This window comes from Hylobates moloch, unplaced genomic scaffold, assembly GCF_009828535.3.
Source record: "Hylobates moloch isolate HMO894 unplaced genomic scaffold, HMol_V3 SCAFFOLD_14, whole genome shotgun sequence".
Lineage (NCBI taxonomy): Eukaryota > Metazoa > Chordata > Mammalia > Primates > Hylobatidae > Hylobates > Hylobates moloch.
Genome location: NW_026652289.1, coordinates 59,799,710 through 59,921,605, shown reverse-complemented (window position 1 = coordinate 59,921,605; position 121,896 = coordinate 59,799,710). Strand labels below are relative to the sequence as shown.

The 121,896-nt window shown below is 43.6% G+C and overlaps 1 protein-coding gene and 1 pseudogene across 1 annotated transcript; one reads left to right on the top strand and one right to left on the bottom strand.

Annotated features, from left to right (window-relative positions):
• Positions 1-1,430: 1,430 nt before the first annotated feature.
• On the bottom strand, positions 1,431-43,622 carry ANP32A (acidic nuclear phosphoprotein 32 family member A). The gene is made up of 7 exons (XM_032176170.2): positions 43,418-43,622; positions 10,658-10,807; positions 10,297-10,419; positions 7,289-7,487; positions 5,844-5,941; positions 3,301-3,364; positions 1,431-3,033 (listed from the first exon to the last, which is right to left on the bottom strand). Exons 1-7 carry the CDS (start codon positions 43,469-43,471, stop codon positions 2,972-2,974), a joined length of 750 nt encoding a protein of 249 aa, XP_032032061.1. The 5' UTR covers positions 43,472-43,622; the 3' UTR covers positions 1,431-2,971.
• Positions 43,623-56,314: 12,692 nt separating this feature from the next.
• Positions 56,315-57,438, top strand: LOC116482579 (anamorsin-like; annotated as a pseudogene).
• The last annotated feature ends 64,458 nt before the right edge of the window (positions 57,439-121,896 follow it).

Below are 121,896 nucleotides of genomic sequence, written 5' to 3'. Positions count from 1 at the left end.
TAGCAAGGGTAATAGCATCTACATAAGGTGGCTGTGATGATTCGGTAAGATTGATGAGATGCTGCATTTGAAGGAAAGGAACTCAGGAAAAGCCAGCCCTGCCCCTCTCTCCTCTCCTTTGTCTGAGCTTTCTGTGCCACTAAGTTCCATGAAATGAAAATAGCCCCAGATGGGCCTGGGTTTCATGCTGATTCCACTTCTTCCAAGTTACTTGACCTGTTTTCCTTATCTGTTAAATGGACATATGATCTTCCTCAAGGGTTGACGTGAATGCTTGGCATGATTAATACAGAAAGGGTTCTCCTCCCTGAGGCCCATTAACATCAACCCATTCACCACCTTCCATTTTTCCTTACATTTTGTAGTTCTTTTTTTGTGAGACAAGTCCTCAGCCTGTCATCCAGGCTGGAGTGCAGTGGGGTGATCATGACCCACCGCAGCCTCAACTTCTGTTGCTCAAGTGATTTTCCTGCCTCAGCCTCCCGAGTAGCTGGTACTACAGGCGTGCACCACCACGCCTGGCTAATTTCTGTATTTTTTGTAGAGACGGGATCTCACTATGTTGCCCATGCTGGGCTCAAGCAATGCATCCGCCCTGGCCTCCCAAAGTGCTGGGATTATAGGCATGAGCCACCGTGCCTGGCCTATAGTATTACTGCTGTATCTGTCAGTCACCTGATCCTTAAAGACCCCATGGAGGGAAGTCAGGGCCAGAAAACCTGAGGCCAGACCAGAGCATCTCTCAATTTCACCCCACCCCCGCGCTCTTTCACTCTGAGAGGCCCAAGAACATGCCTGCCTAGTTCATTCTCACAGCCCGGGTGCTTAGCACAGCACTTGGCCCAGAGGAGGTCACTTCTCCATCCCATGCTTGGAACCACAGGCAGCTTGCTCCAAAGGGCAGTAAGTGCCAGGGTACCATGCAGAGGGTGAGGTGGGTCACGGGCTCTTCTGGAAACACTTTACACTGCTGGAATCACACAACAACTATAAGACATTGTAAGGAACTAGGGCTTGTTGTGGGTTCAAGGCTGTAAAGAATGAATACATCAGAATGAGTATATGTGTACATGTGTAAACAACCACAGTAAATTGGCTTAACTCTTCTGGAAAACATGGAACCTTGTACATAAGCCTCATAAATGTTTTTAGCTTTTGGTCCAATGACTCTACTACTTCTAAGAGTTTGTACTAAGAAATCCACAAAAAGTATGAATAAGTAGTAATATAACAATATCCACTACAGGGGTAAGCTGGACATAACGAAAACATCTAACCATTTGGTTAGAATTAAGTAAATCAGAATATAGTTGATGGACTACTATGTAGCCATTTAAGATACATGCTTTTGAAAATGAAAGATACAGGGAAATGATTATAATACTGTTAAGTAAAGTAACAAAATAAAACACCATATGTAAACCTCTGGGTTTGTGAAATAATTTGTTTTATAAACATTCCTGAGTTTTCAACCATACATTCTTTTTACAATACGACAAACAAAACAATGAAAGATATTCAAAACAAGGTTCCAAGGTTGGCCCAACTTGATTGTTTGGGTACTTGTTTTTTTAGTAACTCTGTAACTTTCTTAAAGGAAGCTTTTAATGAAGATACACCACTGAGTCTTGCTTTAAGACCAAAAATATCCAAACATAGTATCACATTATATATATCTCATAAGAAAAGCTATTCGATCAGGTAACAAAAACGAAGCTTCCCCCTCACCTAGCAGTTCATCTGGAATGCATCTTGAAAAGATCAATGGCCTGTTGGACTCAAAGAAGCCATCCTCAAAAAAATTGTATAAAAAGATTTATTGAAATTTATCAATGACAAACAGACATAAAACTCAAAGTTTGGCTCTTCTGAGGGGCAGGAGAAAAACTGGTGCAGATGTTCTTTTATACAGATGAAACATGGGTTCAGAAATTACACGTCACTTCTAAAGCAACCAGAAGAGGGACACGAAAGCAAACCTGTACATTCACTAGGAATTTGCAGTCATTTCAGATTTCCACTAGGTAAGAAAATACAATTTTGCGTTAGTTTTTCCGTGCTCGGGTGTATGAAAAAAAAACCCAGCCGACATGCAGCAACGTCTCCAGCGCTTAGGTCTGTAAAAATGTTCTAAGCACAGAAGTACATGTGGAAGAATTCTCTCATCATTTTTTGTAAAACAAAGCGTTCTAATATTTTACAGAACAAGATAGGACAGTTTTTTTTTTTTCTTTTAAAGAAGTTGAAGTTTGAGGGTGTGTTTCTTCTAATTTTAATTACCAAATCCATTTTCCTTGTAACTTAACACAACAAGCCTGCCGTTTTCAGCTCTCTGGCTCATGAGCGCTCAAGAGTAACATCAGAGTCCTCTTTGTAGAGCGAAGCCCACCACCATCTGTGAAGGGGGAAAAGGGATGAGAGATGGGGAATGTCCCCAGACCAGTGCCAAAATACGCCTTTAGGATGCTATTTACAAACCAGGGCGTTGGATGCCTCTAGCAGGCCCAAGAAAAGCGGGTATCATGTGAACCAAAGCAAAAGATATGGCTGGTGCTCAGCCCCTCCTGGGCATTGAGTAACCAAACTGAGACCAGCCACAGCCTTCCACCCAACCCAAGAGACTTGGGAAATACCAGGAAACGTAAGAGAACTCCAAACCATCCTCTCTGAGAGTCAGAAACAAATGCTCACTTAGTGTGTACTTAGCTATCGCATTTACAGGGACAAAAACTGGACACAAAGAAAAAGTAGGGGGAAAAAATAAAGAGTGGCAGTAAAAATAGTATTTTATTCCACCCCCACCCGCCCTCCCTCCCCCCGCAACCCCCAGTACACTTTTCCCCTCTCGTTCCCACAGCAACGTTACAATCAGAAAAAAATAAGTTTCAGGGGGCAGGATTGGAGGGGGGGAGGGGATATGGGTAAAAACAGTCAAATCACAATAGGAATTTTTCAAAATAGGTTATTCCACTTAGTCATCATCTTCTCCCTCATCTTCAGGTTCTCGTTTTCGCTTCTGACCCCTTTCTTCTTCTGGAAAAGTAAGAAAGTGGCATTTAGATTAGTTATTAATCCCACCTCTTTAACTCAACCCACCCAATGAGAAGTCAGGGGACCCGCGACTAGCAAGCTGTGCCATCCTTGGAAACCGAGGCAAGACATCTGCACAGCTGGAAGGGGAACCTGAGGCCTCTGACAGGAGTGTCCTGCCCACTGCCAGGGGCCTCAGAGTCTAAGCAATCTAAGGCCAAAGTGAAAGGGCCAGGCTGCTACCAGCTGAGAGTAAAAAGACTGCCATACCACCAAGCTCTTCTTCATCTTCCTCGTCATCTACCTCTCCATCGTTATAACCTTCTTCATCCTCCTAGGAGAAAGGACAGACACCAGAACATTAGAAATGCCCCACCTTGGGACATGCTGAGGAAGCCACACAGAGCACAAGAAGGCCGGGGTCACCCCCAGCCTCTCAGAGCCCCCACCAAGACTTGACATCTCGGGAGGAATGTAAAGCAGAGGTTCTTAATTTATTTCAGATCAAGGACCCATTGGGAAATCTGCAGAAAGCTGTGAACTCCTTCTCCAGAAAATGTCCGTATCATTTATAATATTTGCAAGCAGTTTCAGGGGGTTATGGATTCCAGGACCCAGGTTAAGCACTCTGATCTGAAGTCCCTGTAAGGCAGGCAGCTTTCCAGTCTGCATGTTCTCTGCGGAGAACAAGTTCCCGAGCAGGCTCCCTGATGTGCAAAGTAGGCCATCCTTTCCTGCATCTGTCCTCAATCTAGTTTTGGCTTCAAGGGAAGACCCCAGTTTCAGTAAATCCAGATTCTGTGGGCAAGTCCGACGTCACCCGACCCAGCCCCTTCCCTAGCTTGCAAACTTGGACCACCTGGAAGGGATGGGGAAGATAAATTCAAGACCCCCTGAGGACATCATTCCCAACCAGCTTGAGATTCAGCAAGGTGTATGACTTTCATTCTCAACACAGGGCCCTTGCTTTCCTCTGCTCCTGAAGGTATATGCAAGTTGAATCTCTGCTTGTTAAACCCGGTTCCTGAAGTTTAAAAGAACTTGGTGACAGACTTCTTTTTTGTCAAGGGAAACATTCTTTTAAAATGTCACCAAAGACTTCCCTCATCAGTCTGTTTGCTAAGGTTCTAGGTTTTTTTTTTGCATGTATAAGCTCTCCTTTACTGAAAGCTGGAAATACACAGATGGTCAGTGAGATTATTTAAAAAACAAAAACAAACAAAAAAACCCCACAACGCCCCCCATCCCCACCCCCCCAAACCCCACATGCAATACTCCTGTGACAGGAAGGGGAAGATGAAACAGCTATTAGCCAATACAACTTACTGCTCTGTTCTAGGGGAAGCTGTTTTACTAAGACTTTATTTTTAAAATACAATATTCTTTAGAGATGAGCCTAAGAGTCTAGACCTGGGGAGAAGACAAAGCCAGCAGCACAACTAAACAGAAACCAAGCTCATCTCGCCAGCTTTTTTTTGTTTTTTTTTTGACTGAGTCTCGCTCTATTGCCCAGGCTGGAGTGCAGCGGTGCCATCTCAGCTCACTGCAACCTCCGCCTCCCGGGTTCAAGCGATTCTCGTGCCCCAGCCTCCTGTGTAGCTGGAATTACAGGTGTCCGTCAACATGCCTGGCTAATTTTCATATTTTTAGTAGAGATGGAGTATCGCCATGTTGCCTAGGCTGGTCTCCAACTCCTGACCTCAAGTGATCCGCCCGCCTAGGCCTCCCAAAGTGTTAGGATTACGGGCGTGAGCCACCGCGCCTGGCCTCGGCTATTCTACTGTCATTGGCCTGTGTCTCTCAAGCCTGGGCCGGCTGGCTGGAACTGGAAGACACTATCTGAGTGAGTGGCAAGCGGATGTGTCTGCATCCTCCATTGAGGGAGACAGGAAACTGCGGGGGGAGTTGGGAGGGGACACAGGCACCTTGTCCATGCTATTGTCACTTTAAAACTCTCTAGTTCTAACTTTTGCAATTAGCAAGAGTTGATTTAGAATTCTGAGCAAGTCATAGAAAATGACTTGCTACAGAGAGACTCAGAACACACAAACACAAAACCCAACACAGTGCCAGGAATCTGGAGGAGGGTGTGAACGCCTACAATAAGCAGTCAGACACTTACCCCTTGTCAGACACTGTCCTTAAGTATTTTACTTACACTTCACTTTATCCTCTTAACAACCCTGTGAGAAAGCCATCATGATCCCTATTTTACAGATGAAGAAATAGGCTCAGAAAGGTCAGGTGAATTGTCTGGGGACACACAGCTTGCGAGTGGTAGAGCTGGGACTCACCCCCTCACAGATCTTGTTAAAAAACTGGGAACCAGCCAATCTCTTTAGGAAAATGGCCAACTCCTGGTGCTCTATTTCCATAGTGTCACTCTCTGATTTGGGATCCAGCAGTGTTATCCTGCTACCTATCAGTTCAAGGCAGTCTTTGGTTTTCCCTAACACAGTTTAAGTGCTCAATGAATATCTTAATTAGCATATGAAAGCAAAAAGCAGAAAATGGGGCCATGCATTCTGTATTTCTTCACATAGAAACAACGGCCAGGCTTACCCCAGCAGGTTCAGTCCCTGCCTCTAAAATCCTCTTCCCCTCTTCTGATCCAGGCTCCCCAGAGCTTGCTGCAAGTCTTGTCTCCCCAGAAACAGCCCAGTGAAAGGCTCTGAAATGGACTCACTTCACTACCCACGGCGGAGTGACTTTCCTAACCAGGGCTCCAGGGCTGCCAAGACTGATCGCAGAGGCAGTCAGTGGGACTGCCTCAAAGGGGCAGACGGTGGCCCTGCCCAGCCCAGCCTCCTTACCTCCTCCTCTCCACTCACGTCCTCCTCTTCACCTTCCTCCTCCTCATCCTCGTCCTCCTCGTCTTCCACTACCTGAGCATCTTCATCATACTCCTCCTCTGTGCAATCGAAATGGGGAATGGAAACAGAACTAGTGGTGAGCTGGCTCCGCCCCCACATAGCACAGGCTCCTGTAGCGTCTTCAATGTGGGGCTCATGACCCTCCCACACCCACCTAAGCCCAAAGATGGAACACACTAACTCTCATGAAAACAGTGCTGACATAATTAAACACATCCTGAAGTCGTGCCAAAGGTAAGCCCCCCTCACAAGTGTTATGAATGTGAAAGGCCCCTTCTGGAGGCCTCTCACACCGAGACCACCAGGAAATTGTCAGAGCACAGCAACAGGTTCCGGGGCCCGGGAAGGCGGCAAGGTCAATCAAACTCCTCAGGTTAAAGGTGAGAGATCTGAGGCACAGAGAGGACTGACTTGTTCAAGGTCACACATCGAGTCACTGGTTGAGCTGGGCCTAGGGGACCTGGTAGGGGGCCTGGTCCTGGGACTGCCAGTTTTGGCTCCTTTCTGCTGTATCATAAGATCCCCACCAAGGCAAACACGGTCTGTGAGTATCTTGCAAAACACTCCCAATCGAACAAGGAAAACCAAAATCCTGTATCTGAATTAATTAATCAGGCAAGTGTCTCCATTCTCAACTTTATCTGGCCACAAAAATGCATGGGAAAGCTGCACTGTGCTGGTGGCAAGGGAGGAGGGGAGGGAACAGGACGAAGAACTCCCTTCTTTTCCCTCCTTCCTTCCTGTAGGCCTCGACTGCACACCACACTGCAGGGAACCCAACAAGCGGCCTGCAGCCCTCCACTTCTCAGCACTTGGGGCTCCTGAGCACCTGAGCCTGGGCCCCTAGGTGTGGGGCTGTGGGCTGCAACCACCAGGGGGCCCCACAACCCCTCTAGCTCTGGACCTCCTCTCCACTACTGAATACCTAGATGGGAAAAGGGGGTCCTCCGGCCACACCCCCTTCTCTCTCTATCCGCTCCCTCCCTCCCTGGGAGAGTGTCTAAGTGCGGGTCACAGTACAGAAAGAATCCCACTCCCTGGGGGGCTTTGGAAAAGGGACAAAAATTGGAGTGGGGATTCAGTTGGATGGTTTTGAAGGAGTTATGCAGTTGGAGAATCTCGCGATATTTCCATGAGCATGGGACTCATGCTTTGTTCTTTTAGGGAAGTCAACCAATGAGACAGATCAGGGACTATGGAAAACAAAGCAGACGGCCCCACTCCCCTCCATAGCTTTGGAAGGAGGTAGCTACCAGACAGCTGGCCAGCCTTCAGTAGCTGGGTGGGGGCCTCCCAACACCCAGCCCACCCACCTCTGCAAAGCCAAGGAGGAGCCCCAAGGCCTCAGCTGCGCCCCTGCAGCCCTGGGCCGCCCCGTCACCCACCATCCTCATCCTCCTCCTCATCATCCAGGCCCTCCACGTAGCCCTCAGCATCCGAGTCAGGGGCCTCCTTGTCGTCCCGGTCATAGCCGTCGAGATATGTGAGTTGCGGGAGGAGCTTGAACACATTTTCTCGGTAGTCGTTCAGGTTGGTTACCTCGCAATTGAAAAGGTCTAAGCTCTTGAGGTTTTCTAACTTTTTCTGCAAGTGGAAAAATGAAGCCAACAGTAAGTGATTTGTGGGAGGAAGGTGGGGGAACAGCCCTAGCAAACAGACAAGGATGCCATGAGATAGCATGGACAGACCACGACTTCCAGGTGATAAGGAAGCTTGGATTTGGCTCGGCTTAGCCACGGTGTTTGCCCAGACATATCACCTGCAGTTTGTGGGCCTCGGTGTCTCCATCTGGAAAATGGGGGGTTGGACTGGAGGATCTTTGAAGCCTTATCCAATGTTAACACTTTTATTCTGCAATTACAGCTTGTCTTAACAGTGATCGACTTGAAATTAGCCTGGGGCTTTCTTGGTGCATGAGCCAAGAGGTTTGCTGCCTCTCCCTGAAACTAAGGAGCCAGAGGGAAACCAAAAGCAACTTGAACTAACAAACTAACTCCTTCTGCATCTGATAATGATGATGATGAGGGCAGTTAACATAGCACTTCATGTACTGAGTCACTTTATCTCACAACCCCTGTAAGGTAGAAATAATTATTACTTCATTTCACATATGTGGAAATGGAGGGCACAGGATTTGGTAATTCATCAGGCAGCCCAACTTCAGACCTGTGCTCTTACTCTTTGAATACTGCCTGTCAAAAAAGGACAAGAGAAAAAAGCAATGGAGGATCCTGATTCTGTCCGTAGTATTTGACACGATGTGCTCTGTCAAAGCTTTACACCAGACGGGTTCTAGCCAATGTTATCCCTGTTTGATGGTAGGGGAAACTGAGGCCCAGGAAGGGAAGAGTCATACTGCTTGCAAGTAACTGAGCTGCATTTTGACTTCCACCTCACCCACCTTCGAGGCACCAGGTACAAAAAAATCCCATCCCAGGCTGAGTCCCCATTCCAAAGGGGGCCAGGTCTAACAAGGGAGTAAAACCACTGCTCCTTGGAGTCAATGTTGGGAGCTGGGTTGCTCTCTCTCTCTACGACCTTGCAGTTGAGACCTGGGTCATTCTCAGCAGAAGCCAAGGGCAGGGAGGAAGTCTTGACAGTGGTCTGTGTGGGCAAGCCCAGCACCCCCTACCAAAAGCAGCTTCCCGCCCCAGGAAGGTAAGGCAACACACACTGACAAGCAGGGGTGGGAAAAGCACTGAGACATGTGTGATCTGGGCAGGGGGCAGTGGAGAGTGTGAACGTGGATGTGCCTGAGTGCCTGATCCCTAATGGTGACCGAATCACAATGTTTTACAAGGATTTTATACACTCAATCCCCATACCTCACCCATATACAGAACTTCACAGACTTTTTCCTTTTGTAATGACATTATAAAATCAAGACTTCCCGACAGATCAAAATAGTTTGGCTTTCTCCTAGGAGACCAGTGGAAGGCCTGAAAAGAAGTTCTGTGGGAAGCATATTCTACTAGTTGCCCCCAATGCCATCGATGGACAGGTAAAGAGCTTGGAAAAGAAATGTCAGTGTCCTGTTCTGCCACATTGGCCACCAGCAAGTCCCGTGAGCATCCATGGAGAGCAAGGAGTGCCTTTTGGGACAGAAACCCCGAAAACTCCAGCCCAATCTGAGGGATACCCAATCTCCCCTATAAACCCAGAAGGGAAATTTGGCAAACGTGGCCAATTGTCCTCCTGGCCTTTCCCCGATTCTAAGATGCCTGGAGGTGCTGCTGCTGCTGCTTGTTTTTTTGCTGGAGATGGAGTCTCGCTCTGTCACCCAGGCTGGAGTGCAGTGACGCAATGTCAGCTCACTGCAACCTCTGCCTTCCAGGTTCAAGCGATTCTCCTGCCTCGGCCTCCCGAGTGGCTGGGACTACAGGCGTGTGCCACCACGCCGGGCTAATTTTTATATTTTTAGTAGAGATGGGGTGTCACCATGTTGGCCAGGCTGGTCTCAAACTCCTGACCTCAGGTGATCCACCTGCCTCGCCCTCTCAAAGTGCTGGGATTAAAGGTGTGAGCTACCATGCCCAGCCTAATGAGGTGACTCTTATATGTACATTCACAACAGGTGTATTTACTTCATGTGGTAGTATTTCCTATTCCAAAAGAGTTGTTTTCAGTGACACATCTTACAGTTGATTTCCTTAAAATCAAAGGAATACAGCAAATCAGATCCTGGTAATATAGAAAGCGTTGTTCTGAACAAGACCTGCCCCTTTCTGGCTGGTAAGTCAGTGAAGCTTAGGGGATGTCTATCTCTACAAGGACGAGCAGAGGAGCTAGAAATGCTACCCAGGCCCCTGAGAGCCTGTTCACTATCGCACCAAGGACTGGTGACCAGGGGCCACTCTTCTCCACACCACGTTGAGGAAGGCCTGCCTGCACGAGGCTCTCACACCACACGGCTCTCAGTCTTTCCAGGGTTCTATGTCAGGAATGACTCATCTCCCACAGTTCTGGGGCCAGCGACCCAAGGGGAAAACTGGAGTACACCTCCAGGGCCAGTTTAATTCTTGGATCGCTCCTCCCTTCCCAAAAAGGGGCAACAAGCCATGCCCTGAACCTGAAGACATTACAGCTCAGGTTTCCAAAGCTGAGCAGAAACTGAGTGGAAAAGCAGGAGACCAGAAATTGACACTAGGGTTCCACCCTACCTATACAATAGCTGCCCATTCTGTCTGTGTGACCTTGGTCAAGGTATTTAACTTCTCTGGGCCTCAGTTTCTCTATGGACTCAGCAGAAACAATAGCTCAATTCTATCTCATAGCACATCATAAGAGTCAAAAAAATTAAGTAGGAAAAAGACAAATGCAAAAGTAGTATTTGCTGATGCCAATTCCTCCCACCTCCTACCCCTGCAGGGAGGGGAGGGTCTGAATGACTTACCAGTGGCTCTATTGTGCTGAGGTCTTTAATTTTGTTGCCACTTAAATTTAGATGCGTGAGGTTCGGACACTTTTCTGCCAATACTTCCAGGCCCCCTGAGACTCTGTTATCGCTTAGTTCAAGCTAAATAAGGCAGGGAAAGAAAAAGCAGAAACAGCTTTTAAAATGAAGGCTATCGGCTCAGAGCTGCCCGGCTTTCCCCAGACGGGCAAGAAGGGAAAGCAGTCTCAGGGGATTGTCTGGCATGTTGGTGCAAGCACCTGGCTTTCCCTTCAATTACTCTTTCTAAACACAGGTAATAATAACCCTTCCCCACTCCCCACCCCCGCCTCCCAGCACACACAGACTCCACTCTATTTACCTTCTTAAGTTTGTTTAACTTTGGTAAGTTTGCGATTGAGGTGAGGCCTACGTTGATTGTACTTAAGAATTCCAGTTCTTCAAATTCATCTGTGAGGCCTTCGAGTTTGCCTTCATTCGACCGACTGTTGTCCAGGACAAGTTCTTTCACCTGAAAGAAGGCCCGACCGTGTGAGTGGGGGTGAGGAATGGGGCTGAAGGAGGGGGAGGGTGTTAGACTCCTCGGAGGACAGGGAGACAGACGCAGGAAGCAGTCCGTCATTCCGTCACTTCTTCTAGCTTTCCGGATCACTGTGCTGCCAATGACCACAGGATGGATTTGCCCACCCTGACTTTTCTGCCTTTTCAACATCTGGGTGAGAGGAGGCCTGTGGTGAGCCGAGCTGCAGAACCAGGGCGCCACTCCAGACAGGGGCCTTGGCTGTACCGCAGAAGACAAACCCAGTAAGCCCTGCTGCCTTTGCAAGGTTGGTGGTCTCATTCCAACCCCGCTCTCGCATTCTCCCAAAACCCACATGCACCAGCCACAGCGTTGTTAGGGACTTCTGGGCCTTGCCCCGCCACCCCAATGCCCCCATGAGACCCCCACAAGCCCTTGCCCGCCACCCCAATGCCCCCATGAGACCCCCACAAGCCCACTTGCTTTCACCCACTCCTGCCATCACAGCAGAGCCTGCCCCTGTAGCTGGCATTCACATGGCAGTACCCATGTGGCCTGTCCTGAGGCAGGGGCAGCAGACCAGGGGCTCCTCCAGCTCCCCCACCTCTAGCCCAGCACTGTCCAACAGAACTTCCTTCAAGGATGGGAACAGTCTGTACTGTCCAAGACAGGGGCCACTAGCCACATGTGGCCACAGAGTGCGGCCAGTGAGAATAAGGAATGGAGCTTTTAATTCTATTTAATTTCAATTAATTTAAGTGTAAACAGACACAGGTAACTATTATATTGGATAGCACAGCTCTAGACTTTGCTCTTCATGGTCCAGCATAGATGTGGAAGGAGAATGGAAACCCACAAACTTAGGATGGGCCCATAATGAAATGCTGAGATCTGTCGCAAAGTCTGTCCTTGGAGGCACCTCTGTGGCCCTGTCTTTTTCCCCACTCAGCTCCCTTACCCACAATTTGGGTCCTAAATCCTTTATTTCTAATGAGGTAGAAAGAACGAATAAAAAGCCATCCTCTCACAGGGTTGTTAAGAGGTAGACTTAGCTGAAGGTGAAACTGCAGGTTCTAATGAAGAAGGCAGAAAGATAGGCTGAGGAAGAGTAACCAGGTCGCAGGCACGAAATGACCCTGGGAGTAAGCAAAGGAGACCCGGCGCATGGCCCTCCAGGCAGCTGGCCCAGAGTTCTCCTTCCTGCCCCAGAGCAGCCAGCTTCTGGGAAACCTGGCCTCTCTGGACTGGAAGACACCTTAAAGGTGATCCCTGGCTGCACCTGGTATCTCAAAGAGTCCCTTCAGCCCAGGACACAGCAGCCCAAGCTCCCTGCAGGTGCCAGAAACACTTTCCAATGTCGACTGGATTTGTTGCCTCCCTCCCTGGAACTTCCATCCACAGGCCCTGATTTCTCACCAATGGGTCACAGGGCACAAGCCTGTCCTCAACAGCAGTCCGGCATTGTTCAAAGGGTTGCTCCTGCCCCTCAGGGCCTTTTCTTCTCTTGGATAAGCAGCCAGGCTTTCTAACCTGTGCCTGTCCAGGGCCAGGGCTGCTCCTGCTCCTTTGAGCAGGCCAACATGCCTAGCTTCTTCCTTCTGGGCCCAGAATGACCGGGTGCCCCTCTTACTCAGGCATCTCTGGGCCAAGTAGAGATATGGGGGAAGGGAGATGGAAACAGAGTCCACACGAGGCCTGCTATGCCCCTCCTCAGCCCCCTCTTGCCAGTGGGCAGAGCAGGGGAGCACTGGGGTACACATCTGGATCTCAGAGTCCTGCAGGGCCCTGCAACTGCCCTGCCTTCATTCTTCACTGGTGGGTGGAGGCATGCCGCTCCGCCCGGGACAGCAGCAATTTGTGGGTTTCATCTAGCACAGCCTACAGAGCGGGAGAGCCAGGGAGCGTAGCCCTCTCCCTGGAGCTCAGGAGCTCTCAGCCTAGGAAATGGTCACCAAAGCCCACCTTCCTGTTGGGTCTGGGAGGGGGAGGTTCAGTCCTTTCCCACCCCCTCAGTCCCTGAGATCCAGATGTCCAGGTCAAGCCACCTTCTCAAGGTCATGACAAGAGTGCCTGGGAATAAATCCTGTGAGGCCTTCTGCCCTAGGGCAGGAAAACAGCATAGAGCCAGGAAGCCAGGCCTTAGGGGACCAGTGCAGATGGAGGGAGAGTAACAGTATTGGGGGAGGGGAGCCATCTCCTTCGTTTGCAGTAAACACTGGAGTCTCATGGCCCACAGTCTTCTTTAGTAATTGGTTTCCTTGGAAGGCCTGGGAATTCTTGAAGCTCCACCAAAGCAAGGCAAATATGAGAAGAGATTCCAGTCTACCCTCAAAGACTGCAGACATGCGGTTTTTCTAGACCGGTCAATGGCTTCCCCTTACTGCCGTTCGCCGAGGAGAGGAGGGCCTCAGAGAGCAGTGCTGGGGAGCCCAGGGAATTCGTCCAGGAAGTCGGCCTCCTTCCTGGAGAGGAACAGTGCTGCCTGCCACCCCTGCCCACAGCCCAAGGGGCTGCTGCTGGGGCAGGCTGCCTAGGAATGCTACAGATAGACATAGGTTTCGGAGTCCTGACGAGGCCAGTCCCCGGCTCCTACCACCACACCAAAACTGGGGCTGCTCCTCTCGAGGACAATACTCAAGCAACCACTATTAATGCATTTATTAAAAATAATCATCATATCTTTCTCAAGCACTCGCTAGGCACACTCTAGGTGCTTCATACACAGTCTCGTTTAATCCCCATAACCACTCCTTAGGGTGTGTTCTCTCCGTTTTAAAGGCATATCCGAACTGCTTATCCTAAAATCCCAAAAGAAGGTCACAGGACGGTGGGTGTCTACTGCACTCAGGTGGCTGGTGTTAGCCACAAGATGAGGAGGGGCCCCTGATGGTTTCTTGGGACTCTCCCCAGACCCCCAAGTCAATTCTGTAAGTTCTTGGCTGTGTTGGGGCTCAGAACACAATACCCAAATGTAAGGGGCTTTGGCGTGCTGGGTACTTTGAACTAAAGGAGATTGGAAGGCCTCAGAAGCAAGCTCTGTGAATTTCTCCTGCCGTCCTGTCTCTCACCCTCTCTCCCCAGAAGTCACAGAATCCAGAACTTCTCTTCCCCAAGGCAGGTCACAGAAACTAGAATTCCTCTCTCCCAAAGCAAAGCCGAGAAAGGTTACTCTCTCCTGTCCCTTCTCCCTTGAAGACCCTCATTCCAGAGAGGTCCTGCCCCATATCTAGGAGGAAGGAATGCTACACAGAGAGGCCACAAAGAATCCGAACAGACAGGCCTTGCTGGGTTCCCTCTCAGCCTACACCCCTTTGTCCAGTCCCATTTCTTCATGGCTGTCTATTCTTCATCAAACCTAAGTATAAAAATAGGCAGTTTCCCTGGGTCTTTGGGTCTTCTTCTCTGAAGGTTCTCATGTCACTTACAACTTTGATTAAATAAATTTGTTACGCTTTTCTTTTGTTAGCCTTTCTTTTGTTATAAGTGTTGGCCATGACTCTTATGACGGGTGAGAAAAGGGATCACACCTTCCTGCCCCTACAGCTGTAACTGTTTCTTTTCAGCTCCTCTTCTAACTGTTCCAGCAGCCAGGTGGGCACCACCCCCAGAGGTCTTTGCTCTGGTTACACATCCTTAGCAACCAAAGCACAGAGCCTAACCCTGCCCTGGCTCAGATGATGCTGCAGGAGGGGGCAAGAATAAAGAGAGGGGCCTGGGACCCTGCTCTTCCCCAAATAGCAAGAGGTTGCTTCCACTCCCTTGGGAAATACCCATCGTTTTAAAGGTAGTGTCTTCGGAATCCCCAGTTTCTGCATTTCCTCCCTGGTTGGTTTCAGCACTGTGCAGGGTGAGATCACAGAGGAGAGGGAGGGGACAGGGCTTAGACCTGAGGTTGCTGATACCACCAAAAAGCCCAAACCACATGGAGGAAAGACCCACTGCTTCATCATGAGGTGAAGAGGGGTCCCAATGAGAGCAGCAGGTGAGCTGTGAAGTATCTGAAATGCACCAAACAGGACAAAACAAAAATGTCAGCCTAACAGCTGCCTGTGAAAGACATCCCATCCCCTTCCTTGCCTGCCTCTATGAGGGCCACACTTTCCTAGTGCTCCAGTTTCAAAGCCTAGACCCACCCCTGAACTCTTGCTACAATACCAACCCATTTCCTCTATACTTGGTTCTAACCCTTCCATGCAAAGAGAACATCCCTTTTCCATCCAGGGTGTGTTCTGCTTTAAAAAGAAAAAAAAAAAAAAACAAGGCCCACTTCCCCTGCCAAGTCCTGGGTGTGAGTGAAGTGCAAAGATAAAATTAAACTGAAAATTTGTACTTTTGTAGACTTTTCCCCAATTCCACTGACCATTTAAAAATATCCAAATGTGGTTACTCTACCTAGCTGAACTGAAATTACTTTGCTTGTATCAGAAGCTTTTCCAACACCCTGAAGAGAAACCTACACAGGACCCAATGCTTCATTCCTCAAGTGAACACCTAAAAGGGGCCCTCGTATTCATAAGAGAGGTCAGTGAGGAGGCAATGAAGGTTCCCAAGATGTCAGATTGCTGGGGGTCCTGTACTTCCTGAAAAACTTGTCCCCAAAGCAAAGACCTGTCAGTCATTTTTCACCAATGGGACCTGAAAATTCCATGATAAACACAAATACGTTATTACTCTAAGGAACAATTTGCTGTTTAAAACTGAAATCTTGTCTTTACAGATCTCTCAAATTTGGCCTTTCCCCTCTGTTCCCAACATTGCAGCACTGGTCACTGTCACCTCAAGTCACTTCAAGCCTGCTTTTGCCTCCAAACCAGGTCTCTATGACTGTGAGGATGGAAGTGGTCAAGAGGCAGCCTGGATTACTGGGAACAGGCCTCGACCTAGAGGGCAAGGACCCAACTGGCTCAATGATCTCCGCTCTCTCCCCCAGACCTCAGGCTTCTGCCTCTGTAGAAAGGGGATGATGAGATCTGTTTAACCTATAAAGAGTAAACTCCAGCCTGGAAAACATTCCTGGCTTCTCACCGCCTTGGGAAAAATTCATGTTCCTACACATGACCTCCAAGGTTCTCCATTCTTGGAGCTCCCTCCTCTTCATCCAACCTTAGCACCCCCAATCTCTCACTCTTACCCTACAAATCCAGTTCCCCTCCCCAGGAACCCTTCTCCAACCCAGCTCTGTGCGTCCTGGGGCACCAAGGGCAGCTGCTGCATGAATCATTTAATCGTGTATTAAGCATCCGATCCTCCTAGAGGTCAGGGACTGTCCTCCGTAATCAGCCTACCAGGGAGCGGAGACCAGAGCAACTGCTTAACAAATGTCCTGTTTATTGCACCAGGTATAACATTAGGTGCTGGGAATATAGAGTTGAGTCAAACTGTCATGAAACGTATTCAACAGTACGACGAATAAATGTTGAATGAACCCTATCTTTTATAAACACCAGTGGTTTCTTGGAGTCTTTCTTGTACCCAAGACAAGCATAAGCCCCTGAGAGGCAGGTCAGCTGTGCACACTCCCCCTGACCTGACTGACCCAGTGCTCTGCATGCAGGTCTCCAGCCCTCTCCACATGGGACACGCCCGCGACACTGTTGGCTGAGGGGACACGGAAGAAACAGTAAGCCAAGGTCGGGGGCCTTGCCAGCAAGAGGTGTGGTGGCCAGCTGGGAGGAGACAGCCACCGGTAAACAACTCAGTCCAGTGTGCCAGGTAGCAGGACTGGGGCCGGGCCAGGGTGCATTCTTCAAATGCCTCTACCAGATAGAACAGGCATGCTAAAGGCAGATGAGGGGGACCCAGAAGGACCAACAGAGGAGATACACTATATCAAAAGCCAGGACTGGCTTACAGGGCCCAGCATAAAATGAAAAACACGGAGCCCCTTGCTTAAAAATTATTAAGAATTCCAAGACAGTGACAGCAGCGCATTAAACCAAGTGCATGCTGCACAGGTCACATGCCTGTGAAGCTGGCCCTGATTAAAGTGGACAGTTTGGGCCTGAAACAGAGCCCTTTGAAGGACAGGACCAGAGAGAAGGAAGCTTAGAGTAAGAACTGCTCCTTCTTTTTCTAGTACTTCCTGAGGCAACATGGAAAGCTGGACAGAAGGCAGGCTCTCGAGTCTGAGAGAACTGGCTCAAGTTCAATTTTTCTTCTTTTTAGCCCAGCTTACCTTTCTGAGCTTCCGTTTCCTTTAGTGACTATAATGTCCATCACCTAGGGTCGGATTAAATAAGAATGTACTTGGAGCATCCCCAGCTTGGAAAAAGCCACTTGCCTTCCCCTTTTTCCACAGCTATCTTTACTGTTGTGTACAGTCAAGGCACAAGAATGGAAACGAAGGGCAGGTTAGCAGATTTGAGTCAACTAAGCTGTCTGTACAGCTTCCTTACAGTAAATACGAGGCCTCTTAACCTGTTGGGGAACCAGGAATGGTGTGCTTAAAATCAACCCCTTTGGATTTTTACATCCACACCTTGTTTTGTTTTTCACACTAACCCTGACCACCTTGATTTTCTTTTCCTTCACAGAGCAATAATTCAATAAATATTTGTAGCTTTGGTTTCAACCTTGTCAGTCCCTGACCAATTTGGTTTTCAGGTTCCACTCTTTGCACACAAGAGAAGACTCATATCAAATTGACCCTGTGTTTTTTGGTGCTCGTGGGTTTTAAATAGGTCAGCTTTTAAATGGGCCATCCCCTGTTGCAGATCCCATTTCAGCTAGAAGGCCAAACTGTCTGAGACACCAAGGTTTTAGACTGGGGTGATAGATGCTTGTGATTTTGTTGTTTTAACCATAAAATCGATGGTTTTGCTGAACAGCCAGTGTGGCAAAACCTGCAGAAATCAGTCAGGTTCCATGTTGGGGAAAAGTGAAAGCTCTGGCAGAAAAGTTAGACATTTTGAAAGCTAGAAGGGCCTTAGGGATCTCCTAGGCCAGTGGCTTTCTACATTTTACACCGTGGCTCAGTACACACATTTTTATGTGTATATAGGCATACACAACTGAAAACAAAACTTAACACTTGCAATTACTTTCTTATGTTACTTAGAACAAAATATGTGTAACGTGACCTACAGTCTGCAAAACTCTGGTGTAGGTCAGTTCTCTTTTTTCAGAGGAAGAAGAAAGGTCCAAAGTTGGGCCCAGAGTCACTGTGAGCTGGGCGATTCATTTCCCTGCAGCACACACCACCACCAGGCATCAGAATTCACATCCCCAGTGGAAGACCATGGAATTAACAGATCACCCATGTAGCTTTCAAGTTTCTGCTAACAGAAGGCTATTCTGCAGCCTCAACAGTAGTAGACCCAGATCTCCACACCTCTAGAAGATCTTTTAAAACCTTAACTAGGGGTAGAGTCCCCTATTACTTTAAAACAAACAAAAAATCTCCCCAAGAAAAAAGCATCCATGTCTCTGATTTTTTTTTGTTGTTTGTTTCCTACAATAGAGCTCTGAAGGCAGGCGGGGAGCACATGGCCCGGGGAAGTCGGTGACGCCATCCTTATTATTTTAGGGAGCCAAGGAACACAAGCTGAGGCGCGCTGCAGCGGTAATTAAGCTGTCTGCCAGGGCCCCAGCTCATAGACTAAGCCACCAGCGCGGGGAGGGCCTGCATTAACATAAACCCTGTGACTTGCTCCTGCACCGCCTGGAACCGGCTTCCTCTCTCTCCTCCCGCGGGTGTGAGAGGGACTTGGGTTTCTGCTTCACCAAAGCAGAGGAGCTGGTTCCACCGCAGATGTTCCTCCAGCCAGAAACACAGACTCAGAGCAGTAGTCCGCAGGCTGGGGTGGCTGCAAGACCTGAGTTTTAGGCTTGCCAAATGGGCCTGTTTAGCTGGTGAATCCTAGCTGGGCCCCTCCCTGATATTGTTCCATTGCTTCCTCCCCCTTAAACCTCCTTCCTACATTCCAGCTGGTATAGACTCCACATCAAAGACCTGTCAGTTCTACCTCCTGCAGGAAGCCTTCCCTGACTGCCCAGCCTCTAGCCCAGGCCTGTCTGGTTTAAGAGCGTGTATAGCTCTTAAAAGTGTTCACAGAGGAGCAGGAACTGTTTTGGGGTCTGAAGAAGGGAAGGAGGGGTTTTGGGTCTAGCTTTGCTGGGGGATGGGAGCTGCAGTGTGGAAAACGGGAGATGAAGGTTTTAGAACTGGCAGGTTACATGACCCAGTGAAAATCTTACAGACTCGACTCTTTTTATTTTGAGACAGAGTTTTGTTCTTGTCACCTGAGCTGGAGTGCAGTGGCGTGATCTCGGCTCACTGCAACCTCTGCCACCCAGATTCAAGCAATTCTCTCGCCTCAGCTTCCCAAGTAGCTGGGATTACAGGTGCCCACCACCACGCCTGGCTAATTTTGTATTTTCAGGAAAGACGGGGTTTCACCATGTCGGTCAGGCTGGTCTTGAACTCCTGACCTCATGTGATCCACCTGCCTCCACCTCCCAAAGTGCTGGGATTACAGGCGCCCACCATCACGTCTGGCTAATTTTGTATGTTCAGTAGTGATGGGGTTTCACCATGTTGGCCAGGCTGGTCTTGAACTCCTGACCTCATGAGATCCACCTGCCTCCACCTCCCAAAGTGTTGGGATTACAGGCATGAGCCACCGCACCCAGCCGCACACTCGACTCTTCTAAATGGTTGTTCCCTTCCTACCTTCAGTGGATGCTGGAAGACTGAAGAGGTAGGTGCTGGAGGACTGAAAAGGTAGGCACTGGAAGCAGAGTCCCAGCAGGTGGTGTGTGAACAGTAACCAGGGAAGAGAAGGAAAGGGGGCCAAGATGCACCAAGCTGTAGTGCACAGAATGCTTGTCAGGCACTCTGATGACCTGGGCTTTGGTCCGCCTTGCCGCTAACTTGCTGTGTGCTCTTCGGGAAGTCACTACCACTCCCTGGGCTTCTCCTAGTCCTCTAGTCCATACACTGGACAATACAGCCTGAGTACAGAAATAAGGTCCCTCTAGTTTCAAAATTTTCTTGGTACATACACTTTGAGCCTGAGTGCCCACCCCACATCCAAACTCAGTCACTGTTCCCGAAAGAACGTGGCCAATTTCATGGGTCAAGGGGCCCAGGATTCATCACTGAAGGATACCAGAAAGGAAATCTGGGACATGGGGCAGTTACCCTGGGTAATGAGTGAAATGGGAAACTCAATCATCTAATCTCTTAAAACATATCAGCACCCCCAAAATAAGTACAACTATATCAATTTGTAAAATTAATTACAACAAGTTTTTAAAAACCACACATCAGGATATAAAAACACCCCCCAGAGGCCCCGGGTGCTGGGTTCCGAATGTGGGAGTCCAGCATTGTCCCATCTGATGTCTATCCTCTCACAGGTCATTGAGTGGCCTCCAAGATGCCTGGGGTGGGAGGAGAGGAGAGACCAGGATCACCAATCACTACTCAGATCCATGAGCTGACAATTCGGTGATTCATAACACAAACCACAGCCGTTCTTGATCTTATTACAGAGCCACAGCACTGCACCCATGCAACAGAAAAGCCACAGAGAATGAAGACCAAGGCCTAGAGAGCAAGGAGGGTAAATCCGGCTCAATCTTCCTAAAATGCTGCTTTGATCACATCACATCATGTCTCATTACTCCCCTGTCCAAAAGCTTTTAATGGCCACACGGATCAAGTGCAAATCCAGAGTAGGATTCCCAGGCCCCCACCCATCAGTGCTCCCTGGCAAAACCCCTGTGCTTCCTCCCATCTCAGCCCTCTGCTAGCCTCCCTGATGTGCAGCAAAAATAATGACATCACTTGGCGTTGCATGTTACAGTTTACAAAGTGCTTCCCAGTTCATAGACAATGGAAATTTTACCCCTTCTGTCCCTCCCAGGCAACCTGCCCCTGTCCACCAGGGCCCTGAATGCTGCTGAAGGCCAGTCATTCTTCCTCCTATTTCTCCCCCAACACAGCCTTGCTAAGGTCTGAGGTCTCAGTGCCACCCTGGTGCCCTCCCCAGAGGGGGTGGCTTTCAGTAAATGCTTGCTGAATGGCCAAACAGGCTAGGGGAGGAGTTGGGGTGTCAGTGGGGAATGGCTCTGGAGAATCATCTAGATTATAGAAGGCTAACCCTTTATTCACTTTCTAAGGCAAAGCTCCCCACTAAAACCACTCTTAGAAAAATCAACTGTCCCAGCTGACAGATACGGTTAATTCTGGCTGTGAAATCAGATTGGGAGATTGAAGCCCAGCTTGGCTGGGACGGCTTGTGGACTGCGGGAGCTGTCTGCTTAGGAAATCCCATTGGAGTCTTTGGGGAGCAGCCCAGGGTTTCTGCCTTGGAGTCCGGGATGGACCCTGAGTGGAGGAACTGTCAGCAAAATAGAAGTTAATTCATTTCCCCAGTGTTACTATTCAGAGACCCAGGAGCTGGCAATTCAAAATTTCTGCCTATTCCAGCCCCCAGTATAATCCATCTAAGAAAACATGCCAATCAGACTCAGAGGCCAGGACACATCCCACAGCCATGGTGTGAGTGTCTGCCCCATTTTCAGATAGCTTTTAAAAAATGCTTCAAAGAACTAAAGGACCTCGTCAATGCCACTTTTGGGGAACCACTGTATCTAATCCAACTTCCCTAGCAATTGACAAAGCTGGGTGGAAACTAACTCTGTGATTCACCCAAGGCTACAGTTACTCCACTGTAGAATCGAACCTTAGGCCATTCTCTCAAGACTCCTAACTTAGGGCCCACGCCCTCAAAGTCACAGGACTCTCCATCCTCCTTGAAGCAAGAGGAAAGAAAGGTAGAAAATAAAATTAGCTGTTAGGAAGAGCTCAGACCTGAGCTCAGTGCCTGCTCTCCCCTCCCACCTTCCACACATCCAGGCAGGGCTGCAAGTGGAGAAGAGGCAGGGAAAGCTAAATGGCCTCACAGACGAAACCTCGACCTTGGCCTCCCTCCCTGCCACCTCTATGCAAAATGACAGCAGCATCAGCAATGACAGAAGCAGAGCAAACGCCGCCTCGGCACTGAAGCCCTGTTGTCCAACCACCAATGGGAAATCGCTGATTTGGGCAGAAATGGGAACCAACCAGGCAGAAGAACCTAAGGCTGGGGCAGAAATGGGAACCAACCAGGCAGAAGAACCTAAGGCTGGGGCTGAAAGTTTTTTCTATCCAAGGCCACAAAACAAATTAGCCAGGGGCTACACATAAGAAGCAATTTAACATTAGTTATTTCTCCCTTAGACAAGTGTGAAATGTGCAGCTTCCTTAAATCTGTAAATTACACATGTATGGCAAAAAATATTAGTGATGGAAGTGCAAGAAATGCTAGCAGTATATGTTGACTCCATATTTCCAATTGGAAGGAGGATTAATAAAAGAAATGGAATGAGGGAAAGCAAGGAAGCTATGGGGAACTGAGGGGCTGCTGGAAGGAAGGGGAGAGGGAGAGACAGACACAGACACAGAAAGACACGACGAGGGAAGAAAGGCGTTAGAGGCTTGGCAGGTATTGCTGAACTTCCAGAGTTCCATCCTCTTCATCTGGGTTTGGTGGTAGAACTTTACCTACACTTGTTGTTTTTTAAAGAGTGCAGGTTGAGTTCATTGTTGTTCACAAGTCTATGGCAGCTTTAATCTCAAAATACTAAAAAACAAAAACAAACCCCAAACCAAAAAACTATGAAGAAAGTCAGGGAGGGTCCACATGACTCGAGACAATGTAAAAAGGAACTTAATGATTTTAGTCTTCATCAGAGGCTCATGAAGGAGGCTTCTACCATGGCAGCCAATACAGATGAGCCATCGAAGGCTGTGCTGATAGGAACACATGGGATGGACCAGGGCTCCTTGGTCAGGGTCCCAAAACACTCTGCACTGACAGAACTAGACCTGAAATTCCAAAATTTGAAGAACAAATTTGAGGAAGGCAACCAGAGTAGGAAAGCATCTGAAAACTAGGATACTAAAAGAACAATTGAAGGAACTAGTGATGTTTAGGCTTGAGGGTAGGGGAGACCATGATCACTATCTCTCTCCACTTATTTGAAGGAATGTCATGTACGTTTATTGTGTTTTCCAGTGGTTCAAGAACTAAGATCAGGGTGCAGGAATCATAAAGAGACAGCTTTCTCCCCAGTGTACTTTGTAAGAAGGCCTCTAGATCATTATGGCTGTCTTGCAAAATAAGGGGCTGCTCTGAAAATTTGGGAGCTTCCTGTCCCTGTATGAATCAGAAGGCTGTAAGTGACTGTGGGCAAAGAGCTTCATACATAAAGAGTGCTGGATGCTTATTAGATGAATTAATAATATTTTATGATAAAGCCCTGCAAAGAGGGCTCTGAGTCTTTTCCTCTCTTAAAATGCTATGATTTGATTCTTTCTTCTTAAGCATTACTTGCTTTAGGACGCAGGCCTGATACAATCATTCAACAGTCCGTACAGAGTATTTACTACACGCCATGCCAGGTACTATGCTAGGCGTTAGAGATACTGTGATAAACAAAACTAGGTGCCTGTCTCACAGATCTACATTCTAGCAGGGGAGCCAAAGAATAAACCAATAAATATATACACATGTATATAATGTGTATGAATGCTGCAAAGAAAAAAAAAAAGGCAGAAAAGCACCGGGCGCGGTGGCTCACGCCTGTAATACCAGCAGTTTGGGAAGCCGAGGCAGGCGGATCATGAGGTCAGGAGATCAAGACCATTCTGGCTAACACGGTGAAACCCCGATTCTACTAAAAATACAAAAAATTAGCCAGGTGTGGTGGCCGGCGCCTGTAGTCCCAGCTACTCGGGAGGCTGAGGCAGGAGAATGGCGTGAACCGGGGGGCAGAGCTTGCAGTGAGCCGAGATCGCACCACTGCACTCCAGCCTCAGCGACAGAGCGAGACTCCGTCTCAAAAAAAAAAAAAAAGAAAAGGACAGAAAAGCAATAGTGACAAGGGACACTACTTTAGAAAGGGTAACCAGGAAGGCCTATCCAAAGTGAGCTTTCAGCAGAGGCGTAAGGCCAAGTCAACAGCTAGGAAGGGCCTTCCAGACAGAAAGAAGGAACAGCCAAGGCAAAGACCCTGAGTGGATGGCATGCTTGGCCCTATTGGGGAACAGCTAGGAAGCCAGGTGGGTACGAGAGAATTTGTGGAAGGGAAGGAAAGGAGGTGGCAGCATGAGATTGGGGTGGAGAGAAGGCTGCTGTTGGTTACACACCTTTACCCACAGGGGACATTCTGCATGCAACTGGTGATAGGATAGTGAGTTTCACAGGCAATGCAACAAGAATTGCTCGGACCACAGGAAAGTAGTTAAGACCTGAGATCTGGCCATAAGCCTAAGAGTTACCTTGCTCTGCCTTAAAGGAAGAAGAAGAAAAAAAAAAAAGGCAAAGGAAAAAAGTGAAGGAGAAGAAGCTTTAATCGGGACTGTGCTTGCCCCATGTTTCCAGGTAGAAATGGGCCTAATCTACACCCCGGACATCTCCTATGGGAGAATGTTTTGATTATGGGGGTTTGGACACATGAGAAGTAGCCGGAAAATCTGGCTTGGTTCCAGGCTTTACTGCTTACAAACTGTGTGGCTTTGGGCAAGACTTCACTGAGACTCAGTTTCTTCACCTGTAAAATGGGATGAATCCCTACCAATCCCACCTGTCTCCATGGGACCCAATGAGATCATGGATAAGCCAGGCTGTCCTAGAGGTCACTATGATAAATTTTATAAGCATGTTTCTTACCCAAGACTTTGCACCCCAGAAAGCAGAGGTGAGGTATTATGCAACTGATTCCCCCACACTACCTTGCACTTAGCTTTCAATAAATGTTTGCAGAACTGAAAAGCATTAAAAATAACCCGGAAAATGTTCTGCCATTTTTTTCCTTCCTATTAAACTGTAGCACTTTGCCAGAATGCTCCAGAACAGTCTCTCTTCACTGTAATCCTTCACTTTGGAGGAAGAACCAACTGAGTCACACCAGAGGTGTGTGCTCAGAGGATGAACTCTGAGGAATGGGGACAGGAACAAGGCCTGACTCCTCTGGGGAAGGCTCCTTGCCCTCTGTGGCCCCCAACCTTTCTCAAACATCCTGAGAGGGCCAGGCCAGGCCACCAATGGAAGGGACTGCAGATTACCCTAGCACAAGGTCAGGATCTCCTGGAAAAATCCATGAAAGTCTGAGAAATACAATATTCACAACATTCCACTTCAGACTAAGGAGTCTCAATCTGGTCCAACTGCCTCACCATACAGATAGGGAGGCTAACGCGCAGGTCAGTGGAATCGCTGGTTCGAGGTCACCTCTTTTTTTTTCCTTTCAATTTTTTGACTAACACATTCATTCTCATGGTTTTAAAGCCAAAATATATAAGATATACAGTTAACTCTCCCTCCTATCTTATCCTCTGTCTGCCCAGTCAACTATACCACCTGCTAAGCACCTCTCTAGAACATTCACACACATACAAGCAAATTCAGAATCTTATTTCTTCTCTCTTTTATTAAAAATCTACTATACTAATCATTGCCTTGCCTTTTTTTCATGGAGTTTGTGTAATAGAGTACATAAAAACCCTCTTCGATTCTTATTTGCAACTACATAGTGTGTCATCATTTTTCTTAACCAGACTCTTATTGATGAGTATCTGGGTTGCTTCCAATCTTTTGCGTAATAAATAATTTTGCAATATCAATAAACTTGGGCATGTCAGTTTGCATTCACCTAGCTTATTGATAAGAGCTGGAATCAGATCCCATTTCTGACCTACAGGGTGGCAGTCATAGAGCCTCAGAGTCCTATTATCTTATTTATTTATTTGAGACGGAATTTTCTTCTTGCCGCCCAGGCTGGAGTGCAGTGACACCATCTTGGCTCAGCGCAACTTCCACCTCCCATGTTCAAGTGATTCTCCTGCCTCGGCCTCCCAAGTAGCTGGGATTACAGGTATGTGCCATCATGCCTGGCTAATAGTTTATATTTTTGGTAGAGATGGGGTTTCACCATGTTGGTCAGGCTGGTCTTGCACTCCTGACCTCAGGTGATCCACCCACCTTGGCCTCCCAAAGTGCTGGAATTACAGACGTGAGCCATTGTGCCCAGCCCAGAGTCCTATTATCTAATGTCTAAGTTACTTAACCTCCATTCATTCAATACACGCTCCTCAGAACTACTAAATCCCAGGCACTACACCAGGTGCTGAGGGTAAATGATAAAGGTGTCTTTGACTTCTGCTCCCAAAGTGTCCAGCCTGGGAGGGACAAACAGAAGGGAACATTCCAACACACAAGGGCCGCTCAGTGTGCCCTGGAAGCCATCTGACCTTTGTAGGCCAATCTGTCAGGAAATGGGTGGCCATACCTACACCTCAGAGGTGTTTTAAAAGGTCAAAAAAATAATGCTTGCCAAGTACCTAGCAAGCAAGGACCACACAAAGCTCATGGTAGATACTCAATAAGGGGTAAGCCTCCTCTTATCCCAGAATGGGTCTTAGTGATGGCAGCAGCAAGGTGTTCCAGGCAAAGGCACTGCATTGCCATGCCTGTTCCACAATGAGCAATTCTCTTTTCTTAGAGGAGTCTGGAATACACTGCTACTTATTTTTTAAAGCAGCACTTAAGCCCCTAATTATGTCTTAGCCTACTTTTATTGGAAAGCCATTTGCCTTTCTCCCACATTCCAGACCCTCTTCGGTACCTCTGAGGCACCTGGGTATGCTTCTCACCTGCATGCACAAGCCCTGGTGTTTGATGGAGTGTCAGAGCCACAGGGGAAACCCAGACACATTTCTTAAGACCCTGGCACAGAAAGGCACAGGCAGGCATATGGAAAGTCGCTTTTACTAGGATATCCCTGAAAGTATTAAATAATAAATAGAAAAAAAAATAGGACAAAAATCATTAAATCCCACACATATTGTTTGGTTTTATGTGCTCTATTTCACAAACTTTTTTTTTTTTGAGACGGAGTCTTGCTCTGTTGCCAGGCTGGAGTGCAGTGGCATAACCTTGGCTCACTGCAACCTCCGCCTCCCAGGTTCAAGGGATTCTCCTGCCTCAGCCTCCTGAGTAGCTGGGATTACAGGCGTGTGCCACCAAGCCCAGTTAATTTTTGTATTTTTAGTAGACATGGGGTTTCACCATGTTGGCCAGGATGGTCTTGATCTCCTGACCTCATGATCCGCCCACCTCGGCCTCCCAAAGTCCTGGATTACAGGCGTGAGCCACTGCACCCGGCCCACAATAAAACATTTTTAAAAATCAGAACTTTTGGCATAATCTATTTCACTTTTGCAGGAAAATAAATGTAGATTTCAAGAGAAAGTAAAGTCAAGTCAAGAGTCTAGGGTATTTCCATATTATCACCAAAGTTGCCGGGAGAATGTGGGGGAGTCAAAGCTAAGATTCCAGGTTAGATGACCTGGTTTTGTATCCAAGCACAGCTCCTCAGTACTACCTGACCTTAGGTTGATTACTTAACCTTTCTTGGTTCCCTCATTGGCACAGTGAGCATAATTCCATTCATCCAGCAACATTTCTGTATAGATTAAAGAGTAAATATGGTGCCTGGCACATTGGGATGAACAAACAGTTAAAAACAAACAAAACACATTTTAAAAAAGATATTACTTTTTCTATTTAGTCAAAAATGAAAATCTAGTGTCTTCCCTTGTTTTCTGAGATGGAGTCTCGCTCTGTGGCCAGGCTGGAGTGTAGTGGCGCAATCTCGGTTCACTGCAACTTCTGACTCCTGGGTTCAACTGATTCTCCTGCCTCAGCCTCCTGAGTAGCTGGGATTACAGGCGCCCACCACCACACCCAGTTAATTTTTGTCTTTTTGTAGAGATGGGGTTTCACCATGTTGGCCAGGATGGTCTCGATCTCCTGGCCTCATGATCCACCTGCCTCAACCTCCCAACATGCTGAGATTGCAGGCGTGAGCCACTGCACGTGGCCGTGTCTTCCTTTTAGAAGCTCCAAGAAAAACATTAGGCATGAAATTATCCAGCCCTCATAATACTGGAAAACTGTTTTCCTAACAGGCTAATTAATAAAGTCTTACTTCAACCAGAAGCTCCTTTCAAATTGATGTAGGATGCCTGCTTCTAGATGAAACTATTGGCCAATTATGGCTCAGCCTGGTCCTTGGGAGAGGTGGGGTCTGCTGATGTATTTGTGACCTCTGATTTAACTGTGGGCTTCTCTCTCCCTAAAATAAACCCTGGGGGCCCTCTGAGTCCTGCTTCACCATCTCTGGTTGGAGGCATCGGTAGGGTCTGTCCAGCCTCCATTCAAAAGCATCTAACCCCCTAAACCAGGTCCAGATGGAATCCAGAAATTACTAATGGGGGTCCTCCAAGAAACACTGCTATTTCAGAAACACCAATGGAAATTCCACTCTGACAGACAGTGACAGCAGCTGGTGGTACAAAATTGGGCAGTGTCTCTGCCTAGGCAGGAAAAACACCAGCTCCAGGTAGTCAGCCTTTGCCTTACCTGGAGGGCTGATCAACCGTTACAAATGTGTTTAAAACTTCTACCCCCTCCCCACACCCAGCCATGAGAAAATAAATTTATTATTTTTAATAAATGCAATTTGGAAGTCTAAATCTTTCAAAGGACTGAGTCTTGAGGATAATAAAACACATTCTGGGATGAAAAGACAGAGGGCTAGAGCCCAAGGCTGGTGTGAGCAGAGCAGTGGCCAGCTATTATACTTGTCCTTCTTGGGTATAATTTCATCTTTCCCATGAATCGCTCCATGAATTCACACCTTAAGCTCACTGGGCCTTAGCTTGTTTATTGGGAAGAGGACTTCCAGAGGTACTTCTAGATCTGATATCCTAAGTTCCAGCTCATGGGGTCAGAAGTCCAGTGTAAGGCACTTGAGTGCTCAAATGCCACCTCCTCAGAGAGGCCTTCCTGGACCACCCATCTCCTTTAACACAGCTTTATGGGCCTTCGTGGCACTCATCACACCAGCAGCCATGCCTTTGCTTGATGGCTTACTACCGACTATCTCCCCCAGCGGAACAAAAGCCCCACAAGAGCGGCATAGGTGATGTGTCTGTCTAGTTCCTAGAACAGAACCCAGTACAGAGTCGGCATTCATCAACGTGTGTGGAATGAATGAATGAATGAGTTAGCCAAGCCAAGGGTCAACCAGAAAGACAGGGATTCCAATCTTGCACCTTCACTTGCTATCTGGGCACCTCTGGGTAAGCCACATAACCCCTCCACAGTATTGTGTATTTGCAGAAACCACCCCCATAACTCTGGTTAACATCAGACAGTAGTGGCCAAGTGCTGCTCACCATCAGGCACATTTGTGGCAGTAATAAGCCTCCTGGGGCTAATAAGCCATTTGCTCGATACAAGTCTGGTTTCTGGTACAGTGGGCACCTCTCAGAGCAAGATCCACATCTTGCTGGAGTCTATGGCCACTGGTCAATCTCGGAGGCACATTCTCACTCCCACATCCAACCTTGCCGCTCCTGATGATGACCACACTGGCCACTGGAACTGAAGGAAGACTCCTGAGTGCCTACACATGCCAACTGCCTGCCCTGAATGAAGTACCCTTTTGGCTTTAAGAGGGCAGTCAGCATTCCATTTCCGCTCCCACTACTCCCACCCCAAAGAGCAACCCTGGAGGGCTCTCCTCTAGGAGAAGCTTTCCCAGATTCACAGACCACACCTAAATGCACAGACACACCAGGACTTTTAACCAAGACACAGAAAGGCATGTCTGCAACAGAGCCATAAACTAGACAAGGGCTAAAAAGAACAGAACTACTCATTATGGCTTCAGGCCAACCTCTGCAGATAGGCTTCATCAGGCCTACCAGAGACAGCTGAAAGCTTCACAAAGTACATGCCTGCCCAGTCTTCAGAGGCCACAACCAGGGTACACCCAAATCTTCATGGAGAAAGGAAGACGTGCAGAAGTGCAAGGAATGCCTGGGTGGCTGTGAAGGCCAGTTCCTGGCCCTCCATATGGAACAGGCCCCTGTGCCAGAACAGACAGGCTACTCCCACTGGCAGCCAGGCGAGATGCTGGAGAACCACATCTGCCATCATCACAGAGCTCTTCTATGTCCCCAGCTGCAGGAGAGTCACACTGGGCTCTGCAGACCCTCAATGCTGCCCTCTGGCAGGGTGTATGGACATATAAAGGAGCACTGACCAGACAGAGAGAAAGCCACAGATGCACACCTAAGCGAGTGCTACTGGACTTGGCTGAGAGGTGAACACTGCTGCGTGCCCTGGAAGTCCCCAGGACTTTTACCTTTATGTCACCTGGGTGGACACAATTTGCTCCCTTTCTTCCAGTGAGTTGAGGAGGGCTTCCCAGAAAAGGGGACCTCTCGGGAGCTGTATGAACGAAAGATAAAGGAGTGGGAGAGGCTGGCCCAGAGTTCTGCAGCCAGAAGGGGAGTTTAGAGGCAAGAAGGCTAGGGTCACAGAACAACTGCCACAGAAAAGGTGAGCCAGGGCGAAAGCCCCCACCCCAGAAGAGGCCTGGGGGCAGGGGATGCCTGCAGCTTGGCTGGTATCCCTCCTGCCTCACCTCCACAAAAAACTGGGGGGAGTCTCTCCTTTGCCCAGAGCCTCCCTGCCCCTCCTCTCCACTGCTTCAACAGCTCCAGGAGAGGCCTCCTCCTGGGGCAGGCTGAGACAGCTCTTCTCAGACTTGCTCCCACCCCAGCAAGCACCTTCTGGAGAGGGGCTGACTCCACCCCACCCCCACCGCTGACCAAACAGCTCATTCAAGCCCTGACGGGTAGAATTTAACCTTCAGGGTCCGTCTACAACACATAGCTGGCATAAACGATATTTCTTTCGGTCCTAACAACAAGCTCTGGGAAGCAGATTATTCACCATTTCACAGATGTGGCAACTGAGGCTCAGTGAGGTGACCTGCCAACATCCTCAGGCTCAGCAGTTCTCAAGCACTACTGCCCACTGTACCTGATTGCCTGGGTCTGCGCCTAGGCCCCTGCCCTTTTACAAAAGGTCCACGGCCTCTCAAGAGCTGGACATGAAGGATGGGCCGAGTCCAGTCTTGATCAGTAATGCCCACTTGACACTCCCAGGAGCAGCATCCTGATACATGTAAGTGAAAAATTCCAAGTGTGATGAGCAGAACGTGGTTGTGTGAACAATCCCATGGTGGTGGGGATGTGGGGGGCAGGTCAAGGAGCAGATCCCTGTACCCCAGCAGATTAAATCCTGCATCCTTCTTTCCTATTTCCTGGTTTCTCTGCTCCATTTTCCTCTAGTTTCCACTTAGTTACTTCTTCCTACCTGCTGTGAAGCTCTGCACCCTGCTCCATGGGGTGGTTCCCAACGGTGCTTTAGAGTCCCCTTTAGAGCTTTCTAAAAATACACAGACTGGGGCACCACCCTCAGAGACTGACTCAGTTCAGGCAGAGCCTGGGTATTGCTTCAGATGCTCCCCTGGCAGTTCTGATCCACAGCTGGGGTTGAAATCTGCTTTACTAACCACACACCTTCTTCCCTGCAGTGTATGTGCTATGCTCCATCACCCCAGCTCCACCACAGGAGCCAGGCACCACCATCCTCTATAAACACGCTCTTCTCCCCTACCCAGCCCAGGATACAAGGACTGGATTCAAGAAATTAAATTTGCTACAAAAATACTTACATAGCATTTATACAGCTCCCTGTCTCACTCTGGATGCTGGGCACACAGGTCATGTCAGTGGACTCTCCTCACCTGTCCATTCAGTTACACCACTTAGGCCTGCCCATGAAGCCAATGGCTAAGGTGAGAGTTGGTTGCATAAAGTGAAGATGTGTCCCTCCTCCAGATGCATGGTCCCTGAAGAAATCTGAAAGTAATTCCTCTAAATTTAGAAGGACAGGCCCTTGTCTCCACCCTATCACCCCCTGCACACACACATGCATACACACATAGTTCTCACGAATTCTACAGGAGGCAGCAGAATTCAGAAACCTAGCACTGGGCGCTGCTGGCTGCGGAGTCCCAGCACAACTTTGCTGAAATCTCTCAGCAAAGAGACTCTGCGGGCCTCTCTCTTTCAAGCTTTACTGTGCACCTCTGTCTCTGCCCTTCCAGCCCACAATCCTGCCTCTCACTTGTTCCCCACTCCAAGATAACTAGGAGAAAGCCACCTTCCCACCCACCCTGATCTATGGCTGATGGAATCCTTATTGTAGCTGCTTCTTGGCCTCTCAGGACACGGGCAGAGAGAACCTGGAGGTTTACCTCTGTGGGAACCCAGGGGTGACTGGAGGGGACTTGCGTGGATCCATCCACACAGCCTAAATGAAGAGCACCAAGCTGACACACGGCAGTGGAGCCTCGATTCACGAAGGATCTCGGGCAAGCTAGCTTATTATATTAAAGGGGGACTGTGAATGTCCCCCACCCCTACTCATCACACACTGGGGCTGGAGAGATCTTAACAAGCAGTGTCTGGGAAGGTATGAGCATTTCTTTTACAGAGTGAACTTTAGTAACTGAATTTAAAATAAAACAAGCAATTAATTACAACAGTAGTCTTTTATGTGGACTGCCCAAGACAATCCACTGGGATGCAAGAATTTCAGGACTTTTTAGATTTTTCAACGTATCCTTTTTAATTTATATTTTTGGCGTTACATTTTATAATGCACATATTTATAGGTAGTGAATGTGAATAATCCATAACTGCAAGGTAGACATACTGGGGGGCTCAGGTTCAAATTGTTTACTGATAAGGGATGTGATAATGAGAAAAACATGATGACCAGCAACCTGAGACTTAAGCATCAGCCGCCCAGAGGCAACTCCATCAGAAACTCACACCAGCAGGGGTGGGGGTGCGGATGTGAAGGTGTGTGCTTCCTTTCAGTGGCTTTGTGCTTGATGTACCAACCGGTAGGTGATGAAAGTGACAAGAAAGTGTAAGTACCGCAGATCCTTCACTCCATCAGTACTTCTGGAATGCTTACCATGTGCCAGGCACAGTGTAGAGCTCTGAAGACCACAATCATGAGCAAAAGCAAGTCCCTCAAATCGTGGAGTGCACCCACTAGGCAAGGGGACAGAGATGCTAATTAAACACTCATAATCTGGAATATGTAGTTACAAACTGAAGCACTCCGAGGGAAAAGTTCTGTAAGAGTTTTCTGGCAAAAGAACTAGATCTAAACCTGAGGGAGGAGGCTGGAGACAGTAAAGACGACTAGATGCTAACTGGATACAGTGGCAATCTCAGTGTAGTGCAGGTTTGCAGGAATGAGAGGCAGCCAGGGAGGCCCAGAGAGAGTGGGGCAAGGGAACAGATGATGGGAAGTGACCAGACCATGCAGCACCTTGTTGGTCTTATTAAAGATTTGGGACTTTATCCTAGGAACAATGGTGAATTTTAAGTATGGGGTGACATGGTTACATGTGTGTTTTGATAAAATCATTCTAGTCGAAGGTCACAGCATGGCTTCAAGAAGACTAGACTATGATACAGGGAGATCAGTGGCAAGCAACAGAGCATGTTTTAAACAGACAAGACTTGTGATGATGATGGATGGAAAGAGGATCATGAGTGTGTGTGTGTGGGCAGTGGGGGGCAACGGACAGAGGACACGGGTTCCCTTTGGACTTAAGAGTAGGGCACTTTTGGAGCACCCAGGTGGAGACATCAGGTGGGTCTCGAGCTTACTCAAGCGGTAAACTTGAAACCTCAGAGAGCAGCACGCAGTACCTGCAGCTGTCAGTGAGGGAGGACAAATTTCCAATTGGAGAGAATACAGGATAAGAATGCCCAGCGCCCAAGTTTGAATAAGTCAGTACTTCATGGCTAAACAGGAGAGCAACAGGACACCAGAAATAGAGGAGTGACTAGAGCGGTAGAAGATATACCAGAGAAAGGGAGAGCCAAGGGGGGAACATCTATCATAAAGTCAAGAATGCTGAATCCCGGCCGGGCACAGTGGCTCACGCCTGTAATCCCAGCACTTTGAGAGGCCAAGGCAGGCGGATCACTTGAGGTCAGGAGTTCGAGACCAGCCTAGCCAACATGGTGAAACCCCTTCTCTACTAAAAATAAAAAAATTATCTGGGCGTGGTGGTGGGCACCTGTAATCCCAGCTACTCGGGAGGCTGAGGCACGAGAATCACTTGAACCCAGGAGGTGGAGGTTGCAGTGAGCTGAGATCACGCCACTGCGCACTCCAACCTGGGCCACAGAGCGAGACTCTGAAAAAAAAAAAAAAAGAATGCTGAATCCCGCCACTGAGACATCATGCAAGATAAGAAATGAAGGCTGTTGGGATTCTCAGCACTGTTCAGGAAGCAAACCAGACTTCATGGGGTGGAGTAAGAGAGGTGACAGGATGGAGAAGATAGTCAGACAATTCAGAAAGTTTAGGGAGTAGGGAGAAGAGTGGGATGGGCAGTAACTACAGCGCAACACAGGATCAATGAGAGTCTTTGCTTTAAGATGGGAGAAGCATCCCTAGCTGGAGAAGAATCCAAAGGACAGGAGTGGCTAGGTGCCCAGGAGGAACAAGAAAACTGAGGGAGGGGTGGACAAGACAAGAAGACCACTGAACTGGGAGGGATTAAGGCAGGTTCAGCCTCACAACTGCTTAAGAAACCAGGAGGTTTCCATTTTCTGTGAAGAGGACGTCCTGGCTGGGAGGGAAGGGGTGGGGAGGCCTGAAATAGTTGCTGAGGGCAGTAAGAAAAAGAGTTGCCCAGAAGAGGGACGAGTCACTTACCCTCAGTAGAAACTACCTAGAGTCCAATGTCAGGACTGTTGTGAATTCCTAGCGGGAAAAAGTAACTTCTGGTAAGTTTGAATCTCTAGCTTCTAAACCTCTTTTCCCATTGAAAGAAATGTCACTTTCGTATGTAATGTGTCTGTGAATAACATAAGTTGGGTTTTTTTGAGACCAAGTTTCGCTCTTGTTGCCCAGGCTGGAGTGCAGTGGCACGATATCGGCTCACACTGCAACCTCTGTCTCCCAGGTTCAAGCGATTCTCCTACCTCAGCTTCCAGAGTAGCTGGAATTACAGGCACCCGCCACCACACCCGGCTGATTTGTTTTGTTTTGTTTTGTTTTTTTGTATTTTTAGTAGAGACAAGGCCAGGCTGTTCTTGAACTCCCGGCCTCAGGTGATCTGCCCATCTTGGCCTCCCAAAGTGCTGGAAGTACAGGTGTGAGCCACTGCACCCGGCCCTAAGTTTTATTTTGTTTTTTTTGTTTTTTTTAGTGAATGCCAGTTATGGTATTCTAGCTATGGTGTTCTAACGGCAACAACAGCTAACATTTCTTGAGAGCTTACTGTGTGCCAGACAGTGTGGCAGGCACTATTACAACCTCATTTTGCAGAGACAAAAAGGGAAGGTGCGCTGAGAGGGGCGTGCCCAAGTGCCACAGTTGGAAGCAGGGGAGGGAGGACATACCCCCACGCAGTCTGTGGAGGGAAACCGGGTGCACTGTCCTCTCTCCACAATCTTCCCTGACCCAGCATGCAAAGTGTGCAATGCACTAAAGGATGGGGCCCTGGGTGACAAGAGTGTGGAGAAGGGGCTGGGGGAACATGCCTGATGGGGGGCCACTGGCACCAGGAACGTTGGAAGGCACCCGTCTGGGGTAGGAGCCTAGGATTGAGTCCTTATGCTGAGAAGGTTGGAGGGGAGAGGAGCAAGACATAAGGAGAGCAGCTGGAGAAGATGGGATGGACTGGTTTAAAACAGAAGTCATGATTGACCCTCAGTGGAGAGGCCTCACAAAGTTACCAAGGGCATCCTCTCATTTCCCCAAACCAAACTACAAGTATTGAATATAAAGAAACCTTAATATTCATCTTTTAATGGCTTTCAAACATTAACAAATAATGAAACTAATTTGTAGGTCCAAGCCAGTCAGTTTTCTTTTTAATGAATAAAAGTATTTTACATGTAGTAAGGGAGGAGCATGGTGTCGGTTTTTCACAAAACACAGGAACATACCGGGTACATACCGGGTAGTGGTATAAAATGTATTTCTTACTATTAGGAGCAGAAAGTTCGAAAGCCACTGATCTAATTCAACACTCCCATTTTAGAATTTTAGAATGGAGAAAACAGAGGCTCAAAGAAGCCAAACAACTTGTCCAACTTAGTTAATAGCAAAGCTGAGGAAAGCATCCAAGTCTTTAATAGTTCTCTGGTAATTTCCTCACCAAACCAGAATCTCCAAATGTAAATACCTCTGGGAAAAACAGCGCTGACTTTAATCCACACTAGAGTAAATAATAGTGGAGTAGTAAGTAAGCTGGTCTTTTAGATCTGCTGCCTGGAGCAAGTTTTGGTAGAGGAAACAGTAGCTGAATGAATTCAGGGGACAGCTGTGGAGCTAAAACAAAATAAATCTGAGAGAAAGCACTGGGTTGCAGGGTGTGGCCCAGCAGGCCCAGGACAGGGCTTGGTGTGGTAGAATAAAGGGACTTTTATCTTCTTCAGAGTCTGTACATCATCAGGACAACTAGTTCTAGACAAGGAGACTGCTTCCATGTCTGAGAAGGTGGCTCAGGGCCATGGTGCTTTGCTCATCTAGTTTCCACAAATTTTATTACATGAGAAGTTCTGAATAACAGATGCCTTCACAAATCTCTGTCCCTGCCAGACTCCATCTCTTTAATGAAAACATCATTGTTGGGTATTTATCATTTGTTGTATAATTCTATTTCAAAGCAATAGAAGATTCAGAGTCAGGTCCATGTTTCTCTGCTTGAAGGCAGTGGTGCTGGGGGACTGGGAGAGGGTAGTTCCTAGGAGACCAGAGAACTAGCTAGAGCAAGGGATGGACTGCCAAAACAAAGAGGAGGGATGCTGGTGGCAAACATTTCTAAAGGAATGCCTCTCTAGACACCAGAGCTATGAGCCTCCTCTTAAACTAAGTTAGAATTCAGGACAGACAATTGGGCCACGTTCACTGGGCCAGGGCCCAATCACCAACAAGCTCCCTGCTCCTTTCCTAAGTGACTGCACCAAAGTAGAGAAGGTATGAGATGTCTGAAGAGTATCCTACACAATTTCCAGGAAGTTTTTTATTGCAATGTGATGTAATTAATTTGGACCCAAGCTCTGGGATGGCCAGCTCTGAAAGCTCAAGCAGATGTCTTTCCAATGGTATTGAAGAAGGGGGCCAGTCACGCTGGCTCACACCTGTAATCCCAGCGCTTTGGGATGCCAAGGTGGGCAGATCACTTGAGTCCAGGAGTTTGAGACCAGCCTGGGCAACATGGCAAAACCCCATCTCTACAAAAATTATAAAATAAATAAATAAAAAAGGAAACAAATCTCATACTGCTACAGGGAAAGAAAAAAAAAAAAGAAAGATGGCCAACTGTGTAATTCTAGAGTAAGCCACCTTGAGAGGCTGGTGGTGCAGCAGCAGCACGAGAGAGGGAACTGGGGCTGTGGTTTGCTGTCACAACACAGGCTGCTGTTACGGGGACTAGGATTTGTTCTCTTGAATTTATCTCCTCCTTCCCTTGACCTGGCCAATTTTATGACCATTCTTTCCGTTCATTAGGTCAGGCACAAGACGCTAGAGGGAAAAACTTCTGAAACTCAAAGCCACTGTGCTGCTGGTTCATTCCCCAGGAAACATGCGTGGTAGAAAAGCAGCAGGCCAAAAACTAGAAATTCCAGGATTATCTGTCATTTTCAAAGATCTGGGCTCTGAAAGGCTGATGTCAGCCACTGGGTGCACAGCTGGCACACCTTTGGTTCAAGCCTCAAAGCTCTAACTGTTCCAACCCCAAGTTCTTTCTATCTCTGAGATGACATCTAGAACCTAAGAGTGACCATTCAACTACAAGACACACAGAAGGCTTTGACATGCTCTGAGTACACAACGAAGAATTTCGGTTGGCTATACAGTACTCTAGACGAGAAGTGCTTCATACTAAACCAGTTACAAGGATAATTTCTCTTCCTATGGAGGTTCCTGGGTTGAGGCTGATTTCCACTAGGTGCCAATTACTTAAAGGGCACAGAACACATAAAAGGACTTTAAAAGACCCCGAGAGTATCACCCAAATATATGGCTTGCCATTTGCTTAAACAAAGCAAAAACCAGATCCCAGGGGCCCACCCTCCAACCTACTGAACCACCTTTTCAGCAAACCTCTTCTGCAAAGGGTGCAGATAGTAAACTTTATCAAGAGCCAAAATTAAGAACACTACATAAGGACTTTTATAACGAGAAAAATCTAACACATTTCCACAATTCTTTTGTTGATAAAGTTCAGAATATATTGAGTACAATTTTTTTTTGTAATGAGATCTGCTAACAAGACAATTGGATTTCTTATTTTTGGGGGGAATAACATTTCATGTCATTGGGATTCAAAGAGTGTTCCATACCATCAAATTGACTGCAACGTTTATATGTACAAATAATTCTTAGCTCATGACTGTACAAAAATTGGGAGCTCAGTTATACTTTGGTGATCGCTGTGGTACTCCTGTAATTGGGGTGGAGCCCAGGAATCTGCATTTTACATGCCTCTCGCGTGATTCTGGTAATGGGCCATGGACCCAATGGACTATCCACTCCTCGGAATCTCTGTCCACCAAAGGGGCCTGTGGTTTGGCAGTGTGAGAACCCGGCTGTGCCACACCAGTTGCTCAACCTCTCCAAAAATCAGATGATTCATCCTCACAACAGGGATGGCATTGCACTGCTTGGCCTACCCTTAAAGAGTTGCTGGGATGATTAAGTGAGATGATCCATGAGGTGCTATGAGTATAGTATGTCCCAGATACTAAAGACATGCCAATTATGTTGAGTTTTTTTGGCTGAAAATGCAGACTGCCTGAGCAGCTCCTGCTTGTCTTCTCCTTACTCAAAATGTGTCCCCCAGCACCTTAAAGGCCAGATCCACTTCAACCTAACCCACTGTGATGTGCTAAAGCAAACTCAGTGCATGGCTTCATAAAACGATAATCCAGAGCCCCTGGTCCTGAACCTCCTGGCCCTCTAATATCTTCAACCAGGATGCTATCCACTCTTCATTTCAACATCTTCAATAATAGAAAACTCATTTTCTATTATGTTTTCAATAACAGAAAACTCATTTTCTATTTCTTCCTAAGGTGGCACCACTCCAAAGCTGGAGAAGAAAAAGCTCTTCCTTATAGTATCTTAAGAAAAAACGGTGTTTCAAAGGAGGCAGTACAGTGTAGAGGTTGAGTATGCAGACTGGCTGAGTTTGAATCCTGGTTCTGCCACTCACTGGTCACATGATAACCCCTGTATGCCTCAATTTCCATATGCACAATGATGATAATAATAATACCTACCTCATAGTGCTGTTGTGGGGACTAAATTAGTTGGTACATGTAATCCACTTAAGAAATGTGCCAGACACAGCGTGGTTGCTATGTAAGCATTAGCTAATATTGTTATTATCCTAAACCATGGAGGAGCTCAAAGTAACGCCTGGAAGCACCCTGATATGTCTCCGCGACTAACACTGTCATATAGACAGCATATACTGAGAGCCATATCAAACCAGTTTTGTCATCATTTACTGATTAAATGGTATTATTCCATTTTACAGGTGAAGAAACCAAGCTTCAAAAAGATAGGTTAAGCTCACCAACCCAAGATCACAAGGGCAGGTAAATGTATCCTATCTCCTTGTGGCAGGGGGAATTCAAACCCAGGTCTGTGTAATTCCTAAGCCCATCTTCATCATGGAGCCCCCCAGACTCGAAACTACTATCAAAAGCAGAACTCAACTGACTATGACCACAGGGGAACTCAGGCTCAATTCTCTGCCTGCGAGTTCCTGGTTGGCTTGCATAAACTGCAGTTAATATCATGCTACTTGAACCCAATTAGGCAGTAAGTTAGCCTGGAAAACATCATGCGATGTATTCCAAAGGTCAAAGTAAAAGCTGGCTTCCAAGGCAGCCTCTGCTGGACGCTGCCATGAAAGTTAGTCTCTGCACAGATACCAGAGTTCAGCTCGTGAGGTGCTTAACCAGCACCTATATCGGCTTTTTAAAATTCTCAGAGACGCCAGCATTGGAGGACCCGACGCGACGAATTGCCTGGCTCCTAAGTCAACATCCAGAGAAAGGCGGTTTACTTTTTTCAAAAGCAAACCTTCATCCCTCTCTTTCGCTTTAGGATCTCATTACTATTGTAGCTGCCTTCCCCCAGGCAAAAATAAAAGGGGGAAGGAGCAGGTTAAGACCGAGGAGGAGGGTTCCCCTAGCCTGCTGGGCACTGCAACATCCACCTGAAACACGGAGCTCGACCTACCTTCCCGGAGAGCCCAGCCCGGGAGGGCGTTTCCCCAACGGATCGACAACTCTTCCCTCCCGGGGAACAGGCTGCTGTCCTTGGCTTCAGTCAGGGCCACTAGTGTCGCGTGCGCGACACCCCTCACCCCCGCCAAAAGAACCTCATGTTTAATGTTCCCCTTACTCTATCACTTCCGCCGAAAGAGCAAACACCAGAGCGATCGGTTAGTCCTTAAAGCCACATTTAACTACGTCTGAGCGCCTGCAGGAGGAGCGGCGAAACCCCGGAGAGGAGGGCGGGGGAGGCAGGGAGCGCGTGGGGGGGGGGGGGGGGGGGCACTTGCACAGAGGATCGTCGTCCTCCCGGCGCCGCGGCCGCCGTGACGCTCCAGCACAGCCTCAGGCCGTTGGCGCGGGGCGGAAACCCCCATCGGGGCTCATAGCACAACTGGGGGTCCCCAAAGCCGGCTCCCCCTGCCTCCTCCGCGCGGGAGGCCGTCGGGGTGATGGCGCAAGACTCCGCTCCCCCCGCCCCCCACAGCGACAACAGCCACGGTGACAAAATGGCAGCCCGGCGCCCGGCAGTCGTGCCACTGGCGCGCAGGGCCCTGGCGGTGGCTCCCGCCCCCCAGTAACGCCTCGGCGCCCTTCAGGCTCAGCCCCGGGTGGGCTTAGCCGTTAAAAAAATAAATAAATAAAAATAAATAAAACACCTGGAACTCGAAACCAGCCTAGAAAGCCACAAGGCCGGCCTCGCGCGTACTGCACCCCCGCCGCCCGCCTGCCCGCGCCCCGCGCCACATGGAGCCCGGAGCCCGCATTCCGAGCCCCGCGCCCCGCGCCGGGGAGGAGGGGCGGGGCGTGCGGCGCAAGCCCCGGGAAACATGGCTGCTCGTCCTATTTCGGCGTCGCGGCATGGCCACCAGCTCCCGGAGCCCAGTTGGGAGAGGTGCCGAAGGTGGGTGTGTGGGGGGACCGGGGACAGCGCGGCGGGGAGGGGAGCAGGGGACGCGCTCCGGGAGCCATTTGTCTTAAGAACGTTTAAAAAAATACAGTTCCTCCTCCCCCACCCCTTTTGTCCCTCTTTCGCTAGCTTTCTCCCCCTCCCCCGCAAATGTGCAGAAAGTGCCCCCTCCTCCGCCACCCGCGCCCCACCCCGCCTCCAGGCAGGGGGCAGGCGTGTGGGCCGCGAGGCTGGGAGGCGAGGGGGCGAAGCGTGAGAAATCGCTCCCAGTACGGCGCGGTGCGCTCCCCTCCCCAACACACACACACACACACACACACACTCGGGGAAGTTTAAAGAGCCGGTTCGACCCGCTTTCCTGCTCGCTCCCTGGGGGCCGGCAGCGTTGGTCGGGTTCGCCAGGCCAGCCGCACCCCCGCACCCACCCGCGGCGACCCCGGCCCCGCGCTTGGCGCCCTTCCCCCTCAGCGCAGGGGGCTTCCGGAAAGTACGCGGGAAGACGGCGGCCCCGGCCCCCTCCCCCATCACCACACCCAGCCCCCAAACGCTAGGCGCCGGGTCCCGGCCGGGACGAAAGCGGCCGGAGAGAGGTAAACCGCCGGCAAATAGTGCGCGGAAACTCCGGCCTCCACCGGCGGCGCCCCCTCCTCTCCCGCGGCCGCCCTCTCCCCGCCCTGCGCGCCATAAGGCACTCGCACGTCTCCAGTCCACAGCTGCGTTAAGGCGGGGAGGGGGTAGACAAAAAGGATCTTGTTTTCAAAAGTCTCACTCAGGTTTGGGGGAGGAACTGGGGAAAAGAGGAAGCGAGGCCTGCCTTCGCCGGGATTCGGGTTTAACGGGCTAGAGGGGCGACAGGCCAGCGCACGGTGCTGCCCAAACTCCCAACTCCGTGGAGCTCGGGCCACCGAGACTGGGGGCGTCCTCCCGCCAGCGCGTCCCCGGTCCCCCCAAGGGGCCAAGAGGGGAGTTGGCCGGGGTCTCCGCCCCAGAGCCGCCAACTTGCCGAAAACAGGTTTGAAAGCGAGAGGGAGGCAGAAATAAAAACCAGCGTTCTAGTCACCCACCCTCACCTTCCCCCTCAGGGGTAGGCTTTCGCTCGAGCCTCGCGATTCCCACCCGTGTAAGTTTCCTCCGGCCGTGCTCCCGCCGCTGCCCAATCAATAACGGCGGCTAGCGGGCAAACTCCCATCCTAGAGCTGCGTGTTTGCCATGCCCGCATAAACGTGGACCCAGCCAGTACCCACCACGGGCGCTAGCTCAGGGCAGCTCGCGTCCTGACAAAGTTTCCCGTGCCCATTTATTAAGCAGGCGCCGAATGGCTGCCGACGAGCCCAGCCCTGAGAAAGACGGGCCGGGGGTTTGAGCTGGGGGGCACCAGGGCCCAAAGGCTGGCATCTTGGGGAAGCCGGAAGAAGCTGGGGCGAGGGGGCACCGGGACGTAGCCTTTGGGCAACTTGCACCAGCGATCGCTGGAGGCAGGGAGGCGCGGGGATTATCTGTGCCTTAGCACGTTCGAAAATCCCTCCCCCTCCTTCTAATTTATCCTCCCTTCGGAAGGAAAGGAAGAAACATCAGCATCTGGCCCGAAGGTGGGGTGGAAAGAGTGAGGGAGAAAGAGGAGGAGAGGAAGGGAGGCAGAGAAAGGGAGGGAGGGAGAGAAAGGGCGCGTTCACGAACACTACAAAGTTACAAATATGGCTCCCCCGTCTCTCGCCTCATCACTGCAAAGAAATGAAGACGCACTTTAAACTCCAGCCATTCCCAACTCCGCTGCAGCCCCCTCCCCACGCGCTCTCCCCGGGGGCCTCGGCCCACATTTATCAGAAACTAAACCGGACTCGCGAAGCCCCAAACTTATTGTGTGTGCGAGCGAGCGAGCGAGAGAAAGGGAGGGGGGAGGCGCGGGAGGGGGGCGGAAGGGGGGATACATTTATAAAATGTAAAACCCCCTTTTTTGTTGTTAAATCCAGGAGGCAGCCCCTCTCCTCCTCCTCCCTCGTTAATCTTCCCCCCAGACGGAGTCACGGGAGCAGCGATCTCCGAGGGTGATTTCGCCTCATTCTCTCCGACCCAAACGCGTGCGCCCGCCGGCCCCCGATGGGTGCACACTCGCACGCACACTCTCGCACCCACACTCGCACACGCGGGAGCACACGCACAGGTAGTCACACACCAAGGGCAGCGGCGGCGGCAGCCAGAACATGCTCGGATGGCATTGCAACCCCCCAGCCTTGCCAATTCGCTTGCAGTCCGACCCCCAAACCCGCACCTCCCGGGCGCCCCCCCCAAAAAAAGTGCCTCCCCCCCAGCGCGCGCGCACACACACACACACACAAAGTAGGAGAATGGACCGACAGAGATATTTTTGGCAAATGCTCACATCAGAGGGCGTCCTGTTCCGCAGCTCTAAATGAATCCGTCTGCCCATCTCCATCTCTCGCGCTCTCTCTCTGCAGAGGCTCCCGCGCCGGCGGAATTCAATCAATAAACCCCGAACCCACGGCCGCGCGTTTTAGGACTTTGAAGGCTCAACCAGCTCCGCTCGGTTCTCGAGCCCCCAGCACCCGCGGCGCACACTAACCTGATCGCCGTGGAGGCGGGATCTGCGGCCCCGCGGACGAGCGGCAGCGGCCCGAGCCAATCGCTGCCGAGGGTCTCCGGGCAACAGCCAATGGCAGCGGCGGCGGGGGGGGAAGGGACCAATGGGCGGGCTGCGCAGCCGGCCAGGGAGGCTCGGCCATTTGGTTGTGGTGCCGGAGACGGACCCCTTTAGATTTCGGGGCGGCTGAGGAGCGCGGCGGCTGCTGTGTGGCTGAGTGAGGGGGGTGGGCGGAATGGCGGGGGAAGGGAAGGTGACTGTGCTTCGAGGGCCGAGCCGCCCGGCCGTGCCAGCCAGCCGCCGCCTCAGCGTTCGGCCGGGGGCGGGGCCGCAGGTGCGTTCTGCGAGGGGGAGGGGCGCGGCCGGAGGGGTCGGGTCGGGGTCCCCGCCCGGCTGAGGGCTTCGCGGGGCGGCGCGACGGGGTTGCGGAAGGAGGCGGGCGGCTTGAGGTCCGGGGACCGCGGGCTGCCCAGCGGGAGGGCAGATGAAAGGCCTGGAAGGAGGAGAGGGGTCAGGGTGCAATGCGGGGAGGGGCTTGTCGGGTCCCGGGTCCGGCGGCTTGAGCTGGGGAGCGTGGCTGCTCCTGTCACCCCCGCCGCGGCTGCCCAGCCCGCGCGCCCCTTCCCCTCCGGCCTCGTCCCCGTCAGGCCGCCGCCATCGCCACCCTCGTATGCATAAGTCAGTAAAAGCAAGATGTTTTCACTTTTGGATGACTTACCGCGCGGTCTCGACCCTTCCCACGAAGAGGCTTTTCGGTTTGCTGTCATATTAGGTCAGCTTGGAAGAAGTGATCACCAAGGGACACCCAAGATCTTGTTTAGGCAATAAATGAATGAAGACCATGGATTAAGAACTGTTGCTGGATATATAGAATATTAAAAGGTGGAAAAGGAATGTGCTCATAACTCCTGGTTTTCTGGACCAAACATAATTTATGGGCTTTATAGACCTAGTGAAAGAGAATGGCGCACGGTTTATTCTAATCGTCCACCTGAGTCATTTGGTTCGGTTTGGGTTGCCAAGGAGGCTCTAACTGGAGCACTTTCTCCAGGTTTTTCGGCGTGCTTGCCTTGGGTATTTTTGAATCACATTAAGTTTTAAGAGACCTTAAAGCCCTGATGCCCACTGGGTTACCGACTTACGGCACTAAGTTGGCTGCCTGTGGCTGTTAATAAACCACGGGGATTGTTGTCAACAAGGACAGATACATCCTTACCTTTCCACAAGACTGTATTTTAGTGTTTGTTTCTACATGTCTGCACTCTTCCCCACACACCTCAAAGTAGTTTTTCTGGATACATTGTGTTTATTTTTCAGGAACATGAGTTCAAAGGAGAGATAAACCAGTATGTATGTTGCAAAGTTAAAATACTGTTATATAATAGCAATATAGTTTCATTCTTAGACATATGAAGTTGAGGAGGAAATAAAAAGTGACAATGTAAATAAAACACATAGAATGCTTACACTGGGGAAGAAGCTGTAGTAACTTTAATATTGCAACCCGATGGATTGCAAGTGTAAAGCCCTGCAACTAAGGATTTTACTCGGTATATTATTTCAGATAAAATGATAAATGGAATTTGAAGTCTGATGTTTACTCTGAGTAGGTGGGAAATGCAACATAAAAGTTAGAAGTCATTGTTTTATTTCATCTGGGTATAAATAGTATATTTAACTTGTTGACTTGCCTGTCATCCTCAGATTTTGTTAATCTTATTGAAGCCTATTTGTATAACTGGAATTTATTCTAAGTTTTATTGGCTTCTTTGTAATACATGAGGAACCCCAAATTACCTATTTATGCCATTGAGACAGTTGTTATTTCTGGATATGGTGTTTAGGGTTGTATTCAAACAGAACTCTTATCAAAACAGGTCAATATGGTGTGTATGATCTGTGTAACATAGGAGGCCTGAAGTTTGTGTTCTCTTTGATGGTAAATGTTCATCTTCAATTTAAAAGTTTAACCACAGTTAAGACCATGCTGCTAGCAATGCAATATGAGACAGTGTCTTTCCAGAGGAGTAATCCCTTAAAAACCAACCAATCAAATGCAGAGATGTGCCCCATCCAGCTCTGCTAAATAGAAGCAAATAGCTCACTTTATTGTACAAAGACTCAAGAGGAAGACTTAGAAGCCCACCCCCTCCCCCATTAAAGAGAAAGTACAGAAACAAATTAAAATTAGAATTGAAAAAATCATGATTGATTACTAAATCGAAACATTAAATGTGACCGTTGTTTTTAGAAGCATCTTACCCTTACACATTTTGATGACTTTTAATGTTAGAAAATTGAAAGAAGGCTTCACTGGATGTCAGTCGTTACAGAAATTGAAATAGCCAAAAGTATATGTATAACCAATTGAATAATTTCCGCTTTCCTTACATACTTGAAATAAATTTTCTTTTGCTTTTACAAATAGATCTATTTGTAAGAAAATATATTATTTTACTTCCTTATTATTAAAAAAGGACCAAATATCCAAAAAAAACACTGTTCTTACATATTTTACAAAGTTGTTTTTTTAATTACATTTTATTGTATATTATAGTAGTAAATAAGTGTTCTAAGTGGCACTGCATTTCAGAAAATATAGAAAGAAATCCCATATCAAAGAATCTTGGCTGAATTTTGAAACGGAGTTGGGAACAGGTAAGAGTTCCTATCTACTAAGTAATTCTACGATAGGAATTGTGTTTGAAAGATGTAGAGTCTCTAACCTCTGAAACTAGGTTTGAGTCACGCTGAGAAGAATAAATGAGATACACTTCAAAGTTTGACCCCCTAGAGAGATAGATGGCCAAGGAAGGAAAGATCTTCCCGCCTTCCAGAATATCCTCCATCAAGAACCATTCCAAATAAATGAGCAGCCTATTTTGTTCTCAAAGACATGAACAATGAGTGTCCTTAGGCTCTTTTGAAATGTGTAGGAGAGTACTGTTTTACAAATAACCATATCGTTATTATTGCCATTTTATTAGGTTGGTGCAAAAGTAATTACCGTTTTGTTAAAAAAAGGCAAAACCACAATTACTTTTGCACCAGTAGCACATTTGCCCTTGTTTGGTCTCTAAAGATGGAGACCCTTTGGTTAGCATCCTTTTTATGAGTCAAGCTAATATACCCACAGCTCAACTTTCAGTTCTTGAGCTTGAATCACATCACTAGCAATCGGCCATAGTACTCTCTTACCTACATCATGGTTCTGCTGCTTGGACCCCAAAGACAATGACATGGAAAAACTCCAGCTGAATTATGTTCTTTTTTGTTTGTATATGTAAATAGTTTTTAGGAATGTAGATTATTCTTTTGAAACCTGTGGTAACAAATGTGAAAACCACTACATTTTATTTATTTTTATTCAATAGCAAATAATGTTGAAGCCTGGGATCTAAAAAGTTAAATATTCCTTATTTTCTTTTGCTTAATAAAGTATTGGATAATTTAGAAAAAGAATTTTTTTTTTTAATGATTGGATAGTTACCTTATCAATGGGTTGATCATGGAGAAAAAGCACTGTTGGATGAAAACAGTTATATATGTGACTTTTAAAGTTAATAAGTCAGGCATGGTGATGTTCCCCTGTAGGCCCAGCTGCTTGCGAGGCTGAAGTGAAAGGATCACTTGAGCCCAAGAGTTCAAGAACAGCTCGGACAACATAGCAAGACCTGTTTCTCTAAAAACAAAAAACAGTAAAAATCTTAAAAACCGCTTAAAGATGGTTGGTTTCTTTTAAAAAAGGGAAAAAAGGCTCGGGTGCGGTGGCTCATGCCTGTAATGCCAGCACTTTGGGAAGCTGCAGGCAGATAGCTTGAGCTCAGGAGTTCGAGACCAGCCTGGGCAACATGGTGAAACCCCATCTTTACCAAAAATGAAAACAAAAATTAGCCTGGCATGGTGGCGTGCACCTGTGGTCCCAGCTACTCCAGAGGCTGAGGTGGGAGGATCCCTTGAGCCTGGGAGGTGGAGATTGCAGTGAGCAGAGATCACGCCTCAGCACTCCAGCCTGGGCAACATAGCCAGATACTGTCTCATTTAAAAAAAAAAAAAAAAAAAGGCCAGGCACAGTGGCTCATGCCTGTAATCCCAGCACTTTGGGAGGCCGAGGTGGGCGGATCACGAGGTCAGGAGATCGAGACCATCCTGGCTAACACGGTGAAACCCTGTCTCTACTAAAAATACAAAAAATTAGCTGGGTGAGGTGGTGCACGCCTGAAGTCCCAGCTACTTGGGAGGCTGAGGCAGGAGAATGGCGTGAACCTGGGAGGCAGAGCTTGCAGTGAGCAGAGATCGCGTCATTGCACTCCAGCCTGGGCGACAGAGCAAGACTCCGTCTCAAAAAAAAAAAAAAGGCCAGGTATGGTGGCTCACGCCTGTAATCCCAGCACTCTGGGAGGCCAAGGCGGGTGGATCACCTGAAGTCAGGAGTTCGAGACCAGCCTGGCCAACATGGTGAAATGCCGTCTCTACAAAAATACAAAAAAATTTAAAAAGCCGGGCTTGGTGGCACGTGCCTATAATCCCAGCTATTTGGGAAGCAGAGGCAGGAGAATTACTTGAACCCGGGAGGCAGAGGTTGCCATGTGCCAAGATTGCGCCATTTCACTCCAGCCTGGGCAACAAGAGTGAAACTCCATCGCAAAAAAAAAAAAAAAAAAATTACTTGCACACTTGTTTGGAAATCTCTAGAAATTTTGTGAATCGGTTTCTTAAACATATTTATTAAAGACAGTTTTGTAGTAGCAATGAGGGAAATTTGTTTAGCATTCATCAGCAAGAAAACCAGAGCTGTAAGCTCTTACTTTTAGTATTAAAATATGGCTGTGAAGGAAAAAAAAATAAATGCCTTAAAGACAAATAATGGAATGAGGAGCTATAGAACAAAGTGACATAAGGCAATTTTGATTGAAAAATAGAAATACAATTAATTTAGATTCTACTAATTTGTTTTAATCCATCTAGGGTTGAGGTTTACCTCTATGAAGAAAAGAATACTAAAATCTATTAAGATATGAGGTAGGGATCAGACTTTTTAAGAACTTTTAATATTTTTACTATTTGCAAATGGCATTTATAACTTTCATATACATAGTAAAATTATGTATACAATAATTAAATCCTCTTAGATTCTCTGCTTTGTAATGGCAATTATTATTTGTACCTCTAAGTAATGATCTATTTGTAAAAAATTTTCCACAGTGCCTCTTGAATTAGAGATCAATTTAATGCATTCTGAGAAATTAGTAAATTTTTAGCATATTTCTAGTTGAAATAATTGGGTTCTTTCAGGCGAATATATGTATACCCTAAACTTTCTTTGGAAGTTCTGGATCCTAGCAGTATAAAAACTTTGAATTCATTTGTACATGACGGAATGAGATAGCCATGATAGGTGTTAGAGGACTTTTACCTGGTGGAGGAACATGTTTTACTCTGCTGCATTGGTCTTTTTTTTTTTTTTTCCTTTCTTTTTGAGACAGGGTCTCACTGTCACCCAGGCTGGAGTGCAGTGATGCGATCATGGCTCACTGCAGCCTTGACCTTTTGGGCTCAAGGAGTCCTCCTGCCTCAGCCTCCCAAGTAACTGGGGCCACAGGCATGCGCCACCACACCTGGCTAATTTTTAAATTTTTGCAGAGATGAGGTCTCACCATGTTGGCCAGGCTAGTCTCAAGCTCCTGGGCTCAAGTGATCCTCCTGCCTGGGCCTTCCAAAGTGCTGAGATTACAGATATGAGCCGTGGTGCCCAGCCTTGCATTGGTCTTATAACTCAATAATTTACGTGAAATTATTGTATATGCCTTCTTGTATATGAGAATTACCACTTCTACATATATTTATTGGAGGGCAAGTCAAGTAAGTGTGACAAACATTTTTCACTAGGCTAGACCAACTCATGTCTGTGTTCATGTTGAGAAGTAATTCTATACATAAGGTAGAAGAGCAGACAAACTCAGGATACAAGTGTGCAAAGATATATAACAGACATGTTGATCATCATATCATAGCATTTTTATAATAGTGAAAGAAAGAAAAGAAAGGGGAAGAGGGAAAAGGAAAAAGAAAAAAAAACAGAAAAGATTCATATGCCCAGGAAAAAAGCCTGGGAGAGTATGTACCAAAAAATATTTAAAAACTTTGATTACAATGGTTTTGCATGGGTGATGAGGTCATAGTGGTTTTTGGCTTTGGGGTCTGTATTTATTTAAAAAGTTTTCCATTGATAATTTTTGCAATGAAACAGGTATTTTAATGGAAATTATAGGTGTGGATGATATGTGGAATGTTTATGCTAGTCAGAATTTTTGGTGAAGACAACAGAAATTTACCCTGACCAACGCAAGAAAAAGGCAATTTTTATGTCTATCACAGAACCAAAGAAGAACAAGGTCCAGGAAAGAAGAAGAAGCCAGGGAAGCTGGCAACTTGGAGCACAGCCAAGATGGTCCCTGCCCTAGGTACAGTCTTCAGAGGACCTCACACCTCAGAAGTCATCTGTGCTATGGGCTGTGAATCCCACCATACATACAATGATCTCAGCATCCTGCCTTTTTGTGTCAGTCCCTCGAGGTTCAAAGCCCTTGGCAAGAACATTTGCAGATGCCCCAGGTGTCAGAGAAAAAAGATTATCTTCTTCCTTTAGCTTCCACAGTGGGATGTGTGACCCTGCCTCCTGCCTATTTTAGGGCTCTGCCTAAACAAAGTGTTCTGGTGCTAGGTGACCAAAACCAAAAATCCATGAACATGTTCTAACAAAATAATGCTGTGAAGGTTTCCTGATGATCCATGTTACTCCCATAGTATCCCCCCTCTTCCTCCCTACTACTTACCAGCAAGAGACTGTACCACCTATTTAGGATCAATGTAAAGCAGAGCTAGTATCTGAAATCCCTGTTTCTTTTCAAATGCTTCCCTTTCCAAATTTGAAGCCAGAAGAAACAATGTATTACTGCTGATGTCAATAAGACTTCCTCGGCTGGGCACTGTGGCTGACACCTGTAATCCCAGCACTTTTTGAGACCGAGGTGGGCAGATCAGTTGAGGTCAGGAGTTCAAGACCAGCCTAGCCAACATGGTGAAACCCTATCTCTACTAAAAATACAAAAGTTAGCTCAGTGTGGTGGCACATGCCTGTAATCCCATCTACTTGGGAGGCTGAGGCAGGAGGATCGCTTGAACCTAGGAAGCGGAGGTTGCAACTAGCCAAGATGGTGCCACTGCACTCCAGCCTGGGTGACAGAGTGAGACTCCGTCTCAAAAAAAAAAAAAAAAAGACTCTACCAAAGCAGAACTGGCGATAAGATTTGGAAAGGAAATGTCCCTAGTAGAGATATTTGATTTAAATTACAAGGAATTTAGTCCTAAGGGATAATGGACATATTTCATAAATAAATGCTGATATCTCTAGATATCAAATGATAAAAGATCTTGAGCAGTGATGGATTACTGCTAATGGGTTTCTGTCTGCTACTCTGAGCACAGTTCAGGCTCAAGTTAAGAACTGACATGAAGGGTTTGAGAATTTAGTCAAAATCTGGAAGTAGGCAAGTGGTCACAGGCTAAGTAAGAGTTCATAACAGGATGCAGTCATTGAAGGACAATTGTGAAGAAAAAATGCTGATGGTGAAACGAATGCAAAAACCACAAACACATGGAAGAGGCCTATGTTCCTGGGAACAAAGAGGAAGGTTATGATGTGCTTGTAGAAAACATACTAATACTGGAATATTGTCTTCTTTCCCATCATTTCAGGTCGGCTAGCTTAGATTACTATTCAGCTAGAAAAAACAAATGATACCCTTGCAAGGACTCTGAACAATATTGGAATTCAGCTGTTTTGTTTCTAATAAAACATGGTTTAACTGTTAACATGAATAGAAGTTCCTTATAAGTGCCAATTACTTCTTTCCAGAGAAGCAGTGCTAAAGATTCTGTTCATTGGTACACTAAGTGTTCTTCATAACCCAGTGTTTTATTTCTTATAATTTAACTTTTTTTCTCAGATGATTTAATGAAAATTATGGCAGTCTGCTCATTGTTCAACAAAATCCATTTCTTCTTCTTGAACACAAAGCTTCACTATGTTTCCTAGATGGCCCTTGCAGTTAGATGGGGCCATGTGACTGGGTTCTAGCTTGTTGATTATAAGTGGAAGTGATGCTGCCACTTAAAGGCTTGAAAGTGCCACTGTATACTGACTGAGATGCAGTGACCCTTGGAAGCCTTGTGTTTATGAGGTGGACCCCCTCTCAGGCTGTGTCTCTTAAGAGTCATTTCAGCAACTTATTTACTTGCCCACCAAGAGATGAACTGTGACTAAGAAACTTTTATGGGGCTGTGCCATTATATGCTTGTATCCGTTTGTTACTCTAGCCTATGCTAGTAACTAATACAATAATAAAGGTTTCTTTCGGTCTTAGTTTTCTATTCATTTGTAGACCAATGGTAAATGTGAATATTGTATTTCCATTGTATCTTGGCTTACATGTTCAAAGCACCATAAAACAGATAAAAGGATTATATTAACAAGTACTTAATGAAGAAAAGATCAGTGCAAGGGAGTCTGTAGAATAACATGCAAATATGTCTCTTTCCCCCAAACTTAGTGCTTGGCTCATAGTAAGTATAAAATAAATGCCTGTTGTTTCATCAATAAGTAGCCCTCCCCTCCCAAGCTGCAGACGGACATTTTAATTGCTCATTGGACATTTCCAAACAGCTGTCTTACAGGAACAAAGCACATGACATTTCCAAAACGAATCTCTTCCTCGCCAGCCTCTGCCTACCCTGCCTCCACTAAACTACCTTTATTCTCCCGGCTCTCCTGTTTTGATTAATGGTACCCTTGGAATTGTCCTCTGTTGACTCCCATAACCAAATAGTTACCTCGTCCTCTAAATTTCCAACTACCCTTCCTCCTATCAGCCCCACTTTTTCACCACTCTATCCAAGCAAGCTCGCCCCACTCTTTCTCATGTCTAAATTGGCACCGTATGCTAAGAGTTCCCAGGCTTTGGGTTTTCTCACCAATAATATTTCAAAAAGGGTTTAGGACCAACATAGAATTCCCAACTTTTAATTTTGCCAGATAAAGACATTCTTTAAAAAACTTATCTTTTATTGTTCTATAGACTATTTTAAAAATGGTAATGTAGGGAGGACTCAGCTTTAGAATATAGGACACTCCTCTACACTGAATTTAATTTTATGAGAATTCACTACCTTGTTCAAGATTGAGTAGTTGGAAACTCTTGTCTAGATCAGCACTGGCCCTGAGGTCTTGATGTGGTCTTGTGACCAGATGAATGTTTCTGAGTTCCAGTTCCAGTGCTCCTCCGGTCAACAATAGCCTCTCTGGTTCCCTGTGGCCTGCTTTCCCCCACGTGGCATTAAAACTCCCCAAAGAAGACCACACTACCTTCCAGTGTTATCTCTAATTTCCAGGCAAATTAGACCTTCTGTTAATTCCTTTTTCTTTTCTATCTTTGACTATGCAGTTCTTGCACCTGTACAGTCTATCCTTTTTTCCCCACCACTCAAAATTCTACCCAAAATTTAAGACCGCATTTGATATCATTGCCTCCTTTGAAACCTTTGATGATCCATTTTACCCACACAAACAAGAGCTTTCCTCTCCTTGAACTTGCATAATATTGTAAAGTATAGCAAGTGGCTGCTTTCTTCCACATGCTGTGCTTATTTACCTCTCCTACAAAATTACAATAAATCCTTGAAGATAAGAAAAATGTTTGACTCATTTTTATCACCCCTCCATTATTTGAACATTAAATATCGAATATATATTTAATGACTTAATGAATACTTTAGACATAGTGAGCTCCAGACTTTAAAAAGTATCTTTGAAACGTTTAAATAACTTTAATCTTCAATGTCAAGTAAGTAACAATAGGGTATCGGGGAAACAGAGATTGCTAAGTAACTTCTTTATTCTTTCCAAAATGAGGGAAACAAAAATAAATTCCGGTTTCTATGATCATAACACAGAAGCTTTTCTACTATAAAAATTGTATTTTAGGCTCCTACCCAGGAATTGAATTGTCTTAAAAGACAATTTGTAGGAGAAATAGGAATTACAGATCTTCCTAACTCTGATCTAATTTTGTGTACAAGCCATTTTTAGTGAAGGTACTTGGGCACAGCTTTTATTCCTTTAGATTTTGTATTCATCAAAAAGTGAGAAAAAATGGGGTGACAAAACTCATCTGTTTACCTCTTATTTCACTTTTGAAGGAAATCAGAGCACTTGTACTTCCATGTTCTGTCTTTGACCTAAGAAATATTTATTTCTGTAGTGTTCTATTATTATGAAAATCAATATTGGCCGAGCACCATGGCTCATGCCTGTAGTCCCAGCACTTGGGAGGCTGAGGCAGGCAGATCACCTGAGGTCAGGAGTTCAAGACCAGCCTGGCCAACATGGTGAAACACTGTCTCGACTGAAAATATAAAAAGTAGCTGGGCATGGTGGCGCACACCTGTAATCCCAGCTACTCGGGAGGCTGAGGCAGGAGAATCGCTTGAACCCTGGAGGTGGAGGTTGCAGTGAGCTGAGATCACGCCACTGCACTCCAGCCTGGGCGACAAGAGCCAAATGTCTCAAAAAAAAAAAAAAAATCAGTATGTAAATGTTAAAGTTTTATTCCACTTACATGAATAATAGAAAAGTCCACAAAGATTAGGTCAAATATATTCTATCTTGTTATTAATCATCTTTGGGTTTTTTTGGTTTTTGTTTTTTGTTTTTTTGAGATGGAGTTTTGCTCTTGTCGCCCAGGCTGGAGTGCAATGGCATAATCTCGGCTCATTGCAACCTCCGCCTCCTGGGTTCAAGCGAGTCTCCTGCCTCAACCTCCCGAGTAGCTGGGATTACAGGAGCATGCCACCACGGCTGGCTAATTTTTGTATTTTTAGTAGAGATGGGGTTTTGCCATGTTGGCTAGGCTGGTCTCAAACTCCTGACCTCAGGTGATCCACCTGCCTTGGCCTCCCAAAGTGCTAGAATTATAGGCGTGAGCCACCGCGCCCGGCCATTTTTTTGTATTTTTTAGTAGAGATGGAGTTTCACCATGTTGGTCAGACTGGTCTTGAACTTTTAACCTCAGGTGATCCACCCACCTCGGCCTCCCAAAATGCTGAGATTACCGATGTGAGCCACCGCGCCCAGCTGTTATTGTTTTATGGAAGGTATGAAAATAAAAGACAGAACTCTATAAAAATATAGAACTTTCTTGGCTGTTAGCACTGGCCAGGAAAATACAATTTGTAATCTGAATTTTAGTCAGAGCATGTGGTAAGAGGCTTTTTATGTGTAGCCGTGCACTACAACTAGAGATGGAAAAAACATAATGATTTTTTAAATTTATTCCTTTTAAAAAATAAATTTCTTGACATCCAGTTCTAGTCATGATTGAGTAGCTGGTACTGGACTCACCTTTCTGATGTAAACAATAGAAGCTAGACACATTACGTGAAATGACAACATGCGTCACTGGATTATTATCCTTCAGAAAAGGGAAGCACGTGACCAACCTCACATTCATCCCAGCACAGAGAGATTGGAGCCCAAAGAGAGAGCGGCAGTGTCTCTGGGCAGAAGAAACAAAGATCGGAGCTCAGGCCTTCTAACACAGCTGAGTTTGGAGGGCAAGGTCACTTAGAGGCAGGAGCTACAGAAAAGGAGCCCTCAAAAATTGCATTAAAATTTCCCTCAGCTATTCAGCCCACTATTAAGATCTGTATTTGCAGGGCAAGACTTCAGAATATCTAGCAGATAATAGTTTTTGGGAGGCTGAGAGCTGAACAGTGATTTCAGAGGCTGCACAATAATGTGGATATGCAAGAGGTTAGGCTCATTCTAATGTAGAATGTGTAAACCTTCATGGATGCCTAGGTATTCATGGAGACTCTAGAAAGCCCACATTCTAGGATTATGGACCATGAATGACCAGTGTTACACAGTAGGAGTGAGGGCTAAATTTATTTATTTACTTATTTATCTATTTTTTAAATATAATACTGTTTAACTTCAAAAACATTTCAAGATTCTAAGCAAAAAATAAATAACAAAATAGCAAATTGTGTTTAAGTACAGAAGGTTCTTGAACTTTCATTGATACAATGGCTCTTCGCTTTGCTGACAATGAAGAGTTCTACAGTTTGTTTAAAAACAAACAGTTTAAAAACTACCCCACTTAACTAAAACAAAACAAAATGAAACAAAAAAACTTTTCATGCTAGCTGATCCCCCTTTGTCCACGGCTAAGATGACAGCAGAATGCTGCCATTATATACAGAAACAAGACAACCTGAAGCTAAATGGATGCCACTGCAGAGTCAACAGGCCCAGCCTCACAGTGCATGCCCTGAGCTACCGCCCCTCCAAAAGGCATCTTCTCCACAGCCTCGATGCCAAGCAAGGAGCATCCGAGTTTGTTTCGTTTGTTTTGTTCTTTTTACAAATATATATATACACACACACACACACACACACACACATACACAATTGATAACTTAGAATTTCTAGCCAATAACCATATAGCTAACACCACCTTACAAAAAAAAAAAAAAAAAAAAAAAAACCCAGAAACATCTTTAGATGCCTTGTCACACCAACAGCAAAGTGCACAGAGGGAGGAGAACACGAGAGTGCCTTTTCATTTTGAAAATGTTTGGGTGGGGTCGACGGCTGAGGAGAAGCTGGGAGTGAACCCAGGTGGCAGTTTTTAGGTCCATCAGCACTGCACTGCAGGAATGGCAGATTCTGGGATCTCTGCTGGCCCGTTTGTGGCAGTGGTCTGGGTAAGTCATCCCCAATGCAGGCTCTGAAAGATCTGGTGGATAAGCTTCAAGTGTTAACTGGCAATGAGGGCCGCGTGTCTGTGGAAAACAACCAGCTGTTGCAGTCTGCCCACAAATGATCCAGCTTTGACATTATTTTGTCGGGTTTAGTCCTGGGAAGCACCACTCTACACAGTGCTGAGATTTTGGCTGAAATCGCCCAGGTCCTTCGGCCTAGTGGATGTCTATTTCTGAAAGAACCAGTAGAGACAGCTATAGATAACAACAGCAAAGCGAAGACAGCAAGCTATGTTCAGCCCTGACTCCTCTGGTCTTGTGGAAGTGAAAGAGCTGCCGTGGGAGCCCTTAAGCCCTGAGGAGGTACAGTCTGTTCAAGAACACCTGGGTCATGAAAGTGACAGCCTGCTATTTGTTCAGATCACAAGCAAAAAAAAACAACTTTGAAGTGAGTTCTTCTAGTCAGCTTAAGCTTTCCATCACCAAGAAGTCATCTCCTTCAGTGAAGCTTGCTGGGTACCCTGCTGCTGCCAAGCTGTGGACCCTCTCAGCCAATGATATGGAGGATGGCAGCATGGATCTCATTGACTGAGGAGCTGCTGGATCCAGAAGATTTGAAGAAGCCAGATCCGGCTTCCCTGCGGGCTGCTGCTTGTGGGGAAGGGAAAAAGAGGAAGTCCTGCCAGACCTGCACCGGTGGCCTTGCCGAAGACCTGGAAAAAGAGAAGTCAAGGGAGCAGATGAGCTCCCAACCCAAGTCAGCTTGTGGAAACTGCTATCTGGGCAATAGTTTCCGCTGTGCCAGCTGCCCCTACCTTGGGATACCAGCCTTCAAACCTGGGGAAAATGTGCTTCTGAGCGATAGCAGTCTTCACCATGCCTAGGAGGACCCGACATGGGACACATCTGCTCCTTTGGCCAACTCCTGTTCCTCAAATCCCACCACGGTGCTCCTCCCACCTCCTCTGGATTTCTTCTCTCTGAAATCTGTTTGCAAAGTGGGTGTTTAGCAGACAGAGTGAAGCTGGCTGGGGGGCACAGTGGTGTGTAGTGTATATCAAAAGACCAAGGTATTATGGGGCCCCATTACCCAGAATGGGATGGGTTTCTTCACCTCATGTTAAGAGAAGGGAGTATGTCCTGAAGAAGCCCTTCTCCTCATGTTAAAATGCTGACCAGAACACTCTTGAGCCCAGGCATCCTTGAGCATCAACACTCTGTGACAAAGCTCCAGGCCTTGGCGCCTAGTCTAATCTCAGCAATGCTGCCAGCTACTTGTCTTTCAGAGTTGTTAGTTTACTCCATACTTTGTGACACGGTCAAGTGTCTCATGACCTCAGGGCACCAGAGGAGTCATTCACTGGTTGCCATGATGATATCCAGTGTCCCTCTGCCCCCTTCTACCCCCAGCCCCATTTTACTGTAGCATTGCATCTGTGTCCTGTTGCCATTTCTGTTAACCTTCCGGTATTAAACTTGTTGCATATCTTGAAAATAAATAAAATAAAAATGTTTGGAAATATGTACAAATTTGATACAGTTTCAGGGTGCTCCAGACACCCATGGCCACTTCATGTAAACCACTGACAATTTCTAGAGCACTTTGAGAGGCTTCAATATGATCATGATCAAATTTTGTAATTCTCAAATAAGAGATGTGTCAATTATGTCATGTGAGGGCTAAATTTAAATAGACACTTGATGCTAGAACAAGATTCAACATTCAGAAGAATATAATCTACAGCCCATCCACTGTATTAATCACTATATCCAGCATACAAAAAAAAATCACTGAACATGCAACAAAAAAAGAAAAAGGAAGAAACAACCAATCATGAGATAAAATAGTAAAAGAAGCAGACTCAGAGATGATTCAGATACAAGAGTTAGTGGACAAGGATTTCAAAATAATGATCATGAGTATGTTTTAAAAAATTGGAAAGATGGATAACATGGATGAAAAGGTACTTTAACTGATCATTTGAATCTATGAATAGGAATCAAATGGACATTTTAGAAATGCAAGTTGAAATATCTGAAATTAAGAACTATTTGAATGGTTACAGCACCTGTCTAGATTCAAAAATAGTCATAGAAAATATTCAAATGGAATACAGAAGGAAAAAACATATGGGGATAAAAAAAACAAAGAGAAATGTGGGGCATAGGCAAAAGGTCTAATGTATGTGTAATTAGCATTTAGAAAGAGAAGAGAAAGAGAAAGAACATAAGTAATCTTGAAAAAATAATGGCTGAGAATTTTCCTAACCTAATAAATGATAAAGTTCACAGATTCAAAAAGCTTCACAAAAAGCTTCAAGCAGGATAATAAAAGCACACCTAAGCACAGCACAATAAAACTTCTGAAAACTTAAGATAAAAAGAAAATATCTTTTTTTTTTGAGACAAAGTCTTGCTCTGTTGCCCAGGCTGGAGTGCAGTGGCACTGTCTTAGCTCACTGCAACCTCCACCTCCTGGGTTCAAGCGATTCTCGTGCTTCAGCTGCTTGAGTGGCTGGGACTACATGCATGTGCCACCATACCCAGCTAATTTTTGTATTCTTAGTAGAGACGGGATTTCGCCATGTTCGCCAGGATGGTCTCGAACTCCTGACCTCAAGTGATCAGTCCTCTTTGGCCTCCCAAAGTGCTGGGATTACAGGCATGGTCCACCACACCTGGTCCAAAAAGAAAATCTTAAAATCAGCCGAGGGCCAGGCATGGTGGGTCACGCCCACAATCCCAGCACGTTAGGAGGATGAAGCAGGTGGATCACCTGAAGTCAGGAGTTCGAGACCAGGCTGTCCAACATGGTGAAACCGTGTCTCTGCTAAAAATACAAAAAGTAGCCAATCGTGGTGGTAGATGCCTGTAATCCCAGCTACTCGGGAGGCTGAGGCAGGAGAATCGCTTGAACCCAAAAGGCAGAGGTTGCAGTGAGCAGAAATCACACCATTGCACTCCAGCCTGGGCGATAGAGTGAGACTCTGTCTTAAAAAAAAAAAAAAAAAAGCAGCCAGAGAAAAAAATGATACAATTTCTCTTGGGGAACAATGATAAAGATAACTGATCTCAATAAAAATCTATGGACGGCAGAAGACAATAACATCTTTAAAATGCTGTAAGAAATACAAAGCTAACCAAAAACGCTGTCAACCTAGAATTCTGTTACCCTTCACCTAAAAAAAACTTCAAATATGAAAGTGAAAAAAAATGTCCTCAGACAAATAAGAACTGTGAAGTTGCACACCTAGTAGACTAACATGAGAAAAAATCCTGAAGTAATTTATCAGGTCAAAACAAAATGATCCCATGTCATCATGCCCAGTAAATATGAAAGAAGACCATTTACCTTTTTTTTTTTTTTTTTTCGAGATGGAGTCTCGCTCTGCCACCCAGGCTGGAGTGCAGTAGCGTGATCTTGGTTCACTGTAACCTCCACCTCCTGGGTTCAAGCAGTTCTCCTTCCTCAGCCTTCCGAGTAGCTGGGATTATAGGCAGCTGCCACCACACCTGGCTAATTTTTGTATTTTTAGTAGAGACGGGGTTTCACCATGTTGGCCAGGCTGGTCTTGAACTCCTGACCTCAGATGATTCATCTGCCTCAGCCTCCCAAAATGCTGGGATTACAGATGTGAGCCACCATGCCCAGAAGACCATTCACTATTAAAACAACAATTATAAAATATTTGAAGAGTTTATAACCGAGGTAGAAAATAAAATATACCATCTTGGGCAACATAGTGAGACCCTGTCTCTACAAGAAGTTCAAAAAATTAGCCAAGCGGTGGAAGGCTGAGGTGGGAGGATTGCTTGAGACTAGGAGGTAGAGATTGCAGTGAGCTGAGATTGTGCCACTGTACTCCAGCATGGGTGACAGAGCCAGAATGATACTTCCCTAAAATGAGGAAAACGTAAGAATACGCATTATCATCACTTCTGTTTGACATTATATTGAAAATCCTGGCCAGTGTGATAAGACAGGAAAAAGAAATAGGTATGCAGATTGAAAAAGAATGAAGCAAGACTGTCTTTATGGAAGTCATGATTGTTTACATTTAAAATCTTTAAAAATCTATGAAAAAATACTAAAACTGAAAAGTGAATTTAAGAATATTGTGTAATACAAAGTCAGTATACAATCAACTGTATTTTTATATGCTACCAACAAACAATTGAAATATAAACTTTAAAAAAAGCACTTAGATACTATTCAAAAATATAAAATATTTGGGAATAAATTTGATAAAATATCTTCAAGACATTTATACTCCAAACTATAAAACATTGTAAGAAAATTTAGCAAATACCTAAATGAATGGCAATATATAATGTTCATAGAATAGCAATTTAGTATTATTAGAGTAACAGTTTTCCCCAATTTGATATATAGATTCAACATAATCCCGATCAAAATACCAAGCAGCACTTTTTTTTGTAGCAAATCAAGCTGAGTGTAAAATTTATATCACATTGGATTGGAATGAGAAGTATTGGCATAGACTGGGCGTGGTGGTTCACACCTGTAATCCCAGCACTTTGGGGGCCTGAGGCGGGCAGATTGCTTGAGCCCAGGAGTTCCAGACCAGCCTGGGCAATAGGCTGGGAAACCCTGTCTTTACTAAAAATAAAAATAAAGTATTGGTATAGACTCATGGTTTTCAATACACATAGTTAGGTATAGAAAATTCAAAGACCTAGGAAAAACAATCTTGCAAAAGAAGAGAATTGGAGAGCTTATACCACCTGATTATAAATGCTATAGTGGCTGGACATGGTGGCTCACGCCTGTAATCCCAGCACTTTGGGAGGCCGAGGCGGGCGGATCACCTGAGGTCAGGAGTTTGAGACCAGCCTGATAAACATAGAGAAACCCCATCTCCACTAAAAATACAAAATTAGCTAGGCATGGTGGCCCAACATGCCTTTAATCCCAGCTACTCGGGAGGCTGAGGCAGGAGAATTGCTTCAACCCGGGAGGTGGAGGTTGCGGTGAGCTGAGATCATGCCATTGCACTCCAGCCTGGGTGACAAGAGCAAAACTCTGTCTCTAAATAAATAAATAAATGCTATAGTAACCAGGTACCATGGGATATTGATATATTGGTAGACTACAGATCAATGGAACAGAATAGAGAGTCCAGAAATGAATCTCCAATATGGTAATTTATTTATTTACTTGTTTATTTTTTAGAGATAGGTCCTTGCTTTCTCTCAGGCTGGAGTGCAGTGGCACAATTATAGCTCACTGCAGCCTCTATCTCATGGGCTCAAGTGATCATCCCACCTCAGCCTCCTGAGTAGCTAGGACTACAAGTGCACACCACCACACCTGGCTAATTTTTAAATTTTTGTAGAGACAGAGTCTCACTATGTTGCTCAGGCTGGTCTTCAACTCCTGATCTCAAGCAATCCTCCTGCCTTGGCCTCCCAACATGCTGGGAATACAGATGTGAGCCACCATGTTCAACTGGTAATTGATTTTTGACAAAAGACTCAAGGTCATTCATCAGGAAATGAATGTATTTTTCAATAAATGATGTTGGAAAACTGGGTATCTGCATTAAAAAAATAACCTTGACCTCTGTCTCTTAGCATACACAACTTTAAAAAAAAATAGGAGAATATCTTTCTGAATTTAGGGTAGGTAAGTGTTTCAGACAGGACACACAAAAAAGCACACTAGCCATAAAATTAAAAACTTATACACTGGACTTTATAAAAAGTAAAAATTCCTGCTCAATACCATTAAGAAAATAAAAGGCAGGTCATAGTATGGTTGAAAACATTCTCAATGCATTTATTGAAAAAGGACTTGGATCCAGAATACATGAACTCCTACAAACCAATAAACAAGAAAAACAACTTTATTAGTGGGCAGAAACCCAATCAGATGTTTGACAAAGGAAGATGTATAAATGGCTAGTAAGAACATGCCACATGATGGGGATTTGGTGAGGGTAGGGGGAGGCAGCTCTAATGGGTTAGAACAGTATATCAGAGTCTGAGAAGGTGAGTAAAGCATCCCCACAGTGAAAGTCCTGGCATGGTCAGAGCCCAGGTAGGGGGAGAAGGCCAGTCATGTAGGAGGAAGCCTGGCATGGAGGAGTTCAGAGCTCCAGCAGAGAGACAGAGAGAGGTGGTCATGTCCAGGGACAGTTCAGCATGGCGTATTGGAATAGGAGCCCCAGGGTGAGACAGATATCCAGATAGGGGCAGCCCAGTGTTGGAAATCACAGCCTGAGCTAGGAGAGCAGAGTCCATAGAGGAGGTAGCCCAATCTGGGGAGTTAGAGCCTTAGCCAGGTGAGAGGGGTGTTGCTGTGAAGGTGGCCCAGCATGGGGAGTCAGAACCTAAGTGGAGTAAGGAGGGCATCTACTGGAGGGAGGCTCAAAGAAGATTACAAGGTGAAGATTTCAAGAGGTGAGGTGAAGAAGGCACACTGGCAGAGGGATGACCTAGAATGGAGTGTCAGAGAGTGAGTGTGATGAGGAGGTTACCACGCTGGGGAGGGGATGGCAATGAACATGGAAGATTGGATGCACTTAGCACAGTGACCAAATAAGTGAATATAATAAGGACAGCACATGTCAGAGAAAGGAGCTATTGGATGCAGAAAGGGAGACTGGATTTAGAAGTATTGGCATAGGCTGGGCATGGTGGCTCACGTCTGTAATCCCATCACTTTGGGAGGCTGAGGTGGGCAGATCGCTTGAGCTCAGGAGTTCGAGAACAGCCTGGGCAACATGGCAAAACCCTGTCTCTACTAAAAATAAAAATAAAAAAGGAACAAATATTGGCGTACACTCATAGGTATAGAAATAAATACAGATGTAAATGTATGTGTGTGTGTGTGTGTGTGTGTGTGTGTGTGTGTGTGTGTGTGTGTATCCATCCATATATTCTCCAGCTCTGTTCTGAGAGAGGCCCTGGAAGCAGTAACATGCCATAAAATTGAGCACACTGAGTACCTAAATTTTGGTTTCTAGATACAATTTTTCACTAAAAGAAACTAGGCTTCCTTGGAGAAATGACTGATTCCAGGGATGGACAGAAAAAATATAGGGGATTCTGGATATTTTTGTTCCAGAGAGGAATAGGTTGTTCCAAGAATGATAGGAACATGTGTGTCAAAAGGACACAGAAGTCAGTTTGGAGAGCCAAATTTAGTACCATTTGAGTATTATTATGACCCACTGAAGAATATAGGAAACCACAAGTTTATGCAGATATAAATTAATAAATGAACAAATTAAAATTCTGTCTGGGAAGCAACTTGTTAACTAATCTCAGAGTACCTCTGTGCAAAAGTATTACTTACAAGGGGAAAACAATAACTTTTTAGCGGAGAAGACTTGCAAACACCACCTTATTCAAGTGATCAGTGAACATCATCAGTAAAGGGGCAAATTAAAGTGATGTGCCTTCTATGATAATCTTGCCAAAGCTGTATAATCTGAATGTAATTATGAAGAAACATTAGGTAAACCCAAATTTTGTAGACATGTCTAGAAGTGAAACTTTTAGATAAACCCAAATTTGGGGCTGTTCTACAATGCGATTGGCCTGTAAACTTCAAAAGTAGCAAGGTCATGAAAGTCAAGGAAACCTGAGAACAGTTCCAGCTTGGTGGAGACTAAAGAAATTTGACAACTAAATGCAGCATATAATTTTTGAATCATCCTTTTACTAGAAAGAATATTATTGGGATAATTGTTAAAGTTTGAGGCTGAGCACGGTGGCTCACGCCTGTAGTCCCAGCACTTTGGGAGGCTGAGGCAAGAGGATCACTTGAGCCCAGAAGTTCGAGGCCAGCCTCGGCAACATGCCGAGATTCTGTCTCTACAAATAAAATAAATTAAAATTTAAATTTAAAAAAAGCTTGAATAGGGTCTGAGAATTAGATGGTTGTATGCACCAATAATTTCCTAATTTGATGGTTGTATGTGGTTAAGTAGGAGAATGTCTTTGTTAGTATAAAATGCACACTAAAGAATTAGGGGGAATGGAGCATCAGGTTGGCAATTTATTCTAAAATGTTCAGAAAAAAGTTCTTTGTTTTGTTCTTGCAACTTTCTCTAAATATGTGATTATGCAAAATTTTGTTAACTATTATCATCTCTCTCACACACACACACACACACACACACAAAATAATACCAAGTGTTTGTGAGGAAAGGGAGCAGCTGTCCCACTTTGGAAAATTGTGTGTCTGTTGCTCATAAAGTTAAAGTTACACCTAACCTAGATGTAACAAACTTTTGCTTCTAGACACATCCACAAAAGGACCTGTGTGTTCTTAGCAGTTTTATTCAACATACCCCCAAACGAGAAAGAACCCAAATGTCCATTAATAAGCAAATGGATAAATAAATTGTGGTTTGTCCATACAATATGAATACTATTCAGCAATAAATAGGAATGAGCTGCTAACACACAGAACAACATGGATGAATCTCAAAAGTGTTATGTTGCATGAAAGAAGTCAGACACAGGTGAGTTTATACTTATGATTCCATTGATAAGAAATTCAAGGACAGTCAAAGCTAAACTATAATGATTGAAATTAGAATAGAATAGTTGTTGCTTTGGGGGAATGGAGAGTGACTGAAAAGGATTGTGGGAAAATTTCTGGGTACAGAAATATTTTATATCTTTTTTTTTTTTTTTGACAGTCTTTCTCTGTTGTCCTGGCTGGAGTGAAGTGGCGTGATCTAAGCTCACTGCAACCCATGCCTCCCAGGTTCAAGCAATTCTCCTGCCTCAGCCTCCTCAGTAGCTGGGATTACAGGCTCCCACCACCACACCCAGCTAATTTTCATGTTTTTAGTAGAGATGGGGTTTCACCATGTTGACCAGGCTGGTCTCAAACTCCTGACCTCAAGTGAGACACCCACCTCGGCCTCCCAAAGTGCTGGGATTACAGGCGTGAGCCACCGTGCCTGGCCATGTTTTATATCTTGATTGAGTGGTGGTATATATTTGACAAAACTAATCAAATTGTACATTTAAAATCTATGCATATTGTTTTTGTAAACTATATCTCAATTTAAAAAGCTAAAAACTTTAAAACGTACTAAAGCCTCAGCAGTGGTTATCTCTAGGGAACGGGATTCCCACCTTATGTATTTCTGAGGTTTTGAACTATTTCAACCAGTATGTCTTAGTTATTAAAAAGAGCCACACTGAGCATCTAAAAATATAATTACATGAATATAGTAGGATTTGTCCAAGTTGCACTCAAGCAACTAGTTATTTTGGGGAAAACTTAAGTTAGATCTTCTTTTAATATATACACAAAATGCTTAGGTAAGTCAAAGAGGTAATGTATAAAATCAAGCCATAAATTTTAAATTAAGTCATAAATAATAGAAAACAGGGGTTAACATTTATCTGCTTTCTGAGTTGCAAAGAAACTTCCAGCGGTTAAAAGTAATGTTAGGAACTCTAAACAAGTAAATTTTTGCTACATGAGAATACCCCAATACATAATGAAATGGAAGCAATTCAACAGGAAGTTGGGGGAATCTACAAAAACATAAGGACATTCAACAGATTTGTAAATAAAGGATGTAAATTCTAGAAAGGTAAAAAGGATGGAAAGAAGGGAGGGAGGAAGGTAGGAAAGGAGCAATAGCAGGAGGGAAAGAAAAAAAGAAGACGAAAAAAAGGGAAAGGAGTTAAGGAAGAACAGAGGAAGGAGAACACAGATGGCTAATCAGCAGGTGAATAAAAAGTAAACCTGAATTTTTACACCCAAATTAAATCTATCAAAGTAGCAAAATTACTGTTAAATGATAGCATTCGATGGCAGCCGTGGCATGGCCAGATGAATGTATATTCAGTACGTGGAGGGGTGTAATTGTTACATTTCTGAAAGCCAATCTAGGAATGTGTAGTGATAATCTTTAATATGATTATATATTTTGAACCAGAAATACCACATTTTGGAATCCGTCTAAAAGAAATAATAAAAATACTCTTTTTAGGATTGTTCGTAAATCAAAACAAGAAAAATAATCTAAATGCCAACATTAAGGGACTAATTCTTAAATTATGAGACATCTTTTTGATGGATTATTATTCTACCATTAAATGGTATTTACAAGGGGTTTTTAATACCACGTTTTTCTTTTTTTAATGCTTTTTCTTTTTTTTTTTTTTTTGTGCTCACGATAACTTAAGGACAGCAAGGCTGAACTCGTTCAGTTCCGAAATAGAAACTTCCCGGCACAGTTGGCCTCTAAGACACGCTTCAGTTTTGTTCTCCTTCATTGTATTTAAATACTGCCTCCACACCCCCCTCCCCCCCCACACACATACACACACACACGTGTGTGTGTTTCAGGGGCTGCTCAGGAAGACAGGCGGCTCTGCGCTGCGCCTGTGGTGGGCTCCGTGCACACCGCGCTAGGCTCACAGGGCGGCTGGCAGGTCCAGAGAGCGGCGTGGGGGCAGTTGCTGCGACGGTGGCAGCGGAGATGAAGGTGTCAGCCTGACGCGGGCGGCTCCTGAGAGCTCGCTGGGGCGCCTCAGCGACTCTCATATCTGTTCAGCATTTGGCTGTCACCCCCTCAGGAGAATAATAGATCCCCTTTCCTTCTCCCTTCCAAATGTCCCTCAAGTTCCTCCCAAGGCAAACTCCAGCTGTAAGGGGGCATCCTGGGAAGTGTAGTTCCCGTTGCTCTGCATTGCGGAGGAGGGGCGAGAAGGATGCTGAGCGCTGCCTGTCTATCCCACACAACACGCCAGGTCGAGCTGGAAATCATCCCACCCTACCTGTCAGTCAGCCAGGGAGTCAGAAGGCCACAGGTTGAGTAGGAAAAGGATCTGGATTATAGACAGCAGAGCTTGGACTATATATAAGTAAAATAGTTTTTTTTTTTTTTTTAATGTGTATGGCATTCCCAGTATATTTTATTATACATTTGCAAAACAATACAAGACAGAAGCTGTATCATTTAAAGCAAGTTATACAAATCTTTTAGAAGTTTAGAAAGGAACAGCATTAGAAACTTTTCACTTGAAACCCTCATATATTGGAGGGAATGTAAAATATTCAGCCACTGTGGAAAACAACTTGGCAGTTCCTCAAAAAGTTAAACATAGAGTTATCATTATAACCCAGCGATTCTATTCCTAGGTATATCCATTTTCATGTTTACAAAAAAATTGTAAACATGTGTTCACACAAAAATTTGTACACTAATGTTCACAGCAGCGTTATGCATAATAGTTCAAACATGGAAACTAACCCACATATCCACCAACTAATGAATTAACAAACAAAATGTGACATATCTAGACAATGAAATACTATTTGGCCATGGAAAAATACGAAGTACTGATACATGCAATGACATAGATGACCCTTGAAAGCATTATGTTAAGAGAAAGACACAGGGCCACATATTTTATTTCATTTATATGAAATGTCAAGAATAGACAAATCTGCAGAGACAGAAAGATCTGTGGTTGCCTAGGGCTCGGGGTGGGAGGAAACAGGGAGTGGTTGCTAATGGGCTTGGGTTTCTTGTGGGGGCGGGGGGATAAAAATGTTCTCAAATTAGATAGTGATGATAGTTATACAACTCTGTGAACTGAACAACATTTTAAAAATTGTGGTAAAATATACATAATTAAAACTTACCATTAACCATTAAAATATTAACCATTTCAAGTGTACAGTTCAGTGGCGTTAAGTACATTCACATTGTTGTGCAAACATCATAACCAGCCACCTGCAGAAGTTTTTCATCTTCCCAAACTGAAACTTTGTGCCCATTAAACAGTAACTCCCTGTCTCCCTCCACCTGCATCCCCTGGCAACCACCATCCTACTTTCTGTATGAATTTATTATTCTAGGCACCTCATATGAGTGGAATCATACAGTATTTACCCTTTTGTGACTTGCTTATGTCACTTAGCATAATGTCTACAAGGTTCATTCATGTTGTGGCATGTGTTAGAATTTCCTTCCTTTTTAAGGCTGAATAATATTCTATTATACACTTATGCCACACTTCGTTTAGCCATTCATCCATCATGGATACTTGGGTTGCTTTCACCTTTTGACTATCGTGAATAATGCTGCTATGAACATCGACGTACAAATATCTGTTCAAGTCTTTGCTTTCAGTTCTTTTGGATATGTACCCAGAAGTGGCATTGCTGGATCATATGGTGATTTTATTTTTAATTTTTTAGGGAACTGCCACACTGTTTTCCATAGCGGGTATACCATTTTACTTTCCCACCAATAGTGCACAAAGGTTCCAATTTCTCCACATCCTCATCAACACTAATTTTCTGGTGTTGTTGTTTATAATAGCCATCCTAATGAGTATGAAATGATATCTCATTGCAGTTTTGATTTGCATTTTGAATTGTACATTTTAGGATGAATTTTATATGTGAATTATATCTCAATGAAAAAATGTTCATTGAGAGACCCAAGTAGCACCAAGCACACCTTGTGCCCAGATCTTGTCTTCTAAATAGCTTTCTTCACTAAAGGGGGCCCAATATGGGGCAGAGGAAGTACAAGGTGAGCCTGGGGCATTTCACTGTACAAGAAAGCAAGGAAGTGCTCAAAGAATGGCAGGCATGTCTAAATGACACTGGTCAAATTTGGGAAAATTTGAGCATCAAAATGAATAATGACCATAATTATTTGCAAATACTCATATAACAATTCATGAGGCCGGGTGCGGTGGCTCACGTCTGTAATCCCAGCACTTTGGGAGGCCGAGGCGGGCAGATCACGAGGTCTGGAGATCGAGACCATCCTGGCTAACACGGTGAAACCCTGTCTCTACTAAAAACACAAAAAGTTAGCCGGGCGTGTTGGCGGGCGACTGTAGTCCCAGCTACTCGGGAAGCTGAGGCAGGAGAATGGCATGAACCCGGGAGGTGGAGCTTGCAGTGAGCCGAGGTAGCGCCACTGCATTCCAGCCTGGGCAAAAGAGTGAGACTCCGTCTCAAAAAACAAAACAAAACAAAAACCAAAAAACGAAACAAAACAAAAAAAACAATTCATGAATTCATGGTAATAGAAAGAGAGAAAAAGGCAATTCTTCATGGAAGAGTGCTAGTAGCTAATAGATGTAAAAGGAATGATAGCAATTTTAAAGTCACCATTTTACAACTTCTAATGAAATAATTTTAGTTCCAGCTGAGTTTGGATGGTAATCCCATCCCAGTTGCTGGGATTGGCAATGGATGTTACAGCCACTAGGTGAACAATTACTAGGGAACCAAATATTCACATGATTATTTGAATCAGGCAGATTATTCGTTAACTGCAAATGGAAACATACATTTGCCATGAAGAAATCTGGCAATTACCACCTTAAGCAAGTAATCAAACTCAACATCATGAATCATAGAAAAACTTGATATGTATGCTTCCTAATATGATGTAATATTAAGCATATAACATCATCTACAAAGCATTTTTATTAAAATGTGTGGCCTGAGTGTAAGCAAGCTCCTCTAGACCGGATCTCTACCTTTCAGGAATTCAGGGAATAGTGGGACAAGTTAAAGAACACCATGCAGAATATTTAACAAGGCAATTGACCTGGAATCTTCAAAAAGCCAATGTCATGAAAAGAAGCAGGAGCAGTAGCAAGGGGACTGCTGTAGATGAAAAACACTTGAGGGACCTAATTAAACAATTGCAACAACAAAACACACCTGTTCAGTGAGGGCCTACTGCTAGCTGTACTCAGATTTTACAAATTAATGCAAAAATGATGCAGGCACATTAATTTATCATGTATTAGTGATAATCTAAAATATTTATTATTAAAACATTTTAATAAATGGGAATTTTTATTGCAATTTTCTTTCGTATTCCCCCCGTGGGAAAAGAAACCATAATCATATAAATGGCTATCCTTGAAAGCAGATAATATAACATGTGCTCCAAGATATTTGTATGATTTATCACTAAATCACAGATTCAGCCTGGAAGAAAATAGAAATGTATGGAACAATTTTTCATTTAATTGGGCATGAGAAACCTTTCTACCTGTTAATGTCATTAATTGCAACATGGGCATCTCCATAACATATTTCTAGACATAATGTGGTTTTTTTTTTTTTTGAGACATAGTCTCACTCTGTCACCCAGACTGGAGTGCAGTGGCGCGATCTCAGCTCACTGCAACCTCTGCCTCCTGGGTTCAAGCAATTCTCCTGCCTCAGCCTCCCGAGTAGCTAGGATGACAGGCATGCACCACCACAACTGGCTAATTTTTGTATTTTTAGTAGAAATGGGGTTTCGCCATGTTAGCCAGGCTGGTCTTGAACTCCTGACCTCAAGTGATCCACCTGCCTCAGCCTCCCAAAGTGCTGGGATTACAGGTGTGAGCTACCATGCCCAGCCCATAATATGCTTTTAAAATAGCACTGTCCAACAGAAATATAATGTGAGCCACAAATGTCAGCCCATATATAATTCTACATTTTCTAGTAGTCACATTAAAAAAAGTAAAAATAGGTAAAATTAATTTTAATATTTATATTTTACTCAATATATCCAAAATACTATCATTTCAATAACTAATCAGTATAAAATGATTAAAGATATATTTTATATTCTTTTATCATACTAAGTCTTTGAAATCCATTGTATATATTACACTTTCAGCAAATCTCAATTGGGACTGGCCACATTTCAAGTACTCAGTAGTGGCTTACATGTGGGACAGTTCCGGTCTGAAATAAGAATACTGGGCCTAATAGAATTGGCTTTAGGTGTTGCACGTGAGCAGTACTAAGTACAACATTTTCAAAGGTGAACTTTCCAAATATGTACTTTTGATTTGCATTTGTTCTGGAATATTTTCAAGAATGGAAAAATAAGCTGAAAAATTCTATTTACCTAGCAAGCAACTAATATTTTTGCATTTAGGATAAGAGAGTGGAGATAACAGTGAAAAGAAAAAAGAACCTTCAACTTTGTACATATATGTCAGAATCATGAAACACTGAATTACCTTATAATACAGTTTGCCACTAGGGTCTGAATGCTAGGGACATAAAAGTTCCAAATCCTGTCTATCCTTCCTTCAAACCAGACTTTGCATTTTCCCGTTAGGTTCCCACTACCCAGACCTTCTTAACCTAAACTCTTTGCCAGTTATGAATGTAGGCTTCCAAATAGACATGATCTGTGTGGAGAGGGGAGTGAAGAGTCTGGAGCCCCACAAACCAGTCTTGGCTCTGCCAATAACCGAGGAGGATACCCGGGGAAATGCCTTTCACCCCCTGGGCCCGGTTTCCTTATCTATGAGACAAAGAGATCCAACCAGGATAATCCTACAGATTCTTCTCGATCTTTATTATTTCATGTTCATGAACACTTTTAATATATGTATGATACATACAGCGATTCTAACCCAACTACCTGGGTTGGTAAAGAAGGCTTCTCTCTGTTGTCTCCGCTCCGAAGTTGCCCCAGCTCTGCCTCACAGATACCGCCAGATTTGTCCTTCTTTTCCTTGCCCCTGCCTCGAAGACCAGGTGTAGCCCCAGCCACCTCATTGTGTCCCAGCTATCCTGAATGGAAGGTTTCTATTATCCGGACTAACCTCATCTTTCCACCTTGAATGCCATCTATCTCCCCGCAGCAACCCAGGCTCATGCAATTTCCCTCAGCTAAGACATTCTGCCCAAACTCCATCTGGCTACTTAAGTCCTATCTCTTTCCCTGTCTAGTGTACATTTCATTGCCTTCAAGGCGCCTTTGCTGTCCTGACTGTTGACAGGCTGCTCTCATCTTCCTCTGCTTGTGTTGGGGTCACTTGTGGTTCACTGCCATTCACGTCTCCTGATTGTTCCCATGTGTATCTTATCTCGCTTGCGAGCCTGCAGGGACAGCTTACTGATTCCTACAGATTCGTGCCTCTGTACTCTCAGCCTCACAGTGGTGCTGAGCTCACAATAGGCACTCAGCAGATACTCAGAGACCTTTCCAAGGCTTCCCCACAGTTTAGGGAGGAGATGTCTAGAATGCCAAAAGACAAACATAATACTTGCACTTGAAAAAGTGTGTATGGGGCCCACTGCTACTTTGCCTGGAGAAAAGATCAGGTTGTGGAAGACATTGGCCATTTGTGGTAGATTAATTGCAAAAATATCCTAGAGTCTTCACCTTGTCCTATAGCCATATCTGTTGCAACGTGACTTTGCAGGTCCTCCTATTGGGAGGTGGAGTCCACTTCCCCAGCCTTGAATCTGGGCTGGCCGTGTGACCTGCTTTGGCCATTACCATGAGACAGAAGAGAAAAAGTGCCAGTTATGAATGTAGGCTTCCAAATAAACATGATCCGTGTGGACACATGGGAGGAGAGGGGAGTGAGGAGTCTGGACCCCCACAAACCAGTCTTGGCTCTGCCAATAACCGAGGAGGATACCCAGGGAAATGCCTTTCACCCCCTGGGCCCGGTTTCCTTATCTATGAGACAAAGAGATCCAACCAGGATAATCCTACAGATTCTTCTAGATCTTTATTATTTCATGTTCATGAACACTTTTAATATATGTATGTTACATACAGCCATTCTCACCCAACTAGACTAATGAATGAAATTAATTGCCAGCTATTGTGGAAAAATATTCTCTATGTGGAAAGTATTCTGTATGTAAAAGTGACACTCCAACTGTTGTGTTCACATAGTTTTAGTAATCACTAACCACATCTTAAACCATCTTTGAAAATAGTCACTAAAAGAGGAAATACTATTTGCCAGGTGCTTTCATGCACCATTGTCTCATTTAATTCTCACAACCATGTAAGTTGGATTTTTCTTTTTTTGAGACAAAGTCTCACTCTGTCACCCAGGCTGGAGTGCAGTGGCGTGATCTCAGCTCACAGCAGCCTCCGCCTCCTGGGCTCAAGCCATCCTCCCACCTTAGCCTCCCAAGTAAGTAGCTGGGACTACAGGCATGCATCACACTCCTGGCTAATTTTTATATATTTAGTAGAGACAGGGTTTTGCCATATTTCCCAGGCTGGTCTCCAACTCCTGGGCTCAAGCAATCCACCCACCTTGACCTCCCAAAGTGCTGGGATTACAGGCATAAGCCACCATGCCCTGCCTGTAAGGTGGATGTTATTATTATTATTATTATTTTTTTTTTTTTTTGAGACGGAGTCTCGCTTTGTCGCCCAGGCTGGAGTGCAGTGGCATGATCTCGGCTCACTGCAAGCTCCGCCTCCCGAGTTCAAGCCATTCTCCTGCCTCAGCCTCCCAAGTAGCTGGGACTACAGGCACCCGCCACCACGCCCAGCTAATTTTTTGTATTTTTTTTTAGTAGAGACGGGGTTTCACCTGTTAGCCAGGATGGTCTCGATCTCCTGACGTTGTGATCCACCCGCCTTGGCCTCCCAAAGTGCTCGGATTACAGGCGTGAGCCACCGTGCCCGGCCAAGGTGGATATTATTAATATTATAATTTCTCTTAACTTTTGGGGAAACAAACTCACATAGATTAAACAACCTCTGAGGTCACACAATTAGTGAATGGTAGGTGGGGCTGGGATTTAGACCCTGGTCCTACCCAAAATGCATACCCTCCCCACTGGGCCACAGGGCCCTGCAACAGTTGGGATATCTCATAGTGACACACGTCTGTTAAATTAGTTATCTACATGCATTCTAGTGTGAAGACAACCCAGTGATACACCTTTAAAGCTAGAAATTTTTTTATACCTTAATTATTTTCCTCCCAACTTTAGGCCTAGGGGCAAGTCCATAATCAGGGTTTTCTTCTAAATCTTGTTTCTTTGGAACAATTATCCCAGGTACGGTCTGTCATGGTCAGGGATGCACATTTCAGAGAATCACATGTGAATGTTGTATCCAAATGAGATGATATCTGACTTCATAAGGTACACTGATGAGTGGAAGAGAAAGATGTTCTTATAACTTTAAACTTTATTGGACATCAGTGCTGACAGTGTAGTGTAAATTAATTCTCTAATAATTCTACAACTATCTTAGAGTAAACAATAAAATAAAAATGTTGTACTTGTTTTGTATTTTAAAGGTCACATTCATTACATGTAAAAATTTTAAATACGCTCCAATTTTTGTAACCTTTGCTTAAAGTTTCTTTGTTTTGTAATATAGACTTGATAAAAGGAAGAAATGGGCTTCTACTAAGAGAAACAGTTTCTGTTCATATCCGAGTCATTCAAGCTACAGATAACCCTATAAGGATGGCTGGTTTCATGTTAGCCCCTTTTAGAGAGGAACAAAATATACCTAATTTCTTCTACCACCAAAATAGACAATTATTCTAGAAGGATGGTTGTCTACATACATTCTAATCCTACTCAGGGAACCAGGCAGTGAACCTATTGACTTCCCAACTCAAAGAAACTTTCAGCAAAAAACACAAAAACAAAACTCAAATGTAGATTTCTGCTTCTAGGTGTGACAGAGTAGTTGGTACCATATTTTCTCTCCTACTGAGAACCACTATGAAAACTAGATTTAAAAAGCTATTTTATGAAAGCTGTTTGAAAGCGCTAGAGAGGAAGCAGGACAGCTAGGACTTGAAGGACCAATATCCTGAAGCAAAGAGAAGTGAATTGAGTTGTTTTCTAAATGCATTCTCAGTAGCTTTTCCCCTTGGGGTGTTTGCAAATTCACAGTTCTGGCCATGGAAGCTGAATAGAAAGCAGCAGCCTAGAACCTTCAGCAAGCATACTGGGCCGGGGAGACAAAAATTACAGTTCAGTGCTACCTAGACAGCTAGGATTTGAGGGGTCAAGATCCCAGAAAAAAGGAAACTACAAAGAAGTGAGCCTGAAATTCTATTTATAATCTCCTTTTAAGGCATTTGCTGACACCAAAGTTGAGCTTATAAGATTCCAAAATAAAATAAAATAAAATAAAATAAAATAAAACATAAAGAGAAAGGTGCAAAGGGGCTAAAAAGCTAAGCAGCGATTTTGGCAGTTTCATATTTATGAGGAGAGAAATATTGAAGTTCAGAATTCACTATGGATGAAAGACCCTCGTAAAACCCAGACCCTTCACTTAAGCCCCCTGAACAGGCGATGCCTTAGGCAAACTGGATGGAGAGCAGCATCAGCGGGACAAGATGATCTGCTTTAATCTCTCTGTCTGATAGTGTGAGGAGGGTGTCCATGCGGGGGCGGTTTGGGGTGTCAGAGCTGGAACAACATGAAGACAGCTGCCCAGCACAGGATGGGAAGGTGTCCATGCAGCAAGGTGAGGGTGAGAACCAGACCAGAGCCAGGTGAGACGCACATTCACATGGGGGAGCCCATCCTGGGCGTGGGGATCCCAAGCAGGGTGAAGAGGATACCCAAGGTGAGGGGCAAGAGCTGTCACGGGGTGTCAGAGCCTCAGCCAGGTGAGGACCGGCATTCACATGGGGGCTGGGGAGGCCCCGGGTGGGGTTTCAGAGCCTCAGCAGGGGAAAGGAGGGCCTCTGTGTCGAAGGCCAGCCCAGCATTGGGTGTTGGAGCCCGAGCAGAGGAGGGTGTTCATACAGGAGGCTGGTCTGAGGGGAAGAGTTGAACCTGGACATGAGTTTTGCATGAGGGAGGAGTGGGTGGCAGTGATGTCAAACTGATTCCATACTGAATAGCTAGACATATTAAGGATGATTGGAGCCAGGTTTCTCACTGTCAGAGAAGAGAGCACAAACCTGGAAAGGGATTAAACTAGAATGAGCCCTGAGATGCTGGACTGGAACTCAAGGTATTGGTGTAAGCTAATAGTTCTCAATTTACATAGATAGAGATAGAAATAAATATAGATAGAAATATATGTATGTGTGTATGCATAGATATATACACACCATATACACATATATGCATACATACATATTTTGTGTGTACACACATAATACATATGCATATATTTGTATTATATAGACAGTTGCCCTGTCTACTGAAAGGGCCTGGGAGAAGGATCCCCCCAATAGTGAAGAGCCCAAGGGAAGCCTGGGACATACTGTTATGCCTGCAAGCCAGAAAGTGCTAAAGAATGATGAGGGTACGTCAAAAGGACAGAGAAACCAGCTTGGAAGGACTCCTACTAGCCAAATCAGGGACAATGTAAGCATCAAAATACATCGTGAATAGTAATAGATTATGACCATTGAATTAAATAGGATGGATGAGTATGGACCATAAGTCCATACTGAAATAAATAGGTAAACAAATAGAAAGTTTAACCAGGAGCAAGGCATTTACGTATTCTAAAATGATTTCCCCATAAATATTTATTAATTGTGAGGGACAGTAGAGTGGCTTTAGCTACATACTGCGTGATTCTACTTACATTCTTTAGCTACACACTGTATGATTCCATTTATATGACCTTATCCTCTAAAGCACAAAGACATTATGGAAAAGGCAAAACTGTAGGGATGGAGAACAGATTAGTGGTTGTTTGGTGTAAGGGGTTGGGGGAGGGCTTACTACAAAGGAGCAGCATGAAAAACATTTTCTAGAGTGATGGAACTGTTCTATATCTTGACTACAATGGTGGTTACATTGTTATATATATTTGTCAAAACTCATAGAACTATGCGCCAAGAGTGATTTTTGCTGTGTGCAACTTTTTTTTAAACCAAAAGGAGCAACCTTATAGTGGAAAAGCCTGGGAGACAACACTTTAATCAAACAATCAAAGTGAACATTGTCAGTGATGAGACAAATTGAAACCTGAAAACTAAGAGGATGTAGCAAGAAAAACCAGCACCTACTTTTGTGATATTCCTGAGAAAAATGCATAACCTGAATCTATGAGGAACCACCAGAGAAACCCAGATCAATTGGGATTCTAAAAAATACCTGCCCAGTAATCTTTAAAAGTGTCAAAGCCATGAAAGGAAAAAAAAAAAAGGCTTTGTAATTTTGGTATACATATCCTGTACATATTTTGTTAGACTTACATCTATATATTTCTTTTTTTGAGTGACCGAAAATGCTATTGTGCTTTAAATTTTGGTTTTCACATGTTTGCTGCTAGTATATATGAGTGATTTTTGTGTGTTGGCCCAAAGCTTTCTTAATTCATTTATTAATTCTAAGACGTTAGCTTTTTTTTTTTTTTGAGACTCCTTGGTATTTTCCATATAGACAATCATATAATTTGCTAATAGATACAGTTTTATTTCTACCTTACCAATCTGTATGCTTTTTATCTCATTTTCTTACCTTATTGGTCTGGCTAGGATTACCAGTATTGTTGAATAACAGTGATGAGAGGGGACATCTTTGTTTGATTCTGATCTTTAGATAAAAGCATTCAGTCTTTCACCATTTAATACAATGGTATCTGTAGGTTTTTTGTAGGTCCTCTTTATTAAGTTGAGAAAATTCCCCTAGGTTGTTAGTTTGGTAAGAGTTTTGGGGTTTTGTTGTTGTTGTTTAGTTGGTTTTTATCATGAATGGGTGTTGAGTTTTGTCAAATGCTTTTTTTGTGAATTGACTGATGACTGTGTGACTCTTCTTCTTTGTCTTGTTAATATGGTGGATTATACAGATTGATTTTTGAATATTAAATCAGCCTTACATCCTTGGAATAAAACACTCCTGGTTGTGTTTATTATTTGTTTATATATTGCTAGATTGAATTTGCCAACATTTTGTTGAAGATTTTTCTTCTATGTTCATAAGACATATTGGTCTGTTTTACTTTTTCTGTGCTTTCTGTGTCTGATTTTGGTATTAAGATGATAATGGTCTCATAAAAATGAGCTGGGAAGCGTTTCTTCTTCTATTTTCTAAAAAAGATTGTATAGGATTGGTGTTAATTCTTTTTTAAACATTTAGTAGATTCAGCATAAAATGATTTAGCATCATTTCTCTCTTGCTGCTCATCCATTCTCATCCATTGAAACCATCTGGGCCTGGAGATTTATTGTTCAGACTTAAAAAAATATGAATTCAATCTCTTTAATGGTTATAGGCATCTTTAAATTACCTATTTCATATTGGATTAATTTTAGTAGTGGTCTTTTTAAATGAATTCAATGAATGGCTTCACTAACAATTTACCTAAATTATTGAATCTATGTGTGTAGAATTGTTCATAATATTCCTTTATTATCCTTTCAGTGTCCACAGAATCTGTAGTTTTATTCCTGATATTAGTAATTTGTGTCTTTGCTCATTTTTTCTTTGTCCGTCTACTAAATGTTTGTCAATCTATTGATCTTTTCAAAGAACTGGCTTTTGTTTCGCTGATTTTCTCTGACGTTTTTCTGCTCTTATCTTTATTCTCTCGTTCCTTCTGCTCATGTTGCATTTATTTTTCTCTTCCTTTTCCAGTTTCTTAAGGTAAGAGCTTAGATTATTGATTTGAAACCATTTCTCTTTTCTATTATAAGCATTTAGTTCTATACATTTGCCTCTTAGCACTGCTTAAGCTGCATCCCACACATTTTAATATGCCTTATTTTTATGTTCAATGCATTTAAAACATTTCCCTTAAGACTTTCTCCTTGACCTATGTATTATTTTAAAGTGTGTTATTTAATGTCAGGTGTTTGGAAAATTTTCTCTTATCTTTCTAGTTTTGATTTCTAGTTTGATTCCACTGTGGTTAGTAACACACTCTATAAGATTTTACTTTTTAAAAAAATTGTTGCCGGGCGCAGTGGCTCATGCTTGTAATCCCAGCACTTCGGGAGGCCGAGGTGAGCGGATCACGAGGTCAGGAGATCGAGACCACGGTGAAACCCCGTCTCTACTAAAAATACAAAAAATTAGCCGGGCGTGGTGGCGGGCGCCTGTAGTCCCAGCTACTCGGAGAGGCTGAGGCAGGAGAATGGCGTGAACCCGGGAGGCGGAGCTTGCAGTGAGCCGAGATCGCGCCACTGCACTCCAGCCTGGGTGACAGAGCGAAACTCCGTCTTAAAGAAAAAAAAAAAATTGTTGAGGTTAGTTTTTTTGTTTGCTTGCTTGTTTTTTGAGACGGAATTTCACTCTTGTCCCCCAGGCTGGAGTGCAATGGCACAATCTTGGCTCACTGCAGCCTCTGTCTCCTGGGTTCAAGCTGTTCTCCTGCATCAGCCTCCCGAGTAATTGGGATTATAGGCACGCCCCTATGCCTGGCTAATTTTTGAATTTTTAGTAGAGACAGGGTTTCCCCATGTTGGCCAGGCTGGTCTCGAACTCCTGACCTTAAGTGATCCACCTGCCTCAGCCTCCCAAAGTGCTGGAATTACAGCCGTGAGCCACCACACCCAACCGTGAGGTTTGTTTTATGACCCAGAATGTAGTATGTCTTAGTGAATGTTCTATGAGCTTGTTAGAATGTGTATTTGGCTGTTGTGACTGGAATGTTGTATAAACATTAATTAGACCCTGTCGATTGATGGTGTTGTTTAGTTCTGCATTCTTGCTATTTCTGTTCATAGTTCTCTCAATTGTTAAGAATGGGGTATTGATGTCTTTTAGTATAATTGTAGATTTATCTCTCCTTTTAGTTTGGCCAATTTTTGCTTTGTGTATTTTGAAGTTCCATTGTCTTGGGCATAAATATTTAGGATTGCTATGTCTTCTTAGTGGATAGACTCCTTTATCACTGGGTAATGCCCTGTTTTTTCCTGGTAAAATTCTTTGTTCTTAAATCTACTTGATTTGATGTTAACATTGCCACTCCTGCTTTGATTGATATTTATATGGTATATCTTTTTCATGCATTTACTTTTAATTTACCTATATCATTATTCTTATAAATAGCATATAGTTGAGTCATGCTTTTTAAAAATCCATTCTGCCAATTTTTTCTTTTAATTGGTGTATTTAAATCATTTACACTTAATGAAACTATTGATACATTAGGGCTCAAGACTACCATTTTTTTGTTTGTTTTCTGTTTATTCCTTCTGTTTTTCTGTTTCTCTTTTTTGCTTTTCCTGTCTTCTTGTAGGTTGCTTGAAAATTTTTGGTCTATTTGATTTATCTATGGTGTTTTTGAAGGTATCTGTTTCATAGGTTTTTCAGTGGTTACTCTAGGTATTGTATTATTCACTCATAACTTAACACTGTTCACTGGTATCAACATTTTACTACTTTGAGTAAAGTGTAAAAACCTATAGGTTCCTTTACCTCCTCCTTATAACTCTTTTAAATATTTACTCACATACTTTGAGAACCATATCACACAGTGTTATGATTTTTGCTTTGACCATCAAATATAATTTAGAAAACCCAAGAGGATAGTTTATATTTACATATTCTATTCTTTTTGTCATCCTTTCTTCATTCCTCATGTTTCACATTTCCTTCTTTTGTCATTTCTTTTGCTTGAAGACCTTTCTTTAGATACTCTTTTAGTGTAGGTCTGCCAGTATCAAATTCTGTTAGGTTTCCTTTATCTGAGAATGTCTTGACTTCCCCTTCCTTATTGAAGGATATTTTTGATGGGTATAAAATTCTGAGTTGACAGTTTTTTTTTGTTTGTTTTTTTTTTTTTTTTGAGACTGAGTCTGTCTCTGTCACCCAGGCTGGAGTGCAGTGGCATGACCTCAGCTCACTGCAACCTCCACCTCCTGGGTTCAAGGGATTCTCCTGCTTCAGCCTCCTGAGTAGCTGGGATTACAGGCACCTGCCACCACACCCGAGTAATGTTTGTATTTTTAGTAGAGACAGGGTTTCACCATGTTGGCCAGGCTGGTCTCGAACTCCTGACCACAAGTGATCCATCTACCTCAACCTCCCAAAGTGCTAAGATTAAAGGCATGAGCCACCGTGCCTGGTTGACAGTTTTTAATCTCAGTACTTGAAAAATGTTGTGCCGCTTCCCTGTGGCCCCCATGGTTTCTGATGAAAAATCCACTGTCATTCAAATTGTTGTTCCTCTATAATTAATGTATCATTTCTCTCTCACTGCTTTTTTTTTTTTTGAGATGGAGTCTTGCTCCGTCACCAGGCTGGAGCTCAGTGGTGTGATCTCGGCTCACGGCAACCTCCAACTCCCTGGTTCAAGCGATTCTCCTGCCTCAGCCTCCTGAGTAGCTGGGATTATAGGCATGCGCTACCATGCCCAGCTAATTTTTGTATTTTTAGTAGAGACAGGGTTTCACCATGTTGGCCAGGATGGTCTTGATCTCGTGACTTTGTGATCCACCCGCCTCGGCCTCCCAAAGTGCTGGGATTACAGGCATGAGCTACCACGCCCGGCCCTCTCTCACTGCTTTTGAGATTTTTCTTTGTCCTTAGTTTTCAGAAGTTTGAGCATGATGTGTCTTGGTGTGAATTTCTCTGGGCTTATTCTATTTGGGGCCTTGCTTGACTTCCTGAATCTGTAGGTTTATATATTTTGCCAAATTTGAGAACTTTGCAGCCATTGTGTTTAAAATATTTTTTCTGCTCCATTTTTCTTTTTCCTCTCCTTCTGGGTCTTAATAAGGTGACATTTAATATTTTATTCTCCTCCTATAGGTCCCTGAGTCTCTGTTCATTAAACCTGTTAATCAGATTTAATCATTTTTGTCCTTCTAGCTTTAGGTTCACCTAGTCTTTTCTTCTGTCATCTCTATTTTATTAAGCCATCCACTGAGTTTTAAGAAATTCAAGTTGTTGCATTTTTTAATTCTAAAATTTTAATTTAGTCCTTTTTTATATCTCATATTTCTTTGAATTTTTGTTAAACAACTTAAAATATTTCATCTCGGAATAGTTCAATATACATCTGTATCAATCAGCTTTTACTAAGTTATACTGCTATAAAAAATAACCTGTAGACCTCAGCAGCTTTTGGGAAAAAAAGATTTACTTTTCTTCACATTACATGTAAGCTGCTGGTCATACTCCAGCCTTTGGATGGGCTATGGGTCTGCTCTACTTGTCTTTTCATCCTGGGACACACGCTGAAGGAGCAACCTCTATCTGGGTCATACCATTCTCATGGAAGAAGGAAAAGAATAAGAGAGCAGACAGAAATTTGCAGTCCCACTTCAAGTTTCTGCCAGAACCAGCAAATTGTCACCTTTGCTTACGTTTTACCCATCAAAGACCAGTATGATGTCAACGGAGTAAAGAAATAGACTCCTTCTATAAGAAAGCTACAACTCACAGGGCAAGAGAAGTGGGGAGGGAAGGATATATAATCCTCACCCAGGGAAGAGGGATTACATAATTGAGAATAATAATAGATTCCTACAGCATTTGCAAATAGTAAGTACATTTTCCTATGTAATCACAACACATTGTCACCTCTAACAAAATTAACAATAATTATTTTTCTTTTCTTTTTTCTTTTGAGACTAATTCTTGCGTTGTCACCCAGGCTGCAGTATAGTGGCATGATCATAGCTCACTGCAGCCTCAAACTCCTGGGCTCAAGCAATCCACTAACCTCAGCCTCCTGAGTAGCTGGGACTACAGGTGCATGCCACCATGCCTGGCTGATTTCTTTATTTTTACTAGAGATGGGGACTCACTATTTTGCCCAGGCTCATCTCAAACTCTTGGGCTTAAGTGGTCTTCCCATTTCAGCTCCCAAAGTGTTGGGATTACATGCATGAACCACCACAACAGGCCAACAACAATTCTTTAATATCATCTAATACCTAGTCTATATCCAAATTTTCCAATTATCTCCAAAATATACTTAAAATTTAATTTATTGAAACCAGGATATAACCAAGGACCAATGTAACATGGTTAACATGTTTTAAAGGGAGTGCAGTGGCACAATCTCGGCTCACTGCAACCTCTTCAAGTGATTCTCCTGCCTCAGCCTCCTGTGTAGCTGGGATTACAGACATGTGCCACCATGCCTGGCTAATTTTTTGTATTTTTAGTAGGAATGGGGTTCCATTATGTTGCCCAGGCTGGTCTCAAACTCCTGGCCTCAAGTGATCTGCCAGCCTCAGCCTCCCACAGTGCTGGCATTACAGGCATGAGCCACCATAGCTGGCCGAGAGTTGTTGTTTAAATTAAACCACACTAGGAGGTGTGTGATGTCTTGTTGTCTCACCATGAAGGATGACAAGATTGATCACTGAGTTAAGGTTTCTGACAACCTAATTCCTCCAATGTAAAGGTGATTTTTTTCCTCTTTTAATCCTCAAATCATCTGTTGTGTGAGACTTGTGAACTATGTGACTATTCAGTTTCTAACCAACTTTTCATTCAAAGGCTTTAGCATCCACAGATAAGTCTATCTGAATTAATCATTTTTTCAGTTGTAATAAAATTGTAACTTTCTATCATTTTTACATTTGTTAGCTGTCAAACAATATGCTCTTTCTGTGTAAAGAAGGGCTTTCCTCATCAATATATACACTGTCATTTATGAGATAGATAGATAGATATTAAAAATAAAACTCTCAGGATTCTATACACTGAATTTTTAATCTTTTTAAACGTTAATATTATAAGTACTTTTCTATATATTTATTTTGAAAATATCATTTTGATGGCTATGCAAAATGTATTATGGTGATGATGACTATGATGAGTATGAATCTAAGAAAAATGTATCGAATTTATATGCTGAGCATTACAAAATAGTTTCTCATGTTTTCTTGACTTTCACATCTCTGACTCTTTAAAAAAATTACAGGGCAAGTATTTTGCAGAATGTCAGTCAATTTGGTTTTGTGGTTAGATTCAGGTTATTCATCTAGAATTTCTAGAATTCTGGAATGTCTACTTGGGTTTCAAAAATTTTTTCCCATTTTTCTATTGAGATACCTTATTTAAAATATTAATATCTGAGCCAGGCATTGTGGCTTATATCTGTAAACCCAGCTTCTCAGGAGGCTGGAGCAGGAGAATTGCTTGCGCCCAGGAGTTTGAGGCTGCAGTGAGCTATGATCATGACACTGCACTCCAGCCTGGGTGACAGAGTGAAACCCTGTCTCTAAAAAAGAGGAAGTTAAAAGAAGATATTAATATTTGTTTTAAGGCCCTTCTCAGCTAATTTCAACATCTGAGTTATTCGTAAGTCTGCTTCTACTGATCTCTTGATTACAGGTCACACTTTTTGCTTCTATGCATGTCTAGTAATTTTTAAAATTATGTATTGGTTGTTTTTTTTTCTGAGATGGAGTCTTGCTCTGTCGCCCATGCTGGAGTGCAGTGGCACGATCTCGGCTCACTGCCAGCTCCACCTCCTGGGTTCACACCATTCTCCTGCCTCAGCCTCCCAAGTAGCTGGGACTACAGGTGCCCACCACCACGCCCGGCTAATTTTTTTTTTTTTGTATTTTTAGTAGAGATGGGGTTTCACCGTGTTAGCCAGGACGGTCTCGATCTCCTGACCTCATGATCTGCCCACCTTGGCCTCCCAAAGTGCTGGGATTACAGGCTTGAGCCACTGCGCCTGGCCAGTTGGTTTGAATAATATGTTGTGGAAACTCTGGGTTATGGTGTCTTCCTCCAAAGAACATTACATTTTGTTATGGCAGTGATTAAATTGCTGGCAAATCAACTTGATCCTGTGGGGCTTAGTTTTAGGCTTTGTTAGGGTAGATATATTCATTTTGCGCTTGGTTCCAGGATGTGATCTTTATCCCTAAGGTGTGGTAAGGTGTGGTCCTTTTGACATTTCAATGGAAAGCCCAACATATTTACCCAGTTCCTTTTTTTTTATTTTATTTTACTTTAAATTTAAATTTAAATTTAAATTTATTTATTTTTGAGATGGAGTCTTGCTCTGTCATCTAGGCTGGAGTGCAGTGGCATGATCTCAGCTCACTACAACCTCCGCCTCCCAGGTTCAAGTGATTCTCTTGCCTCAGCCTCCTGACTAGCTAGAATTACAGGTGTGCATCATCATGCCCAGCTAATTTTTGTATTTTTAGTAGAATTGGGGTTTCACCACGTTGGCCAGGCTTGTCTTGAACTCCTGACCTCAAGTAATCCTCCTGCCTTGGCCTCCGAAAGTGCTAGGGTTATAGGCATGAGCCACTGCACTCGGCCTAATTCCAATATTTTTGTTTGATTTAAATGCCAAATTTTATCTCCTAGACAGCTGCTGAAATCTCATCTCAGTTCTTTAGCCTCCTTCTTTTTCCTAGGTTTCTTGGAGTCTTGTCCTGTGAATACACAATTTAGGAATCAGTCAAGGATTTGAGGAAAACCTACATGAACATTATGAATGCTTCCTTTGTGGCTTTCTCCTTTCTAGGATTCTCCCCCTCAATTTCCAGTGCCTCTGGATCATTTCTCAAACTCTGATTTCTGTCTCACCAGCCTACTAAAGGTGCCACTCTGCTTCAGCTCAATTTCTCCAGACACTGCAGTGAACTGGGAAGTGTGCTAAGGGAAAAGCTGATTTAAACGTGGACCTCACACAGTGAGTTTTCCTTCTTCAAGAATAATATTCATTCTCATCTCTTCCTAACTTCAGCTGCCCTCCAGTGCCTTCACACAGTTGTTTTTTTATGTTTTGTTCAGAATTTGTAATTGTTACTGGTAGAAGAATTAGTTTAATACAGGCTACTCCTTTAAAACATGAACTGGAAATGGATAAATGTTTTGAGTCAAGACACTTGAAATTAAGTCTAAAGATGAAGAAGTAAATTAAACAAGCAGTATTAATATTTATGTGCTAATGAATTTGTTTCTGTTTGGTTCTTTAGATACTGGTAATGTTTAATAGCATTTAGCATACTAGATTTGAGATTCTAACTTACAACGTGTAAATGAGTTTGGTTTAAACTTGTTATTTAATTATTAAATCTCACTTATTTTATAAACAATAGAGGAATAATTAAAGGCATTTAAGACTCATCAATTTAACTTATTAAATTTGAAGTATTACTTAAAGACACTAGAAGGATCTCTTTGTTAATGAGATAACTGAAATGCATAAAAAGGAAATTTATTATATTAAATTTTAAAATTCAGTTTGAAATAAAGCATTTAATTAAATTTGTAAATGGGACCAAAATTAATCCAAGCTCCTTATAAGCAATTATGAAAATTCTCTAGATGTATAAAGAGAATAAGAGCATGATTAATATTTTAAATTGAACTGAAGTTTTTGCATTTGTAGCTTTAATTAATTGAATAATTAATTTTAAACCAACATTCTAAATGAGTATTTATTGACATAGATTAAGTGCATGGGTTTGGAGTCTCTAAGACTCCAAATCGCAATTTACTTAACATCTGTCATCCTCAATTTTTTAGCTGTGAAATGGGAGTAATGATAACTCCCTGAAATTATGTCTCAATAATTAATAACTCTAATAACAGTGATAACAATGATTAATGATAGCATATTTTTAAGGAGAGTTATTGAACATTGTGTATGGTATGATTCCATTTTTTGGTCAAAAAATAAAAAAGATATGCAAGCATAGGTGTAAAAAAGTCTCCAGGATTCTATCTAGGTGACTTTAATTTTTCCATGTAATCCTCATTTCTAATTTTCTAACAGTGTATATCTATTATATCTATTTGCACTCACATAGATATATGATGTATAATAGATGTACATCTATTATATCTATGCTAATAGATGTGTGTATTCACGTATAAAAATTTTAGTTTTAGTTAATTATTTTGTGGGGTGGGATTACGAATAATTTTTACTATATGTTCTTTAATTTTATTAATTTTCTTTGTTGGACAGATATATAAGTAGAACAAACATACACCTGAGTATTTTATTTATTTATTTATTTTGAGACAGTCTCACTCTGTCACCCAGGCTGGAGTGCAGTGGCGCGATCTCTGCTCACTGCAACCTCCGCCTCCTGGGTTCAAGCGATTCTGCTGCCTCAGCCTCCTGAGTAGCGGGGACTACAGACGTGTGCCACCATGCTCGGCTATTTTTGTATTTTTAGTAGAGAAGGGGTTTTGCCATGTTGGCCAGGCTGTCTTGAACTCCTGAACTCAAGTGATTTGCCCACCTCAGCCTCCCAAAGTGCTGGGTTTACAGGTGTGAGCCACCGTGCCCGGCCCTCCTGAGCATTTTAAAGTCATGAAAGGGACTTTATTTTTTTTTATTTTTAATCCCATGTGAAGACCCTACCGCCAGGGTTGAGGGAGAAGGAAAGAAGTCATGCTCAGTATCGTCCATCATCACAGCCATCAAGTGGTTCAGAATCCTTCTGTGGTGGTGCTCAGTTGCAGCACCTTCACTGAATAAAGAACGCCCTAGTACTTGCCTTGAGGCTGGGTGCAGACTGACTCCCTGTATCTGCTTCCTTCCTGACAGCCAATGCGTTCTTGCTTCACACTGTAAAGGAGCTGTATGTCTGGAGAGAGGTTTTTAAGTAGGAAAGACCTTTAACTCCTTTCCTCTTCTTTGGCCATCCCCTTTCACTTTCAACTCTCTCTTGTAGAGATTTTCATTACTCTTGAGGCCTCCCGAATCCCCCTTGAGAATAAATTTTCAAATCTGTCTCTTAAATTCCTTCCTCTTCCCAGGACCCCAACCAGGCTATCCAAATATCTACCTGATGTTCCCATCTCAAATACAACAAATCACACACCGAGTTTCACAGCCTACAAACCAGATTTTCATTCTTTTTTTCTAATAATGGTTAACAGGACCTTCAGTTATTATTTTTATTTATTTATTTATTTTGAGATTAAGGTCTTGCTCTGGTGCCCAGGCTGGAATGCAGTGGTGTGATCTTGGCTCACCGCTTTTATTGCTATGAAGTGAGTACTTTGGTAAAAATAAATAAATAAATAAATAAATAAATATTGTATGGGTTTTAATGATGGTAAATAAGGTTTTCTCTAACTCCACAGATGATTATGTTGGCAAAGGCATCGTGGATGATTATGTTGGCAAATGCATGGTGGTCAGGGAAGACAAACCAGCACCCTCAAATAGGTGTTTATTTCAATTAGGACAAATTGATAAGTACAATATAACAAAATTGCTAGTGGGTAGTTGACTGGTCGCCCTGGGAAATGGTGTTCAGTCTTGGTCTTTGCTATTAGTTGCTCCAAGATAGATCCATAATTGCATTTGCTTGATGTGGACACCTTTTATTTAAGAGCCTCCTCTACAATGGATGCCCTCTGGTGAACACTTGCATGAGGCACACATGTCCCCACACTCTAGGCCTATTTCATATATCCATCCTCGTAACTCTTACCCAGACTTTATTGTCACCAATCTTACAATCTTGTTTTTACCAAGTTCCTAACCAGGTGGCCAAAGTGTTAGCCACTGCCTAAAACTCAAGGTAGATCTCTTCAGTTACCAGGTCATTCTCCTTCCATCTGCAGTGGACAACCAGATGAATTACTCTCAGTTCTGTCTATGGGGCAAGGGAAGTTCCTAATAAGGGCACAGATTGAATTGAGGGAGGACCAGCACTGTAGCTCAAGGTGGCAAATGTAACTTGCATGTGCCTTCCAGACCTACTTGAACCTGATCTCACAGCTACCACCTCCACTTGATAAGTTTGTTTCTGCAGACACCAAACCTTAAGACTTAGAGGATCAGAGAACACTCACTTCATAGTGGGAAACTCAAGCCACATAGTCACTCAGTCTTATGGTAGAGTGGATACTGTGGTACTCAGCTCACATCTCCCAATCTAGGATTGAGAGGCTGCCACAGCTGAGCTTCCTGTGAAATTTCTCAAAGCTCACAGGAACAGCTTTGCCCGAGGTTACATGGTTCCCACATCTAATACCTGGTTGATATGGCAACACTGGCACCTGTTCCCTTTCAAGGCAGGACAACTCAATAGGGACATCCATTTTGAGTTCCCTGTGTGAGCAGCTGAGGCCTCTGTTGCAACAATCACAGTTCACCTTCTTCCTCTGTCTCTCTCACTCTCTAACCAATCCTGTCTCTCTTACTCTCTAATGGATTGTTGCTCCCAAACGCAGTCTCCAATATACCTTCTGTCCATCAAACCCCATCTTAGAATTGGCTTTCTGGAGAAACAATCAAAGAGTCAAATGTTCAGAATCTACAAAGTCCTTGAGGTAAACCAGGGTCTTCTTCTCAAAGTAAGATTAGTTGTCAGCTCAGGAAGGTGTAGCTTTGCTTTAAAATACTATGGGACTATGCTGGGGTTCTCTTATTGGGACTTCCCTGTTCCATACAGCCTTTTTATTTACCACAGATCTCCGAGTACTGTTGGATCACAGTCCTGAGCCCCAGGCAACATGGCCTGTGCCATACCTGGGCCCACTATAGAACCTGCTCTTGCTTTGGGCTTTACCTAAATCTCAGTCTTAGCAAGTTACTTGTTAGATGGGTTGGAGCATCACACCCAATCTATAGCCTCTGAAATCCAAAGAAGCTCAGGAATGGTCCAGATAGTTCAATAAAACACATGAATTTTACAAATGTGTCTTATATACTGATGTCTACTATATGGCAGTGACTCTGGGAGATGCAGGAAAGAAATGAGAAATGGTTCAGCCTTTGAAGGATTTGGTCTAGTCAGTTATGCAGCAATGTGAGCTGTGGCGATGACACTTGGTGGACAGTGCCATATGGCGTTTATGTATGAAGTGCCATGAGAGAACAAGGAGAGAGTAATCATTCCTGCCCTGCCAGGCTGGGTGAGAGAAGTGGGTGATATCTGGTCATATTAAACTGTAAGCTGATCAGCTCAATAAACAACAAAATATCTTATTTATATCAAATATAAAAGGTGTTAAGACATTTCATAACTCTGAGATTTAAGCCGTTCCCAAGTATGTAATTTATATATCACATACAGTTTTTTCTTGGTTTGGATCCTAAAAATGCAACAGAATGACTTTCTGTTCATTTATAAAAGGAGAATTTTTTAAAAACCAGATAATTTCTGATTGCTCTTCAGAACAATGACAATATAATCCTCACCATTGTCACCTTCTGTTCACAGCCTGTCACTGAGTAGAGATAAACAACTACACACTTAATTATAAGTTATGTGCTAATTTGGGCATGCTAAGTATAATACTATTGGATGTATAATATTGGCACCAAATTTTGAGAGTTGAGTACAGCCTTTCTTTTGTCTTTTATTGCCAAATCAGATGCAAGATATTCAGGACACTCCAGCATTAATTCCTATTCACTATTTCTAATTATTTAAAAACTAAGATGTCATCTTGAAAATAAAGTAGGGAAATGTTCAGCTACTTGAGGGAACAATCTGTACACAACATCTTGTATACACTTAGGTCAAATACAAGACTGAATAATTTATATTTTCCTAGTGACAGCAAAGACTATTTTGGACTTTCTTTACAAAAAAGGAATTCTTGGCTGGGCGTAGTGGCTCACGCCTGTGATCCTAGCACTTTGGGAGGCCGAGCGGGGCGGATCACGAGGTCAGGAGATCGAGACCATCCTGGCTAACACAGTGAAACCCGTCTCTACTAAAAATACGAAAATAAAATTAGCCAGGCGTGTTGGCAGGCACCTGTAGTCCCAGCTACTCAGAAGGCTGAGGCGGGAGAATGGCATGAACCTGGGAGGCAGAGCTTGCAGTGAGCTAAGATTGAGCCACTGCACCCCATCCAGCCTGGGGGACACAGCGAGACTCCGTCTCAAAAAAAAAAAAAAAAAAAGGAATTCTTCTGATACCTACTTTCTAAACTAACACACGCACACACAGAAAGCGAGAGAGATGTAAATGTTTTGCTTCATAATCTCATAGCTAACGTCTTAGGTTTAGTGTGTATGTGAAGTAATGGTGGTGGTTAACAATAGTAGGTGTAAATAATGTATAGACATGCACTGCATAACAAGGTGTCAGTCAACAGCACACCACATCTATGACCATGGCCCCAAAACACTATAATGCAGCTGCCCTATACAGGTGTACCATTTTTTTCTTTTATACTGTATTTTTACTGTACCATTTCTATGTTTAGAGGTGTTTAGATACACAGACACCATTGCGTTACAGTTGCCTGTGGTATTCAGTATAGTCATGCGCTGTACGGGTTTGTAGCCTGGAAACGATGGGTTATACCATGTAGCCTAGGTGTGTAGTAGGCTAGCCCATCTAGGTTTGTGTAACTACACTCTATGATGTTCACACAACAACAAAATCGCCCAATAACGCATTTCTCAGAACGTATCCCCATCCTTAAGCAAGGCATTACTGTGTCTCCAGTAGTCTTCTTGATAAGTTCAAGTCTTGTTAGCTGACCTTTTGACAGACCTCATTATTGGATGGTTGCTGTTTGCAACCTTGCAAATAGGCAGGAGATGTGTCAGGTTTGCCATTCTCTTGTTGGGCACTTGTGCTTGTTTTTTTAGTGTCATCTTTGATCCAAGGTCCCTTCGAAGGTCCAATTTTATAACATTTGTCCATCTTGGGAGGGTTGCTTAGGTTAACAAGAGATGATTTAGTCTGTAAATCCATGTAACTTACTGCCCGCAAACTTCAGTGCTTTGCCATGAGCTGAAAGAGAGGAAAATCTCAAGGGCACCATCACATTGGCCACTCGGAGTTGTGGAGCCCCCTGTGGCCCCTCAGCTTCCTGGGGTTCCCATGAATAACACGTGGTTGTCACATATTGGGGTGAGAGTGCTAGTGTCAATCTGATTACTGCAAAATTGAGCAGGGGCAAAAATCCATTCAAACTGCAAGACAGGCCAATGGATTTTAACATGACTGCATACTAAAAGTTTATTGATACGGTTTCAGATTTTACCCTGCAACTAACCTTACAAGGCGGCCACAATGATCTATAAAGGCCACTGAAATATTCCTCCCCTCTCCAATTCCATGTCCGTGTGAGCTTGGATTATCTTCATATATTTCTGCCAAACAGCCTTTCACAGCAAATTAAATGCCAAAGCAGATATAAGAATCTGGCTGTCTTCTATCTGGCCAGACACTAAGAAGATTTGTAAAGTAATGATTTAGTTTTCTCACTAAAATTTTTTTGTGTCTTGAGAAATACAGTCATTTCTAATAAAATGCATGTTTCTATATTAATATACAAGGGGGTCCTTGTTATTTTAAAGCAAATAAATATTTTTAACAATCCTCAGATTAAATTTTTAATATCTATGTTATTGTTAGAGGTAATCTTCATAAATAAAAGCTCTTAGGATTTTCAATAATTATGCAGACACCAAAAGGTGGAGAAAATGAATGTATAACAGTGACATCAACAATATGGATAAATTTTATTAACATAATAAGGATTAAAAATAAGTTTTGGAGGACTACTAAGATGTCCTTTTAAAAAATGACTTCACTTTTTTAGAGCAGTTTTAGGTTCACAGTAATATTGAGAGGAAGGTACAGAAACGTTTCATACATCCTCTGCCCTGACACATAGATAGCCTCCACTGTTATCAACGTTTTCCACCAGAGTGGTACATTTGTTACAATTGATGAACTTACACTGGCACATCATAATTATCCAAAGTCTGTAGTTTACATTAGAGTTCACCCCTGCTGTACCTTCTATGTGTTTGGACGTATGTATAATGATAGTTACTCACCATTATAGTATCATACAGAGTAGTTTCAGTCCCCTAAAAATTCTCTGTGCTCTATCTATTCATCACCCTACCTCAGGCTCTGGCAACCCCTGACCTTTTTACTGTCTCTACAATTTTGCCTTTTCCAGAATGTCATATAGCTGGAATCATGCAGTATATACCCCTTTCAGACTGGCTCCTTTCACTTAGTTATATGCCTTTAAGGTTCCTCCATGGCTTAACAGCCATACTTTTCAGTGCTGAATAGTATTTCATTGTCTGGATGTACCATAGTTTATTCATTCATCTACTGAGAACTTCTTGATTGCTTCCAAGTTTTGGCAGTTATGAATGAAGCTGCTATAAACATTGGTGTGCAGGTTTTTGTGTAGACATAAGTTTTTAACACCTTTGGGTAAATACCAAGGAGCATAGTTGCTGGATCCTATGATAGGAGTATGTTTAGTTCTGTAAGAAACTGCTACACTGTCTTCCAAAGTGGCTGTACCAGGCTGGAGTGCAGTGGTGCTATCTCGGCTCACTGCAGCCTTCGCCTCCCCAGTTCATGTGATTCTCATGCCTTAGCCTCTCAAGTAGCTGGGAGTACAGGTGCGTGCCACCACGCCCAGCTAACTTTCTTTTTTTTGTGGCAGAGAAAGGGAGTTTCACCACATTGGCCAGGCTGGTCTCAAACTCTTGGCCTCAGGTGATCCACCCATCTCGGCCTCCCATAGTGCTAGGATTATAGGCATGAGCCACTGTGCCTGGCCAATAGTATCTCATTGTTGTTCTAATTTGCATTTCCTTGATGACATATGATGTGGGCATCTTTTCATATGTTTACTTGTCATCTGTATATCTTCTTTGGTGAGGTGTCTGTCAAGGTCTTTGGCCCATTTTTTTTAAAAATTGAGAAAAATTGTATTTATAATATACAACATATTTTGACAATGTATACATTTGGAATGGTTAAATCCAGCTAATTAGCATATATGCATTACCTCACATACTTGGCCGTGTATACAGTCAATTTTTGTAAATATTCTGTATGTGATGTGAAGGATGTGTGCTTTGCAGATTGTTGTCTCAGGTCTATAAGCGTGCATTACATCAAGTGAGTTACTGATGTGTTCAAATCTCTATCCCTTATTGGTTTTTTTGTTTGTTTGTCCTATTAGTGAGATGAGTATATTAAAATCTTCCATTGTTGCTATGATTTGTCTGTTTATCTTTGTAGTGTTCTGTTCACATTTGCTTTACACATTAGAAGACCACATTATTAATGCAGCTTGCCATCTCAGGAAACACGAAGCCCCTACTCTGCCTGATGACATGCCTGTAACCCAGGTGTCATGAAGCTTTCCCTTTAATTTCCCTTTATAATTCTGCTTCTCTTACTTTATAAAAGAAAGGCATCTCACTTACCCATTTCACTTCTTACTATGTCTCTGCCTCTGGAGCACCAAAGAAAGGTACACGGAAGTGTTCATTATTAATGGGAATCAAGGCACCATAAACTGAAGGCACGGCTTTTCATTGTCTAGACATCTAGGTGTTAAGGGCACAGCATGGCATTAGATCATGATGGGATTTTTGGCATACAACTCAGAAGAAAATTTTAAAAAGTTGAATGACATTGCATAACAAAATTCCTTCCATTTCCACTCACTGATATATATATATATATATATGTGAACATATATATATATATTTTTGATAAACATATATACATATACACTTATTTATTTATTTTTGAGACGGAGTTTCACTCCTGTTGCCCAGGCGAGAGTGCAATGGTGCGATCTCGCCACCTCCGCCTCCTGGGTTCAAGTGATTCTCCTGCCTCAGCCTCCCAAGTAGCTGGGATTATAGGCATGCACTACCATGCCTGGCTAATTTTGTATTTTCAGTAGAGACGGAGTTTCACCATGTTGGCCAGGCTGGTTTCGAACTCCTGACCTCAGGTGCTATGCCCGCCTCGGCCTCCCAAAATGCTGGGATTACAGGCATGAGCCACCATGCCCGGCAGGTAAACACATTTTCTAAGTATTAATATATACAGAAATAAAAATCGGAATAGGATTTATTCTGAACCCTGTCTTATTTTAATAATCAGTGCTATTTTCCATACATATATGAACTAACTGAAAAACAAAAGCCTATTTCATTAAGGAATACATGTATAATTTAATACAATTTAAACATGATATAGTTAATGTAATTCAACATTTTATACCTAATAAAAATTTATAACTTGATGTTTTGTTTAATTTTATACAGATGATACTTGCAATGATAACTCAATCTGGATTTTTTTTAATGTTTAGAATCATATGAAATTTTAAAATTAAAATAAATTTCCCATATTTTAGTTATACATAAGGATCATATGGTAATCAATTTAAAAAACTTTGAAACATAAAGATATATTTTTATGTAAAATTTTGAATTGAAGGAGGAAAAAAAGATGTAACATTTTTGACTGTTAAAGATGAGCTAGCTCATGTATGTTTTAAATAGACAATGGAAATCAAATTACATAGTAATTATTTTCCATTGTATATATTTGTTTATTTTTATTTTTTAATTTATTTTTATATGGAGTTTCACTCTGTCCCCCCAGGCTGGTGTGCAGTGGCGCAATCTCAGTTCACTGCAACCTCTGACTCCTGGTTTCAAGTGATTTTCCTGCCTCAGCCTCCCAAGTAGCTGGAACTACAGGCATGTGCCACTATGCCTGGTTAATTTTTGTATTTTTAGTAGAGGCGGGGTTTTGCCATGTTGGCCAGGCTGGTCTCGAACTCCTGAGCTCAGGTGATCCGCCCGCCTTGGCCTCCCAAAGTACTGGGATTACAGGCGTGAGCCACTATGCCCGGCCCCATTGTGTATATTTAAAAGAACATTATGAAAGTTTCCTTTAAAAATGTCAGCTGCCATGACAGACAACAAACAACCTAGAACGAAAAATTTTAGAGGGCAACTGCTAGAATGTGTGAAATTCTTGTGGGGTATATTCGAGAAGGACAATGTGAAGACCCCACCTCCTGCTTTTGGGCAATCACGTGTCCAGCCAGACACTAGATGAACTACGAATTCCCTGAGAAGAAATTTCCTCTCTTGGTAAAAGTGTTTCAGTATCCAGAACACTTACCATCTTGGAATTCTTCCTAATACTCACGTTTATATCTAGGGGAAGGTAAAGAAGTGGGGCCCCCCACACAGCAGTGAGTGCCAGAAGTATTCAGAAGATAGAATGGTGGACCATGCTCCCTTTCAGAGCTAGCAACTGATAACCCATCTCGTTCTGGTTGGAAAGAAGAAAGGATAGACAGAGACACAGGTAGACATACCTATTTATGAAGTGCCTTCTGTGTTCAGGTATCTGATTGGCTGCATGCATGTATGTTATTTGATTTCCATAACACTGCCTCCTACAGATGAAGAAATGGAGCCTCAGGAAGATGACACGGCTTGTCCAAGTTTATACGGTTTGTCAGTGATGCAAACAGGTTTGTCTGACTTGGCTATAACCACGGCCTTAGAGTCAGAAAATATGTGTGCCCTGGGGCAAATTACTTAAGTTCTCTGAGCTCAGGTTTCCTCATCTGTAAAATGGGGTATTACTAGCTATTTTGCAGGGTGGTAGTTAAAAGCTAGCGAGTTAATGTGTGGATGGACTCAAATCCCTAGCACCTGGCCTGGAGCACAGAAGGCCCTGAAGTTAGAAGAGTTGACTATTCAGGCACAGAGTCGGGTATTCTGGCACCAAACTTCTGCCAGCAAAGTGATCGCTGGTGTTTGGGGCACAAAGCTTTGGGAGTAGAGCAGTCACTTAATGGTGACAAAGTGAGTAGTGGCTCACCTTAAATTTTAAGATAAAGCAGCTAAAACTTTGGACATTGACTTGGGATTGCCTTAAGATCCAAGGCTAGTGCCCATCCACTGCATTCCCTCCTAGCCAAGAATGTCTCTCCCTTCACATGTTAAAACTAAACAATGTAGCCCGCGGAGCCCATTCAATGTTCTGCAGTCGAGGATCAAAAACTCACGCTGCCTAGTAATCCCAGCACTGTGGTAGGCGGACGCGGGCGGGACTGAGCTTGAGGTCAGGAGTCCAGACCAGCCTGGCCAACACGGTGAAACCTCGTCTCTGCTAACAACACAAAAATTAGCCGGGTGTGGTGCTGCGCGCCTGTAGTACTGGCTACTCGGGAGGCTGAGGCAGGAGAGTCGCTTGAACCCGGGAGGGGGAGGTTGCAGTGAGCCGAGATCCCGCCACTACACTCCAGCGTGGGGGACAGAGCGAGACTCCATAACAAACAGACAAACAATCAAACCAATCCAAACTCATGCTGCCTCGCCCTTGCGGGGCAGAACCCACGACAGACACTATGCCTCTGATGTTCATTTTCACTTTTTTAATGTTACGAAGCAGGATCGTGTGTGTGTGTGTACACGGATCCAGATCTAAAATTGTCACTGAAAGGACGAACTCATCAAAGTCCTTGGGTAGCTGCAAGTAGCTTCCTGGAACTGTTGGTGTTGTTTGCGCGCCCCCTGGTGGCCAATGGCCTTCCTTGTCAAGGAGGTTGGCACAGATCATCAGTTTGTTAACCGTGGTGGCACGTGAGGAATCACCTGGAAATTCTGATTTAAAAGGTCTACTGATGGCTCACGCCTGTAATCTCAGCACTTTGGGAGGCAGAGGCGGGAGGATCACCTGAGGTCAGGAGTTCAAAACCAGCCTGGCCAACAGGGTGAAACCCCGTCTCCACTAAAAATACAAAAATTAGTCGGGCGTAGTGGTGCACGTGTATTATCCCAGCTACTCGTGAGGCTGAGGCTGGAGAATCGCTTGAACCTGGGGGGCGGAGGTTGCAGTGAGCTGAGAGCGCGCCATTGCATCCCAGCCTGGACAATAACAGAGAAACTCCGTCTTAAAAAAAAAAAAAAGTCTACTGCTGGGTTAGACATTAGTATTTTTTTTTTTTAAAAGAAATTTCACAGGTGATTTAATGTGCAGACAGGGATAACCACTGCTAGGGGGATTTCATTTGTTTATTTGAAATGGAGTTTGGCACTTGTTGCCCAGGCTGGCTCGCAATGGCACCATCTCGGCTCACTGCAACCTCTGCCTCCCAGGTTCAAGCAATTCTCCTGCCTCAGCCTCCCAAGTAACTGGTATTACAGGGATGCGCTACCACGCCTGTCTAATTTTGTATTTTTAGTAGGGATGGGGTTTCACCATGTTGGCCAGGCTGGTCTCAAACTCCTGACCTCAGGTGATCCACCCACCCTGGCTTCCCAAAGTGCTGGGGTTACAGCCGTGAGCCACCATGCCCAGCCCTGGGGATTTCATTTAGAATTACCAATTGATGGTTTTTGTTGATTCATTTTGCAGATATTTATTGAGCTCCTACTAGGTGTTAAACACTGTGACAGGAGATGATGAGCAACAGAAAGACCAGTGCCCTGTCCTCATGTAAATTACAAGTATTAGTGAAATCAACACACAATGAAAAAATAGTTATTAGAGCTCAGAATAGGACAACCTGAGTGCATCTGGAAGTGCGCAAAGGCTTGAGGACTTGCCTTTTGAACTGAGGTCTGAAGAGTGAGCTGGAGTTAACCAGGCCAGGCTGATGCACTGACACAGCTAGTTGCCTCAAGTCTCCTTGCTTTTGTCAGGCAAGTGGCTCACGAAGTTGTAGGCAGGCCTTCTTTGATATGGCTCTGGCCTCCTGCCCAAGTGGACAATCAGAACCCTGGATGACCGACGATGATTGCCTGTTAATTCCATCAGGGTAACGTGAAAACATTAAAAGGAGGAAAGTGTTGCTCCTGAGGACAGCAAAAGGTGTGTGGGTGAAGGTCGAGGAGGAAGACAAGATGGAGCACTGAACATCAAAGAAATGCAACTTTAAACAAAAAGGAGCCATGTCTCGTCAGGCCAATTGGCAAAGGTGTATAATACACAGTGCTTGATGAGAATGGAGATTCTTCTCTCTGATCCAGCAAATTCACTGTTAGGAAGTCCCCCTGGAGAATGATGGGCATAGATAAGTGGAGAGTCTGGCAGAGAAAGGGAGTATGGCTGAGCTTAAAGAACAGGATCATAACCCCTTTGGGAGGAGAGGTTTGTTTTAAAGAGAGGAAGAGTAAGTATTGTGTGGGACGTTGTCTCAGTGGCTGAATTACCATTGATCGCTCCATGTGGGATTACATAAAAGAAGATTCATGTGTAGAAAAATTTCCATATAACAACCTCTCTTATCCTTTCAATTTCAACTGAATTTGACATACCTATTGAGTACCTGCTGTTGCAAGGCTTAGGTGGGTGTGAAGAACTGCATTATCATGAGGGATGGGTGACATGCCTGGCTCCCTGTCCTCCAGGAATGTAGGCTAGAGGCGAAGGCTGACAAGCGACAAACTGAAATGCAGTAATTATAATAAAATAAATATTATATTATAGGTATAAGAATGTGTGTTTAAAGTGTTATGAGAAGAGAGGTAAAACATTTTTCAAATTGTAATTGAAGAAACGAGTCTGAGGAAGATTCCCAGAGGAAATAACATTTGAACAAAATTTTGAAGAAACAATTGGATTTCACTAGATTTGGCATAGGGGTATTGGAGGGGAGAAGGCCCTTCTGCTTTAAGGAGAGTTACATAAGGCTTTATTTATTTAATAAGTCTTTACTGAGCACATTGATAAATGCTGTGTGGGATACGGAAGGAAGAGAACTTTCTACCATGAAAAGGAGACAAACCACACCACAAGGAGAAAAAAAGCCATGATATTACATTATATTGTGTAATTAGGTGTCAATGTTGTCAGCAAGATCTACAGATGAGGCCATTGCTTCAAATATTTGCAGTGCAGTGGACAGAAGCCTGCTGAGGGCAAAGGGAGAAATGAGAGGTACATTCTTACCATCACCTTTCCACAAACTTCTGGATTAAAAAGTATTATTGTTTCTGTTGACAATTTTTTATTTCAATAGTTTTTGGAGTACACGTTGTTTTTTGGTTATGTGAATAGGTTCTTTCATGGTGAATTCTGAGGTTTTAGCACACCCATCACCCGAGCAGTGTACACTGTACCCAATATGTAGTCTTTTATCCCTCACCCCACTCCCAACCTTCCTCCTGCATCCCCAAAGTCCATATATCATTCTTATACCATTGCATCCTCATAGCTTAGCTCCCACATGTACGTGAGAACATATATTTGGTTTTCAATTTCTGAGTTTAAAAAGTCCTATTGTTTCTTAATGTGACATGAACCATACCCGAAAACACTTTGGCAAAAAACTCAAGCATAAAGGGGGAAAAAAAAGCTTCCCTCACCACCCCAACTCCCCCGTAATCCCACGTCTCCTGAGATGTAACTGTTATCGCCACTGTGGTGTGGATTCTCCCAGAATGTTATCTATGTATTGACACATAAATACAAATATGTAAATACATAAATATATAGTTTTTGGGTTGCTGTGTGTTTTATATAAATGGTAAATTCTGAACATTTTCTATAGCTTTTTTTTTTCACTCTAAGGTATTTAGGGAACTTTACAGGTCAGTTCATTTAGATATACCTCAGTATTTTAAACTTGTATTCCATGGCATGGTGCATCTCAGTCACTGAACTATTTCCAGTTGATAATATGGGCAGTTGATAAAATTTATACTTGATTTGTGCATCAGCAACAATAATAAAATCCAGCCTGGGTTTAGTAAATGGAGCCCTGTCTTGAGGCACCAGTCTAGACAGTAACAGTTCCACTGCTGATTCCATGATCTGGATCAGTTCCCAAACCAGAATGAAAAGGAAGCTGGGGAGTCTCAGAGAAGAACCCCGCACGACAAACAGCTGAGAGTTGTACTGCAAGCCTCCCACTAATGACTGGTTGTCATTGATCAAGTAACTATATGCTAATAAAAGGAAAATACCAAGAGCTTGAAAGCTACTCTGGCCCATTTGTGAAGGTGGGGGCTCTCAGCAGGCAGGGGAATAAATGGTGTTTTGATTTGACTCCGTCTCCTGGTAGGCTCATTGTAACAAGGACTCTAAGGACATTTGAAGATACTTGGGGTGGGGAAGGGAGGTCTAAAAGTGCTTTGTATTGCTAAAAGTTAAAGACATAAAGATTAAAACAAGATAGCTGATTGGCAAGTAATACGTTGTTTATGGGATGAAGATCTATATTTTCCCTTTGACCCAGCAATCCTACTTTTAGGAATTATCCCATAGAATTACTCTCATAGATATATAGAGACAGGAGCAGAGAATGAGAGAGCTGGTAAACTCTATTTTACTTAAGCCATGGAATTAAGGAACACCTGGGGTAAGATATTTTGAATTTATCTGGTGATTATTCTCCAAGTTCCTGAGTGTACAGTTGAAATTGATATACTTAGAAACTGGCAGAATTTTCACACTCAATCCCCTCTATGGAGTGAGAGCTGTTATTATTCGAAGAACCAAGACATTCCCCCTTCCCCTGCTTTTTTAAAAACTAAAGAGTAATACTGCATTGTTGGGGGGAACACAGTGGTTAGCCCTACTATCCAAAACTTGAAAGATGCAGAAGTGATGATTTCTCTTTCTCTTTTTTTTGAGATGGAGTCTTGCTTTGTTGCCGAGGATGGAGTGCAATGGTGCAATCTCACCTCACTGCAACCTCCGCCTCCCAGGTTCAAGTGATCCTCCTGCCTCAGTCTCCCAAGTAGCTGGGATTACACGCGCCCACCACCATACCCAGCTAATTTTTGTATTTTTAGTAGAGACAGTGTTTCACCATGTCGGCTAGGCTGGTCTCCAACTCCTGACCTCAGGTGATCCGCCCGCCTTGGCCTCCCAAAGTGCTGGGATTACAGGCGTGAGCCACCGAGCCTGGCCAGAAGTAATGATTTCTATCACATCTGCAATTTAACTGATAATATGACTGATGCAGTATATAGAATGCCTCAGAGAATGAAATGACAATGACTTTAATTGCATCTGCTTTTACAGACATTGTCTCCTTCATAGCCCGTGTTATGTTATTGTCAATTTGGCAAATGCTTTTTTCTCCATCCCAATAAACAGTAACACCAGAAACAGTTTGCTTTCACATGGCAGGGGCTGCAGAATACTTTCAACATCTTGCCTCAGACTTATACCAGCTCTAAGGTCCTGCGCTTCAGTTTTGTACTTAGGAATCTTGATCATATTACTAGCCCACAGGACACAGCCCTGGCCCTCCACACGGATGCTATTATGCTAAGAAGGCCTGATAAGAAGGAGGGGGGAAGGTGCCCTGACTGACTTTGTTAAGACACACACACGCTGAGGGTGGGAAATATGCAGTATTCCATGCTTTCACTTTCTGAGGTTTTAGTTACTCACGGTATAGTACAATAAGATATTTTAGGGGTACAAAAAATAATTGGAACGAATGAGTAAGACCTAGTATTTGCTAGTATAACAGAGTGATTATAGTAAAAAATAATTTAATTGTACATTTTAAAATAACTACAAGAGTGTAATTGGTTTGCAACACAAAAGATAAATGTTTGAGATGAAGATAAATAATTGCATTTAACCTGATGCGATTATTATGCATTGCATGTATTAAAATATCTCATGTACCCCATAAACACATACTCCTACTGGGTACCCAAAAAATAAAAATAAATTAAAAAATTTAAAAAAGGACTGGGCATGGTGGCTCATGCCTGTAATCCCAGCACTTTGGGAGGCTGAGGTGGGTGGAGCACCTGAGGTCAGGAGTTCAAGACTAGCCTGGCTGACATGGCGAAATCCTGTCTCTCCTAAAAATACAAAAATAAGCCAGGCATGGTGGCAGTTGCCTGTAATCCAAGCTACTTGGGAGGCTGAGGCAGGGAGAATTGCTTGAACCCGAGAGGCACAAGTTGCAGTGAGCCAAGATCATAGCACTGTACTTCAGCCTGGGTGACAGAGTGAGGCTCTGTCTCAAAATAAATAAATAAATAAATAAATATTAAAAAAAAAGATTTTGGGAGAGAGATCACATTTATATGCCTTTTATTACAGAATATTGTTATAATTGTTTCATTTTACTATTAGTTACTGTTGTTAGTCTCTTATTGTGCCTAAGTTATAAGTTAAACTTTATCATAGGTATGTGTGAATAGCAAAAACATAGAATATATGGGGTTTGGTACTATCCGTGGTTTCAGGCATGTACTGGGGGTCTTGGAACATACCCCCTGTGGATAAGGGGGGACTACTGTACTCAGGTTAATTTTATTCAAGTGAGACAAAAATGGTTCAACTGTAAGTATATTCTCAGGGTGTTTTGATAACATCTGTACAGAAGGATAAGTCTCCCTCATGAAACGTTAATGAAAAGGCTCATGGGACCCTGCTTCTCCAACATCTGGTGTCTTTGGGGGAAGAACAGGGCCATAGAAAGCTTTGGGCATAGACTCTAAAGACTGAGGTTGCAACCTCAGAATTTCAAAATAGTTTAGTATCAGAAAACCTGACATTCCTATCCATGTTTTAGCCATTGTGTACCATAAAACGATTTGACCCTCTTCGAAGTCCATCCATCATGTGCCAACAAGCCACAGGGTGAGTTTTGTTGACCCTCACAAGTGCCACAATTCACTAAGGTGTACAGAAGCCATGTAGTGGGGTAGCCCTGAAGTTGGAGTCTCAAATTTGTACTCTCTTGGATGGTAAATATACATCTTCAGGCACATTTAAAAAACAACATGTTGTTATTTAGAAATTGTTAAAAAATAACATCAAAGGCCATAGCATGGTGTGGGACCGTCCCCTTTCCAGAAGAAGAATCCATTAAGACCCTATCAATTCATGTATCCATGTATCCCATTCAGTCCTTTTGAACAGAGTCAGACAGCTTATTTTATGTAGCATAAAGGTTGGGGAGGGTGACCTAGGAGCTAAAGTATGGAGAGAGTCCTTCCTTAGACAGAGTGGTAGAATTTGGTATTGGGAAATTTCTGAACTGATAATCCAATCAAAATCGAATGCATTGGCCAGGCGCCGTGGCTCACGCCTATAATCCCAGCATGTTGGGAGGCCGAGGTGGGTGGATCACGAGGTCAGGAGTTCAAGACCAGCCTGGCCAACATGGTGAAACCCCGTCTCTACTAAAAATACAAAAAAAAAAATTAGCTGAGCATGGTGGCACGTGCCTGTAATCCCAGCTACTCGGGAGGCTGAGGCAGGAGAATTGCTTGAACCAGGACCCGGGAGGCGGAGGTTGCAGTGAGCCGAGATTGCGCCACTGCACTCCAGCCTGGGCTACAGAGAGAGATTCAGCCTCAAAAAAAAAAAAAAAAAAAAAAAAAAATCGAATGCATTATAGTTCTGTTTTCAGAGGCTGCCCAGCTTCACCCATTTTGATGATGCATTTTTCTATGTGGTATAGAAAATTAAAGAAGGCTTCTCTGGATGCCATTCTAATTGTACCAAGTTTGAATCAATCACTTTGTAAGTTGAAGTATTCAAAAAGCATATATAATCAACTACATGCTCACCATTTAAATAGTTTTTTACAACATATATTAGAAAATACCCTCCCCCCAATATTTTACAAATAGAACTTATGTTTGCAGTTTCTAAGGTAACTGTAAAATCTGACTTTGATTACTTCACATATTAAAAATGATATAAAGGCTTATATCATAGATTTAAAGGCTGAGTGGTTTACTCTGTGTTACTCAGCTCAGCACTGCTAAGGCTGCCACTGTCAGGTACATTGTGCCACCTGATGTGAGGCCGAATGAAGCACATGGCACTGCACTTGCAGTATCCTTCCCTAAAAAAGAAAAATAGTAAATCTAATCAACCAGGGGAATCCAACATCATGGTGAACAACATTACAGAAATACAGTCAGCCTCATGGTACCCGTATGTCAAAAGATATCACCACTTTTCAGATTACTGGTATACATGACTGAACTGGTTCCAGAAAGTTAAAAATGTATGTACTCACCATAGTGAGCAGAAATTCATCTTACTGTGGAATTGCTTATTAAAATCAATTTTAAGTAATGTGCACTATCTGAATTTGGCAAAATGATATTTGTATTGCATCAATTTGCAAACAATTGAGGTTAAATGTATTTTTTGCCTATTAGTTATTTTTGTTTTTTTCTTTTTTTTTTTTTTGAGATGGAGTCTCTCACTCTGTCACCCAGGTTGGAGTGCAGTGACGGATCTCAGCTCACTGCAAGTTCCACCTCCCAGGTTCAAGTGATTCTCCTACCTCAGCCTCCCTAGTAGCTGGGATTATAGGTGCCCACCACCACACTACTCCTGACCTCAGGTGATCTGCCCACCTTGGCCTCCCAAAGTGCTGGGATTACAGGCTTGAGCCACCTCCCCTAGCCTTTTTTAAAAATAATTTATCTATTGATATTTTTTGCCCATTGATTTGTTTGGATCTTTAGGGCTTTTTTGTTATATATATATATATGAGATTTTCACTTAGTAAAGATTTTTACACATTTATCATAGTTGTTGCAATTTATTCCAGTGTAATTAAATCTACTGCTACTTTCGTTTTCCTTTGAGGTTTTTTTTTTTGTTTTTTGTTTTTTGTTTTTTGTTTTTTGTTTTTTGTTTTTTTTTTTTTGAGACAAGGTCTCACCCAGGCTGGAGAGCAGTGGTGCAATCTCAGCTCCCTACAGCCTCAACATCCTGGGCTCAAGTGATCCTCTCACCTCAGCCTCCTGAGTAGCTGAGACTACAGGTGCATGCTACCACACCTAATTAAATTTCTTTTTTTTTTTTTTTTGTAGAGACTGAATTTTGCCATGTTGCCCAGGCTGGTCTCGAACTCCTGGGCTCAAGCTATTCTCTTGCCTAGGCCTCCCAAAGTGTTTGTGCTACAGGCATGAGCCAGTGCACCCAGCAGAATTTCTAACATTGCTCTTAAACTTAGGAAATTAATTATTCCCCATTGAGAGAGGGAGATTCTGTTTGGTGAATAGAACCTGATAGACATGCAACTTTATTTTCTCTATTTATGGGCTGACATTTACATATTAACTATTTGATCTACCTAGGCATTTCTGGTATAAGATAGGAAAAGATAATTTAACTTATATTTTCCCCAAATAAAAAATTCTTGGCTTGAGCACCATATTGAATAATTCCTACTTTCTTATGGCTATTGGCAAGTGAAGTTATTATGTCATCAATTCCTTCTTTATTGCTGATCTAGGAAGACCAATTCTCTCAAAATTTGAATTACTTTGGTCTAGATGTATTCTGCTAAATTTTGTTTTTTTTTTTTTTTTTAGGTAAAAATGGAAGCTAGCTTTTTCCTCCCTATGTTACTGAGTAACAAATAATGGATCATCACTTGCAGTTTACATTAGTGAGTATTTTCCCTGTTTATATTTTGTAAACTGATATCATTTGATTTTCACTAATAGCAATAAATTTTGATTTTGGTTTGCATGCATTCATGTAAAAATTGGAAAGCCAATTTCTTCAATTACTATAAATAAAATCCGGACTGATTCTAAATTTAAAATATATTCCTAAAGGGGAAGTACAAAATTAAGAAAAAAAATCAACTCACAAAACAGAGAAAACAATAACAGTCAACATGTTGATTAGACTAATAGACCACGAAGAAGTAAAGAGGAGGTGAGTTTTGTCATGGGAGAAAGGGAAGAAGAGGACCTCCCCTGACCCGACCCCCGAGGACAGTGACAAAGTGGGTTGCCCAGACATTCCAGAGAAAATTGTGAAATCCAGCAGGAATCCAGCCAGGCTAGATTCTGGTCTTCTGCTGGAAAATGTCATTTAATGTATATAAAACCCAGTGGTGAAACACTGGCTGCCTCTAGATACACCGCTGGGTTTAAATATATTAAATGATGCCAAAGAAAGAATATATGCCAAGTTTCTACGAGCCTTACACAGTCATTCCTGCATGTCAAAATTGGGCAAGTAACTAGGAGGCCACAGGTGCTAGAACTGAGTAGGAAAATAATCTGAAGACAGCAGAGCCATACTAGCAATTAAATTATTAATACATTATCAAAACATTCCACTTTTCACACATCTAACACTGTAAATTCCTTCTTCTACAAATTAGTAAACAAATAAGCCAAATTGTTCAAGCTAAGTTGTACAACCTTTTCAAAGGCAATAGTAGGAAATGTTCACAAACTATTCATTGAGGGCCCATGGCGAACTACATCAGAATATGTTAAATTAAATATGTACCTTAGTTTACTGTGTTTTAGTAATAAAGATAAAGGATCTGTATTGACATTATGTTTTTTTTTTTTTTTTTTTTTTTTTTTTTTTTTTTTGTGGGTTTTTGTTTTTTCCCCTGGTGGGGGGTGGTGGGGGGGCCTCCTTCCTCCCCTCGCCCCCCCCCCCCCCCCGGACCCCTCCCCCCCCTTTTTTTTTTTTTTTTTTTTTTTTTTTTTTTTTTTTGAGGCAGAGTCTCGCTGTCGCCCAGGCTGGAGTGCAGTGGCGCGATCTCGGCTCACTACAGGCTCCGCCCCCCGGGGTTCACGCCATTCTCCTGCCTCAGCCTCCCGAGTAGCTGGGACTACAGGCGCCCGCCATCTCGCCCGGCTAATTTTTTGTATTTTTAGTAGAGACGGGGTTTCACTGTGTTAGCCAGGATGGTCTCGATCTCCTGACCTCGTGATCCGCCCGCCTCGGCCTCCCAAAGTGCTCGGATTACAGGCGTGAGCCACCGCGCCCGGCCGACATTATGTTTTATGTTTCTTCCCTATGGGGGAGAAAAACCAAACACAAAATTTGTCCTTGAAAGCAGAGAGTAGTGACATGTGTTTCATGACACTGGTATCATTTATCACTAAAAAGTGTAGCCAGGCTGGGTGGAAGGGTTTGGAACAACCTATGCATGCATTGGACATATGAAACAACTGCAGCCATTATCATCACTAGCTGCATAATGGACCACTCTGTGACAATGCCTAAGGTCTATATACATGTCGGACCAATATGGAATTGACCATACAAATGTGTAATATCAGTATACAGAATGTTCAAGTACTTGCTGTGGATCTCTCCCCATCCACTGCAGTTAACTCTCCAGATTATTCCCTATGTGGGTCATACCTCATCCATGAGCCTCCAGGCATGGGGCACTAACCTCTGAATATTCCTGCCTTTGGTGTAGCTCCCAACAGGCTCTTCAAGGTACCCACTGAATAACTGTCCAGAGGGGCTTCACAGTTTATAGAGGAGCTATCTGGAAAGTCTCACAGGCATTAATTTAATTTGTGCTTTGGGGGGGGGGGGGGGGGGCGGTGCGGAAAGAAAACATTTGGGAGAAACATGGCTATTTTTGTGCAAAATAAATTTTTGCATATGGGAGAGATTTTGCCTTTTAAACAATATGTTCTTTTCTCCAAAGTTGCAGCTAAACTTCTAGACCCAAATTTTTCAGATCTTGAATTACACTTGAAAAATGGGGAAGAACACGTAGTGAAAGATAATTTCATGGTTGTGGAAAGTACTGACATCTGAGTCGGAAGAACAGAGTTTAAGGTTCAACTCAGTCAATTTCTAACTGTGTGATCTTGGGCAAACTGGCATAAAAAAATATATATATTCTAATAGTGAATGTGAAAGCAAATACGTACAACTGTTAGGTTTTCTTATCACATCCCCCCTCAGATTTGAGATTAGATCAATACTTTACAAAGAGCTGCCTTAAAATCAGAAAATGAGCCAGGTGCAGTGGCGTACACCTGTAATCCCAGCACTTTAGGAGGCCGAGGTGGAAGGATCGCTTGAGCCCAAGAGTTCAAGACTAACCTGGGCAACATAATGAGACCCCATCTCTACAAAAAAAGCCAGCTGGGCATGGTGGTGTTTGCCCGTGTCCTCGATACTTGGGAGACTGAGGTGGGAGGATTGCTTAAGCCTGGGAGGTCGAGGCTGCAGTGAGCTGTGATCATGCCACTGTACTCCAGCCTAGGCCACAAAGCCAGATCCTGTCTCTAAAAATAAATGAAATAAAATAAAATTTAAAAATCAAATCAAATCAAACCAGAAAATGGGTAATGGAAATACTAGGCAGAGAGCATTGTTTATTTAGTAACCTTCTTTTGTCCATGACACAAATAGTCCAAAAGACTCAGACGAGCCACAGCAGCCTGCTTATGGTAAAGAGGAAGGAAAAGGGGAGAAGAGGTGGCCCTGGAGACTCATTTCCTTCTCTTTCCATGGCTCAGCAGGGAGCTGGCTCCTTAGGGCTGAGTTTGCTGATGGAAGAACAGGCTCCAGACGTTGCTCCCTCGAGGAGCCCCCTTTCTAACAAGGCCTCTTCCTCAACCTAGCAACTTTCGCAGTTACAAAGGAACATAGTGTTACCTGTTGCTTTGACCTCTAAGTTTACAGAGTGTTATGAGGGTGGGGTCCCTCACCACTCGCATGCTAGCCACAGCATGCCCAGACCTATCTCTGGGTGGGATAATGAGAGCTCAGGTGACCAGATGCCTCTGATACTTCTCTACCTATACAAATTTTCCAATAAACTATTTTATATCGGTATTGTATGGTGCTAAAGGTGTAGGTCCATGCCCTAAATTACATTCTGGAAGATTTTCACTCCTAGTAAATATTGTCAGGGTAGGCCAGAGTAAGGAGAGTTGAGGGTCTGAGGCCCCATACCCTAATAACCAGTGGGGTGACCTTGGGCAGGGTGCTTCACCTCCTGGGCCTAGTTTCCTCCTCTGTGAGAGATACTCTTAAAGACTTTTCTCTTTTTTGTTGTTGTAGTTTATTTCTGACTTTTCTAATTCTTTAGCACATCAGGTGCTTCCATTTCGACTACAGTTAATATGTGCAGCGTAAGGGACATTTCTCACCCAACCAGAATACTACATTAGCCAGAACTGCCTCACTCCTGGCAGTGGGAGACACGCAGCTTGCTAGACATGGAAAAGTTACCGCAGCCAACATGTGCATTGTTTTGCTTTATCATGGAAAAATGTAAATATGCAAAACATAGGATGGTATGATGTAGTGCTATTCAAAGTGTGGTTAGACCGCTGCCCATCCATGAGGAGATAAGTACAGAATTGAAAGTGAGGGAGAGGGAGGTGGGGTGGGCTCTGGCTTGCCCTTCCAGCCTCGGTTTTAGGTTGGTCCCCTGGGCCTGGGTTTGGGAGGGTGGTCGTGCTGTCTCAACATTCCTGCCCCTCCCTCTCATGGCAGCGAAACGCTGCATTTGTTGGTCTTGTGTGGGAAAGAGTTCCCCACTCTTACCTCGTGGAGCTAACCTATGTTGGTGTTGGTGTCAGGTCCTGAACCCAAGACCATTTCCTGCCCCTCTCCCAAGGATAGAGGAGTTTTTTCCTCCCCCAGTGACAGTAGGTCTGTGCCTGTGCCTTGAGGACAACAGGCTTTGCTACCTCTACCCAACAACCAAAGGCATTTTCTTTCTAGGCCAGGACTGGAGAAGCAGCAGCAGCTGTCACCTCCTGCAACCTGCGCCCCCAGGGGTTCTCCCACCGCAAGCCCTGCCTTCATCTCCATCTTGCCCCGCCCTCACCCCGCCCCGTCTCCTTCTGAGCACTCCGTGGGAACCTGGGAAAAAGAGCTTTTGGGGGATTGCCATCTCTCCTTGTGTCTATTCCACACTCGGTCTTTATTAAAATCTTTGCTGATTCTTCTCGCCCTCTTGTATGACAGCCGCTTCTTCCTCCGGTGCTCAGCCTCCGGGGAGACCTTGTGTGTCCCTCCCTCCTAGGTGGCACCCTGTCCCTCTCCGGAACTCAGGCTACTTGGCTGACTTGCAACTTCAGCCCTCTGACGGGCTCAAGGAAAGTTATGATTTTGTAGTTTATCTAGCTTTCCCACAGTTTAGACGCATTTCCAGCTTTCTATATCCTAAGTAGAGGAGGAAACAAAATGATTTGTTTTGTATACAAATTTAAAAATGACTATCCCGAGTTTGCTGAAATTTCTTTAAAAATTTGTTCTGCCATCTCCATCAATATACCTCAAGGACACTGGGTTCTTAAAATGAGTGCTACTAAAACAAAACATAGAAACAGTTTAGATATGCTACATTGCCCTCTGTGAACAGTGGCATCGCTAATTCCACCTGGCTTGGATAAGGTTATACACAAGAACGACCTCACTTCTCACATTAAAAACTTTAAATAATTTATTGACACACACGGTGTTCACCGAAAGCGTTTTTATAGATGTTTAATGTGGAGACTTCCTATTTCATAAATTTTGTATAGCTACAGTGGTGAAACGACAAAGTTATGAGTGTAAAAATGATTCTTTTTTGGGGTGGGGGAGGGGAACAGAGTCTCTCTCTTTCTCGCCCAGGCTGGAGTGCAGTTGTGTGATCTTGGCTCACTAGCAATCTCTGCCTCCCAGGTTCAAGCAATTCTCCTGTCTCAGCCTCTCAAGTAGCTGGGACTACAGGTGCACGCCACCACGCCTGGCTAATTTCTGTATTTTCAGTAGAGACAGGGTTTCACCATATTTGTCAAGCTGATCTCAAACTCCTGACCTCAGGTGATCCACCTGCCTCAGCCTCCCAAAGTGCTGGGATTACAAGCGTGAGCCACTGTGCCCAGCTGAAAATGATTCTTTATATTATTACATGATTGCATATGTCACATTTTAAACAGAGTATAATTTTTATAATTTTCCCATTTGTTGCTTGTTCTGATTATATGTATTAAAAATACCTATGTTGAGTCTAATAATAAAATTGGAGATTATGTTGTTGCATGTCTGTTTCTTTTCTTTTTTCTTTTTTTTGAGACGGAGTTTCGCTCTTGTTGCCCAGGCTGGAGTGCAATCATGAGATCTCAGCTCACCACAACCTCTGCCTCCTGGTTCAAGTGATTCTCCTGCCTCAGCCTCCTGAGTAGCTGGGATTACAGGCATGCTCCACCATGCCCGGCTAATTTTAATTTTTAGTAGAGACAGGGTTTCTTCATGTTTGTCAGGCTGGTCTCGAACTCCCACCTCAGGTGATCCGCTTGCCTCGGCTTCCCAAAGTGCTGGGATTACAGGCGTGAGCCACCACACCTGACCGGCCCCCCTCATTTCCTTTGTTTTTACAAATTAACTGTTTATAACAGTTTTAGATTTACGGAAAAGTTGCAAAGATAGTACAGAAAGCTGCTATGGACCCTATTCCCAGTTTCTCCTATTATGAACATCTTAGGTTAGTATGGTACATTTGTTACAATTAATGAACCACTATTGATACTTTATTAACTACTTTGGAAAATTTATTCACATTTCCTTAGTTTTACCGTAGCGTCTTTTTTCTGTTCCAGGATCTCATTCAGGATATCATATTACATTAGTCTTCATGTCTCCTGGGGCTTTTTTGGACCGTGACAGTTGTTTGGACTTTCCTTCTTTTTGATGTCCTTGCCAGTTTTAAGGTTTACTGGTCAGGCATTTATTTATTTGTTTATATTTATATATATTTTTTAGAGATGGAGTCTTACTCTGTTGCCCAGGCTGGAGTGCAGTGGTGTGATCATAGCTCTCTGCAGCCTCGAACTCCTGGGCTCAAGCCATCCTCCCACCTCAGTCTAAAGAATTGCATTCAATTTCTTTAGAAAATATAGGCCTATTCAGATTGTCTATTTTTGTGTGTGTGAGTTTTGGCAAATTATATCTTTCAAGGAACTAGTTCATTTCATCTAGGTTATCCAGTTTGTGAGCACAGAGTTGTTCAGAGCATTCATTTATTATGATTAAATAATAATGTTCATATTTAATGTCCATAGGCTCTACAGTGATTGATGTCTTCTCTTTTGTTTCTGATATTAGTAATTTGTGTCGTCTCTTTTTTTCTTAGTTAGCCTGGCTAGAAGATTATCAATTTTCCTTCACTCTGACAATCTCTGTCTTTTAGTTGTTGCATTTAGACTACTGATGTTCAAGGTGGTTTGATCTTTTCAAAGAACTAGCTTTTGGTTTTGTTGATTTTCTCTTTTGATTTTCCAGTTTCAATTTCATTGATTTCTGCCCTAAACCTTATTTTCTTTTCTTCTGCTTACTTTGGATTTAATTTGCTCTTCTTTCCTAGTTTCCTAAGGTAGAAACTTAGATTATTGATTCTAGGTCTTTCTTCTGCTCTAAGGTATAAATTCTAAGCTAAAAATTTCCCTCTAAGCATGGCTTTTACCGCATCCCACTAATTTTGACAAGTTGCATTTTCATTTTTATTTAGTTCAAAATATTTTTAAGTTGATCATAAAATTTCTTGACACGTGTTATTTAGAATCCCAGCACTTTGGGAGGCCGAGGTGGGCGGATCACGAGGTCAGGAGATCGAGGCCATGGTGAAACCCCGTCTCTACTAAAAATACAAAAAATTAGCCGGGCGTGGTGGCGGGCGCCTGTAGTCCCAGCTACTCGGAGAGGCTGAGGCAGGAGAATGGCGTAAACCCGGGAGGCGGAGCTTGCAGTGAGCGGAGATCGCGCCACCGCACTCCAGCCTGGGTGAAAGAGCGAGACTCCGTCTCAAAAAAAAAAAAAAAAAAAAAAAAGAAATGTGTTGTTCAATCTCCACAGACCTTGGGATTTTCCAGTTGTCCTTTTGTTTTTGATGTCTAATATAATTTCGTTGTGGTCTGAAAGCAGATCCTGTACGGTTTCTGTTCTTTTACACTTGTTAGGGTGTGTTATATGGTCCAGAATGTGGTTTATCTTGGTCAATGTTCCATGTGAGCTTGAGAATAATGTGTATTTGTGCTATTGTTGGGTTAAGTAGTCTATAGATATATCTAGTTGATTGTTGTTAAGTTCAACTATGTCTTTACTGATTTTTTGCATGCTGGGTCTGTCTGTTTCTGAGAGAGGTGTTGGAGTTTCCAACTAATGTAGTGGATTCCTGTATTTCTCCTTGCAGTTCTATCAGTTTTTGCCTTATGTAGTTTGATGGTTTGTTGTTAGGCTTATACATGTTAAGGACTGTCATGTCTTCTTGGAGAATTTACCCCTCTGTCATTATGTAATATTATCCTTCTTAATTCCTGATACCTTTCCTTGCTTTGAAGTCTGCTCTGTCTGAAACTAATAGAGCTACTCCTGCTTTCTTTTGATTTGTGTTAGCATGGTATATTTTCTCTATCCATATACTTTTAATCTATATGTGTCTTTACATTTAAAGTGGTCTTAATGTAGATAACATATAGTTAGGTTTTGTTTCTTGATCCACTCTGACAATCTGTCTTTTAATTGGTACATTAAAATCATTGATGTTCAAAGTGATTATTGATATAATTGGATCAGTATCTACCATATTTGTTACTGTTTTTTATTTGTTGCCCTTATTCTTTAATTCTATTTTTGACTTCCACTCTTTTGGGGTTTTAATTAGAATTTTATGTATTTATTTTTTTTGAGACAGGGTCTCGCTCTGTTACCCAGCCTGGAGTGCAGTAGAGCGATCTCAGCTCACTGCAATCCCTGCCTCCCAAGCTCAAATGATCCTCCCTACTCAGCCTGAGTAGCTGGAACCACAGGTGCATGTCACCGCACCCAGCTAATTTTTGTATTTTTTGTAGAGACAGGGTTTTGCCATGTTGTTTAGGCTGGTCTTGAACTCTTGAGCTCAAGTGATCCTCCCGCTTTGGCTTCCCAAAGTGCTGGAATTACAGGCATGAGCCACTGTGCCTGGCCTAGTTGACCATTTTACATGATTCCATTTTCTCTTAACATATCAGTGATACTTCTTTTCTTACTTTTTAAAGTGATTGTCCTAGATTTTGCAACATTCATTTATAACTAATCCAAGTCCACTTTCAAATAATACTATATCATTTCACAAGTGGTGTGGGTATCTTCTAATGGCAAAATAATCCCAATTTCTCCCTCCTGTCCCTTGTAACATTTCTGTCATTCATTTTACTTATATATAAGCATATATCTATACACACACATACACATAAGCACAACTAAGTATATACACACATAAGTGTTCATAATCAAATGCATTGTTGCTATTAGTATTTTGAAGAAACTTATTTGTTAGATCGATTAAGAAGAAAAACATAGTTTTTATCTTCACTCATTCCTTCTTCAATGAGTACTCTTCCTTTATAGAAATTGCAGTTTCTGACTTGTATCATTTTTCTTCTCTCTAAATAACTTCACATTTCTTGCAAGGTAAAACTTCCCTCAATTTTTGTTGTTTGAGAAAGCCTTTCTCTCACTTTTGAAGGATAATTTTGCAGGGTACAGAATTTTTGCTCAACACTTCAAACAGTTCCTTCCACTTGCTTCTTGCTTGGTTTCTTTTTTTGAGATGGAGTCTTGCTCTGTCGCCCAGGCTGGAGTGCAGTGACGTGATCCTGGCTCACTGCAACCTCCGCCTCCAGCATTCAAGTGATTCTCCTGCCTCAGCCTCCTGAGTAGCTGGGATTACAGGTGCACACCACCATGCCCAGCTAATTTTGTATTTTCAGTAGAGGTGGGATTTTGCCATGTTGGCCAGCCTGGTCTCAAGCTCCTGACCTCAGGTGATCCACCCGCCTTGGCCTCCCAAAGTGCTGGGATTACAGACATGAGCCACCACGCCTGACCCCCCACTTGCTTGGTTTCTAAGCAGAAGTTGGATGGACACAATTCTTCTTTGTTCCTCTATAGGTAAATATATTTTTCCTTTAGAACTTTTATCTTTGATTTTCTGTAGTTTGAAAATGATATGCCTAGGTATACTTTGCTTTTCTTTTGCATTTATCCTGCTTAGTGCTCTCTGAGCTTCCTGGATCTGTGATTTGGTGTCTGATATTAATTTGGAGGAAATGCTCAGTCATTATTGTTTCAAATACTTCTTCTGTTCCTTTCTTCTCCTGGCATTTTTATTTTGTGCATGTTACACCCTTTGTAGTTGTCCCACGGTTCTTGAATATTCTGTTTTAATTTTATTTTTTTCAGTTTTTGTTCTCTTTTCCTCTCAGTTTTTAAGGTTTCTATTGAGATATCCTCAAGCTCAGGGATTCTTTCCTCAGCCGTGTCAGGTCTAATAAGCTCATCAAAGGCATTCTTCATTTCTGTTACAATGTTTTTGATCTCTAGCATTTCTTTTTGGTTCTTGAGATTTTTGTCTCTCTGCTTACATCACCCATCTGTTTCTGCATGCTGTCTACTTCACCCATTACAGCCCCTGGCATATTAATTGTAGTTGTTTTAAATTCCTGGTCTGATCATTTCAATGTCCCTGCCACGTCTGGTTCTGATGCTTGCTCTGTCTATTCAAATTGTTTCTTGCCTTTTGGTAGGGCTTGTAATATTTTTCTTGATAGGCAGACATGATGCACTGGGTAAAAGGAACTGCTGTAAACAGGCTTTAGTGATGTGATGCTGAGGTGTAGGAGAGGGGAAATGTTCCGTAGTCCCATCAACAGGTCTCCGTCTTTTAGTGAGCCTGTGCCTCTGGACTATGAACATCACATGTGTTTCTCAGCTTTTTTCCTCCCACTTAGGTGAAATAGGATGGCTAGAGGGAGCCCGAGTTGGATATTTCTCTCTACCAGTTAGGTTGGGCTCTGATAATACCCCAGCAGGTTAGGCTCTGGTTAACTTCTTACTCCTGAAGAGTAGACGTTGTTAAAAAGTACACAGTGCCCTGGGGTATTTTCAAATGGTTCCTTTCTACCTCTTCCTGCTGGAAGCATGAGGGGGGTTTTCTCTGATACTTACTGTAGGAATGGTGGTTGAGCTCCTGAAGATAAACATCACGAGATTGTGGGGGCCCTTCTATGGGTGTGTCCCCGTGGAGTTTTTAACTGTTAGGCTTGTCCACACCGAGCCTCTGGCCAATTTGTCAATGAACAGTTCAGGTTCTCCTACCCAACACTGCTTCCCTTGGTTGTTTCTGCCCATGAGTCTGCTCTGGTATGTTGTGGCTCCCAGTATTTATCTGTCTTTCCCATGTCCGGACAGCAGTTTGCCCGTGTCCTCACCTCTCTTATGGATCCAAGAGCAGTTGTCCATCAGTCTGTTCAGCTTTTTTCTTGTTAGGACGGCGTGGCAACTTCCAAGTTCCATACATGTGCAACCAGAAACAAGAATTCTATCAAGACTTTATATCTTTACATCTTTAAATATTTTAACATTATCTCTAAAACACAAGCACAGTTTAAAGCTAATGATAACACCACTGTCACACTCAAAATTTAAAAATTCCTTAATATCGCTGGGCGTGGTGGCTCATATCTGTAATCCTAGCACTTTGGGAAGCCGAGGTGGGTGGATCACGAGGTCAGGAGATCGAGACCATCCTGGCTAACACGGCGAAACCCCGTCTCTATTAAAAATACAAAAAATTAGCCGGGCGTGGTGGCGGGCGCCTGTAGTCCCAGCTACTCGGAGAGGCTGAGGCAGGAGAATGGCATGAACCCGGGAGGCGGAGCTTGCAGTGAGCCGAGATTGCGCCACTGCACTCCAGCCTGGGCGATAGAGCGAGACTCCATCTCAAAAAAAAAAAAAAAAAAAAAAAAAAAAAAAAAAAAAAAAAAAAAAACAAAAATACAAAAAATTAGCCAGTGTGGTGGCGGGTGCCTGTGGTCCCAGCTACTCGGGAGGCTGAGGCAGGAGAATGGCGTGAACCCGGGAGGCAGAGCTTGCAGTGAGCCAAGATCGTGCCACTGCACTCCAGCCTGGGCGACAAAGCGAGACTCCGTATTTAAAAAAAAAAAAAAAAAATTCCTTAATATCATCAAATTCCCAGTCAATGTTCAAATTTATAATTGCTCCTAATGTCATTATCTTACAGTTTACTTGGATCAGGATCCAAATAAGGTCTCTATATTGCCATTAGTTGAAACAACTCTACTAACTTAAATGTCTATGCTGTTTCTTTCTCTTTCTTTCTTCTTTTTCTTTTTTTTCGATGGAGTCTCACTCTGTCACCCAGGCTGGAGTGCAGTGGTGCTATCTGGGCTCACTGCAACCTCTGCCTCCCAGGTTCAAGTGATTCTCCTGCCTCAGCCTCTCAGGTAGCTGAGATTACAGGTGCGCACCACCATGCCCAGCTAATTTTGTATTTTTAGTAGAGATTGTGTTTCACCATGTTAGCTAGGCTGGTCTCGAACTCCCGACCCCAGGTGATCTGCCCGCATAGGTCCCCCAAAGTGCTGGGATTTCAGGCGTGAGCCACTGCACCCGGCCTATTCTCTTTCTTTCATGTGAGAATCCCAGTTCTCATGACACTGGGGTGGTAGAATTAGAAGATCATACAACCACTCATTTGCTCTATTCTACAGTGTGCACGTGCACACACACACACACACACACACACACACACACACAATGTTTCAGAGTAACAGTACCAGCACTACCACCAATAATAAGATTATAGAAAAGAGTTTATGATTTTGGGGGGTAGTTTTCCTTACACATTAAGGATATTTTATAGGGATGAATAGTCAAATCAATTTTGTTTAAAGTCACTTGGAGTTAGTTACTATCTGTGTGATTATGGGACCAACTTGCTACCTATTTAGGTTACATGCAGTTTGAATATTCATTAGTAAACCTAGGAATAATTATCACTGTTCAGAAAGTCACCAATAGTTACAGCACCTCCTAGGTACTAGAAATTTTCATAATCATTGTTACATTCAAGTCTTGCAAAGCCCTATGAAATAGAAGTCACTTTTCCCTTACAATTTAGGAAACAAACTCAAAGAGGTTAAAAGCTTACAGTGAGTCAGTCTCACAGCTAGTAAGAAGAATAGTGAGGTAAGATTAAAATTCCAGTCTCTGGAGTCCATACTCTACCCTTAGAAAGATTAGGATGATTTATGATAGCTTACAGAAAAAGCTGCTGGTTCTATTTATTTTATTCTCTCTATATATTCCAGTAGGGAGACAAGGTGGTAACTGGTAACTGTGTTATACCTGATTACAAAGGTGATAATTGTTTTCTTACAGATTTTATGCTCAGAAACAGTGCACCTGTCAGTGTTAGCTGGTTTTCTCTAACTTCTTTTTCTGGGGCAATTCTCCCAATGGGTTTGAATTTTTATGAGCTTACTGATGGGCTTAAAAGGGTGGCCTTCAATATTTCCTTCCATTCAGGGCCTATTGTGTCCTGGGCCTCAAATTCACAGAGGCCCTTAAATTTAGAATTTGGACCTTACATCCATCCCAAAGAGGTTCTATCTGTGATCACAGAGATATACCAACAAGGACAGAAGAAAGAGATGTGCAACTTACAGCTTCAGCATTGGATCCCATTAGTGGAAGGCACTGATGATAGGTAGAATACCATCATTATGGTATTCACAGGATATTTACAGGATTTATAAAAGTAGTGATGAATCACTGATTTCACTACTTTATTTTTTATAAATCCTGTAAATATCCTGTGAATTCCATAATGATGATAAATTATATATTTTGATGGAGTTTAAAAAGTGTCAGCTTATTAAATGTAAGCATCTCAAATACATGATTTTTGTAACCCTATTTTATCATTTCTATAATGTCTAAAATATCAGGAGTTGCAAGCAATGGAAGTATCTGGTGACTTAGGGCAGCTGAGAAGCTCTGTCTGCTTCACTTGGCCCTGAGCACTTCTGTGGACAAAGCACAGGTCAGAGTTGACCTGACAGGGCACTAGTTACACATTGGCTGAGTTTGCAGCTATTTCTAGGGAGCAGAGTCTGGCTCTTTCCTCATTTACCTGTACAATAAGAATACCTGCCTGACAGGGGAGAGGTGAGGGTTCACTAAGCACAGCACGTTTCTAGTAAAAGACAGCTGTCATGAGGATGATAACGGTTAATGAGAACATGTTGTTCAGGAGGTTTTAAAGGACAGATAAAGTATGACCCTGATTTTTAAGAAAATTAGATATAAAAACATGAGCACATGAAAAAGCCCCAACAGGCTACAGACTGAAATATTTATAATGGTAGTGGGAATAAAGTTGAATTTTGCTTCTTCCATATATTTGTCTGTTTTAATTTTTTTGCAATGTACCTATGCTAAAAATCTACAAACATACAAAATTATGGATAATTTTTCTTTTGTCTTTCTAAATTTATAAAATTTCTCACTTAAATATGTGCAAGTTTTATAATTAGAACAGAGATCAAAGGCATTTTTAAGACAAGGAGAAGTGGCTGGGTATCATGGCTCATAATTGTAATCCTAGCACTTTGGGAGCTCAAGATGGGAGGACCGATGGAGCTCAGGAGTTTGAGACCAGCTTGGGCAACATAGGGAGACTGTGTCTCCACATAAAAGCAAAAAACTTAGCCAGGCATGGTGGCATGCATCTATAGTCCCAGCTACTTCGAAGGCAGAGGCATGAGGATTGCTTGAGCCCAGGAGTCAGAGGCTGCAGTGAGCTGAGATCGTGCTACTGCACTCCAGCCTGGGTGACAGGGTGAGACTTCATCTGTAAAAAAATAAAAGACCGGGAGAAGAGCCTGGCTGGGTTGTAAGCCTGCCTGGGGACGTGGCTGCACAGTTTCTGAGAAACACAAAGAGCCTGCTCAGCACCTGCCATCGCCTCAACCAGAAAGCCCACTCCAGATGTTGTCTTGTCAGTGGCTCAGTCAGCGCACCTTTGATTTATGATGAATTCCCCAGTGTTTACAGAGTGGTGAATGCAGAACAATTTCTCCCCATTAGAAGGAGTCATGGTGTGGCAAGTTCAGATTAGTTTCTCTTCTACAGAGTTTCATTCTTTCACGAAATGTAGTCTTGCTTCACACTGTGAGGGAGTTTGGTGCCTCTCTTGGCCTGGGTCACCTGCTAGTGTGTGTTTGGCCCTAGAAAGATGCTCTCAGGGAAGGGTTCCTGACTGCGTTCTTCCTTTCCTGCCCCTTCTCTCTCTCCATGCTCTCTAAGAAAGAATTTACCACCCTTGAGGCCTCCGACTACCTTTAGGAAAAAGATAAAATGATGACTTTAAAATTAAGAAGTTCTGCTTATCTAAAGAGTTCATAAAGAGATTAGTAACACAAACCACAGAATAGAAGCTATTTGTAATACATATAACCAACAAAGGACTCTTATCCAGAAAATACATGTTTAAAAAAACCACTAAAAATTAATAAGTAAGACATAACCCAACAAAAATTCCAGAAGTGGTGGGCAAGGCCAGAAACTCAGATAAATGATGCTGGTACCAAGACCAAGCTACACAGTGGCTGGACCAGCAGCTGGTAATCATGCAGACCCATGCTCAGCCTTTTCGCAGCGACATGGAGCAAGTGCTGTGAGTGCTGGAGATGTTGGCATGCAGAGAATCTGACAGGCAGAGGATCCAAAGAGCTCGCTAGACCTGGTCGCAGAAGCCCCAGCCAGACTCTTAATGCCTTTAATTTTCCAGGGAAGAAGCTTCTCCATCACTAAAATGCTTCCATATTTTAGATACTGTAATATCTATGGGTTTTCCTAATACTCACCTTTGTATTAGCTGGCATTTTTACCCAACAAGGAAAGGAGTGGAGCCATGAAGCAGTGAGTACCCAGAACTGGAAGAATTCTGAAGGAGATGGGACCGTAGACCGTGTTCTCTCTCAGGCTAACATCTTAATAACAGCCTACTCTGTTCCAACCAGAAAGAATGAGAGGAAGGGAAGACAAACAGACAGAGACAGATAGACACATATTTATGAAGTGCCCACTGTGCTCAAGGAATTTGCTAGGGGCTTTCACATTTGTTGTTCACTTTGCTTCTTGTAACACTCCATTCTGTTGATGAGACAGGAGCCTCAGGAGAAGTACAGGGCTTGCTCAAGTTTACAGTTTGTCAGTGATGTAGTTGGGATCTGATCTCAGGGTCTGTCTGACTCATTTTTTTTTTTTTTTTTTTTTTTTGAGATGGAATCCTGCTTTGTTGGCCCAGCAGGAGTGCAGTGGCGTGATCTCAGTTCACTACAACCTCCGCCTCCCTGGTTCAAGTAATTCTCCTGCCTCAGCCTCCCAAGTAGCTGGGATTACAGGTGCCTGCTACAACACCTGGCTAATTTTTGTATTTTTAGTAGAGACAGGGTTTCACCATGTTGGCAGGCTGGTCTCAAACTCCT

Bases quoted from the DNA above. Each gene is read 5' to 3' on its own strand.
- ANP32A (XM_032176170.2), bottom strand. From the start codon at position 43,471: ATGGAGATGGGCAGACGGATTCATTTAGAGCTGCGGAACAGGACGCCC. The intron at 3,365-5,843 runs GTAAGGAGGCTG...CCTTTCTCCTAG, and splicing joins ACGTGAGTGGAGAGGAGGAG to GAGGATGAAGAAGGTTATAA. The intron at 3,034-3,300 runs GTATGGCAGTCT...TTACTTTTCCAG, and splicing joins AGATGAAGAAGAGCTTGGTG to AAGAAGAAAGGGGTCAGAAG.